Source organism: Hydra vulgaris, chromosome 01 (genome assembly GCF_038396675.1).
Source record: "Hydra vulgaris chromosome 01, alternate assembly HydraT2T_AEP".
Lineage (NCBI taxonomy): Eukaryota > Metazoa > Cnidaria > Hydrozoa > Anthoathecata > Hydridae > Hydra > Hydra vulgaris.
Genome location: NC_088920.1, coordinates 72,955,279 through 73,082,500, shown reverse-complemented (window position 1 = coordinate 73,082,500; position 127,222 = coordinate 72,955,279). Strand labels below are relative to the sequence as shown.

At 27.8% G+C, this 127,222-nt stretch overlaps 3 protein-coding genes and 1 long non-coding RNA gene across 4 annotated transcripts; 2 read left to right on the top strand and 2 right to left on the bottom strand.

Moving 5' to 3' along the window:
* The first annotated feature begins 13,364 nt into the window (after positions 1-13,364).
* Positions 13,365-36,606, top strand: LOC101236723 (cyclin-dependent kinases regulatory subunit). The gene is made up of 3 exons (XM_065789130.1): positions 13,365-13,555; positions 19,098-19,225; positions 36,347-36,606. The coding sequence occupies exons 1-3, from the start codon at positions 13,491-13,493 to the stop codon at positions 36,418-36,420; spliced, it is 267 nt and encodes an 88-aa protein (XP_065645202.1). The 5' UTR covers positions 13,365-13,490; the 3' UTR covers positions 36,421-36,606.
* A 7,093-nt stretch (positions 36,607-43,699) lies between these two features.
* Positions 43,700-46,417, bottom strand: LOC136075593 (uncharacterized). The gene is made up of 2 exons (XR_010636042.1): positions 46,137-46,417; positions 43,700-43,899 (listed from the first exon to the last, which is right to left on the bottom strand). It is a non-coding gene; the product is annotated as an uncharacterized LOC136075593 (long non-coding RNA).
* A 5,589-nt stretch (positions 46,418-52,006) lies between these two features.
* Positions 52,007-74,955, top strand: LOC100202549 (eukaryotic translation initiation factor 3 subunit F). The gene is made up of 9 exons (XM_065789129.1): positions 52,007-52,156; positions 52,290-52,502; positions 61,045-61,124; positions 61,328-61,465; positions 65,390-65,481; positions 68,098-68,173; positions 69,919-69,979; positions 74,405-74,518; positions 74,841-74,955. The coding sequence occupies exons 1-9, from the start codon at positions 52,022-52,024 to the stop codon at positions 74,919-74,921; spliced, it is 990 nt and encodes a 329-aa protein (XP_065645201.1). The 5' UTR covers positions 52,007-52,021; the 3' UTR covers positions 74,922-74,955.
* Positions 74,956-84,117: 9,162 nt separating this feature from the next.
* Positions 84,118-106,542, bottom strand: LOC100206170 (hypoxia up-regulated protein 1). The gene is made up of 28 exons (XM_065789128.1): positions 106,441-106,542; positions 101,448-101,509; positions 99,013-99,044; positions 98,758-98,836; positions 97,408-97,499; positions 97,223-97,260; positions 95,026-95,050; positions 94,869-94,945; positions 94,685-94,757; positions 94,523-94,578; positions 93,380-93,432; positions 93,167-93,218; positions 91,233-91,305; positions 90,460-90,529; positions 90,070-90,321; positions 89,735-89,817; positions 89,585-89,631; positions 89,165-89,250; positions 88,881-89,059; positions 88,235-88,373; positions 88,024-88,087; positions 87,760-87,926; positions 86,202-86,267; positions 85,697-85,833; positions 85,382-85,592; positions 85,044-85,262; positions 84,664-84,829; positions 84,118-84,543 (listed from the first exon to the last, which is right to left on the bottom strand). The coding sequence occupies exons 1-28, from the start codon at positions 106,508-106,510 to the stop codon at positions 84,251-84,253; spliced, it is 2,961 nt and encodes a 986-aa protein (XP_065645200.1). The 5' UTR covers positions 106,511-106,542; the 3' UTR covers positions 84,118-84,250.
* Between the last annotated feature and the right edge of the window lie 20,680 nt (positions 106,543-127,222).

Sequence of the window (127,222 nt, the reverse complement as noted above, 5' to 3'; positions counted from 1 at the left end):
TATATATATATATATATATATATATATATATATATATATATATATATATATATATATATATATATATATATATATATATATATATGTATATATGTATGTATATATGTATTTATAAATATAAATATATGTATATATATACTTTTTTTTTTTGAGCGCTCCACGGTAGTTTTATTCATTGGTTACTTAGTGGACCATTTGTGGCAGCCGCCATAAGTGGTTAGCCAATGATTAGCCGCTATATCAAAAGTTGGCAAGTTATCAGCCGGCCATATTTAACAGATACCGATATTTGTCCAATAAGTAACCGATGAGAAAAACTCCAATGAACCACGCAAAATCCCTATATAACTCCAATGCAAAACCACATCAATAATGTTTGCTCGCTATATATCTATTTATTCCACTGTGAAAACTTAGCAATGAAACTAAGCAGATCTAATGGTATGTTGGCTAAAATTCACCATTATGTTAATCGGCTCACATCTTATATGTGCATGCCAAGTATGGGGGCAGTCCCATCAATGAGCTTTTATTAGGTTATCCCACCTTCAAAACAAGGCTTTAAAAATTATTTATTGTCAGAATATTAAATTTAACTCTAATGTGCTTCACCTAACTTCTAAAGTATTAAAACTATGTGACTATATTCAATCTTCAAACTGCCATTTTGTTTGAAACCATCAACACCTACCTTTAACTTTCATCGATTTCTTTTTCAAAAGTGCCAACATTCGTTATCACCTTCGTTCCAATAGTAGTTTAAGCCTGTCTGTCTCTAAACACTGCTCTTAATAATACGGGCATAAATCTATAATTTATCAAAGCATTAAAACTTGGAACAACCTTCCTAATGAACTAAAAGCTCTCAATTCATTCTCAACCTTTAAGACTAGTTTATTCTACTTTTTATTAAAAAAATATATTTAATGTTTATAATTTCTATAATCAATATTTGTTGTCTTTAGTATTGTTATTGTTTTTTTTTTGTTTTTTGTTTTTTTTTTATTTATTTTAATTTCTATTATATATTTTGTTGTCATTACTATTACTTATTATTATTTTTATAAATATTTACATTACTATTATTAACTACTTTTAACTATTACTACTAATATTAATATTATTATTATTATTATTATTATTGTTATTATTATCGCTATTATTATTACTATTATTATTATTATTATTATTATTATTATTATTATTATTATTATTGTTGTTGTTATTATTATTATTATCATTATTACTATTGTTCTTATTATTTGCAGTATTATTAACACCGTTATTTTTATGCTATAAAGTTATTATTAACACCGTTAGGGTTATGTTATAAAGTTTATTATTTTTATTATATATTTTAAAAATTAGCATTATGTTTATTTGAATTAGATATTACTAACATTAGCAGGCGTTTACTTTATATTAGTAAATTTACTATTTGTAAACATCCTTGAATGTAAAATCTTGAAATAAATTATTGATTGATTTGATATTGATTGCTATATATATATATATATATATAAATATATATATATATATATATATATATATATATATATATATATATATATATATATATATATATATATATATATATATATATCTGTGTGTGTGTGTGTGTGTGTACATATATATTATAGAACCTTTCTTTTCTGTTTGGCTAAGAAAAGAAACATGTTCCACTTAAGCCATCGTTCTTCATCTCACTTGAGGTGGCAATTTAGTAACTTCAGAACACTGTTATAACACCGACCAGTTGAACAAGAAAAAATCATATTCATTTCTACCTAAAGTTTTATTTACTACCTCCTCCAGTGCGCTGAAGTCTTTAGACTTTTCTGGAAATCTCCTTATTTTACGCCACTCATGCGCCAACAGTTTGCGCATTTATTTAGTCTATTTTTGCAATGAAACAAAACTTTCCGGAAACAACCATATTTTATTGTTCCATCAATATATTACAGTCATTTTATTTATAGATATAGTTTGAAAGTCTAATAAATTATTTTCTTTCAATTATTGCTTTTTTCTTATTAAAAACATTCGAATCACAAATATAGACTCAAAAACATAATCAATCACTTTAATATTATACAATATGGTTAGTTAAAATGTTGTTTAAAAAGCTAATAAAATTTTTTTCGGTACTAACTAAATGTTTTGCTCTATGCTCTGCTATTTTCGCACACTTTCGAGTAGTCTTGAATAAGTTTTAGCGCTCTTTCGGCAAGATATTTACTACATGCAGTTTATAAACCCAGTCCTTAAATCTTCTGTAAGTGCTGCATTTCCCCCATTCCCTACAATTAACTTGACACCATTCAAGATCATTGTTTGTAAATCCAAGGTTCTCAAAAATCAACCAACTTTTGCCTCCTACAAATGATGACAGATAAGAAATATTTGGACTTTTGTATTGCTCTTGAAAATTTGGCTTGCCAACATCCTGTTTATAGTCTGAGTTAAACAGCTTTTTGGGAAAACTTTCTCTAACTTCGGGCATTAGTTCCTCGTCAGCTATGTGGAAAATAACTGTCCTCGGGTCGTGGTACTAATGATGTTGCTTTATCACGTCAATACATGCTTCGACAATATGAGGTCTTTTAAATTTATAATTTTCCATATCTTTGATTGCTTGTAAATCCATATCTGGAGCTTTTTACCAAAACTGTAAAACGTGACATATCGTTTGCAGAAAAAAGATTTGAATCAAGCTGTGGACTAAGAAGGCAAAGTACAAGATTATAGATTGATTTTGCAAGATATCTTGCATGATGGAAGGCACCAGGTCTTTTAAAATGAAATTCCGTGACAAATTCGCCTAGGTATACAACTGTTAACAGGCAAATGTACTTATAGTCACCTCTGGAAAATACGTTTTCTTCTAAAGCTTCATTGCAAAACTGCAAGAGTTTACAAAAAATATTTCTTCAATTAATTACGAGAAATTATTTGTTTATTGATAAAAAATATGCTTTATTAATGTAAAATATTTTCTTTCCTAATAATAAGTCTTAACAGAATAAAATCTCTAAAACATTTTTATTTCACCTTATTTTCAATAAACATTCCACGGTTACTTTTCCAGTCAAACTTGTTCATATTCTCATAATTTATTCATTTAGCAAACATTTTATCCCAGATATCGTGTAACTTTTAAAATGTATTGTCTGTAGTTTTGTTGTAACTTTGCCGGTCGCTTTATCTATTTCGTTAGCTCGGAGTTCTACAACATGGTGTCTACATGCTAACCAAATTAGTGGTTCGCCTCTCCATTTCTCAATAATTGACACTGCTCCATTAATCCAATCAGTATTACTCGCAGTTGTATTAAAGGATACACTATCAACTGCTTCAAAAAGATTCCATTCATTTAAAACTTTTTTATTTTTGCAGTAGCCTCGGTTATTTCACACCCATTAGAAATTTCAATTTCTCCAATAAGCTGGGGCTCATTGAGATTTGGTGAGCTTACAATTAATGCCAACCTTTCCACATTTTTGCCATGATTAAGAACATCTGCAACTTTTTTGTGTCCAGATGAAGAGTTAGAGATAAGTGTTTAGGTTTTGAGATAAAAGATTCCTTTATTTTATTTCCTTCATTCGTTAAGACCATTTTGTTATGCCTTCTTGAAGTTGTTTCTGATAATAAAAACTTAATTGATTCTCAATTGCCTGCATTTATAATACTTGCATTTATAGCTACCTAATCTGTTGAAGAAATATTTTTGCAACAGTTGATGTTGATTTAATTATATCTTTAGGCAAAGAAATCGTTACAAAATTGTCAGTTTTTTTCCTTTTTGAATTGTATTCTTTAAATTCTATATCAAACTCATCTGAGTCTACAAATTCAGTATCAGAATGTTTTTAAAGACTTGATTGAAAAATGCTGTCAGACGATTGATGACATCATCTTTGTTTGAAATTATTTGTTTTTGCAACTTCGCCACTTTCGCAGGCTTTTTTGGTCGTCCAAAAACATATAATCTTCTTTTCTGGTTGGAAGTGATTTAGTTTTATCTTTCATTATTATGTCAATAACATCTGGAGGAGAAATGTCAAAAAGATTACACATTTCTTCCCAAAATTCTATGCGCAATTTTTTATACCCAGTAGATACTTTATTTCTGTTTGCTTGTAATCTTATTCTGCAATTTTCCAATTCCATAATGTTATTCCTATAAGATATATGTATAAGTTAAAAAGTTAATTACTAACATTTTATCATATTTATACCAATATTATTTCCGTCAAAATTAGAAATTAAAAGTATTATTAATACCTTATTTATCTATGACACAATATTGGAATTGAAGCTTTTTCCCAAAGATTAACTAAGGCTTTAGTAACACACATCAAGCTGTTATCTTTCGTCTGACAACCACCAGATTTGTTACATTTAGGCGTAAAAAAAAATTAGAAAGGGGGCAAGCAATAACGTCCTGAAGTCGAGCAGATTTAGAAATCGATGCCATAAACTATTTTCTATGATGAAGATATCCAAGCACTTCTCCTTGTGTAGGCAGCTTATTATCAGGTAGCTTTTCGATGGTTTTTTCTACCAAAAAAACCTTTTTTGATCTTGTTTGAGACATTGCATATATTTTTCCAAATTCCAGACAATAGTAAGTGCAATAGTAATTATTAATAAAAAATTCCTTATATTTGTTTACAATGTCCCAAGAGATATAAATTGAAATCGTGCGTCAACAAAACCTTGAATTATACAAATGGTAAAACTAGTAATGAACCTGTTTTATTGTAAGATTTTTAACATTTATGATTTCCCAAGTGAGTATTTTATGTTACATTTTAAGTTTAATTTATTAAGTCGTCTTGAATAAGTTACGTAAAATACTAGCATAAACAATACTTTTCGCTAAAACAAGGAGGTTCAAAGAAAATGTTAAAAATTTCAATAGACTGGAGGAGGTAGTAGATTCAACTTAAAAAAAACGTTTATAATTTTCTCGACGTACTCATCATTTTTTTTTTTCTGTTTAACATAGTTATAATAATTTTTACAATGCTTGTTTAAATATATATAAAATAAATTCAGTTACAAGAGTATACAGTTACAAGAGTTATACAAGAGTTAGTTACAAGAGTTAGAGTCAGTTACAAGAGTATACAAGAATATTACAGTAAAATAAGGTTAAAGCAGATAGAAGCTCAAAGGAGATAAGGATAACATTTATACGGCAATTTATAGTTAATGTTTCTATTTGATCTTAGATTATACTTATCATTTACTTTATTTCGAACTTATCATTAAAATTTACTAGTAAAAGATTGTTGTAGTATCTATACATAAAAATTAGATGCTGGTAGATATTTATTTCAAATACATCCATCATTTCCATATCTTTCATAAGAGGTTTTGCATGTTCACGTTTATGTTAAGAGTATATAATTCAGCAAGCGTGTTTTTGTAACTTTTTTTCAAGTTTTGTTTTGTGCATACTTGCCCATGGTATATTAACATAGTTAATCAAACCGTGAATTATCCCAAAATATATCAATTTGAGACTTATAATATTCACGTATGGGCGGACTCGATACATTACGCCAATAGTTCTTGTGATTTTTGATTGAATATAGTTTATCTGGGGAAGCCAGGATAAACTTTCATCAACAAAAATTCCTAGGAATTTTATACTTGTTTGATTTTTAATTAATTCATCATTTTTTTTTTTTTATGAAATAGACTATAATTTGTTTTCTCAACATTAAGTGACAGTTTGTTTGCCCTAAACCAAATATTAACTTTATTCAATTCCATATTCATATCTGAATAAAGATGTTTAATATTATTATTGGTAAGAAATAGATTTGTATCATCTGCAAACATTATTGAATTTAGTTTTAATAATGCATATTCTATTATAAATTACGCGTTCAATTTTGAGAATACAGAAAGTAATGATATAGGTCTATTGTTTGTAATGTCCGAATGATCGTTGCATTTGGAAACTGGGATTATTTTAGCTATTTTAAGAGCATCAAGGAAAATACCTAATTTTAATGAAATTTTCAGTATATGAAACAGAGGTTTGCCTAAGCTAGTTTTGTTAAAAATCACTATATTACTAGAGATTTCATTGTATCCTGGGGATTCATTTTTTTTAAAAGAAGAGTACGCTGTTTCAAATTCTTTTTAACTTAATTCATTATCATATAATATTTTGTTATTTGATGGTTTTAGATTTTAAATGATTCTGATGTTGCCAATATTTTGTTGGCAAGTTTAGGTCCAATATTTGTGAAATACTTTTTGAACTCGTTTGAGATTCCGTTTTGACAAAATATATCGGTGTTGTCAATATTAATTTTCATAGGCAGTGAAGGAGCAATATTTTTGTCTTTTCCGATGATGTTATTTAATATGGACCATATTTTTTTACTATTGAATTGGCAATTTGAAATTAGCCTACTGAAATAACTTTTGTTGCGTTTTTGATTAGTGATTGGTAAAAGTATTTATATTTTTTGTAATTTAGTTGATTTTTTGTGTTTTTATTTTTTAGAAACTTGCTATATAGTTTTTGCTTTTTTTTGAGCATTTTAATATATATTTGGTCATCCATGGATTAGCAATAGCTTTTGCCTTAACTTTAATATCCTCATATGGACAGGTTTCATTGTAGTGTTTTAATAATGTACTTAAAAAGTTATTAAAAGCTTCGTTAGTATCATTGCATTTACATACATTACTCAATGATTGTTGCTTTAAACTACACGTTAGTTTGTTAATATTACAAAATTTAATGTTACATTTTTTCAAATTAATAACATTTTGCTGACTATCAAACGCAGTTTTTGAATAGTTTATTTTTAAGATTATAGGAAAATGATCACTAATATCTGTTAGGAAAATTCCAGTTTCAAATATTGATTTTAGGTGGTTATTAATTAAGGTGGGCTGAAAGTGTTGTAAAAAATAAAATTTGCAAATCTATAATTGGCAGGAGGTGGAATAGTTGCTCCATAGTAGCATTAGTGAAAACAAAAAAGGAAAGCTCATAAATTTGATGGTCTTGGGGTGCACCAACACTCTTGAAATATCACCGATTTTATGTAGTTTTGTAATTTTCTGACATTTTACATACAACTAAGCAATTTTTGATTTAGTTACTTAAAATACTTGTACTACACAGTACACAAGTACACACCACACATGCAAATAAAATGTTAAAGTTTGTATTGTGCTTTGTTGTCAAACGTTTTCATTTTCTTTCTGGATTCAATACCAGAACGGATAAATCCGTCTCGTTGATCCTTCTATGCAAACTGCCGCCGATACGTCAGTCACTAGACGAATATGTTGCTCGGTGGCTTGGGTGTGGCAGGGAAATTATGGCAGGCTCCTAACAAGCTGGTTGTTCCTATTCTTAACGCAGTCTTGTAGCTCTGCTTTAGCCAGGTGTTTCGTCATCGGAGGTTCGCAGCGGCCTTCATTGTTCCAGTTTACCAGGTCAATGTAATCTCTGGCATTAAAGTTTAAACATGGAACTCGAAATTGTCGCAGTGCTTCTGATGCGTTCTCCTTCCGTGCAGCAAGTACCCGTCTGTAGCCTAGCTCTCTGATGTGGTCTCTTTCGTCAACTAGCATTGCAAACAAGGTGTTCTCAAAATGGCAAAAGTAACCGTTTCTAGTAATTACGGGATCAACGATCACTTTGAGTTCCAGTTTCATGTATCTGAAAAACTGTATTAGTCTCCACATATGTCGCGATCCTTCTGTGCACGCCGACCTAACTTTAATGTGGAACCATAGCGTTGCATACACAGTCATAACATACGTGATAAGTTCCACAAGATTCTCGGAAGGAACAGCTGTCGCTACATATAACCGAAGCAGCCTGTTAGCAGTAGTCAACCATCTTGAATGTACCACCGGCCCGGGCTTTTGCAACGCGAGATCTTCAAAACATTGCCCAGTCTCAACTGCTTTACACATGTTGAACAAATATTTTTGATCCGCGTCAGCACAATCCACAGGAGGACAGTTGTCAAACTCTATAGCCACAAATGGTACAACGGGCAATTCTTCACATGTCGGCAGTAAACTTCCAATAGGTCCAGAAAGCAATTTCGGACCACTGATAACTCCATCAAGATGAGTAATCAGATGCCTCAGCGGTAATTCATTTGCATGCAATAAGCAGACGAACCACTGAAGCGGTCTACCAAGGTGCTTTTCGAGCAAACGGATCATACCTTGGTGTGTGCCGGTATTGACATTAGTGCCATGGCACCCAATAGCCATTAGATCCTCTGTTTTAACTTTATTCTCCTTTAGAAAGTCCCAGATACCTGGAGTAATGCTCTTGACTCCTCCACTTGAAGGTGTAATGTGGTCTAGGTGCTCTGAATTTGGCTCGCGAACTAGACACACATTGTTTTCTACAATAATCCGGCCATAATTTTTGTTACCTTTTTTAGTTTGCACTCAGGTCTTTTCTTTGCGGCCATCGAAAAAGAGTCCATTCAGTTTTTGCTGGAATGCCTGGGTTTGTAATCGCTTTCTGACATTTTGCCGTTCTCTGCCAAGTTTATTTTTATCTATTACCATTGATGTGTACCCCTTGTGTATAAGACCCACATCTTGCAATGTTGCACTGACAATAGCTGTTGCACAACGACCTGGAACTTTATATATGTCGCACATCTTAGCTACATTTGGTAGTTCTAGTCGCATATGTTTCTTGCGCTGCTTGTTAGCAATATCTAATACTTTACTGTCAGTAGTGTCAGTGGTAACACTGAAATCCGGATCCATTGCATCCATTATTGAATCGTCCTCATCAGACGTTGCCAAAACATTTACATCGTCAACTTGTTCATCAATTTTGATACATTTGCGATTTTTTTCCATGAAATCATCAACTCGTCTTTGGCGTTTTTGTCGTAACACGAGTTTCTTTGTAGTTCTTACATCAACGCCGCCGATCATCATTTTTCGTTGATTTCGTTGGTCCGTCAAGAAGCTTCTCTCCGCAGGCGGCACCTTATGCTCAAGTTTGCATCTGCAACTTGGAAAATCGTTACATTTGCAGATTGCAATATCAAATAGTTGCAGATCTGTTTCGGTAGCAAATCTTTTAAGTCGCTCGGTGTATGCCGGATCGCATTGTCTGGATTTATATGGTTTTAGCAAGTTTCTGTAATTGCTGGGGAGCATTCTGATTTTTTCTACAATTTTCTACAATTTTCTACAACCCTAACCCTAACCCTAACCCTGACCCTGACGGATTGACGCTTTGATCCTTATATGCTCGATATGTTGCGCTGTTCTTTCTGCGACTGTGGAAACTGCAGGATCCGGAGCACTGTCTGTCACTTTCATCTCTCGTTGTATGGCTCTGGACGGATAACCGAAAATCGGACAACATTGGGACTTTCTTGTCAGCTTCTTCGATGCGCTGCGGGGTGTATTGTTGCACTTTTCCGTTTCCTGAAAACATAAACAACACGAACTCAGTTATTGCTGAGAAGCGGCCGATGCATGTAAACCTAAACCCTAACCCCAACTTTAACTTTTACCCTAACTCTTTTCAAGTTCGCATGATTTGCTAAGTTCTGTCATTTAATAATAAGGTTACGGTTATGTAATAATGCAATAATGTAATAAATATAGTCGTACTGCTTACCTGAGCATTAGTCAGATTCTTTGGTTTGTTACTGGGTGTCATATTAACTTCATTCATAACGAAAATAAAGTATTTACTTTATTTTCGTTATGAATGAGTGATAATAGAGAAAGCATAGAATATTTTCAACAGTCTGTTGCATTACCTAACTATCTGACTCTTCACTCCCCTTAATTATAATTATGGTTGCTTTTGGTAGTACCTCATTGGAAGCTATACTATTTTAAAACCAAGTTAGGCCATTTGGCAGTCATAAAATTGGGACGCCCTGGGGCATTACAAGATGACTTCCAAAATTCAAAATATTTTGCACAATAACTAACGAGGTCATGGAGCAACTATTGCACGCCCTGCTATTTCCTAGTTTTTTCAGCCCACCTTATTATTAATGAAGATATTATCAAACACAGTTGCTGAGTTTTTTGTAACACGTGTGGGTTTATTAATTATTGATAAGACGTTGAGTTTAAATACCATTTTAAAAAAGGATTATATTTTAGGAAATTTTTGATAAGTCAGAGCATTAAGGTTTATGTCCCCAATAATATATAGGTTTTTATTTTCATTATTAATTTTTATGATAGAAATTTTCATAAAATTTTCAAATGGTTTAATTTTACCATTTGGAGGACGATAAACATATTCTACTAATATATTTCTATATTTATTGTTTATAATTTCGATGAAAAGACTTTCGTAGTTAGAATTAGAAAAAAATTGTACTTTTTTAATTTTATACATTTATTCATCAGAGACATAAATTCCTAATCCTCCACCTTTTTTCCCGCTGGCTCTTGGTTGGCTAACTAATTTATAAGATTGCAAGCCATAGATAGAATTTAATTCAACAGAACTTTCTGTGTCATGCCAAGTCTCTGTAAAAGCTATGATATCAAACGTGTAATTTAAAGTACTTAAAAATTCTTTCAACTTCTAAATATTTTGCTGCATGCTGCTTATGTTTACGTGTAATATTGAAAATGAATAAAGATCTTTTGATACTTTGAAGTCAAAAGGACTAAAATACGGTGTGTTAATTAAGTTCATTTAAGTTTCTTGAAAAATATTTATGTTTTCATTAGATAAGTTATTAATAATATTCTCCCGAAATGGGTCAAAGTTTAGATTTTCAAATCTCTATTTTTTAGAGTTTTCATTTCCATATTTGAAAATAAAGAGTTTAGATTAAACAAATAGTTTCAATAATTTTATTTCATATATTATAAATATAAATTTAGATCAAATCAATCCAGATTTTAAATTTTGAGCATCGTTGGAATTCTTTTTATTAAACTCGTGTACTACCAGCTTGTTGTATATCACTTTCGTTTTGCCTATGGATTTTTTGCTTTAGCAAAAAGTTTTTTTTGAATTTTTCTTGTCGTTTCACTGAAGTTTTCATTAATATAAATGTTGGTACCTTTAAGATAGGAAGCTTTATCCAAGATTATTTTTTTGTCCTCAAAGTCGTGTAGTTTAAGTACAATTGTTCGCGCACGCATATATATGATAGCAAAAATACACGGTATCGTAGTTTTTTTTTAAAAAAAAAATTTTGTATTTAGATTTGAAGAAGTTACAATATTAGATAATATACTTACCATATTTATGTTACTGACTAAGGATTATCACTATATATCCAAAATATATACCTTTTACTTTTTTGGTTAATAATGTGGAGAAATAACGAGGCTTTTCCAGTTGACTTACTGATTTTGCATACTGATTTACATTTCTTATAATCAAATATTGGTTTGAATATATGTTTAATTTTTAGTTTTATAACAGTTTGTTATACTATAAAAGTTAATCTTGTTGCTGTTAAGCTATATAAGTTAACCTACTATATAAGTTAATCTTGTTGCAGTTAAGCTATATAAGTTAACCTACTATATAAGTTAATCTTGTTGCTGTTAAGCTATATATATTTATTTATATCTAGTCGAACGAGACCTTGGTGTGATGGTCTCCAAAGACCTTAACGTCAAACCACAAGTAGAGTACTTGTACGAATAGAATGCTAGAGCAACTTATAAAAACAAAACGGAGTCTCAGTTTTTATTTATGGCGCACATTGTATCTTATTTACATTCGCCCCTAACTCGAAATTGTTATTCAGGCCTGACAAGTTCCCGCAAACACTTTCAAACAGTAAAGCCAAGTATATTTTGAGAGGGCATAACCAAAAACTAGAACGCCAGCTTGTACGAAATTGTGAAGAACAACATAAATTTTTTTTAAATAGAGTTGTTGTTCCATGGAATGCGCTTTCCCAAGCAACAGTAAACGATCCATCAACCATGCTTTCAAAAACAGCATAACAAAGTAACTTTTAGAGACACAATTGCTGCTTTGTCTGTAGCTACTGTGTATTTTTTTTTCCGTCAGTATAGAGGGGCTTGGTGTAGCACCTCTTGATCAAACAATTAACAGACTTATTGTATTTGTTGTTTTTTTCAATCACTGAATAATAATAAATAAATAAATATATATAGTATATCTAACAAGTTTAAAATTATATATACAAATTGAAATGGAAAAACCATCTCGTAAACTTCGATCTAAACGACGAAAAAGCATGATCATACTCTTTTATTTTTACTGAAAGTTTTACTGAAAGCTCTGGAGTTACACTTAAGGATAACAGTGCAAAACAAAACAGTACAATATGGTTTAAATTCTCTGAGCGATTTGAGTTATGGTTTAAGTTCTCTGAACGATTTCAAAGAAAGATTTGAAGCAAAAAGTAGTTGAATGCAACTAGCTACGCTACTTCGTAGTGCATTTGGATAGTTTGGTACAGTATTTGGATAGCTTGTTAGTAAATATTTGCATAGTAAATAGTACAGTATTTGGATAGTTTGTTAACTATGTACCAAGTTATGCAATGAACGTTAAAATTATATGAATGTATGTGTTAAAAAGCAAAACATAGCCATTTTTTATTCACCATTGGGGGTAAAATTAGCATCGCTTTTAAATCATTTAAAGAAATAAAGCGCGGTCTCAAGGAATAAGTTACTTATGAAGTCTTTGAGGTTCATCGCATACCTCTAACATCAAGCTAGTTATATCGAAAACTTTATTATATGTGATCTTTTACATTTTGGAATATTTTTGCAACGCAATTGGCAGTTTTTATGTTTCTGCCACTTAAAAATTGGCACCCATGGCAACCCCAATTTTTTTTCATTGTTTTATTTTATATTTACTCTATATTTATTAATAGTTGTTTAACTATAAATATTGATTTTTTTGTCTATGGGGTTGTGCCCCCTTAACGGAGCTTTTGTCTAAAATTTCATTTTTGCATAATAGCCATTTTGTCTATGACTTTTTGCTTGTGCAAATAGTTCTTTACGAACTCTCTTAGTTGTTTCACTAAAATCCTGATTATTATATATTATTACCTTTTAGCTTGTTCGCTTTTTCCCTTATCTTCGAAGTCATGCAACTATAGTAAAAAATTTTAAAAAAGCCTTTATAATCATCCGCTTGAATTTTTTTAAATATTAAGTTAGATAATCTCGACTCAATAGACTCTAAATTTTGAGGGTCACTGCCTGTAACTTAGAGAGCCCCAAGGTGGCAGTGTAGTTTTTTTTTTTTTTTATGGTAACTATTAGTTACCATAAAAAATTAGTTACCATGGTCTCTTCTCTTCGGCTAATTCATAAAAGTGTAACTCGTGCATATTTTACGGACCAAAGCGTACTAACATAGTATATCTTCAAAACATTATATGAATGTCTTTTCCAGAATCTGGTGACCTACCATAGAATCTTGTACATACAAAAAAGATTAGGGTGAATAAAAGACTTTCATAAAAGCAATGATGATTCCAGTTGATGAGTTGCAATACTCAGCAAAGTATGATGATGGAGAGTATGAATATAGGTAGAGAAATATTTGTTATATTTCATTTCAAATAAATTATTGTCAAATGTTTTCTCCTTTTTATTTTCCAAATGAATTATCGATGCTAATTGAATTTATTATAAAAAATTTAAATAGCTATGTCTTTGAACGTACTGATACTCATTCTATTAAAGGAGGAACTATTATATATATAAAATCTGAATTAAATTATAACTTAAGATCTGACCTCGAAATTCAGAAAAAAAAAAGAACTAGAATAAACCTTAATTTAAATTTTACTGCCATCAGAAAAAAATACTATTGTAGGTTGCATTTATCGCCACCCATGTATGAACACTAGTGAGTTTAATATCACTTATATACAAACCTTACTTGACAAGTTATCACTAGAGATTAAAAATATAGTTCTTTTAGGAGACTTCAACATTAGTTTTTTAAAGTATGACTCCTGTAATGATGTTTCTAACTTTCTAGATCTTATGTGCTCTTTCTCCCTCTTCCCATTATATACTCAATCAACCAGAATTACTGCAAAATCAAAGACACTCATAGATAATATATTTATAAACTTTTACACTCCAAATACTAAATCAGATAACCTAATAGTATGCCTTGAAGACATCTTATTCAGTTCATATCCTTTCCATGCAAGAAATTAAAACAGTCTCATCCCAAACTATATCATAGATGTTTTAAAAATTTTGATGAAAAAAGTTTTTTTAAAGACCTAAAAGAAACTGATTGGCTTTCGATAAACCAGCAAGGGAACTATTCTGTTAATAAATCTACTTCTAAGTTTTTGGATGCACTTAAAAGATTACTTGATAATCATACCCCTTTCAAAATGTCTACCAAAAAACCCTAACCCTGACAAATAAATCTTTATCAAAGCCATGGATTACTAATGGAATCATTACGTCAATACAAATTAAAAATAAGTTGCACAAGAAGTTTATAAAATGTAAAAATGAGAACTTATGCTACAATACTTTCAAAAATTCAAATATTATAGAAATCAAATTAGTAACCTACTGCGATACTAAAAAAAAACATATTATTCAACCTACTTTAATGAAAATCGAAATAACCTCAAAAACACCTGGAAAGGAATAAAGAGTATTATTTATATTAAATCAAAAAACAACAATAATATAGATAGTTTAAATATCAATAATAAAACTATAACTAAAAAGAAAATAATTGCAAACACATTTAATGATTACTTCTCTTCAATTGCAGATAATCTTGCTAAAGAAATTATATCTCCTAGATTTCACTTCAGCCATTATAGCATTCTTTCAAAAATAATGACCTTAGCATCTCAAGAATTGAGCTTCGCCTTGAGTATTTTAATAAATAAATCTTTTCAATCAGGGATATTCCCTAACTTATTTAAACTTTTTTTTTTTTTTTTTTTTTTGTTATTCATCTCCTCAAGGCTGAGAAGGCCACTACAGATGAGATCAGATAGCGCATATAGTCTGTACTTTAGATTCCGAAAGAAACACTCTACTAAACATCATCATTCACAAAGTGTTACTATTGGTAATATCTCATCCACTACTAAGTTTTTGTCTATAGGTGTTCCTCAGGTTGTAACTCTGGGTCCCCTTCTTTTCCTTATCTACATAAATGATTTAAGCATTTGTATTATGTATCATGTAGATAAGTGTTTAAAAAGCTAAATAAGTACCTAAGTTATGACCTGGCATCACTGGTTTAATGGTTGCGATCAAACAAAATATCTTTGAATGTCAAAAAAACTGAATTAGTTCTATTTAAACCTCAAGGCAAAAAAATTACTAAAAAAACTCAATTTTAGAATTATGGTCAAAAACTAAATATTGTAGATAAAATAAAATATCTGGGCATATTATTAGATAATAATTTTTTGTTCATTTAGCAAATTAAATTCATATCAAACAAAGTCGAGCAAATGGAATGCTTACCAAAATAAGGCATTTTGTAAATATTTGGCAAGCTATTTTTAACTCCCATCTACACTATGGCTGTCAGATATGGAGACAAAGGTCATCCGTTTTTAAAAAAATTCTTATAAATCTCCAAAATAAATCTTTAAGAATAACTCACTTTCAACCTAACAGTTTTAGTGCTGACATACTATATAATCTTTCTAAAATTTTAAAGCTTGAAGAACTTATCTACTTGTCAAACTGTGTTCTTGTATGGGGCATTGTTCACAATAATACGCCCAGCTGCTTCAGTATTTCACTTCTGCTATTTTAAATTCACAAATAATATTCATAGTTATAAACTTAGGTCTGTATCTTATTGTAGTCTCTCTATGCCTTTTAAACAAACACATAAGTATGACATAAAGTCAATCAAGTATCAATCAATTTACTGTTGGAACTCTCTTCCTGTTAAAACTAAAAAAATATTCTCCAAAATGAAAAATAGAAATGCCTTTATAACCCATGTAAAAAAGTTTATCCTCAATAAAAATAATCAATGAACTATCAGTTAGGGGGTGACCCTAGTTATTCTCTATAACTAAATTTTTAATATACTAAAAGTGTAAAACTCATAAATAAAAATAAAAAATAACAACAATATAAAACCAAAAATTTAAATAAAAATATAAAACTCTAAAAATAAAACATAAAAATATATAAATTTTCATTTAGTCACAATCAAACACCCTCATTTTCATCATCCTGCAAAGTTTATATAATTCTAAAATTTGTGGCATTGTAAACCATGTTACATGTAATAAATTTTTTTTTTTTTTTGTTATTTCACCTCCCCAAGGCCCAGAAGGCCACTACAGATGAGGAGGCTACTTAATTGAGGTTGTAATCCTCTCTCAACTCTATAACTCCGAAACACAAACCTTGACGAACAAGGCCGCTGCGCGGAGAAACAAGTTGAGCGCGGTACTACCAGGGACGTGGTGGGGATCGAACTCAGAACCTCTCGCTTATGAAGCGAGCGCTTTTACCACTACACCACTACCGCATAAACAATAAACTACCAAATAAACAATAAACTATTTTCTATGCAATCGCTCTGCTTAATTCTCTGTAACAATTCTTTTTTTTTTCAATTCTTTTTATTTTACTTTAACGTATATTTAATATTTCTATTTCTTTATAATACTATGCTTAAACATAAATACTATGCTTAAACAATTCTGGTACATAACAAAACTCTCCTAGGACTTCTCCTTCTTTAACTCTCCTTTCCAAGTCATCAAAATATATCGTTATATTTTTTGTTATTGATGTTATTATGATTTCTATATTTTTTATTTTGCATTATTATTAATGATAATCACTATTATATATATATATATATATATATATATATATATATATATATATATATATATATATATATATATATATATATATATATATATATATATATATATATATATATATATATATGTAGATTATACTTTTTTTTATTACTGTATTTAATATTATTATTACTATTTATTATTTTTCTTTCCATGTCATTAAACTTCTCTCCAATTTTTTTCCCTCTTTTTACCTGTTATATTTTTTGTTATTGATATTATTATGATTTTTATATTTTTTATTTTACATTATTATTAATGATTATCACTATTATATATATAGATGAATATATAGTAAAATATATATTTATATATAGTAAAATATATATACAGATTATACTTTTTTGTATTTAATATTATTGTTATTATTTATTACTATTATTGTTATTAATATTTATTATTATTACTTATTATTATTATCATTGTTGTTATTATGCCATAATTTATACCATCTTAGGACTTTACGTGTTATCAGTTTATAACTGTTTGTAAGTTATTATTAAAGTGAAAATATATTGATTCGATTTGATTTGATTTCAAAGAAAATGTCTGATTACCATTTGTCATTTAAATATTCAACGAGATACTAAAAGTAATATTAAATAGAGATACTATTCTAATGATTATTAAAATCCAAAAAATTATAGAATCAAAATATTTTCAGCATAATTTTTTTTTGGGTGTGAGTATTGATTTACGTAAATGATATATGTGACACAAAAATCACATGCAAGATTATTGGGTATTTTTCTATTAGCTTTACTTGTAAATGAAATTCATGAAAGTAGTTTTTGGCTTATATACGCAGAGCTCTACTTCACTGAACTCTACTCTAGTCAATCTTCCAAATATATATATGTATATATATACATATATATATATATATATATATATATATATATATATATATATATATATATATATATATATATATATATATATATATATATATATATATATAAATATATATATATATATATATATATATATATATATATATATATATATATATATATATATATATATATATATAGAGAGAGAGAGAGAGAGAGAGAGAGAGAGAGAGAGAGAAATTTAAGCCAGTGTGACAAATAATATTATCTTTCATCAAAAACTCATAAAAGAATCATTTAGCAATTTTTAGATAACCTTCATTGTTATTTAAAATTTTTTCACTTTTACTTAATGCAGATTATATTGAAGTTTTAAACTGGGGTAAGTTAACTTTAGTGACACCTAGTATCAGTTGCTGATTTTAATATCTTCAATAAAGTAGCTTACTGTTCAATTTTTTATTAGCGAAACCAATCATAGAAGTATTTTGATGTACCATTGCTCTGTATTTTTTTCGTTTTTGATATTTTCTCTCTAATAGCAAGAGAGCAAATATGTAGCAAAAAACATCTTGAGAAAATCGATGCATAATTGTCAAAAATAAAACACTAAAAACAATTGGAAAATTTTCTGATTATTTTTAATAATCTGTCCAATATTATCTGGAAATTCAATGACCCCTAGAAACATCTTTAGGAAGATGTAACTACATCTGGTAATTTTTCTCCAAGTCCAATAACATCTGTAAGAATTTTCTCCAGATGTAATTACATCTGAAAAAAATATTACATGTAACTACATCTGGTTAAAATTATACATTTATGTTTATTATTTTTTTCAGATGTAACTGAAAACTACATCTAAAAAAAAACTATATATGAAAGTTTCATAATGAAACTTCATCTGGTTAAAATAATGAACTATTATTTTATAATTTTTTCCAGATGTAACTACACCTGAAAAAAAACTATAAATGAAACTACATCTAGTTAAAATAATGCATTATTATTTAATAATTTAGTAACTGCATCTGAAAAATTGTATATGTAACTGCATCTGGTTAAAATAATGCATTGTTTTATATAATTGAAACGATGTAACTACATCTGTAGAATTCTCTAATGTAGTTTTACAGATGTAGTTATTCTTAACATAGTTGAAGAGATGTAACTACATCTGCGAAATTTCCAGATGTAATTGCACAGATGTTATTATATTTAGATAATTGAAAAGATGTAACCATAATAACCATAACTTATGTAATAACTGTAGGTTTTTTAGCCGAAATCTATTTGAGAAAATCTGAAATATTTTTCAAACCTGTTAATAACAACCTTTCGTTTATTCTGTACAATGTACAAATAATTATTAGTTATCTTATTTTATGTTAATTAAATTTTTTAGACATGTCATCATTCCAAGAAAATATGTCGACTTAATACCAAAAACACAGTTAATGACAGAAACAGAATGGCGCAATATTGGTATTCAGCAATCTCCTGGATGGATTCATTATATGTTTCATGCTCCAGGTTACATAATATATATATGTATATATATATATATATATATATATATATATATATATATATATATATATATATATATATATATATATATATATATATATATATATATATATATATGTATGTATATATCATATTTGTATATATATATATATCAGTGGCTATTCTAGACCGTGTTTGGCAGCGTCAACCGTATTTAGGCGTTGATTCTGGCGCTGCCTAAAGTAAAATTTGAGTTTTTTTTTTTTTTTATGTTTTTTATGGCAAATATTGTTTGTTTGTTGTTGTTTTTTTTGCAAAAAAAAAAAAGCTGATATTGGGCAATTGTTCTGCTAAATTTCTCCGGGTCAGAGGGGCACCACTGCCTGAATTATTTTTCTAGAATAGCCTCTGTATATTTTATTTAACACTAATTAGTTAAAGCTTCTCTATGAAAATTCAATTTCAAAATGGTGTAACACTTTTTATAAGTTTTTTGATGCCCCGTACAAAAAGCAGTATATCTTGAAATGCCTAAAAGATATGATTCGGAAAATTTTTTATATGGTTCTATACACAACTAACTCCTTATTACAAAAAAACTGCAGGGGCTTTCTTTTTTGAATCTGATTTATTTTCATTGATAGTTTTTTAAAAAAAAAAGAAAAAATTGTTATTTAATAATGAAAAGAAAAATTTATGTACATATTTTTTTTTTGCATTTTTTTTGATTTTTTTATCTCAGGTACTGTTCTAATATATAAACTTAGTTGTAATTCACATTAAAAATTTTCACTTTATACAACCTTCTTGTTTATTGAAAGATTTTCTATTTACGAATCTTCTAATAATTATTTTAAAATTACTTCTTTCAAAACTAAAAAGTAATATAAAAATATTGATCAGGGCTCGAATTAACGTAAAAAAATCTAATCGCAATTTTGTTGTTGCTTATAACCTCATCTCCACTCCCGCCGGAGGGGAGGAGGCATTATTTATTTTAACTTATTTATAATAACCTATATAATAAGTCTCATTTTTGCATAAGATGTCATAACATTTACGTTCAGCGGTTGTAAAGTAGCTTTAGTTATAATTTACATTATTGCTATTATTATATTAAATCTAACGGCATTAAATCTAACGGCTGTATTTTTGGAAAATCAATGAACTTAATATAATCTTCTTTTAATTAATTATTTCATTTTCTATTTTATTTACATATTTTAAACTGTTTAAAACAACTAGAATATTTAATTTTCTATAAATTTTTAACAGTAAAAAAAATTATTTAAAACTCTAACAAAACAATCTATAAATTTGAAACAGTTATAAAAAAACTATTAAAAATGACAAAAACATTATCGTGATAAAATGTTAAAACTTAACATTTTCACGAAAACCTGCACAATCACAAACAAGAATGATAATTAAATTCTTATTAAGTAAGTTTTCTTATCTCAGTAACCTTATCAAATTCCCATGATATTTTTATCTATTGCTTTTTCATTCAATGTATTTTTTAATAAAAGTTAGCGTTCACTTTTTTTATCCAATAAAATAAAGTGAAAGAAAAAAATGTGTCTAAATAATAGAATCTTTTACGATCTAATACTTTTTTTGATTGCTAATAGAAAAAGTATTAGATCGTAATTGTAAATATTTTGATCATTTTGTAATCATTTCACTAGTTTAATGCTTACAATTTTTCAGGGTTTTTACTAACAAAAAATTATTTTACTAAGCAAAAAATCATACGCCATTACAAGTTATTATTTAGTATTTTAATTTTAAGGGGTTACAATGCGCTGAAATAAAATTAAAAGTTGTCACAATTTTTTTCCTCGCTTTCACTTTCTTCCAAATTCGATATTTTAACTGTCGCTAGATCAATGTCTGTTTTTCCTGACTTTCTTCTTCTTTTTTCTGGATAATGATGAAAATTTGCTGACAATCGTTCAACTTTATCATTATACCATTCATCCATAGCAGTATTAGGTTCAAGTTTGTCAATCTCAGGACCTTCTTCACTTATCCGAAGTAGAGATTCTAAGAGATCTCGTCTAAGACAACTTCTCCAGTCATTTTTTATGCGATTCATATGTGAAAACATTCGTTCTACTTTCGCATTTGTAAAAGGACAAATTAAAAATAGTTCAAAAATATCAAGAATATTAAAATACTGATTATCAAATAATACTCATTTTGATTGTTACTTATGATGGGAAACATGTATGCTTTTAAAATGATTCACTCATAAAGTATATTATTCAAATCACATCCTACACCAATTAAAAATCCAGAAAAATGTTCAATAACTTCACCAATAGCTTTATCGCCAAAAGTTCCATCATTCACATTTAACGGTCAGTTATAAACGTCAAGTAAAGCTACCAAATGTATAAACAATGGTGATTTTTGGAGAGATTGAAAACAGCCTTTCATACATATGGTAATATTTACAATAATTAGCTTTTACTCTTGATTCGAATAGGTATTTAATTGTTTGTTTTTTATAAATTTTTCCTTCCTTAAGCAATTGGTCTTTTTCCTGCATTTGAACATTTTTGCTAATTGATTTTCTAAATCTTTTATTTTTCTTTCTTTTACTTTATGCTCCACTTTAAAAAAAAATTATCGTTACAGAAGTCACTGCAGTTTTATACTGTAAAAGAACACTAATTTTTAATTAATATTTTTAAATTAATAATTAAATAATAATAAAAATTAAATAATAATTTAAATAATATTTTTAAATTAATATTTGCAAATAGAGTATCAATCTTCTAAAATAAAAAAAGAATAATCACGAAAAAAAGAAAGATTGCGAAAAAACAAATTTTAAGAAAAAACTAATCGCAAAGGTGCGAAAAGTAATCGCAATTTGCGATCGCGATACGCTGTATTCGAGCCCTGTTAATGATAAAGAAAAATGTTCAATTGGATTAGTAAGTTAAGAAAATTGTCACAAACAAACATCCAATGATATCAAAAATGATGTGAAAATCAAAATATCAAAAATGGAGTGAAATCCAATGATATCAAGGAAATTTTAAGTCTCAATGATGTAGAAAAAGACTTGATAATTAGTTGTTCTGGCATTAAAAGTGATAAAAATGCAACGGTTTGCTTTGATGAAAATGTTTACTTAAGACATTAATCCACAATCCACAAAACTTGCTGTGATCCATTTAATTGACACAATGGAAAAAGAAGAAAAGGTAATATTACTTAACCATGAAGCTTTTTTTTAAACTTTATTGTAATTATATATACTAGATTTTTTTGCAAAATACTGAAGTAGTAATTATCTCTCATGCTTTCGGGAAAATGCAATGAAATTAATAAACAACTTGCTGGGAAATTGAAAAACATTGGTATTAATGTTATTCCTGGAGAAAAGATATGTCAATGTATTAATGTATAACTAAACTGATTTCATTTAAAGATGATGGATCAGGAGTAGGGTGTCCCACTTTAAACCTGACCAAAAAAATGCAAACGCACCCTATCTCAATCATCCTTATTTGGTCCCAGGACACACCAAAAAAAATTTTTTAGGTCTCCAAGTCAAGGTGTTCCAGTACAAGGTACTTTCATATGCGAGGTTCCATGGAATTATTCCCCCCATCCCTCACCCCTCCCTTTCGGTGCCCCTAATTTATGAATTGAATGGTAGAAAATTGTCAATTTTACATTTATTTTTGTTCTGAAAAAAAAAATCTTTCATTTAAGAGTTAATACTTGTACAAACTTGGCATTTACATTAATTAAAGACAAATAAAGTCAAAAATCACATTAAAAGAACATAAAATCACTTTTTTTCATGTCCTTTCCAACCTCTTTTCGGTTTTTTTTGCACAACTTACATGGTATCCTGTAAAAAACTTTTTTCATGACTTTCACCCCAAAATCTTGCTTAAGTTTTATATGGCGCTCAGCCCTGTCATTTACTACTGCTAGATTCTCCATCTGATGTTGAAAATGTCTGTAGTAATCATTTTCAAAGTTATCCTTTATCCATGTGTTGATTACTCCCATAGTTATACCTAGGTATGTGAAGAGCAGCCAGGAGTCCTTAGTGATAAAGTCGGACAAAAATGAATAGGAACCACATAAGTTGGATGTTGAGGTTGTTCCCGTTCGAAATTATCAGGTTGCAGATAATTGAAACTTAGCAGCTTCTGAGCTAGTCCAGCTCTTTCCTTCAGTTCTAAATGTCTATTTGCTATTCAAAGAATAACTACCTGTGTGGTCAGGTACCAACTATGACGGACCAGGCTTGCATGGAGCAGCTTTCCCAGGGGACCATACTTGGATATATATAGCTAGCTTATAAAATGATGAGCTTATTGCTCATCATTTTATAAGCTAGCTTATAAGCATCCAAATCATGTGATGGCCTGGGCCGCCAGAGTAGACTTTAAAAAGTATGCTCCATAAAATGTGACAATAAAGTCAGTTGATAGTTCAAGCATATCTTTCTAACTATTATTCAACTTTAAATTAATCTTTGAAGTCAGCTGCATTGTAAGCATGTATAGATAATCAGCCATGAACCTTGCTTGATGGTAGGCACCTAGTTGTTTGAACTGGAAACCAGGTACATGGCCACCAAGGTAAATGACTATTAGCTCACAAAGAACTTTATAATGTCCCTCTTTGAAAACAATCTTGTTTTAGGGCTGTTATGCAAAAGTTCTTAGTATTTAATACCCTTCTATGAAAATCTACCATATACTCCTCTCTTCCATAATTGAATAACAGCAACTGATCAACATTATTTGCCCTTTTTCTTATTTCTGGCCAGATTTTTTGAAAATCGTTATATATTGTATGAGATTTTGTTGAACCTTGAATATAATCCATTGCATGGAAAATATGCCATTCAGATATATGGTGCCTTTAAAGATCAATTTTCAAAAGATACAAAATGTAATAATTTTGCAACAGTTTAGTGCAACAAACTTTTAAAATATGTTATCAAAATATTTATTTACCTACAAAGCAGCCAAAGTACAGGTCTTTTAAGCACATATTCCACCAAGAACTTAATTGCCCCCTTGTATTTTCCAGTATTAGAGGCCATTGTATCTGCACTAAAGCCAGTGATCTGGTCAGTTAGCTCATAATACTCTGATATGTTTTGAATATCTATAGTTTGATGCTGCCCTTTAGATGACTCAATTTCTAGAACTCCTAGCAAGAAATCTAAGGATTCATTGACCTGGGGATGATATACTGGCAGCAAGCTTTTCTACAGTTTCAGACATTTTTTGGTCAGTTCGATAGTGTTTGACCAGTTTTGATACAAAACTGGTCAAACACTATCGAACTGACCTTTAAACCCCAAGCTTTATCCAGATTTTTTCTCTCGCTATTCTAGCTTCATTTCAATCACAATCTTTTTGTTTTTATCTAGACTACTCTTTTATACAGGAACTGTATTTAGATCAACACCACCAATCTTGAAAAGTGAGGACAGAAATGAAGTTTTAGCTCGAACACTGACCTTGTACCTCGTCAAGAAAAGAAACCCACTTGTCAAGAACATCATTCATTGAAATCGTTATGTAAACACTATCTTCACTGTTCTTCTTTTTTTTTTTTTGGCAAATTCACTGTCAGCATCAGTGGCACTCATACCACTTGAAGATAATTCTCAAAATCTTTCATCCTTTCTATGTCCTCTATAGCTTTTTTCTTTGAAATTTCTTGTTTTTCTTTTTTATGTTGCTTTTTTCTACGCATACTTTCTATCATATCTAACATTCGTTTTTCCTCGTCTATCATTTTTTCTTGTTAAGATTTATCTTTCCCAGTGTCAAACTTAACCATTTCACCTTTAAATGCTCTCTTCAGGAACTTAATATCTTCTGTCTTTGCTTTCTTGTCTCTATTTTCATCATCTCTTATATGTTTTAAGATGCCTGTTTTATAAACAGGAAAAACACAGTTTGCTTCTTTTATAAAACTCTCTGTTTTTATTTTATATTGCTCTTCTTTCATCTTGTTTATTTCCATAAGAGTTCTTAGACTACACAGTTTCTTGTAGGGTTCATAAGATTTCTCAAGCTTCTTCTTCACTACTTGTTCTGTAACCCAAAATCTTGAATTAAACCCACCCTTGTCCCAAATACTCAACAGTTCTCTCAGAATGCATACTCCAGTAAATTCTTCCTTGTTACTTTTTGTACACTCCCCTCCAATGCGAAGCATAGGTCTTGACATTGTCTTTTGTGCACAGGCTAGTTTTGCATTTTGATTATGCTAACTTGACCTGAACCGATATATTCGACGACAAACTTCTCCCAGTGTGGGTAGTCTAAACATATATAAAAGTCTTTACATATTTGTTTCAAAAGTTTTTCACTTAAAAAAAGATTTTCAAATTCATTATTTTAATTAAATCTTAAAATATTACCTGTTTGGTGCAAACATTTTTAATGGATGCTGAAGTATGTAGATTGTTCTTTTACACCTATTAATTCTCAGTGGAGCTAAACTTATGTTAAAGGATGTACCTGAGGTTCCTGGTTGGCAATTCCTGTTAGTCCAAGGAAAGGTATATCTCATTGCAGAAAAACTCCTGCAACATGTAGTTACCAAGGAGCTCTCCTCATTTTTCCCTTTTACAGTACTCTGACCATTTCTACTCCTTGGAGATTTACAAGGAAATCCATCATCATCATCATCAGCCATTATAAATTTTAAGAAATTTGTTATAATCTGAAAAGTATAAAATGAAAGGGTCTTATAATATTTTACATAAAAGCAATTATTTAAATAAAGCATTAATGCCGCTAAAACAATGTCAAAATATTGCAAAAACAACATATTTGAATCTGACTTTATTCATCCAAGACATTATATTTCAATTTTTGTATAAATTTCATTTTATTTCTAAAATAAGACAATTATTTTAGAAATAAAATGAAATTTATTTCTAAAATAATTGTGGCTGAAAGTCATGATGAAGGTCTTCTAGAAGATTTCATGCAAATAAACCGAAAAAAGGTTGGAAAAGACATGAAAAAAGTGATTTTATGTAATTTTAATGTGATTTTTGACTTTATTTGTCTTTAATTGTTGTAAATAACAAGTTTGTACAAGTATTAACTCTTAAATGAAAGATTTTTTTTTCAGAACAAAAATAAATGTAAAATGGGCGATTTTCTACTATTCAATTCATAAATTGGGGGGCACCAAAAGGGAGGGGAGGAAATAATTCAATGAAACCTCACATATGAAAATACCTTGTACTGGAACCCCTTGACTTGGAGACCTAAAAAATTTTTTGGTGTGTCCTGGTACCATATAAGCATGATTGAGATAGGGTGCATTTGCTTTTTTTTTGGTCAGGTTAAAAGTGGGGCACCCTAACCAGGAGAACCGGCTTGCAGCCAGATAAAAATAATGAACTTCTTAAATCTCAATTTTTTTTGGTGGCTATAAACATAAGTCCTCTCAAAACGCATGCGGTGAATAGTCAGCTGTTTAGGTGTTAATACTGTTTTTTGAACATATAATGATTTCTTTTTTGAACTGAGAACAACTCCAGAGTTGTTCTCAGTTGAAAAAAGAAATCATTATATGTTCAAAAAACAGTAAAGTTAGGTGTTGGAAGTATTTTAAATAAAGATCCTGATCAATTAAGCCAAGAAGATTCCTTCAATAAATTATCTAAGGAAGTTTAATGTAAAACAAATGATATGGATATACTTTTAAGAAAAATTAAAGAAAAAATGTTAACTTTCGAATGGAATCAGAAAATTCAGTTACTGCTGGTTCTAATACCTTGGTTTAACAAATGTATAGAAAAAGAATTTAATGTTACTATATGATGTAGATTTTACGCAAATGTTACTTATATGGTGCAGATGTTACGCAAACTGCTGCTGAAAAATGGTATTTTATCTTTCCCTGAAAAAAAAAATAAGAATGAAAGGAAATATCTCATTTGTACGTATGTGTATTTACTGTATGCTAAGTTTAAAACCAGTTATCCTGATATAAATAATCTTCTATATATATAAAGGGCAATGTGTGTGTGTGTTTGTTTGTTTGTTTGTTCTCTATAGAAATCCAAACCGCCGGACCGATCTCGATGAAATTTGGCATGGGGGTAGTCCTCGAGGGGGAGAAGGTTCTTAGCTGGGTTTTGACCCCGTACCCCGATATCCGGGGTCAAGGGGGCCCAAAAATGGGCCCCCCTGACCCCGGGGTCAGGGGGGACCCTTTTTTTGGGCCGATTTTTTAGGCCCATTTTTGGGCCCATTTTTGTGTACAGATATCAGGTAAGCCAGTTTAAATATTGGCCCGGGCAACGCCGGGTAACTCCAGCTATATATATAAAGGGCAATGTGTGTTTGTGTGTGTTTGTTTGTTTGTTCTCTATAGAAATCCAAACCGCCGGACCGATCTCGATGAAATTTGGCATGGGGGTAGTCCTCGAGGGGGAGAAGGTTCTTAGCTGGGTTTTGACCCCGTACCCCGATCCCCGGGGTCAAGGGGGCCCTAAAATGGACCATTTTTTGGGCTGATTTTTTAGGCCCATTTTTGGGCCCATTTTTGTGTACAGATATCAGGTAAGCCAGTTTAAATATTGGCCCAGGCAACGCCGGGTAACTCATGCTAGTTAAATATAAAATATAAAAAATTGTTTTTCTCACTTTTGCTCAAATCGTCCAAAATAGCGAATTACAGTGTGAGCATTTGGTACGCATACAGTGTGTGTGTATACTGTATGCATACCTACCAACAAAATATTAAGTTAATGATTAGTGAAGTTGAATGATCAAAGGTTTATCATGAACTTATTGATATGCTTGTTTGTAGTAGGGCTAAGAAGAATTGCAGCTTCATAATAAGTTTTTTCAATATACCCAACATTTTCATCTTCAATGTATTCCTCATCCGATTCATCGAAGTCACTTACTTGATCTTCTACACCAACATTTTCTGTATATGTTTGAGCCACCAATTCAGTTGTATTTGAGTTATTATACAGAGCATCAATTACAGCTAAAGCACAACAACTGATAAAATGGCAAAAGCCATCCAACTTTTTGCATCACAGCTGCCCCATCAGTTGTTATAAATGTATATCAAGACAACAATCTAAATATCTTTATCGATATTTAGGTTGCTATCTTGCAATGTGATTTTCAGAGCTGTAATGCATTTCTCTGCAGGGAATTGTCCTTAAACAGGTACTAAACCTAAATTCCAAAACTGTTTCTTGCCATGGACATTCGCATATCAATAACATCAGTTTCTTGAAGATGTCCATTCATCTAGAGTTAAGCAAAATCTTGTTCCATCTCCTTTTAAATATATAAAATCCTGCATCATTTTAGCCCGCATTTTTATGTGTGTATTTTAAAGCCATTTTGCAAATTGACTCAGGTGATTTTGGTAATACATGATCTCGAGCGCCTCTAGCCAAAAACAAATTTCTCAAATCCATAGACGTACAGAAAATTTTGAATGGCATATTATCTAAGGCACACATTTGTAATACAATTCATCTTTTTTGTTGAATAAGTAATCATCATTTTTGATGCACTGCTTTCTGGATCTTCATCTTGCACAATATCCCGTTTTAATACATTAATATTGTATATTGTTCTTAAATGCGTGTGCTGCGGTGTTGTCGTTGAACCAGCGGTTTTTACTATTTCATAATATAATTTGCATTTTGCTGTTAGTTTTTTTGAATCTCTTAAAAAATGAATCCAAACAAAATTTTATTTTTACATTGCTTTGTGTATTCCAAATAACTTTTCTTTGAAGACATTTGTGTACTGTTGATAATAATTTAACAAAACAAAACAAAACAAAATTAAAATTAAATAGTTATAAAAAAATGTTGTTAAATTGAAACTGCTATTATTCCTGCTATTATTTGCTTACCTATTTAAAAAAAATTGATCCAAATAACTCAATACACACCGCACTCCAATAAGCAAATCTCAACACTGTTGAAAATCGTGAAAAATAAGGCATGAACACGAGGTTATACCAAATATAAATATTGTTACATGTGGACATAAACTGAAGACATGCAACCGTTAACTGCAATAATGCAATAAGCAAATCTTAACGAATTATTACGGAATTCAGGAATTCGCTGGAAAAATTTTCAGAATTCCAAACTATATTATGAAAACAAATTCCAGAATTCTCGAATTTCGAGATGCAATCCCTAATTTTTTGTACACGGCATCAAAAAACTTACAAAAAGTATTACATTATTTTGAAATTAAATTTTCATATAGAAGCTTTAATTTGTTTTAGCCATCATTTTTGAGTTCCTCTCCCTAAAATAATGTCTAATAAATAAAAAATCAGGCATGAAGGTTGTATAAAGTGAACATTTTTAATGTGAAATGCAAACAAGTTTATATATAAGATCAGTTCCTGAGATTATAAAATCAAAAAAGTGCACAAAAAAATGTATATAATTTTTTTCATTATTAAATAACAATTTTCTTAATTTTTTAGTAAAACTTTTAATCCAAATAAATCTGATTCAAAAAAGAAAACTCCTGCAGTTTTTTTGTAATAAAGAGTTTGTTATGTATAGACCCATTAGAAAATTTTTCAGAATCATATCTTTTAGGCATTTCAAGATATACTTCTTTTTGTACGTGGCATCAAAAAATTTATAAAAAATGTTACACCAATTTGAAATTGGATTTTTATAGAGAAGCTTTAATTTTTTAGTGTTTTAGGTATCATTTTTGAGTTCTTCTCCCTAAAAAACAGATTGGTACAAATTTTCAACATTATTGTGCAAGTATGTCATAAGTTAATGCTAATTGTGTTATGTAATTAGCTTAAAAAATAAATGGCGCTGAAAAAATAATCAAAAAAGAGATTGGGACTGAATATTGATATCTCAGAAACCATAAGGAGTCAGACGCTAAAATTTTGAGTGAATTTTTTTTTCATTAATATAAGCTTGTATTCTAATAATCATCAAAATCTGAAATTTTTTTTTGCTTGACTTGACATGGAACTACCCTGAATTACGTTTTTCAAGTAAATAAAAATTACATAACAGAAATCAAGCCAAACAAAAGCAGCTTGTATAATATGTGGTAAATTATCCACTTAAACCAAGCTAGTTCTGCCATTTTTTTCACAGTTACAGTCAAAATATCTTAATGTTAATAATGTTATTTCATTGCCCAAGAGTTTTTTTTGCCAAAATCAGGGTATTACTGCCTGAGATTTTTGGTGCCTTGCAGTAACCATTCTCTTTGTTGGAGATCACTGGTTATGATTGTGGCAAATGCTGAAATCAGTTTCACTCCTTTCTCTGCAGTATCATTTATAATTTTTACTGTACAAACGAGTTTTTCAGCTTCTTGGTATCCTTGTTGCTCTTTCCATTGTTCAATTGGTTTAGCAAGCCAATCTGATTTGGCGCTCAAAATGCTGAACAATAGGTAAGATTTAAGTCCTAGAATATTTGACAAACTTGTTTGACAAGTGATTTTACTAAAAACTGGCACACCAAGACAAAATTTTTCAGTTACTGGAACTTACAAGATTTTGGCTGCCATATCTTTTTTCATTGTGGAACTAACATATTTGCTGAAAAAAGGTAAATTGTACTACCTCTTCTGTCAAATACCAACGGTGGTTAGTTTTTTTGGAAAGACAAACATCAGCAACTTTTTCATCTATTTCTTGGTAGTCCATCATGTCATGGATGAATTGTAGGTCATTTAAAGTTACATCAGCACCAATGTTAGCTTTTATCTGAGCTGGTGGAAAAGAGAAAAATATCTATTCATTCTAAAAGGCTTGGTTGTTACATGCCATCTACTGAGCTTTGTGGATAGCTCTTGGTTTAAGAAAGTGGACATCTCGCTGTGGAGTTTGCCCAAGAAATGATGATTGTGTACTCTGCACATTCTCATTATTCATCTCCTGAAAATTTTGTTGCATCTTCATTAGCAAGTAGATGTGTCAAATGCTGTATGGTCTGTTCTTTGAGGTTTTGCTACCAGGTGCTTTCAACAGCGAAACTTTCAATTGGCAAATATTTATTCAATATAGGCCAGGCAGTTATAAATTCAGCAAAGAATTGTTTCTCTGGCCCAAAAATATTTCCAAATATTTTATTCCAAACTTCTTCAATGAAAATTTCAAGAATGTGGTGCCAACAGGTAAGGTGAGGAAGTTTTCGACCTAAGTTTTCTTCAATCAATTTAACAGCACGATTGTTTTTGCCACTTTTACTGACAGTGGTATCAAATAACAATGCCACAATCTTGTTGCTTAGATCCTAAGTGTCTCGAAGATCTTGTGTTGCATTTGCTTGAGTTTTTTTCCTTCTCTGTATTCTGGAGCACCTGACATAAGCACAGCTAACTGTTTATGTTGCACACCTAGTGTGTTTTGTAGCAATTTTCCATCCCAGTGAAGGGCACCAAACTGAGGTGGTTTGAGGCTCACATTTTCTATAACAATCTCAGCAATCCTCTGTTGATTTAACATTCTACTTTGATAAGATGTCAATTTAGATATATCAAAATTGTCAAAGTTTCTACCAGCAGCGTTATTTACAGCAGACATAATCATAGATGTTTTATTATCAGACAATTTTAGCCTGTCTGCTTCAGAAGTGATTCCATCGCACTGCATAATTCTTCTGGGGAGGTTTAATATAATAAATTCTGATTGTCTTTCATTATGAGGTTCATAATTCAAGTCACTGTTCCACCCTAAGCGGATATCTACTTCAGCAACATCAATATTTTTCTCAATATTCTGTTCTTTCTCATTAACTTCCATGTCCTTGTTATCATGACCATCAGAGCTCTAATTAAGTATATTGCAAATTTTTTTATGTTTAGTTTTTTTTTTGGCCATTGTGGCCATTGTTAAAAGAAATTTTTTTGTCCATTAGGGGTCATAAAGTATGTCACACTAAATTTATCTTTCGAATCAATTATATGACAATCATACATTATATAAATTAAATGTCTAGCTTGCGGGATTTTATTGGACGAAAAATGAAGCTGCTTTTTTTGTTTATAAATATAGTCTACCATTTGTAAAAAGGGCAAAGGCTTAAATCAATTTGTGTAATAAAAGTTAAAAATGTAAGCATCAAAAGTTCCTATCTTTAACTTATTCTAATTATTTATTTATTTATTTTTTTTAAAAAATTTTAAAAAATAATTAAAAATAATTAGAATAAATTAAAGATAATTCAAAAACACATTTTAATAATTATAAAATACTTAATTATAAAAGTTTTTTTAAGGTTTATTAAAAATTTATTTAATTTTTTATGAATTATTATTCATAAAAAAATACTTCAAAAGCGTCTGTCGTTTCACTTTCCTATTCAAAACTTTAAACTCTTTCTAATCAGAAATGAATTTAGAAAACATAAATTATTATTTTACAAGTAATCTAATTTCCTTTCAACACTTTTACATAAATAGTATTTATATTTAAAATATATTTCTTCATTTTTAAGAAAAGAAAAGTTAAATAGTATTTGTTTACAAATTTAATCTGCCATTTGTAAAAAAGGCAAAAGCGGTTTCACTTTTCGGGTCGAAGTTAGAAATTTAGTATGTATAATATATCATTTAAGTATAATCATCGCTTGCTCTTTTGCATAGAGATTTTCATTCAACATAAAGTGCTTTTGAATTTAAATTACTTTAATTCTCTGCGTCAAAGCCTATAATATTTTAAAGTTAAATTTAGTTTGATTTACTTAATGGATAAACGTAAATGACAGTAAATTTACCTATAAACTAAATCAAAACAATCAGTTAAGTTACTAGAGTTAAGTTACTTAACTGTTAAATTTAATTAATATACTCAAAGACTCACAAAAGCTAGCTATACAAATAATTCTATTTACACTTCAGAAGTCTGGAGATATGAAAAACGCAATAACGTTTTTTCTATATTTTCATTTTATTTAAAGCGATATTAAGATTAAGTTGTTTTTAGGATTTTTTTTTTTTTTTTAAAAAAACTCCATTTGAACAAGAGAATTTTTGTCTTTTGAAATTTTCTTATTCAAATAATTTTGCAATTTGGAATAAAAAAAAATTAAGTTTACAAGAATTTTAACACTCAATATTTATAAATTTAATTTCAGTGATATCTGTAATACCCAGTGGCATAGCGAAGAGCATTCCTGAAAGTTAAACATAGATCTAGCTACTGTAACAATATCAGATTTAGAACATAGTGCAAGTGAGAAAGAAAGTTTTACTTAAATCGTAAACCATTTATAACCGTTTATAACCGTTATAACCATTTATAACCGTTATAAACCATTTAATATTATACCCGTAAATTATAACCGTATAAACCGTATAAAAATTATAACCGTATAAACCATTTATAACCGTTATAACCGATTATAATCGTAAACCATATATAACCATTATTAAGTAGCCTCCTCATCTGTAGTGGTCTTCTCGGCCTTGAGGAGGTGAATAACAAAAAAAAAAAAAAATAACAAAAAAAAAAAAAAAAAAATTTTGAATAGTTAATTATTTTTCGTTTCTTAAAAATAGTTTATTAAAAAAGTAGAAATACTTTATTGCAAAAATTTAACCAGTGATTATTGTAAACATTAAACTAAAAATTAAATTATAGAAAATTCAAATTAAAAAAAATAAAAATTTCTTTCTGTTAAAAGAAATTTTTTTCTAAAAAAATAATTTAAGCATATACTTAAGGAAATAAAAATTGATTTACTAAACCAAGTTTTTTCTATACTGTTTATTACAAAACAATTTGGATGTTTTGATCTTACTCGTTTGGTCTTTAGATGTATATCATGTTTTTGCGCAAATATGAAGTTTAAAGTTTTATGATGATAATGTTTAAAGTTTTGATAATGTTTTAATTTATTAGTTCAATTCTATTTATTTACTTTGTTTTCTTTTAACCTTGTATAAAGCAGCAGTAAAGCAGCATCACGAAGTCAATTGTCAAAACAATTTTGTTTTATTGTTGTTTTACAAAAGCAATTCAATACTCTTTAAAAATGACCCGTGTTTTATTGTCAGCATGAACGTATTCAATGGTTTTCTATGACTAATTAAAGTGGTTTTAAATATTTTATTATTTGCGTTTTTACTCTTACAGAGGTTCATAAAAAATATTTTTTTTTGCTATTAGTTTTTTTTTCTTGCGTTAATTCAAGCCTGATCATACTGTCTACCTTCTTTTTTTTCTCTTTCATTTACTTTATAGCTGAGTATGATTTTCCGATATCTGTCTTTTTTTTTTTACTAGTGTTTTTGCTTTAATCCCAAAGGTTTTGTCATGTCCGTCCATTTCTTTCTGTTTTTTGATCTAAATAGAATGTAGCATCATCATTTTTCTTTTGGCCAGTCAGAGGCTTGATTTTTATAATTGAAACTTCTGGCTGCTTAAATAACAATAGTTTTATTTTAAATGACGTTCTTTAGAAAGAATGAAAAACAGTTTTTCTGGACTTTTAGAGTTGTATATTTAAATTCGACTGATCAGTCTTGATCTAACCTTGCAATTTGACTAAATATGCATTAAGACCTAATATGGCTTAGGCTACTTTTTTATTCTTTTGTAATAAGTATTGAATTCACAATATCATGTTAATAGTTAAAACATTTTTTTACTTGCTATTGTGCTTAACATAAATTAAACATAAATTTCCCGTCCTAAGTTGGTCATGCTTTTGTCTGACTCAAAACCTTTTAGCTTATTTTATTCTTGAGACTAACACCATTTATACATAATTGCTCATTATATTTTTGAATGCATTTTGGACCAAGTGTTCTGCCACCGCCACTAGTCTACTATTGCAACACTTGTTAAATAAATATAACAAATGATTATATTATAAATAAATATAGTATAAATATAATAAATACAAATAGTTCAGAGAGTTTTGATGAGAGTTCTTGAAAACATTTTTATAAGACTGATAGGTATGCTGTGCAAACCTCAAGCTGCAGATGAGTTTGATGCTGTTTAGACCACAAGTTGTAAGTGAGAAATAGCTTTACTAACAATTGTTGAAGTGATGTCTAACAGTAGACTGATCTATTTCTCAGAGATTACAGAAAAAATATTTTTACAAGAAGTGAAGTAAAGGAAATATATCAATTAGAGGAAATATTCTTTTCAATTATTTTTTCATGGTTGCAGTAGTATAGTCAGATACGTGTATTCATTTATGTAAATGGAGCCAGACTGTTAATGTAGATGTAGTGTTAAACTTGATTTGGTTCATCGATAGTGAATATCATTAGTAATAAGATACACAGTTGCCTTATCTCTGCTAATCAAGCCGAAATTGTAACAAAGAGTTCTTTATTATTAACAACTACAAAAACAGAGCAGGAAACCAACATGGCGCTGTTAATACTCTGATGTTTTACAGTTTTTGATGGAATCAACCTCTATCAGAGTTACCACAGACTTTAGGAAACCTTACTATCAGCCAGTTTTAGAATCTTTAAACTTTTAAAAAAGTTTTAGAGCTGTATCATTGTTAAGAGATAACAGAAATAGTTGCATAACTATTACTAAGGAGGCAAAAGCAAAACTTAATGAATTAAAAACAAAAAATAGTTGTTAAGATGCTCCCAGAAATCCTTACGGTCTTATCACAGAGCACCGCAGAAGAGTATAAATAAGGCTAACATGCCATGAATTAGATAAAACTTTAAGAAAGTAAACAAAAAACTAGGTAATAGTTATAATAGTACATGCTTTTGTTATTAAATGAACAAACAAAAATTAAAGATTGTAAAATCGAATGAAAAGATAAAAGGATTTTCAGATTTTTACTCTTCTAAATCGACTCGATTAATTCGACTTTTACTCGATTAAATTGACTATTCGATTTTCAAAAGTTGACTTATTTCTACTTTCGATTAGTCAACTTTAAGTCGATTTAGTTTTAGTCAACTTTAAGTCGATTTAGTTTTTACAAGCTAATGATGCTGGTGACCACAATCAAGCAAAATTTTCTCAATGTAAATTTAAATTTGTATGAAAGAGTTAAACATACGTGTTTAAATATATACACACGCACACACATACACGTACATGCAAAAAAATTTAAAACTGTATATAATTTATATCTTTATTACTTTTTAGAACCCCATGTGCTATTGTTTCGAAGAAAGCTAAGCAATGCACCTCTAACAAATGCTACAAATCGTATGAGATAAGTTCAAAGTAATTGTACCTTAAGTTGAAAGATTTCTATTTATATTGATTAGATTGTTGTAAATACTCGTGATACCCTGCGTGATAACATCTGGATGATTGTATGACAGCATTTGGATTTTATCTTATATTTTAATGTATATAGTATTTTTATTTCTTTCATTTCAAAGAGCGTAAATAGTTAAGAATGTTTTTGTTTCTTATTTGCTTAGAAAATTCAGCATTTTTGTTAATAACTTAAAAACCCTATTTATTTGCTAAGATTGAAAGTAATTTAAAGCTCTCCAACCAAGTAAACTAAGTTCCAACTGCAAATCCCACTTATACTTCCGACTATCAAACATTTGATTGGTCAAACAATAACGCCGTGATAAAAGTCCTCCAGCGCTGACATTTGCCTCGTCTGTAGTGGTAAAGAAAGGATTTTTTTTATTTAATATTTGTTGCACCAGAAAGCAATAAGAATTCAGGAATTTTTGTTCGTGAAACTATTTTGAATAATACAAAATATATTCAACATTCACATTTTGGGCTAAAGTTTAATGGAGAAATATGATTAACAATTTCATAACACTTTGTGACTGGAATGTCACACTTTGTGTGGAATGTTTAGTCTAGAATTTTATTAGCATTTTTTTATAACTATTTTCCTACTTAGGGGCCGTCAATTAATGTCAACAATTTTTTACCTCTCACTTCTTTTCCCCCGCCCCTACCTGCTGTCAACAAATTGTTAAACTTTAAGAGCCAACTCTCCCCCATTCCCTCTTTCTTTCTCTCTCTCTCTCTCTCTCTCTCTAAAACGTGGGGGAAAAAACATCTTTTTTTCTCTTTCTTTAAATAATTAAATTTATTTTTAAAAGTAACATTGTTGAATAAACTTTTCTTGACCTCCTTCTTTCCCCTTGTCAGCAGTTGACAAATATTTTTAAACCTTACCCCTCTTCCTCCTATTTTGTTAACATAAATAATGGACAGCCCCTTAATTCCAAGCAAAAAATACAAACGAATCCTATATGGGATTTGTTTTTAATTAATTAAAAAGTCTACATAATATCGAGTTTATTGAGATCGTATCAAGGATCTTGAAAACATGTTTAAATTTTTTTACCTTTAAAAGTTGATTTTTTGATGCCGAAAAATAATATAAAAAATATTAACAGTGCCGGTTTTATTTACAAAATCTTTCTCCAGTATTTTGTTTGCAAGATTTTCCATTTACTAAAAATCTAAGCACATTCTACACATTTATAGTTGACAAAAAATGTTTTATACAAAATTTAAAGCCTTTTTTAATTTTTTTTTTTAGATTTAGATTTAAAATTGTTACTATATGAATCGGTGAATGTTAAAAGGTCGGAAGTCCAATAATGTAAGCTTTTGGGAAACTAAAAAAAACTGCATTTTTCCCCGTAGTAAATTTTTGTTAATGATTCAATAATTTTTTCTTTGAAGGTGAAAAACATTATTCTCTTCAAAAAAAAATTATTATTCCATTAACAAAAATTTACCACAGGGAAAAATGCAGTTTTTTTTTGTTTGCCGAAAGTTTACGTAGTTTGACTTCCGCCCTTTTAACATTCACCGATTCATATTTAAAAAAAACTGTAAGATGTATTTACAAATATTACCTTCGTTTATATTTGTTTTCTTTTAAGTAGGGGAGAGTGGATCACCATGACACACGTTTGGTTTTTGCTTCATAACAATTATTTCATACGTCTTCTTTTTTTTGGCAGCTGGTTTAATTTGTAGAACAAATTTTTAATTTTCGGTATGAATACTAATTTAATTAATACTTGTGTGACTAATTAAAGTAAATTTAAAAATTCGTTTCGAGATACCTCACCCTCATTAAAAAACTCATTAATCAAACTCATTAAAAAACGTGAATAAAAAGTATAGAATTTGAAGAAAAGGTAGATAAGGTAAGAAATAGGAGACTTGAAAGACAAACAAATTAATAATTGTAATCAGAGTTGTTAGACCTTTGCTTTTGCCTCGGCCTTGCCTTATGGCCAAAACTTTAGGCCTTGGCCTTAAGTTTTGGCCATAAGACAAGGCCGAGGCAAAAGCCAAGGACTAACAACTCTGATTACAATTATTAATTTGTAAGGCAAAATTTAAGTCTTTAGTCTTGAAAATGTTTGCGTATGCCTTGGTCTTAAAACTCTTATTCTTGGTCTTGACCTTGTCCTTGGTCTTTTAACTTTTGACCTTGGTCTTGGTGTTGCTACTTTTGGCCTTATTAACAACTCTGATTGTAATCCAATTAATGCCTTCAATGGTCCAAACCACATTTCAGAAATCCAGATAACATATTGTTCGAAATGTCATTCTTAAGCGTCAATAAATAATGGCTTTGTATCGAAATTTTATCTCCTAGTATTATATTTGCACAAATTTCTTAAAAAATAGACTGTAAATATTTAAAGATAATTTAGAATTTTCTATTTATTTCGTCATTTTACACATTTTACAATGTTATCTATAAATTTAAACAAATATATATATAATTACAAGCTGACAAGTAGAAGTCAAAATGACTTATCATCAAGCCCCTTTGTGAAATATAAAAAAAAATACAATTAAATTTTACATCTTTCAATATTGCATAAAAGAGTAAAATTAATTAGTTAAAAAAAAAAAAAAATTTGGTTAGAAATTTTAGAAGGTTAAAAAAGAACTTAAAGTTAAAAAAAGAACTTAAAGTTAAAAAAAGAAGAAATTTAAGATAAAGTTAAAATATAAAATAACAAATAAAAAATTACAAATCTGTACATATTCGTATACATATTAAAGACAATAAACAAACAAAAAAAAAACTTAATTCGCTTTATATGCATATACATATTCAATACAATATTAAAATTAAATAAAGTACATAAAAAATTAAAAATACAAAATTATTTCGATTTTTTTTTTTAAAAATGAGAGAATGAAATTTAGTAAGTGTTTTTTTATAGTTCTTTTAAATGTAGCAATAGATTTTATTTTTTTCATATTTTCGTCAAGAACCGAATTCCACAAGCGTGGTCCCCGGCATATAGTCGAGAAGTCAGATTTTTTGAGTGATGTTAGTGGGATGTAGTAATTACTCATTGAATGTCTTGTTTCATATTTATGATTAATTCGAGTGAAACTTTTAAAAAAATATTTTGGAATCATTTCATTTTGAAGTTTAAACATAAATAACAAGTTATGGTATATATTTAGTTTGTTTACATTTAGAGCATTTATTTCCTTGAGTAACGGCTCGGCACTTTCGTATCTACTTGCGCCCAAAACTAATCTAAAACTAATCTACTTGCTTGCTTTTGTTTTGTATAAATAATTTTTAGGAAAGATAAATGATTGGTTGCCCAGGCAATATTACAATAGTTAATATGACTATGTATAAATGAAAAGTATAAATTTTTTAAACATAAATTATTTAAAAGATGTTTTGTCTTGTACATAATCCCCAGGGTCTTTGAAACTTTGTTCTCGACTAGCTTTATTTGGCTTTTCCAATTTAAATTCTCATCGAAAATTATTCCTAGTATTTTCATTGAAAAAACTCTTTTTATTTTAATATTGGTAGTTGTTAGTTCAGGTAATTTGAGTGGAAGGTTCTCGGATTTAGATGACTTAGCAAACAAAATATATTTCGTTTTTTCAATATTTAATGAAAGTTTATTTGCTTCAAACCACTCATTAAGATATATTAATTCTGTGTTTACAATATAAAAATTATTTTTTAAATTTGAGTCAGAAAAGAAAACATTTGTGTCATCAGCAAAAATAATATAATTAAGTATTTTTGAAGACAAATAAATATCATTAACATAGATTAAAAACAGCAGGGGTCCAAGTATTGATCCTTGGGGAACTCCGCAATTTATTGATTCAAATGGGGAACATGTTAAGTCATATGGTACTCCTTGTTTACGATTTTGTAAATAACATTTAAATTGGACAACTTTAAACACTTTAAATTGGAGTGAACTACTCCATAATTGTGTAGTTTATAAATTAGAATGTTGTGGTTGACAGTATCAAATGCTTTTGATAGATCTAGAAAAATTCCGAGTGTGTAACTGTTGTTATCAAAACCATTTAAAATTTGGTTGGCAAGATCAATTACTGCATGTTCCGTGGAATGATTTTTAGAACTAGGTTGTACTGCTATTGGAGTACTATTCTTCAGTTTTAGAACTTAAGGTTATCATTCAAAAAAATAGCTTTATTAAAGATATGTTTTTCATTAGGTATTAACTTTTTATCTGTATTTATAAAAAAGTAAATAGGAAAATGTAAATGTCAGTAGTTAAAATATTGTCAATTAAAGAAACAGTTGACTGTGTTATTCTGGTCGGTTTCGATTGAACCGCTCCATTTTCAAATATGTCATTATAAAAACTTTTAATGTTATTATTGATGAGGTATTGAAAATATTTTAAGCTAAGATTCTCTTATAGGCATAAATTTATTTTCGTTACTTTTTTTAATGACGTCATTACATAAAAACGATTTGAAAAATGTTATCGCCCTCCCTCATGAAGGTTGGCGATAACAACAACAACAACAAGCTATTTATTTTCTGTAAATAATTTTTACAATTTTTTTGATAATAATAAAAATAATAATAATAACAATAATAATAAGAATAATAAAAATAATAGATAATAGTAATATAAGATAAAAAAATAATACAAATTATAGTAATAGTAATATAAGTATGTTTACAATAATTACAATGAAAAATAATAATACTATTATAATGGTAGTTGTAAGCATAAAATTATTTATAAAAATAAGGTAATGATTAATTAGGATGGTGTCACTCATGCAGAAACCTGATCAAAGGAGTGACACCAATTCTTAAATATAATAAAAGGAATAATAAGCAAAGGCATACTTTGAAACACATGGACCGTAAATAGAAAGATTAAAGCGCATACATTAAAACATACATTAAACATACATTAAAAATAACCATGTAGAAATGATAGTTTGCTGGTTTTGATAATAAAAAAGAGAAAAAATCAATAAACAAAAAGTACTGATAATAATTGTTGTAATAACGAGAAGAAAATTAAAAGTACATTTTAATAGTAAAGATAATGTCTAAAGTTAGACAACCTAAAAATATTATCTAAAATGATAATAATACCTGAAAGTATCTATATGCTATCTTTCTCACTCAACTTCTTCTTCACTTTGTTCTTTGTTCTTCTTAACTCGTTAACTTTTTAACTCGTTAACGTTGGTTTGTTGAAGCAGGTTATGATGCTTTTTAGTGAGCTGAACTCGTCTTGGCGGGCCTTGGTATACGGCCTCTATATGGCAGTTAGCTTGAGGAGGAGAAACCATAATACCAAAAAGATGAAAAGTTTCTTCAATAACATAATTAAAGAAAATAATTTTTTTAGGCTACGTTTATCTATAGAAATCGCATTAATTTTATTTTGATCAAGAAATCCTTTAGTTTTACGGGTTCAAAAAAATACATTGTCTTTGCAAGGTTTCAGTTTATTATCAAAAAGTAAATGCTTTTGTTTTGTACTTATTTTTCGCTAATCTCTATTTGTATATGCATGAGCGCCCGCAAGATTTTTTGATGTTTCAAATACGACGTTTGCACGTACTGTGCAAACTCCAAAATGAAGTATTTTCATAACAATGCCTTGCAAAAAATTAGGATAGTGGAGGCCTGAAAACAAAAAAACCTTTAAATATTTGGCCTCCTCTGCTTTTACTGAATTGTTTTTTAAAATGATCGTGCTTGGCTGACAGGAAGATTAAATGTTCGTATGGCCACTAAACGTTATTCATCTTTTCAAATAATGATATGGGCTGCAGTGACTTCTGATGGACGTTCTCCGTTAATTTTTTTGGAGTCTGGGGTCAGAAATTTATGCAACTTTTTATCGTGAATTACACAGTGATTTAGCACAAGCTCATTTTGGAAAAAGACCATGGACTTTTTAAAAGTACACAAAGCTTAGGTGAATTAAGATTTTTTGAGTGCGAATACAGTTTATTTTTTCCGAACAATGGCTGTAAAGTTTACCAAATACAAATCTCGTGAATTTCTTCATTTGGGGAATTTTAGAAGCCAAAGTATTGACTAATAATTATAAAAACTTGGACTCGTTAAAAACAGGTTATTGGCAGGATTGGGCTAAAATTCTTTAAGCTCACATTCATGCAGCATGTGATTCATTTATCGTAAAACTTGATAAATTATTTAAAGCTAACTGTGAACATATTGAATAAGGACCGGTGTCACGTTAAATAAGTAGATAGTTAAATAAGTAGACAAAATGATGTTCTGCGCATGCGTTAGTTTACGGATACTTATTTAACGTATTAAGTCACGTTAAATAAGTAGATCGTTAAATAAGTAGACAAACTGAACAATCGAGGCATTTTGCTAACCCAGGCGAACAAATTTAAAAAAAAACATACGTTAACCGAACTAAAAGCATTTCCTATGCCATGCGAATTGTTATTACTTAAGGGCATTTTTATAGTGATAATTTACTACTTTTAATAATATTTAACTCACGACGTATATTCTAATCGCAATTTATATCTTTATAGTATAGTATGACAAGAAACATATTTTTAAGAAAAAGCTTTTTGATAGGCCATTCACTCGTATTAATGATATCAAATAAAATAGTCATCTCACAAGGAAGTTTATTGTATTCCTAAATAATTTAACTGTGCATTTTAGCAAAATGTTTTACGTTAAATTATTTATCCTTAACCCTTAAACTTAATGATTGTAAAATTTGTAATTGTTACTTGATTCTACGCAGATAAATAGTAAGGACAGCATTCTGATGTTATCCCAGAAAAAAGAAAAGAAGAGAATTTATTAATTCGTGTCTAGCCTTTTTTTATGCGTTAATTTACCTCCTCAAAGCCAAAAAAGACACTACAGTCAAGGAGGCTGCTTTAGTTGTTGTTACAACCCTCTCTCAACTCTATAACTTCGAAACACAAACCATGACGATCAAGATCGCTACGCGGTGAAACAAGTTGAGCGCGGTACTGCCAGGGACGTGGTGGCGATCGAACTCAGAACTTTTTGATTATGAGGCGAGCGTTCTACCACTACACCACTACTGTACTACCGTTGAATAACAACCTAGACGGGTATTATTCAACGATTTTAGCGATTTTAATGTATGCATAGCGCAATAATAATAAAATGTGACCTAAACTTAGTTTACTATTTCTTACTATGAGAATGTTTTAAATACAAACGATATTAAAGAAACGACACACTTCATGCTACACTAAAACTTTATTTGGAAAATAAAATCAATATAATATCCTTACACATCAATGAGAAAAATAATATCCTTACACAATATAAATAGCAAAATAAAACAACATGGTTTTTAAGTCCTTTTGAAAAAATTTAACTTGGTTGAAACTTGGGCATTTTCGGAAGAAATTCGATTTTTCCACATGGAATTACAAGCCTACATAGAATAGAAATATAGTATAATATAAATAGTATCATAAAATCACAACGAATAAATAAAATAATTATAAAAATGCTTTTGTGCCAGAAGAGTACTTAATAAATGCATTGATTAATGCATGTCAATAAATTGATTTACAAAATGAACTCTAATTGAAGGATTTGAATTTTTAAATCAAATAAATGTTAAAAATGTTAAAACAGCCATATCTTTGATGGGCGGACATAAGAGTATAACTGCAAAAGTGTAACTTTTCAGGAGAGCAAAAAAACATTATTATAAACCCAATTATTTTGCTACAGAAGTCATATTTTGAGAAATGGGTTATTACTTTTATTCTGTTTGAACCGAATGGTGTAAATATACTGTTAAAACCATTGATGCCGGCATACACAAGACACATTTTCTCATATAAATCGTTAAATGGTCAAAAATGCAGTTATACTCTTATGTCCGCCCATCAAAGATATATCAACATGCCAGAATAGTCTATACTTTCACAATATTCTATAAAAAATTGATCAAACATCTCATTATAATTAAAAATTACATAGCCATATTTTTAAATACTACTTTTGGTGTAGTTGTAATAGTAGCTATAATCAACTGCAACTGCGACAAAATGTATGTAAATAAAGAACTGACTTTAATAACTGTACCTATTGACTATATCTTATATCGATAACCCTAGTTGAATAACTGATGACAGTAAGAAAAAAACAACTACAAAGTGAGCAAAACAAATCATCATGCCAATAACAAAATAAAGAACAAACAATAGTTGACCTAAATTAGCCAATTGTATAACTTTAGACATCTATAAGATGTTTTTGACACACTGTTTATGACAGTATAACACAGTAACAAAAGGAAACATCTCTAATTTACCATTCTCAATACATTTCAGGTAATGCTACCGCAAGTCATTATCTTTTTATATAACTAAACTTAGGTTGATACTGCTACACAAAACCATTGCATTTCTTTCTAAGAAAAAATCACAATCATTTTCATGTGCAACTCTATGCACTAACAATGGCGCATCACCTTTACTTAAACTATTAAAGAGTGAATCATAAAACTAAACACACTTCCAATGTGAAACAACATCAGGACACATTACTTAGAAACACCCAATATGATTTTTTAACATTAATCATTTGCATACAACTGTAACTTTCTGAAAAACCACATGAATTAAAACAACTAAAAATGCAAAAAATCCAGATATTTTAAACTTGTAAACCCAAACATTTTAGAAAACTGATATAAAAACAAACTTTGTGCTATATCAATCAAGGTATCATCAAGCCAGCCAGGTGAGTCTCTTAAAATATCTAAGGCCTTGTCTTTAGACTGTATTGACAAACTTTAAAGAAAACTTTAGAAAAATTTTGAACTTCGACAGCCCCTTTTTACAACAATACTATCATTAACAAATAGCTTATTTCAAACCTTTACCACTACCAGTTTAAACTCTGAACCTTTTTCTCATTGATTGGTTTAAGGAAAATAAGCAGAATTTATCAAATGACCTAAAATTTTAGAGTTTTTTGAAGAGTACCAAAAATCTATAAAATAAAGTAGTTGCATAAATTGTTAATTTTTCAACATATTAACTTCAATTATCAGTAATTGTAATAATATATTTTTTTCAAGTTTTATTAAGGCAAGAGGTCCAATAAGGTCTAAGGGAAGTTTGTGTACCTATAGCCAGATTGTTTTAGTGCCCAAATTCAAGTCCCCAGACTTTTCTAAAGAAGGCAAAACTGATACGATTACATCTCTATACTAATTACTTTGTATTAGTATAAGTATATTGACTTATACTAATAAAATTCCATCAAGTAAAAGGGTTTAAAAATTAGTAACCCTTGGTAGAATAACCTTTTTTTAATCTGTACCTAGGGTCACTTTCTGAAAATTAGATTCAAATCCATAATAAATTTACAGTTAATTTGGTCTTAGATTGTTTTCAATAAGTATTTCTAGTAATACTTAATTGCAACTCTTAAATACATAACAAAATTGACTAATAGTTCTGAGCAAAATCGACAAATAAGTCAATGCATAAAATGGAAGTCCCAAAACAACTGTTAGTTTTGAGATGCTGAGACATAGTATAAAATTAACTTCAGAAACATAAAATAATATAAAATATACAATAATAATAAACTCTTAATCATAAATTATATAAAAGTTTAACTTAAATAGTGGGTTATATATACACATACCACAAAGTTGACACTTTTTTATTATAATAATTTATTATTCCATCAGAGACTGCTAAACATCTTCAACAGAGTAATTATAGACTCGCATTTTAATTATATAATTTTAAAAAATTTTAAAACATGATTATTTTTGTTTTTTGAGTTTATACCTAACGGAAACAAGGCTACTTATTTAACGATAGATTTAACCTACCTAACGGAAGCTTTGCGCTGTATCTGCGCAGGCGTTACGCTTGCGCAGAACTGACTGTCTACTTATTTAACGATCTACTTATTTAACGCGACACCGGCGAATATTTGTTAAAAATTGGATTACGAAGTTTTTTGGCGAAGTTGAGTTCGGCTTTAACTTCGGCGCGAAATTTGAAATTGAAATTCGGATTTAATTTAATTTTAGTAACAATTGCAAAATTTCTTTTAAATTTCTGTTAAATTCAAAAACTTTTTTTTTTTAATTGAAAAAGGAAAATATTTGTAGAATATATTTCATAATCCACGTATATTAATCAGTTTCTTCGCGCAGCACCCTTTTTTGTCGAAAATCGGGTTTCTGAACTTGACAAAAAAAGGTCTACCATAACCAAAATAGATCTTCTTTATAACATAGCAGCAATGCAACTGTATCATAACTAGAGTGAGACAATGAACGATTCTGTCACCCCATCTGTATAACATATACACTAAAAAGCTACTGGAAACGTTAAAAAATAACAATGTTGTCACTACTATATATGAAAACTTTACTGGTTTATAGCTTATGCGGATGCCATCATTCTTTTTAGTTCTACTTATTCAGGCCTAGGAAGACCTATTATTAATGCTATCAAAACTTTTATTCTCCGGAAAAAAACAAAGTACAAGCTTCATGATAACCCTAGACGACCATCATATAATACTCTATGATAAATTTAATCATCTGGGTTTTACTTGGGACACAAAAAAATTAACTTTTGCACTCTTAATAGAATAAATATTGACACTCGAGTATCAAATTTCCAAACAACTGTGCAAACTCTGATTCAATATGGAATCCGGTATGCTTATCCAAATTCTATTATCCAGTTATTTATATTCTTTGCAGTTCCGACGCCAACTCATAGTCTAAAGCTCTGTGAAAATAAAGACTTAACAATAAAGAAACTTGACAAACTGGAAAGGAATGCAATTAAATCCTTTTAAAATATCTCTAAGTTTAGTAAAAATTACATACACTTTCTATTTAATGTTCAGAAAATGCCAACTTGCATAAAACAAAACGAAGTAATTTTATTTGCAAAGCTCATAGATTGAATATGAAAAAATTAATGCTGGTTAAGAAGAAAGTTAAATTTAGAGATTTAGAAAATGTGAAGATACTCTTCAAATATTTAAAAATATTCTTGAAAAAAATATTTCTAAATGACTCTTTTTTATTTTATTTTTATCTTCTTTTATTTTAAACTGGGCATATATTTAAGGCCGACGCGATGGGGTGTGACACCCTCCATCAATGATTTTTTTCGTTCATTTAGTCGGCAAAATTGGCCCTTTTAGGCAAGTCAAATATATATATATATATATATATATATATATATATATATATATATATATATATATATATATATATATATATATATATATACATATATATATATATAAACACACACACACACACTCTTAACGGGTGATGCGGAAGTTATCGGACAAAATAAAAACGTCAATAACTTATTTATAAATAAAAAAACAAACTACTATTATATTTTTTTAAATAAAGCATTTATCTTTTAATAAAAATATATTATTTGTTATATGAAAAATCACCACCATCTGCAATTTATCTCAATTTTGCTCTGACGCCTTTCATATGCGACTGTAAAAAGTTTAAATCAATTTTTTGTATTTTTAGTTTAATGCGATCAATCAAAACTTGCTCTGTTGAAGCTTGCCAATCTCCCTCGTAAACCTTCTGTGCCAAATGTCCCCAAAAATTTTCAATTGGTCGTGCTTGAGGCACATTTGGGGGATTGCATTCTTTATCAACGTAATAGACATATTGGTCCATCCAATTTAGAGAATCTTTAGAATAATGAGAACTTGCTAAATCTGGCCAAAATAAATAGTTAAGTCTCCATGATACTTGTGAATAAATGGAAGAAGTCGTTTTTCTAAACATTCATTAGTATAGATTGATGAATTGATCGCTACAGCCTTGGAAGTGCGAAACAATGGCTTTGACATACCACGGTCAGATATGGCTATCCACATTGATAATTTTTTTGGAAATTTCTCTTTTCCTATAAAACGAACACTTTCTGGGCATGTCTTTTTGTTGTTTGCGTAGTATCCAGAATTTCCAGGCATGTTGTCCCCTGCAAAACAAAAGTATTTTTCGTCATTGATGACTAGAAGCAATTTTGTGTTATAGAGTTGGTTAATTAGTTTCCTGCTTCTTTTCTTTGCCTTTATTTGTTGTTCTATAGTGTATTTTGGAGTCTTTTCACGTTTTCTATATTTAATATTCGTTTTTTTTAACTGACGACCAATTGTTGATTGATTTACACCGAATTTAATACCTATTTTTCTGTGACTGACCCCTTTTCGATTGTTGACAAGTCTCGTTGATTCGGCTTTCTTTTCTCTAGTCCAGGATGTCAGACGACCAGGGAGCTTTCTATTAGAAAACGATTGAACAGTTTCAAGTCTTTTTAGGTTATCATATATTGTACTTCGAGCAAATCCTTCCTTTTCAAAATGATTTACGATTATTTTTTTTATATATTAGGTTTATTTACAAAAAACATTTTTAGTCGCTTTCGAAAAGATTCTCGTTCAGATGCATTTAACTTCATTTTAAATAATTGTGTTTCAAATAATAAAGTTTATATTTTATAGAACGTTTATGCCAACGCATAAAACCGCAAAAACTAATTATTATGCTCAAATAATGAAATTAGGATTTGTCCGATAACTTACGCATCACCCGTTAGATAGTTTACCCGGATCATAAAGTGCAATTGCATAAACCTGCATTGAATTGTTGCAGTTTTGGTAAACATCGACTTACGTATAAAGTGGTTCTTAGTCGCAACACGTGAACAGGTTTGAAATACTATCAGTGAAAATGAATTTAAAACTTAAGTTTTAAAACTGTTTATGTATGTATATATAACTGTGTATGGATGTATGTATGTATGTATGTATGTATGTATGTATGTATGTATGTATGTATGTATGTATGTATGTATGTATGTATGTATGTATGTATGTATGTATGTATGTATGTATGTATGTATGTATGTATACATGTATCTATCTATCTATCTATCTATCTATCTATCTATATATATATATATATATATATATATATATATATATATATATATATATATATATATATATATATATATATATATATATATATATAAAATGTTTATATATAAAAAAATGTTTATATATAAAATATGTTTATATATAAAAAAAAGGTGCCGTTCCGGCATCTTTTTTTATATATATAAACATTTTTTTCCCTCGTATTATTATATAAATGAACTTAGTTCATTTTTAAATATTGAACACTTAATCCAAAAAAAAGTTGTATAAAAAGTTCTTTAAATAGAAAATGTAAATGCGGATTGAAAAGATCAAGTAAAACATATTTTGCAGATATGAAAACATTTCAGCGCTGAGTATTAGAATAAATTGTTAATTAGTAAAAACTAAATTTGCTTGAGAAGCATTTTCTTTGATTTATTTTCTTTTTTATTTGGTTCGTTTTTATGATGTCAAATTATTTTTGTCCGAATATCAATTCCACAACCATTTGCATTTATAAGAAATTCTATTGTTTTTGTGAAATGTTTGTCCGAATATCTAATATTGCCTTATAAAGATTTTTTAGAACGCAAACTTTACAGTAATATAAAAATATCAATTAAACAAAATAACACAAAACTAAGTATGAAAAAAATCAACAGTTTCTTCCTGGTTGAATCTCATGTCAAAAAAAATCAAATTAAGTTTTCTTTCAAAAATAAATGGCCATATTTTCGACAAAGCTTGGCTGCACAACAGGCCAAAAAGTGATATCATTTGGCATAGAAACTAAGATCGGAATGAAAATATCAAAAGAATGGTCAAATTATAAAGTATCATATTATGGCGAAGAAGAAAGCAACAGTTTAAATATTATGGCAGAAAAAGAGAGCAACAGTTAAGTTCGATACGTGAGATAATATTTGATCACAAAATGGGGACTTCAAACTGCATTAAAGATAATAGAAGCCAAAAAAGAGACACCTTCAAACAATATCATAAAGTCTTAAACGCGTGAAAAAATTGCAACGGCAAACATTTTTAAAACTGCATAAAAAATTGCAAAACAATATTTACGGGTTCCTGAAAGTCTTTTTCGGGTATTATTTTTTTCTAAATAAATAAGTTTAATAAATAAAACTGCTTTAGAGTTGGTTGATTCACCCGGAACATGTAATATGACATATCTGTAAAACTTGAATACGTGACTCACTATAGTCAACTAGTTAGTGTAATGATACAGCAACATGCTTACAATAGCCCCCTACTTCAGTTTTACAATTGCATTTAGTATAAAGTACTTCATCAGTAGATTGACCGCTAGACACCAGTAGACGCCTCAAGTGTGTAAAAACTTTGTATTGTTTACGTTTCGCAGACGCTGCAATATTTTATTTTGTAATGAACGAATTTAAGGATGCTTTTACATTTTTACAAAACTTTCTTTAAATAAGCGATAGCCAAGAGTTTGATTTTTCAGCTTCTTTTTTACAATTATCGACAGAAATAGTCCCTTTAGCAAGATAATCCTTGATAAAATTGTAAATTATATTTGGTTAAAATAAAATATCTTTTGTTCAAGTTCAAATACTGTTGTTAATAGATTCATCTTCATTGAAAGCAATAAGTTCATCATGTTTAAGTTTACGGTAAAAAAAACTTTAGATCCGGACAACAGCTCGGAAAAGAGCTAGCATCTGTTTTATTTTCTAAATTAGCATAAAAAGAACTTACCACTGTAGCAATATCTACTTCAGAAAAAACTTTATTTGAATGATTGTTTTATTGCTTAGGTTTAAATGAATAAAACTACTATAATGCATTGCACATTCGACGACTTATGGGAAATGTCTACTGCTTCATTTTTTACATATATAAAAGGTAGAGTTCCGGCACCTTTTCTAGAACAAAAGCACTGTGTATATATATATATATATATATATATATATATATATTATATATATATATATATATATATATATATATATATATATATATATATATATATATACATTTCTGTATATATATATATATACATTTCTGTATATATATATATATATATATATGTATACAATTTCTATATATATATATATATATATATATATATATATATATATATATATATATATATATATATATATATATATATATATATGTATACATTTCATATATATATATATATATATATATATATATATATATGTATACATTTCTGATGAATTTTTGTTGATGAAACACAGTGTTAAATGGAAAAAATTTTTGTTAAGTGATTTTCTACTACTAATATATATATATATATATATATATATATATATATATATATATATATATATATATATATATATATATATATATATATATATATATATATATATATATATATATATGATATATATATATATATATATATATCATATATATATATATATATATATATATATATATATATATATATATATATATATATATATATATATATATATATATATATATATATATATATATATATATATAGTATTGGGTACGACTGCAGGAATCGGTACAGAAGGTCTTAGAAACTAGCTCAAAAACAAAATGAAAAGTGCTCGATTTTAATGACGCGAATAAGTACGAAGTTATCTTTCGAGAGACTTTGCTCATCTATTCTTTATCTAAAAAGGTCCAGAACACCGTGGATCAAGACAAATGACTTTGAAATTGGAGGTGATTTCAAGTTGGATACTATAGAAGTAAGAATTTAAAAATTCCTTAGCTTTTTACATTTTTATTTTTTTTTTACTTTTTGTTGTTTACAAATATTTATTACTTACGGATATAGCAGATAAATTTTTATGTTGTCTTTTCATGTAAACTTTCATGTAGCCTTTACTTGGTTCTTTTAAAATGGCGGTTAACGCAGCGCATGTTAAACAAGTTTTTGTCCATCCTGTTGCTCTTTTTGCAATTGTTGACAGTTATGAACGAAGAAGCGAAGATGCAAAAAGAGTTGTTGGTACGCTTTTGGGTACTATTTCAAACAACTTTGTTGAAATAAAAAATTGCTTTACCGTCCCTCATGTAGAAACTCAAGTTGAAGTGAGTTTTGTTCATTATTATTTTGATTAATTTAATTCATTTAAGGTTCTTTCTTTGTTAGACTCATGCAGTTTATTTACAATTTTGTTTGATTTTTTTTTATTTTATCTTAATAGATTTTCATTATGCAACTGAAATAAACCCTTTCTTTTCAAGCAAATCTTAATTTGAATTATAATAATAGCTCAAAATGTTTTAATTTAGTAATGATTATATTTCAGATTAAGAAATGTTTCTAAATAATACTTTGTTAATGAGTTTAATGTAAAAATTTTAAATCTATTATTATTTAAAATAAAGTGTAGCATTGTAAAGAATAACCAAATTAATTATGTTGGCTCAAAAGAGCTAAAATTATACTAGTCTATAACTAAATAACAAAATACATTAAGTATACATATATGTATACATAAATCACATTAAAATAACATTCACCCTCCTCTTAAAAGTGTTCAGGGGTATTTATAAGTTAAGTTTTTCTGGTGCTTTTGAATGTCGCAAAGATCTATGAAAAAGAGTGTTAATTTGTTCTGTAGGATTCATTTTGTTTTCTAGTTCTTTTTTGGAGATTAAAAGAGTTTCATTGCTATCATTAGGGGTTGGGTGATAGTTATTGATGCTTGTTACTTCTAAATTGTTGTTTGATGTTTGTATTATTGGAGTTGTTCCACTGGGAGCCAGCTGTTTAGTAGACACTTTAGTCTCATGACCACTAGGAAATCTCACACAAGCATAATGAGGATTTGCTTCAATGAGTCATTTACTGAATCTTCGTATTTACTTTGCATCGCATTTCTTTAGAAGTTTAGAAGGAGCTAATGTTAATTAAAGTACTTTAAAGCGATTTTTTATTCATTTATTTTGATTAAATTTTGAAAGATCTTATATGCAAGATTTTAGGAAGTAATTAATCATTTAAGCTATCAATGCTCTTTAGAATTTTATATTAAAGGATTTCTAATATTCGCAACTATATTGCTAAGTGTTCATTATTGTTTCTTTCAAAATCCTATTTTAAAATTTAGCGCTGCAACTGTAAAAACTTGGGTTTCTCATTTCCCATAAGTTTAGCATCCCAGGATTCCTGGTGTGTAACTCATTTATCCCAGGATTTCCCGCCATAATTTTTAATATAATAACAAGCAGTTTGATTTGTCATTTAATCGTAAACAAATTTTTCCTATAAATAGACCCGCAGCAAAAAAAGCTCTTTCTGATTCAATTGATGTTGGCTTGATGGTCATTAGTGTGGAGTATATTCTATCTAAACTTTCGCTATGCTTTCCAGTTGCCTCAAAAAGTTTGATTTCTTTTGTGAAGTTTTTTAATTGCTAATGTCTTCTAGAGCTGCTTTTTCTACTTGTTTGACATTACAAATAGTTGCATCCAATTTTTGTTTGAGCGTCAAAATATTTTTGCCTAAAAAATTTGGAGCAACAGGTTGAGGTATTGGCGGGTCAGAAAACATGCTTTTTTATCACGACTCAATTCAACTATTTCATTATTTTATGAACTAGTCCTAGCATCCTCTATGTACAACCAGGTATAAGTTTTTTTTGCTGCTTTTAATGCATGTTTGATGGTAAGAGTAGTTTGGAGTTGATATTTGATTCCTGATTATAACTAATTAGGTTGTTTAAAAATTTTAGTAGTTCAATTAAATTGGCATTTCTGCGTTCTTCAATTCTCTGCTGAACGGATTGAAGTAGTTTATTTGCTATCAAATTTTAAGATGAATATCATTAAGCCTTCTGCGTCAAGTAGAGTAGCATTACTTCTACCAAGTCTTTCTATTCCAACATTTATCGGTTGCCAAGAAATTGTTATGGCATTCATAATTGCATATTCATCTTCGGAGATATTCAAAACTTCTTTTAAATCAATCATTGCTTTTAGTATACATGTTTTTAGTTTAAGGAATCTTTCTAGCATTGCAACAAGTCTATTTCACCTTGTTTTGACATAATATCAGCTTCAGTACTTTATGAAACATAGATTTTACGTAGATTTGTAAAACAACATTTGCGGAATATTCGTACCGCTTTTGGAACCAGAGTCTGACTTTTTGTAAAGAGTATCACATACTGCCAAATGAAGTCTGTGGGTATAACACAGCTGATGTTCAATATCACTTAGCTGTCCAAATTTTTTCATTATGGATGCTCCGTCAATGACACTAGCTATGATGTGCTTTTTAATTGATAAATTGAAATCTGGCAGTTTATTTTCAACCAGATCAACGATTTCTTCTGCAGGAAGTGATCCAGCTATCGGAGTCAATCCCAGGTTCTAAAACTTTGTTAATGAGTGTAAATTTACGTTTAAACAACGTCGATTTTTTAAAGACATATTCATCTAACAATAAAGAAAATCACGACCCACTAGATATTTCTTTTGTTATCTCTAAAACCACAGTTTGTTTGGCTAAATCTTTTTTTTTTTTTTTTTATCATACTCATAACATGAGATAGATTTTTTGGTTATATGCCTTTTTCAGACAATGATTTTTTAATGAATTCACTTTTTGTTATGGCTTTTATTGAGAAGCCATCCACCGTTGCTAGCTTTGACACAATTTCCTCAATAGTCTGCTGCTTAACAAACAATGTGATTTTCTTTTCCACATTTTTAATTTCCAAACCAGTATCTTCATGTAAACAGTTCATATTCAAATCCTAATCTTAATGTGCGTTTTTTAAATGACGAAGGAGCTCACTTGTCCAAAATCCTTTGCACATTATCTTTGCATTGCACTTTTTGCAAATTGCAGGTTTACCAGATTTTTCTTTACAAAAATACTGCCATGCTTTTGATCCACTTACAATTGACATGGTATAACTAAATTGAATTGTAAAACAACTAAAGGTTAAGTTACAAATATTCCTTACGTATATATGTTATCTTATGTATGACTTTATATGTCTTTGTTTGCCGTTTTTTAAATACAAAAATTGTTAAATATTTCAATAATTCAATACAGAAAAAGTTTAACTTTTCAATAATTTAGAAGTTTAAAAATCAAACTTACTGTTTTTGTTGCAGGAAATCTTTTTTTTTTTTTTTCCCTCATATTTTATAATAATGAGAAAAAAGAAAACATTGCATTACAAATTGTAATGCGTTTCTTGAATTAAATAGTTAAAGATAATTTCAATAACATTTCTTGTTGTGCAAGGTTTTAATATAAGATATGAACACATAAAACACAACTAAATGCTTTAACATTTTTCTTATTTTTGGTCGAATTAGTTTAAACAGTTATCATATTTAAAGTTAAAAAAAAAATTATGTTCCGGGATATAAGAGTGATATCCCAGGAAATCCCATTGCCACTTTTATCCCCGGAATCCCGTTTAAGAAACCCTAGTGAAAACCATGTCGTTTTCAATATTAACATTGCTTGAAGTAACAAAACATAATGGGGGTTAAGAAAATGGCGAATATTAGCGTTTTGGTAGGGAATTTTTTTTCTTCAAGTCAAAGTTTGAGCACTTTTGTGAAAGTGCACTAGCGCCTCATAAAAATGCTTGAAAAAACTTTAAGTAAAAACTATGAAACTCAGCATACAATAACATCAGTATGTGCTAAATACACACAGTAAATGATTTTTTTTTTTTTATGCCATGCCGTTTGCTGCATTAAGTCTGACAAAGTTGTTTTGTTCAGAATCTGTAAAAAGTAAGCGTTGTGACTGTCAGGATACGTGGAGTTAATTTTTGAAAAGACTTTAATGCTGTAACTTTTACATACTAAATTATATGAGAGTATTTCACATTTCTGGAAAGTTTCAAGTCATTTCCATTTTTGATTCATTTTTATTAGTGTAAAGAGTGTTAAATGTTACAACTGCCACTCTTGCAAAATTGCCCATATATATATTTAAAAAGCTGAACTAAATGTTGTTATCCTGTCTGTTTAAAATTTAAAACGTCTAAGTAAAAGTAAATAGTAGGAATAAATGATTTGATTCATAAAGTTAGTTTTATATGCCTATGTGAAAGGTTTTTATTCAACTTTTTTATGCAAGAATTTTTGTTGCATTTTCAATTGTAATTTTAGTTAAAATTAATTAAAAGGATAAATCCAAAATTTCTGTTCAAATTTTCTGACCACTAAACAGTATGGTTTTTGTTGCAAGTGTCTATAATTAGTATGTTCTTATGTATACATAGTTGGACCTGCTCTTGCAGCCAACCTTCAACCATTATCACATCGTCGTAATGTTGCTTCTCTTTCTCCTTTCTACAAATACTATAATGGGCACTGCTCGAAAGAGCTAGCGTCTCTTGTGCCATCTACTAAAATTCATTCTCGTGTTACTCGTCATTCAATTAAGTGTCATCCTTTTTCTGTGACTGTTCCTAAGTGCTCCAAAAACGCTTATTCGTTTAGTTTTTTTCCTCGAACATCAGCTCTTTGGAATTCGCTTCCTTCATCTTGCTTTCCTGATTCATATAATTTGCAATCTTTTAAATCGTCCGTCAATCGTTATCTTGCTCTACAATCTTCATCTTTTCTCTTACAGTAACTTCCAACTTTAATTAGTGGCTGCTTGCAGCCTTGTTGGAAGCGAAGATGTTTAAAAAAAAAAAAAAAAAAAATGTATAAAGTACAGGCCTTGTTAAGAAGCGTTACGCAGCTCGTATTTTGCTTGCGAAAAGGCGATTTGCCTACGCGTTCAGCAGTTTTGCCCTACGCAAAAACTTATATCTTTTAGAATATTTAAATTATCTTTTGATTGTCGTTAACGTGACGTAACCTAATGTTTATTCTGAAGAAATAAAGTCGTAAGTAAAAGCTTTTAACCGCAATTGTAAACTAATAGATTTTTTGTTAAAGAAACAGTTTGTTTTATAATTTTTTTTGTTTAAAAAATGCACGATTTATTTTGATGTAAATATTTTATTAATAAGATATTTTGTTTATTGTTAATTCAATAACATAAAGTTTTAAAGACGTTCGTTTAATTTATGAAAATAAATTATGATCACGAATATGTTATCGGTAACTGATAAATAACAAAAAAAACTCTTTATTAAAAACATTATTAAAAAGTGTTCACAAATTAAATAAGAAAAAATTTATTAACAGTTAATAAAATAACCAAAAACCAACTGTAAAATCATAAGGAAAAAAAACAAACATTATTTTACGTTTCATGATAAAAAATATTTTTTTTCAAAAAAAAATTTAGTTCATATTTGAAAAAAATAATAAAAATGATTTTTTAAATAAGAACTTAGATTTTATTTGTAACTTTTGTTATAGTGAGAAAAAAACAAACTGTTTGTATGATTTTTAACGCGTTAATAAAGTAACTTTAATTACAATGCGGTACTTAAAAAGACGCTAGTGACGCAATATAACTTCTAACGATGCAAAATATATTTGCTGAGTTGAGTTACTTAAAAATGCGTTACGCGTTTTCGCTACGCAGCGAAATCTCGTAACAAGGCCTGAAGTATATCTCACTATATTACACAAAGCTACAGTGAATTTAACCAAATCTTTACACACTTTTCTTACTTCAATAAATCATTTCAATAAATCACATTAAATAAGTCACATTCAATAAATCATTTCAATCATTTCAATCAATGTACTTTTTTGAAGTTTTTTTTTTTTTCTTTTAATTAACAAAAAAACTTCCTTTGTGTAATTTTAAGGAACTATATGTGCTAGACAAAAAAAAAGAAAGGAGAAGAAGAACATAGAAATGCAAATAAACTACTCAAAACTTGCTTAATTTGGACCATAATGGTGCATTTTGCCAGATGCAATGATGATAATAGTTTTGATATCAGCGACAACCAATAGCAAACTACTGATTGTGCAACATTTTAACAGCTTTTTTTTTATTGCCTACTTTTAATTACGAACCTTAACATGGTAAAACAAAGTATGGATCAATCTACCGTGATATTTATTGGTACCTGCAAAAAATTATTTTTTTGTAGCCCAAGATGAAATACAAAGCTATCACTGGAACACCCTTCAATTTTTTTTATATCTTTAAATATGGGTGTTTTGAGATATTGGGTCCAAAACGTTAGGTCATATACTAGTTGTTTTATTATTTTTTAGGCATGTTCTCTTCATATTTTAGCATTTAAAGTGCATTTATATCAAAAAATACTTTTTTTTTTTATTGTTATTCTGTATTTTATCAAGGAAAACATTCTTTTTAATGTTATGAAACTGGGTCATTTTGGAAAACCAGGTCAATATTAAAACTGCCATATCTTGTTATTTTTAGCTAAGATTTTGTATTCAATGTTTTTATATAGTAAGTACTAACTTTTTATAAGTAAGATACTGCCATATCTCAACATTTTTAGCTAAGATTTTGTATTCAATGTTTTTATATAGTAAGAAATTGTGTGATTTAATTGTATTTAAAAAAATTATTGCATCACTGAATACAAACAAAGAGATAATTTTCATTTTAAAAGTAGTGAATTATTTCAATTCATGTTTGTTCAAAGAAGACAAAGTTTTATTCAAAAAACCAAATTTTGTTGATTCTTTTCATCCATTTGATTTGAATTAAAGCATAAAGTTGTAACGTACTATCAATAAATATGTGCAAAGTATCAAAGCATTGTTTGTTTTCGTATAAATAGTACATTTAGAAATGGATTCTAAATTTTAATGCAGAATATCAAACTAACTATGTTTCTCTAAGTCCTGATAGAAATAAAAATAGGTATAACAGATATTGAGAAAAATCAAAAAATTATAATCTAAAAATGAAATCTTTTAAAAAGGTTCAACCAAAAGTAAAAACATTGAAAAGAGTCTTATAAAACCAAATGCAAAAAAAACATGATGAAATTTATTTTATTCTTTGAAATGGTTTTGCATGAAAAGAAAATCTAGGTCCATTCAGGTGTTTTCAAAGCTTTATAAACTTTCCTAAATTGTTGACTTAGCAGTTGGCAACTTAAAATAAAGATGGAGTTTTCCAAATATTACCCAGCAAATAAGACTTTTCTTGAATTTGATTGGCTGATATAAGTCAAAAAATACTTTAATTGGTTATTTGTATTATACTCTGAAAAATGCTTCTAAGTGGTTCAAGGAAAAGCATCACCACATAGAAATTGGACTTGAAGTGGAAGTGGAGCTACACCCACATGATGTAAAATCTGTGCCAAAGTATACAGTTGGCTTTAGATATGTTAACTAAAACATTTCAAGTGTCTTTATTCGAATTTTTTATCATCTGAAATGATAATAATTTTTGTTTATGAGCTGTACTCTCTACAAATGCATTGAATGCAACGGTATGAAAAAAATGTTCAAAAAACACTTTTTACACATATGAAGTATGTTGACACAAGTTAAGAAAACCTAAAACTAAATTATAGATTTCATAGTATGATTAATTCATTAAACAAGTTACACATTTGCTAAAACCATTCATCAAACAAGTTACACATTTGCAAAAACCATTTGTTAAACAAGTTACACATTTGTTAGCTAAAGTTCGGTAAGTTGGGTTAAAAGCATTCAACAAAATTTTTGATCTGATCAAACAAAGTCTTTGGATCAGTTATTGACAAAATCTCAGCTTTTTTTAAAATTAAGTCGAAGAAACATGTTCTGTGATCACATTAAAGGTCTTATTTAAAAGCAAAAACATGGTTGTGATGATTGTGTTTATAAAACATTTCACGAAAAAATTCTAAAGGTATTTCTTTGCATATGTGGAAAAAGAATGTTTGATAAAATAGAATGCTACTGTTAAACAAGCCGTAACATTAAGTCAAGTCTAGTCGTCGAAAAATTAAATCAACAGCAGATTTTGCATTAGCACTACAAAATTTGCATTTTTTGGGATTTCAGAAAGCGATCTGAAACAACAAAGAGATGAACTCTGGAAATATCAATTTAATTATATTACTTTTTGCATTATTTTTTGTACTTCAGTATGAAAACTTTTTTGTTATCTTTTTTTATGATTTTGTGAAATAAAAAAAATTATTCAAATGAAATCTAGCTAATTCAGAAGAAAAATTTTAGTGACAAATTTGTTTAAAAATATGCTAATGAAACTTATTTTTTGCATGTTGCGTCACTGAACTTAGGTTTTCATTTTTATCTTGTATTTAATTTGTATCAGTGTTGAAGACAATAAAATTGTATTTAACTTCTACTGTAACAACATATGTGTATAGAGAGAGATGATAATTTTTATCAGTGTTAAGACAATAAAATTGTATTTAACTTCTACTGTAACAACATTTCTTTAGGGATTCATTGAGAAAACAATATTACATTGATTTAAGAATTTTCTGAATTATAAAAAACTTTTAGCTGATAAAATCTCTGTTAGATACTATAAAAAAAGTCATATGTGTAAATATATATTATATATATATATATATATATATATATATATATATATATATATATATATATATAAAGAGAGAGAGAGAGAGAGAGAGAGAGAGAGAGAGAGAGAGAGAGAGAGAGAGAGAGAGAGAGAGAGAGAGAGAGAGATTTATATGATTTTTATTTATTTATGATTTATATTAAGGTTGCATTTGATAAAGAGTATGCAAGTTCAATGAGAGAACTATATAAATGCGCTTCGCCTTCTGAAGAAGTAGTTGGCTGGTATTTTTTTAATAAAACTTTCAAAATTAAAATTCATTATAGAAACATTTTTTATTCCAATTTTTTTTTGAATATATATATATATATATATATATATATATATATATATATATATATATATATATATATATATATATATATATATATATATATATATATATATATATATATATATACAAAAGTTAAATAAACATATTCTATAGGTTTGCAACAAGTAATGAAGTAACTGGCCATTCCACACTAATTCATGAGTACTCTGCAATTGAATGTGATAACCCAATCCATCTTACAGTTGATACTCAACTTAAAACTGGAAGAATGTCTGTAAAAGCATACACAAGGTAATAAAACTTAATTTTAAAATAGGAGTAAAAATATAAATGTAATTATTAAAAATGAATATAGGCCCCCTCAACCTTGGAGATTATGTATATAATAATAAATGCTTATAAAGCACATAAACAAATGCAGTATTGGTGAGTGGTAGAGCGATTGCTTCATAAGCAAGAAGTCCTGAGTTCAATACTCACTGCGTCCTTAGTGGTACTGCGCTCAGTTTGTTTCTCTGCACAGTCGCCTTTTCCTTCAAGGTTTGTGTTTCAGAGAGGGTTGTAACCACAATCAAAGTAGCCTTCTTTGCTGGTGTAGTGGTAGAGCGCTTGCTTCATAAGTAAGAAGTTCTGAGTGTGTGATCCCCACAAAGTGCCACTACAAGTTGTCTTTATATCATATATAATCCTTAAAAATAAGTTTTATGTTTTCTCAAACATATTATTTATTAAGATATTAGCAAAAACTTTATAATTTTTGACTCCTTTTTTTCTTTCTGGAAGGTAAGTTCCAGCTCTATAATTTTTTTTTTTTTAAATACTAGTAGTAGAATAATGTGCTTTTGTAGTTAATAAATGATGTCCAAAATACAAAAAAGTCCTTACAAAACTTAAACTAAAAATAAGTGTTAGAGTTTTCTCTTTTACAAATAATTTTTCTATAGAGGAATGCCTTTTATATTTAACCTTTTATAAAACGTATAATAATTCAAAAAAAAAAACACTATCAATTTTTATGTTTAACCTATTATAAAACGTATAATAACCCAAAAAAAAAAACTATCAATAAGTAACAGCAAAGTAAGTAAAGTAAACAAAAAAATTATTATTTTATTTTAAAAACAAATACTAATATAAGATACATAATTTTAAAATTTTTTACATAATTTTTACAAATACTAATATAAGATACTTAAATTTTAAAATTATCCTAATATTTGTTAAAAACAATGTTCAGCTGATAAAATCTTAAAACCAAAAATAATTTGTTTTTGTTTTTGTTTTTTGGGATTTAGTAAGAAAAGTGCAAAGTAAGCGCAAATAAGTTTGATTTCATAACAAATAAAAGCAAAATATTTTTATGAAAATAAAATTAAAACAGAATAGAAAATATAAAAAATTATATTTTGTTTAAATATAGTTTTTTATTTGTAAAAAATCTCTAGTTGAACTAAAATGCTTAATGTACCACAACTTTTTTTTTAAAAAGAGGAAAATCCTATCTAATTGTAAATCTAAATGGTGTAAATTGTTTCAAAATCTCTGTGATAAGTACTTTTATTACACCAACTAGATATTTTTACAACAGAAAAAACTATGCTGATCTATGAAGTTAATATTAACCTCTCAACCAAAAATATTATGACAAAATTTTTTGTTAATATCTCAATAAATAATTTGTTTTGGTAATTTTAATAAACTCAAAACATATTTTCTAATGTTACAAAATTTTACAAATAAAATTTTTCGCAGCTAAGCAGTTGTATTTTTAATTGTAGACTAAACCACTAGACTAGACCACTGCTTTGAAGCTCTTAATTGAGCAAAGGCTAGAAAGAGTGCCAAGATAAAATTAACTGCATCCAGTTACTGTCTTGTAGAAGGCTTTTTAATCGATGACTTGCGGGTAAGCAGAAATGATGAGCCTTTTGGGCCTTCTTTATCTATTATGCATAGGTTTTTGCTTGCAGTGAGCCTTAATAATGGACACCAAAAGCACTAACAGAGCTATGTTGTGGCATAGGTAGTGTCACTGTTAGTGCTTTTGGTATTGCTTTATTAAGGCTGTATAATGAGTCCTTTTTTACACCTTTTGATTAAGCCAGACCAAGGCAACTGCATAGCTAGTTACAAGGCAACATGCACTCTCTGTGATTGAATAAAGTTCACTAATAGGGTGCATCAAAAATTAACATAGCTTATCTCAGTTCTAAATGTATTCTATATGATAAAATAACACTGAATTAATGCATTTTTTGAAAAGAAAATTGGTAAAAACTTTTTCTGCTTTTACTTTAGTAATACATTTCAAAAGATAAGATTTAAAATAATTTTCTTTTTTATTTAAAAAAAAAAATAGTTTAAAAAATCAATATTATTTTATGTAACATAGGTATGTCAAATTGACTAAAAGTTTTTTTCATTTGTTGATGTACAATTTATGCCTTGCGGAAAGGGTTGATTTAGTAATAAATAATGCATTTATACGCAGATGAGGGTTTGTTGAAAATATACAGTTGCACACAAGGAGGGAATAGGACTTCAAATTAGTGGTTTTACTGCGTACATATTTATGGATGCCCACTTATTTAAAATTGTAAAAAATGTTTTGAACTTAATCATTTCTATCATAATTTTAAGTAATTTGAAAAAATATATTTAAAAGATTAAATATTAAAAGAAAAATATTGAAAGAAAATATTTAAAATATATTAATATTAAAAAAATATATTCAAATTAAAACACGGAAAAATATTTTCAAACATTTAGTTTTATTATAAAAAATACATGTTTAAATCAATAGAAAAAGGTTATATTTAATATTTTCAAAGGTAATTTAAATAAAATATGTTTATTTTAAACAATCATTAGAAATAATTTGTTATTTTATTTAAAAACCTTCACATAATATAGAAAAAACTTGTATAGATCTTTGGTTCCAATTTTTTTTAGCATAGTTAAAAACAGCTTTTTTCAGCGCATTTCTGAAATGTTTAAATTGTCAAAACATCTAAACAACCATGGTCAATGTGTCAAAATTTGAAGTTGCTAAATTTTGTTAGAAACTTCAGTTTTTTTTTTTTGAAGTTGTTACATTTTGTTAGAAACTTCAGTTTTTTTTATGCATTCAACAAGATAGTCATGGTTGTCAGGTTTAAATTTTCTATTGAACTTCAATAATATTTGGTACTGCAAGATTAGGTTTAGTGATATCCAAAACTCTCACAAATTTCTTTTTATTTGTTTCTTCTTGCTGTATTCTTATCTTTCTAAGTGAGGGCTTGATTTACTTTACGTAAATAAACTTTTAAAGGGTTTTATTGAGGGGCAAATTTGTACAAAGTATTATTGAGCAATAGTCTTGGCGACTCCGGCATAATTTCTAATGTAATATAATAATCTTTCTCTGTTTAGGCAATAAATTTTATTTATATCTTTCTCTCTTTTTATTTTTTAATGAAGCAATAAAAGATATACATTGGCGTATCTAGGTCGATTTTGAACTTGATTGTGGATATTATTTTTGCTTAAGTTCTTTACATTATGGAAGGTAATATTTTGCATTTGTATAAAATATAAGTGTATTCAATATACTCCCTTGTCGATAAGTTAACCTAAATTTTGATTAAATGCGGCATTCATGTAGAAGGTCCTCAGAACCTCAGCAAATTCATGTACTGGTACATCTTTCTGTGGCCATATTTACAACATTTTCTAAAAAGGAATCAAATAACTTCTAGATATGTCAATGTAAAGCTACACTAAGTATGCTATGTTGTATTTATTATTAACTAATCATAATATGATTATATTGTATAAAAATATGGTTTATACTTTGTTCCAATACACCAAAAAGTAAAAACATTCTACAACTAAAGTAAACTCAAGTCTATAAATTCTAGTTACAGTTACAGGACAAATAAATAAAATTCTTCTAACAATTATCTAATAGCAAAAATAATGAGTGATCCTTTCCAATTCTTTATTTAAATAAAATAATGAAAACTTTCATTAAAATAATGATGTTTAATAAAGATATTAAAGTTAAGCTTTTTTAATTGTTCTAATAGACATTGTGAGTTTAAAGAAAGCCCTAAATTTAGAAAAAGTTTATTTTACATAATAATAACTAAGTTAATATTATACATTACCTAAAAGAATGTATTGTGATAAACAAGTAAAAAATAGTTTAATATATGCTAACTATTTTTTTAGTTCTCCCATTGGTGTGCCTGGTGGCACTATGGGTACTATTTTCACTCCCATTCCATGTCAATATAAATTTTATGAGACTGAGCTTGTTGCTGGTAAGTTAAATGTATAAAATATTTCATTAATACATAAAATTATAAATATATACCATAAAATAGAAGGTTTTTAATCTTAGCACCAGGCATCTTTTTTTAGCAATTGCGACCACACATGTAAATACTTTTTGTTTTAAGCATTTGTTAAAAATATAGTAATGGTTTTTTAATTGTTATAAATGATTTGTTACTTAAAATAGTTTAATGAAAAATTGTTAATTTGAAACTTTTGCATTATGATCAACATAAAAGAATAGCAAGTTAAGTTATTCTTTTATGTTGTTGTTTCTTCTCTTTTTTAATTAATTGTAATTTAGTTGCTACCAACTACTTTTGTATTCAGTATTCTCAGATTAATGAAATAAATTACCTCATCCTAATAAAAGTAAAGGATATAAAAAACAGCTGCAAAAGAAAATAGAAATATAAAGTTTAGTGCATTCAGTTAATGAAATTTATTGAATTTACTGAAAATATTTTTTAGAATGCAAAATTATAGAGGAAGAAGTAATAGATAATTTTAATTTTATTTTATTCTTTGGATTTTTATTTGTTATGTCAAATTTATTATAACATAGATAAGTAGAAAAGTTTGTAGTGGCTCCACCCAGTTTCTATGCCAGACACTGCCAATGCTATAAATGAAACATAGTTAAATTTCAAATTTTTGTATGTCTCAATATAGCTTTTTTTTTTTTTTTTTTTTTGGATTTAAACTATTATTTTAACTTAATTTTCTGTACTTAAGGAAAGAGAATTCGGTATAGGGGAAAGGGGGCTAAATAGTACCCCCTAAGGAAAAAAATTAATAAAAATAAAACTAAATGTAGGAAAAAGTTTATTTTTAGATAGAAACAAGCATTGACGAAACTAAAACAATCATGATTTCAAGATGTAAATATTAAAATAAAGAGCACACTAATAAAAGCTAAAAATAGACAAGGTGGTACTAATTACCCACAAGAAGGTTCAAATAGTACCACTAGTGAGGCTAATAAGTACCAAAGGGTATGAAGGAAAAAAAAGCTCAGCACTAATAATAAGTAATAAATAAAACAATAACTGGTTCATTCTACACTTGTAAAATATATTTATTGACATAATTCACATATATAACTATCATGTGACCCATTTTGAGACTCAGATGATGAGCATGCAACATGTACCCATGCTCCACTAATTAAACACTGGATCATATCCTCAATGTCCTCATCACACATGAAGCAGTACCAATGCTGCCCTTTATTATCTTTAGAGGTTGGGGTAATTAGTACCACAGGTACGGTTTACCCCACCATCACAGGTACGATTTACCAGAATATGACTAAACATAGTTTTCTACTTCAGTGTTTTAATGGGCAAAGTGAATCGGAAAAAAACGTATTTATTAATGAAGAAGAATGGAAGGGCTAACACCATAAAAAAATATAAATAAGTTACGTATATCCATGCCTACAAGGTACGACTAGTAGGGCAGTGTAATTATTACATCAAATAGTGTAAAAAAAGGGAAACAGACTTACCTCCTTCTTTAACATTCGATTCCGCCATTTTTTGGTCAGTATACATATTTCATCTGCTGGCTTGATTTTATCATGATTCCCTCGATTTCAACGAATCAGAAAAAAAAGAATGACGCTGGTACGAATTGCACAGCGGTACTAATTACCCCCCTTTCCCCTACAGTTAAGATTTTTTTGTATTTGAAATATTCTCAAATTTTATTTTATTTAAATAAAAAAGAAGCCAAAAAAAGTTTTTACAAGCTTATGTGCCCTTAGAATGACTGAAAACCTTTAATGATGACTAAAGTTCCTGTAAATGACTATTATGGTTTTTTTAAAGGCAACTTTGATGTTACAAGGTTGCAATAAGATTAAAAATAAAATACCTCTTGATCTCTTCTTGATGTCTTTGATCTTTAGCTCTTGATAATCTTCGATCATGACCTGAGTTTCTCAAGGTTATGATTATATGGAAATTTTAACAAAAGAAACATCTTTTAAAAATGGATACATAAATATTATTTTTAAAAAAAATATTAAACTAAATCTAGTACTAATTTTGGATTCAAAAACTTTTTCAATGCTGAACAAATTTTTGAAGTTGGATTTCAATGCTGGCTATAATTCAAAAATTCATTTAAGATTCAAATTTAGTAAATCTCTGGTTGATTCCAGTTTAAAACAGCTTTCTGATAGCTGTCATGTTGTTTTCTGATAGCTGTCACATTGTTTTCTGATAGCTGTCATGTTGTTTTCTGATAGCTGTCATGTTGTTTTTTGATGAGCTTTCATGTTGTTTTTTGATGAGCTTTAATGTTGTTTTCTGTCATGTTATTTGGTAAACTAGTAGTTTAAAATTTAGCAATATTTACATCAATTTTCCGTCATCTAAATATATGGCTTATATTTTAGAAAATTTTGTAACATGTGTATTGTGACAACAAGTTGTTAGAATCATTAACTTGCAGCAACAATATTCAAGTTGTGTGTGGAAAGGTTTGCCTTAAACATAACTTATTTATGTTTAAGGCAATTTTTTTGAAAAAAAAAATTCGCAATTAAGTTAAATATAATTTTTCATTAAAATTTTGTTTTCTTTTTTTAATTTTAGTAAAAACATTTGCAAAGAACAAAGGTGGTTCAAAGAAACCTCTTTCCTTGCTGAACAGTGTAGGACACATTTCAAAGTATTATTTTTAGAGTTTTATCTTATTTGTGTAAAAATAAAATACAAAAATGCTTTTTTTGTTGTTGTTTGTTTTGATATTACTAACTTATGTTGTTTGTTTTGATATTCCTAACTTGTGTTGTTGTTTTAATATTACTTACTTGGGTTATTTGTTTTAATCTTGTTTTGTTTGTTTTGATATTACTAACTTGTGTTGTTGTTGTTTGTTTTGAACTTGTGTTGTTTGTTGTTTTGAACTTGTGTTGTTTATTGTTTTAAACTTGTGTTGTTTGTTTTGATATTACTAACTTGTGTTGTTGTTTGTTTACTTAAAATTTGTTGACCGGATTAATCATTAGCATTCACATTTGTATTTTTTGTCTATTCTAGAAATCTAACTTTCTTTTTATTTCATTCTTTTCTCAAAAAGTTAAAAAATTTATTATTTTACTTCTATGAATTTATTATTTGAAATAATAGCAAAATTCTTTTAACAGTATGAGGTAAAAGTATGAAAGTATTTCTTTTTCTATCACAGCAGCCTTTTCTCTATGATTCTAATTTGATCCCCATTTTGAGTTTAGAGTTTATTTTTCTGATTGTAGCCTATAAGACCAACAATTTTGAGAATGTATCTTTGGCTGTAATTTGTTTCTTGCAGAAGAACAGATACTTAAGCTAATTTAAAAGGGAAAAAATCACTAGCTTTACCCATTATTAATCCTAAGGCAACCACAACATTCAATAAGTTATTCATACAGTAACAGTATGAAACATATGTAACTTATATGAAGGATTAAGGTAATTAAGATTAATGGTTGTATTCAAACATTTTAATTTTAATTTTTTTTTAGTAATAACTATTTTAAAAACTTGTAATTGTAGCAGATAAGATTCTGCAAGATAAGATCTGCTATTATTGCGTACATTTTACATATTTTAAAAAAGCACATACAAGTTGGGTGAACTAAAAAAAAACATTTTTTAAGTTGAGCAAAAGGAAACAGTTAATTTAACAAGTTCTAAAAAATTATCTATTTAGTAACTATAGTTACATCATAATAAAATAATCTTCTTACAAAATGTTGACTGTATTTGTAAATGTTGACTGTATGAAGCAATACAGAGAAGATGTTTAAGATGAGAAGTTTTATATAAAGTTTAAAAATCATTTCAATATTTTTAAAAGGTTTTACTTCATTGAAATCTTAGTTTATAAAAAAACAATTAAAAAAACAAAATTTTTGTTTTAGAAATTTTTACAGATATACAGGGGTTATCTTTTTCCTGATATTTCCTAGATTCTGGATATTTTTACTTATAGTTTTTCCAGATATTCAAAACGTTTTCCATACATACAAGTTTAGGTATATTTTTTTTAAGCTTTACCACTCATTACTCATAAAAACTAAATAAAGTTTGAAATAAAGTTCGAAACAACTCAGCTAAAAGCAAAATTAAGAGAAAAATATATTTCAGATTTTTTTCGGATATTATACCCAAAAAATTTTCTGGATTTTTAAAATATGATCTGATGATCTATGGATATAACACTTAGTCGTATTAATCTCAAAAAACATTCTTGTGTCATCTGTTATACCTATGTTATATCTACGTGTATACAATCTATATTATTTCTGTGTATACAATATTTTTATTGTCATAGCTTCATAACTGTCAAATTTAATAGTTCTGTCAAATTTTTTATTGACTAATTTATATTAGTTACACATTGGTAATTCAAGTGTTGTTTTTTTTATTAAGATCAGCAGATGTTTTGCTTGAGCGTCTGAAAGATGTGCTTGGATACGTTAACGATGTTCTTGTAAGTTAACTATTTTGTATTTTCAAAGTTATGTGCTGTGTCTTTTTTTTTAAAACATCTTCGCTTTTTTTTTTTAAAACATCTTCGCTTTCAGCTAGGCTGCAAAGCAACCGCAATTAAAGTTGGAAGTTACTGGAAGAGAAAAGATAAAAATTGTAGAGAAAGATAACGATTGACAGACAACTTAAAGGGTTGCAAATTATATGAATCAGGAAAGCAAGATGAAGAAAGCGAATTCCAAAGAACTGATGTTCGAGGAAAAAAATTAGCAAATAAGCGTTTTTAGAGCACATAGGAACAGTCACAGAAAAAGGATGAGACTTGATTGAATGACGAGTAACACGAGAATGAATTTTAGTAGATGGCACAAGAGACGCTAGCTCTTTCGAGCAGTGCCCATTATAGTATTTGTAGAAAAGAGAAAGAGAAGCAACACTACAACAATGTGATAATGGTTGGAGGTTGGCTGCAAGAGCAAGTCGAACTATGTTTACAATGTGTTTTTGCACCTTGTTTAAAATAGAAAGGGCATCATTAGAAGATCCGCCCCAAATATGGCAACAGTATTTCTTTTAAGGCCGGATTTGAGATTTATAGAGATAAAGAATAGAATCCGAAGTAAGAAAGTGTTGAGCATCGATAAAGTGATGCAACCTTAGCAGATGCTAGTTTTGCAACTGATTTGATATATGGTTTCCAAGAAAGGTTGGAAGTAAGAGTTAATCCTAGAAGATGAAGAGTAGATGACTCATCGAGTACATCACCATTCATAAATATAGAAAGATCTAACTTATTGCAATAACAATTAACTGAAAAAATTGAGCTTTATCTACATTAAAGTTCCCCAGTCACTGTAAGCCCCATGCTGTAGCAGAAGTGAGATCTTTTTCAAGCTCAAATGCCCCCTTCAAGCAATCAGAGAGTGTTGGTTTCTTATCACAACAATAATAAATGGTAATATCATCAGCAAACAATGCCACCTTATATGTGAAAATATCTGGAAGATCGTTAATGTAAATTTAAAAAAGTATAGGGCCAAGGATAGAACCCTGAAGTTACAGAATAAGAAGAAGAGTGCTGTCCATCAAGGACAATTTTTATACTACGATTGGAAAGGAAGGACTCAATAGTCTTAAAGATGTTGCTAGATACACCATAAGAAGAAAGCTTTTGGAAAAGACCAGCATGCCAAACTTTATCAAAAGCTTTTGAAATGTCAAGAGCGATGGTCTTAACCTCTCCACCTTTATCTAATGCACGATAAAACCTATCTGTTATTACTGTTAGCAAATCAGCTGTAGAACGAGAAGATGGAAATCAATATTGATTGTCAGAAAGTAATTAGATTTAAGATGAGAAATTAAGTCTTTGTTAGTTAAAGATTCAAAAACCTTGCTTATGATAGGAAGAAGACTAATGGGATGGTAGTTAGACGAATCAGATCACTCTCCAGAATTTTTGAAGATAGGGATAACAGATGCCGCTTTACAGCAGGCTGGCAAGTTTCTCCAGAAGTAACGAGAGCCTGATTTTTGAGATGAGATATGAGATTTCATGACCTGAGAATAGCGGGCTTTGGCGTTAGACAAAATCTTTTTACAATTGTTTTTAGTTGTAATAAACAGATCTGTTTTCTGGAGAATTGTTTTTCTGATAGATATGGAAATAATGGTTTCGATTGGCAATTGCAGCAGCACAATGTGAGGAAAACCGTGGAGAAGAGTGAGGCTTGACTTGGAATCGTCGAGAGGGAACAAAAGATTTCATGCCAGCCTGAATCCACGAAGTTATGTAAGAAGCACATTTGTCAACAGTAAGAAAAAAGATTTCTACTCAAGGGCTATCATGAATCCCAGTCAGCTTTAAGGTAGTTGTAAGAGGTATGATAATAGGGGGATTCAGGTGATGAAAAAGAATGAGGTATTAGTTTTAGAGAGATCAAACTGTGATCAGAAGCACCTAAAGGTGAATGTGGAGAAACTGAGCACTGACTAGGATCAGAAATAAGACATAAGTCGAGTAGAGAAGGTAAATGATTCGGGTTGTCTTGAAAGTGATTTGGAAAGTTGACTATTTGAGTTAGGGATTGAGAAAGGCAAAAGTTGTTGGCTTTAATGCCTGCAGAACCACTGACACTAGAGCCAAGCCATTCAGAGTGGTGAGCATTAAAGTCGCGGACAACAACTATATTAGCTGATGGATAAAGAGAGAGTGCTTGGTCAATATGATCAGAAATAACATCAAAAAGAGTGCAGTCTTGAGATGAAGGAGAGCGATATAGAACAAAGAGAAAGGTGATAGAGTGAAGTGGGTGACAAATGGGTGAATTCTTTCGAATGTAAATGCCCAGGCCAAGCATGTGACTATTGGAGTCTTTATGAATTAAAGGAAGGTAACCATCAGCACTAAGATCACAAGATGAGACAGCTGAACTCAAATTAGTCTCACGAAGGGCAAGTAGGTCTGGTGAACTTTGCAAGAGATATGACTCAACAGAAGAAAAGTTATTTCGAAGACCATGAATATTAGTGAATGATAGGTTTAGAGAACTTAGTGATGATGATTGTTTTTTGTGTTTTATAGTTTTTGGTACTTTATTCATTTTTAAATTTGATTGAAGAACTTGACTCAAAGCATAGATAGTACTTAGAACACTGTTTAATAGCCCAAGCAATCGCCTCATTACTATTAATAAACCCTAAGCTGTAACAAAGGGCTCCTAATGTGGCCTCTGCAGTTCACACCAAAAGTATTAAAACACGGACACCATCCATGCACAACATTGCACTGTTATAACTTTGATATTTTTCAGCTACTGATGGAATCAGCCTCTTTGAGAGCTATCACAGAGTTCGGGAAACCTGACTACCAGCCGGCCTCAGAACCATAAAACTGAGTTTTAGAGCTGTAACCTCATTAGGAGATAATAGAATGAGTTGCCTAGTCATAAAAACAGAGACGCAAGCAAAACCTATGCATTGAGTGAAGAAGATCCAGCATTCAACATCCTAAACTGGAAACAATGTATTAAAAATACATCTGCGCCAGCCTATAAGATGAAGGAGGGGTGCGAGGCTGATCAACAGATAGAATCTGTTTGCCCTATTAGTTTTAAAACTGGGGTCCACTTCATTTTATAATACTGGGTCCACCTTTTAAAACTGGGGTCCACTTTATTTTTCAATAATAATTTAGTTTTTATGCTGCATTGTTTTAATGCAACAAGAAGAGCAATTCCTACAAAAAATGTAATTAAATTGATTAAACTATTTTTTAAATCTTGAAAAAAGCTTAATAAAAATTTTTATAAAGTTTTAATCAAATTTACTTTCAACAAGTTTGCAAGTAACCTCTATTCAAGTTGGAAGTTACTATGAGCCGAGAAAATAAAGGGCAAAATAATAATTACCCAAAGTATCTTACACTTTTGAGTAAAGAAAAATCAAACTCATAAAAAATCTTTAATGATCATATATTCAATCATTTTAAAAGCATGTAAATTTTTAAAACTGTTTTTGTCAATAAAGCATTATAAGGAGAACAAAGCTAAACAGAAGTTCAATTGCTGTAAATTTTTTGCTTAAAAAATATTTATTTTTAAATCTGAACGAAAAATCTAATATGTTTTAATACAAAAAAAAAAGATGACTTTGTTTCTATCATTAAAAATGTAAGATTCAATAGTCTTGAATCTGCCTGAAAACTTTTTTAAACATGAATCTGAGAAGTGTTTAGGGAGAAGATCAGTATGCTTGACCTAATATGTTAAAGGTGTTCTTTCTTGCCCATCGCTCCCATATAATGTGTAATCTTTGTTTTTATGGATGTTTTCATGCTCTTGTACTGCAGTACAAGAGTATGAAAATTTATATTGATTGTCAGAAAGTATTATTCAAGATAAGAGAGATGATTATTTAATGTCTAATTGTAGTATGAAGAATGTTTGATCAAAAAAAAAAAAGAAATAGTTCACGCAATAAATTTAGTAAAAAAATTAGTAGTACTTAAAAAGTATAAATTAATTTAAATTTCAAAATTTAACAATAAAAATCATGTTTATTTTAATTTATTGCTTCTCATTCAAAATCATTTTAATTTTTCATTTGTTTAAACAAAGTTTAAGATTTATAAGTATTATCTAATAGTCATAAATTAAAAGATAATTTGTTGATAATTAATTTTCTATTTAAAATAATTATAATAACTAAGTTTCTATATAAACAATATATAACTTAATTTAATGATATTTATACAGTCAGGCTGAATTTTGTTTGAATTAAGATTTAATTATATGTAGTAACTTTCAGAGTTAAACCTGACCACAGAAGATGTAAATATTTTAAATTTAAAAAATATATACTAAAGTAAATAAATTTTAAAAAATAATGCAAAAGTCATAAAAATATTTTCGATTTTTTACTTAAGAATGGTTTGAAACCTGCAAACAATGAGATTGGTCAAAAGTTGATGACAGTTGTCGGCTCTGTCCCTCAAATGGATCCTCTACAGCTAGAAAAAATGATGAACAATAATATGCAGGTGCGAGTTTTTTTAGTTTTTGTTTAAGTTGAATAATGACATTTTATGAGATTTGTCAGTGTCCTGTGTTAAAGTTACCGAGATTAGCACGCCCGTATATTTAAAGTCCGCTAGACGTTACATATACGGTCGTCTAGCGTATGTTAAACTGACGTTCGTGAACGTCTGTGCCCGTGCAATATTTCAGATCGATATTGATCTGTGCTGACAAAATCCTTAATATTACCACAGGATATGGGCAATATTAACACACGATAACAGTATACCTCCTATTAGTATATGTTCTACAAGATTATGTCATGGTACTATATTTCTTTTACAGGATTTACTCATGGTATTATATCTTGCAAGTTTGACAAAGTCACAGCTGGCTGTAGCTACCAAATTGAATAGTATCTTGTAGATAGTTATGTGATATAAATCTCCATATTTGTGAACATGCTTTGTTGCTATTGCTAATTTTACCTCTGCATGGCGGTCTGAAAGCTCCTAAGATATATTAAAAGTTACCGAAAGTTGATCATTTGAATCGGCGTCGTTTTTATCACATTTAACCTATAATCCCATATGCTAGGTGTTTCATATATCTGGCGACAACCTTGAAATTTATTCGACACATTTCTTTTATTGATGGTATACCGTAAAGTTGCCTAAATTCGGTCACTTAAGCTTTGAACATCTATCACACATTAATAAAAAAATTTCAATTTTGTTTCCTGAAACAGAGAAAATTATATTGATATTGTAAAAATAAAAAAATGAAAAATAAAAACTGGTATTCGATATTTAATTTAAAATGAAACATCTACTTGACCGAACTTTCAATATCATCTTATAAGTTTGGTCGCTATATACAGTACTGGAAAAATTATTATGGATTTTTGAGATTCTTACTAAATTCCAATAGGTGAGGCAGCCAAACAAGTTTTCAGTGGTTGAAGATATTCTTCAGTTTTAATAACATACACATTTATAGTAAAGGGACTATTTTATTGTCAAATAAAATTCATTTAGATCTGGTTTTTTTATCTTAGGGTCATTTAAAAACCAGATTAAAAAACTTGCTAAAATTTACTCTTAAATTCTGAAATATATTAACTAAAGTTAGCGTCACATTCTTTTTAGTCTCTGTGTTGTACTTGGTACGTACATGTACTCTACAAATTTAAGTTTCGGTTCTGAACAAATAAAAAATTAATTGTTTAGTAAAATCTTTGACATTTTTGTCCGGTTTTGAATTTATGGGAAAAAGAGAAGACCTGAAAAATAGAAAAAAGGGCAAATCTATGTTTTGTTAGTGTAGTAAAAAGGAAGCTGAATGAGGGTAAAAGCGTTGAAAGAGTTTGAAAATGCGGTCATAAAAAGAATCACTACCCCCAGACTTAAGAGAAAGATCAAAGTAATGGCCCTCAGTGATAAAAGAAGTCTTTTCAAGAAGACATCTATGAAATAAGCAAGTTAGAGCATTGATGTAAGCTGTAAAACAATGTATAATCGCAAGGAAATGAAGGCGTACAGACCAAGTAAAAAGACAAGGCTTACGGAAAAAATGAAGTATGCATGGTTGGTTTGTTGAGCATGAAAGTTGGATGCAAGAAGATTGGTCCAAAGTAATCATTAATATAGTTTTCTATTAGATCTCTAATAGTATTGATTTGTTGATTTCTTTTCATCATATTTTCTGACTAATATATCAGTAGATGTTAACTTCTTTATCATAACTATTAATGCGATTTCTTTGAAACTTATCAGGCATTTTTTTATTTCAGGTTTTAAGGTTCAAAATAATCACCAAATAAAAACCTAAGAGTGAAAGCATTAAAACTGCCCAAGGTGGTCAAACCAAGTATTAAAAACTTTAATATACCTGGGAAATATAATCTGTGACTTTATTTTTATGTTAAAAATGTTTTTGAAGTAAAAAAACTTGATTATTATTTAAAAACCGAAAAATTCATAATAATTTTTCCATTACTGCAAATATTAATGACGTATCACAAACATAACTTCACAAATAATGAAAACTAATTTTTAAATGTTTTATTAAAAAATTATGATATAAATTCAGGTAATACCAGTAATCTAAGAAGGGCGTCGCCCCGGGTTTTAAAAACAAAAGTCTTTTGGGGCACCAAAGGAGTACATAAAAAAAAGCCTTTTTAAATATAAGTAGAAGTCTCTTTTATTTTCATTGTAGTTAGTCAACATTTTATTACTTTGACCATTATTATATTTACTACGCAACTGGCTAATAAAATTAAAAAAATATTTTTCAATTAATTTAAAAAGGTTTTTTCAATTAACAAAAAAACACAACTTTGCTTTAAATGAGCTTTGTATGTTTATTGGTAGTTCTTGCGCGTATCGTTGACCATAGTGGAACAGCAATATCCACACAACCAATCGTCACGTGATTCGCAACGCATCCACAATAGTCTTTGAGCTGTAATTTTATCTCCAAAAAAAATGTCACAAACTTGATATTTTTTAGAACTCAAAGAATCGTCAGTTTTGAAATTGTGAACAAAGTTTTTATTCAAATAAAATACCATGGTGTGTATCCATTATAAAAATGTTCAAATTTACTGATAAATTTACAGGTAAAGTTACCGGTAAATTTTACATTCATCAACATTTCACAAATTTACTGCTAATTGTCTCCGTTGTTTATCTGCGAATGACCGAAGTTAGAGTATTTCAAAATTTCACTAATTTTTATAAAAAAAGGAGTTAATTTTCAGAAATTAGTAATATTTTTATTGTAAATATAATTAACTTGGTGATTCTTAATAATACTTAGATTAAATATGATCATTTATTTTATACATTTTTTCAAATTGATGTTTTGCTAAAGAATTATTTCAGCAGGTTGCATGTACACATTGTTTTATATATATATATAGATTCATATTTACGAACTAATTACAAATATTATTTGATAAAATTGACCGAACGTAGGCGATTTTACGGTATATTGATCTGAATATTATTTGGAGAAAAAAAACATAAGGAACAAGCTCAGACTTATTCCTTAATGTTGTTTAGCGCTGGCGTATGAATATGTTTTTTGATTTTCTAATAAATTTTTTAAGACAACGGTGTTTATAAAAACTTAATTTGCTAATAAAAAACGGTACTGATAAAAACTTCGCACTTTAAAAAAAACTCTTTTGATCCTTGAGACACTAGCATGATAATATTTTATTTAAATTTTTTAAGATAAAAAGACTTAACGAGTTTCTGTAAGGTGGGTAAAAAGGATGGAATTGTTATAAGTATAATTGCTTCAAAATCAGCAAATATATGCAAGATATCATAACCTGAAAATGATGTCGACGTTTAGACATTTTTTTATTTATTTATTTAACATTATATTTTGCCGTTCAATAAATATAACAGTTTCCATATATTTACAATTAAGTTAATGGCCGGAGCAAGAAGAAGGCATTAATTTGCCTTATCGCCGAACACCGTGTTACAATTTATTAATTTTACAAAGTTGTTTCAAGAATATATAGTATAAAAGAAAAATTGAATGAATGTTTACAAAAAATATATAAAAAATAAAGTAAGATATCGTTTAATACATAATATCATAAATAGATTGGGTAAAAAAAAAAAAAAGTGAATATATAATAACTTTATATATATATATATATATATATATATATATATATATATATATATATATATATATATATATATATATATACACACAAAAAATAAAAAGCGAGAAAAAGTGATTTTTGATAATGGTTATTGTCAAAAAAGTTTATAATGGTTATTTAAAAAGTTTAGTGCATTATTTGTTTGCACTCATTTTGTCCGATACTGTATATATATATAAATATATATATATATATATATATATATATATATATATATATATATATATATATATATATATTATTTATTTATAAATATATAAAAAAAAATGTTCATCAGCTTGAAGTTCTTTTAGATTTTCAAATCAACAGAAAGCACTGTTTTATTGATAATTTGTTCGTGGATAAGAATTAGATAATAAAACAAACCTTGAGCACGTCCACATGCTGCTTTTAAAAGAACTTCCGCCTGATCAATATGTAACTTGCCAACAGATAAGATCTTTATTTTCAATATAAGCATTTATATTAAACACTTTACCGAGTAATTTCGATTAACTTTCTGACTATTGAATTGAAAAGTTCTTCTGTAAATATTTAGTAAAAATTCTAGTTAAAACTGAAATTTTGTTTGTTTACAAAAGTTTAAAAAGATGTGCAAATGATGTTATTGTAGGTTTAGTAACCTGAAAAAGAAATTATGCTGGTGAAAATAAGAATGTGAACACGGTCAGTTTGACAATAACAAAGAATTTGTCGTAGAAACGATGACTGTAATCAGACACTCGACAATTAAGACAGTAATCAATATGAAGAAGACATCGCTAACCTTGCAAAAGAAATTTGTCTTGTATGGAAAGTAAACAATTGGGTTGCTGTTGAATATAAAAAACAATGGAGTATTGAATACACTGTGGCGGTTATTTATTATTTAATATTATTTACAACATATAAATTATTTTTCAAGATTTTGTTTTGATTTTACAAAACAGTGCATTTAAATAAAAAGTATTCAAGCAATATAAATTAAATGGAAAAATGTTAGAAAAAAAACATTAAAAAAAACATTATTAAACTATAAGTTGTAAATGATTTAAAATATTACACTAATTATAAGCCCTAGATTATGTTGTATAAAAAAAACCCTGTGCTAATATCTTTAGGTATCTATATCTCCTATATCTGGAATCAGAGTTATTTGCATGAATAACGGGTAAGAGAAGAATATTTTTTGCTGGCCAGTTACTCCCAAGGAGTTAAACTATCAAACTGAAAATATTATCTGTTTAATAGATGCTTCTTTTCTAATCAATTGTTGTGGAGACTATTTATTATCCAAAAATAAATAATTCGTTATCGTAAACAGGTTGGTTTTTGAAAAATTGTTCCTTGGAACATGCAATAATTGATCTTAATTAATTAGGAAACCCTACAATGCCTGTTTTATTATCGGTGATTTTGAACTCTCTAGAATAATCTAAAGATGTTAATAAATCTTGGGACTAAAACAATTCTACCATGTGCGAACTCTGGAATATTTACTAAAACAATCTCTTTACCTTGAGATATGTGCAAAAAGACTCGCAATTCCGCTTACAAAAGTTTTCTATAAGTCCTTTAACTTTGAAATAGCAACCTTTCTCTGTGTGTAACAGAAACTTTTAACATTATTATCACTTTTCAAGAATTGCATCAGTCTACTGATGAAAGGTATCTCTATTTGACTAGACTTTTTGATTCTGCAGCAGACTTATGTTAAAATTAAGACCGCACCCCTTGCCCTGAACCATAGCACTAATCCTGAAGCTCGATAACTTTTCTTAAAGACTTTCAAACAATGAAATCAAGCAACTTTATTTGAAATAAATTTTGAACTAAGAAATGTCAATGATTAAATAAGGATAATTATTAAATTACTAATTACACTATACTAAAAAGTGCTGAACCCACCTCCCCCATACACATAAAAATATCCCCACCCAATATCTAACTTTTTTTAAATAGTTTTTTTTTAAGTTTGCAGTTTTACATAATCTAAAATATGAACTTTAATAAACTTTGACATAGAGTTTTTTAAAGATTTGACTTTTAAAAGTCAATAGAGGTTGTCATACAAAACAGTATCATTGGCTTAGCATCATGATAAACTGTTAAAAAGCATTGCTTAAGGTGGTACAACACCAAAAAAACTTATTTAAGGTGGTACAACACCAAAAAAACTGAAAATATTTTTGAGTTTTTCAATTTTACATAAAATATGTGTCAAATTAATCAAAGAACGTTTAGCCAAAGTTTGAGAGCTAAATAATTTAACTTTCTTTAGATATGAGCATTTTATTAGAACACTATGTATCTTTTTTTCTTTAGCAACGGAGATACTAAATATTTAACATGGTTGTTAGGACATTTTCTCCATAAAAATAAGCTCAATTTATTGGAGTCTTCAAGCTTTGATGCCACTACTATGTTTTCCGAATTGAAATTCAGTTAAAAGTCATTGTTCTTAACCACTAAACACGTTTTGTAACAGTTTTGAAAACATATTTGAAAGATTTGGAGTGTTATTGTTTGTTTATCCTTTGGATTTATATATATATATATATATATATATATATATATATATATATATATATATATATATATATATATATATATATATATATATATATATACATATATATATATATATATATATATATATATATATATATATATACATATATATATATATATATATTTAAATTAAATAAAAGAAATGCCAAATAACAAAATAGTACTAAAAAGAAGAGCAGAAAATGGAATGGGTTTAAACCATCTGATATTCTCAAATCAAAACCTGCAGATCAGGAGATATCTTGTGTTAGCTCAAGAAAGTTAAATGCATCGCTCAGCTCGGATAAATGTGAATCTGACGACTATTTTATACTTATTAACTTTTTATTGTTAAAGAAATTAATTGCACACACTGTTTGCCCCAATTGCTTTATTGAAAATTTGTTAATCGAAGATAACGTTGGTTCTCGTATGGGCTTTTGTCATTTACTTGAGATGAAGTGTACAAAGTGTAACCTTTCCAAAAAATTTAAAATTTCACCAAAGTCAAAGAATTCTTTAAACGCAAAGGAGTTTCCTATTGGTACTGTTAAAAAAGAACATTCATCTCTAGAATTACCATATGAGATCAACCTGCGAGCTGTCATTGGATTGCGAGAAATAGGTGCTGGTAATAAGTCGATGAAAACTTTTTCCTTCTGTATGAATCTTTATTGTTTGTCGCCTAATGGCTTTAATAAGTTAAGTAAAACTGCCATGTTAGTATACAAAATTGGTGCTAAGGAAAGTATGCAAAAAGCTGCTTTTGAAACCAAATCAATAAACAACTCTCTTGAAATGAAAGAAGTTAGAATTTCTATTGATGGTTCATGGCAAAGCGAGGTCATAATTCGTTGAATGGTGTTGTAACTGCTGTTGAAGTGATAAATGTATTGATGCAGAGATATTAACCAAACATTGCAATGGATGTAAAATGTAAAAATCTAAAAGAGGAACTCCAGAGTATCAGTGTTGGTTGGCTGATCACCAGTGTGAATCGAATCACAAGGGTTCATCGGGTAGTATGGAATCTATAGGAGCTGTGGCTATGTTTAAGAGATCTTTACAAAAAAATAAGTTGATATATAAAGAATATCTAGGAGATGGGGATACATCTTCTTTTAATGATGTAATAGTAGCAGGTCCTTACAAAGAGTATGGTATTATACCTGTAAAACTGGAATGTGTTGGAAATGTTCAAAAACGGTTAGAAACACGTCTACGAAACCTTGTCAAAGCCCAAAAAGGTACTAAAAAACCAATATCAGGCAGAGGTAAACTCACTGAAAACTGCATTAATTCAATGCAAAATTTCAATGGTCTTGCAATCAGATATAATGTGGGAAACTTGTATTCAATGAAGAAAGCAGTTTATGTCATACTTTTCCACTTTACCGATTTTCCTTATTCCTACAGACGCCACCAGTTTTGTCCTTGCTGAAAATATAGTTGGTGCAAATACTGGGCTCTAAATCAAAAGAATTATAAACTCTAATCTACCATACCTCTGTGGATAAAAGATTTAATTCTACCAATAATTATAAATTTACAATCAGATGAATTGTTATCAAAATGTTTTCATGGAAACACACAAAATGCTAACGAGGCACGTAATGGACTTATTTGGGCTCGTGTACTAAAAAGAGTTTTTGTTTCTAAATCAACATTGGAAATAGGAACGTATTCAGCTATTTTAGCATGCAATGATGGTGCAAAGGGCATTATTAGTGTTTTTAGACATTTTGGTTTACATAGTAAGGTATCAAATATTTCAGCGACTTCTAAAAATAAAAAAAGGATTAGTTAAACGAGGTGCAAGTAATCAGAGAAGGGAAAAAAAAAGAAGAGAAACTTAGAGCCATCAAAAAAGGTCACCTAGATGAGGAGAAAGCAAAAGAATGTAATGACAGTTATGTTTCAGGAGGATTTTAAATTAATATTGTAAATAATATATCAAGAATTTTTCAAAGCTGTTTATCTCAGTTCGCGTTTTTTCGTTTTTGCTTAAACTTCAATACACAGTTTCTTGAGTTAGCATTGTTTATTTGATCTGAAATTTTCAGTACTTGCTCGAAATACCAATAAAATTGATTTAACAGATGGATTTTTTTTAATGATCAGTAATTTTTTTTTTCTAGTCAGATCTCTCTAAAACGTCAAAAAATAAATAAAATATGAGGAAAATCTACATAACTCATCATTAACTTTGATATTTAAAAAATCTATCTGTTAAATGGAATAAAATAGTGTTTAGAGTAAGTGTACAAAATTCCAGGTCATATGATGATGGCTAGCCTTAGATATTATGTTTTGAAATTTAGTCCAAGAACGCATTTTTTGACAGTTTTTCCGCCATTATGGTCCCAACGCTTATTAAAAAAAAAATTTTTATTGCTTTTTTCCATTTAAATCATTTGAGTAACACTGTATTTAAAAGCATTTTAATTTGAAGGATTATTTCATTTTTTTATTTATTTGGTGTTACCACCTTAAATATTGAGTAAAGATATAGATTTTATCTTAATAAGTGAAGGTTCCTTTGTAGCAGGTAAAACAACTTTTATTGCTTTTGCATGAAAGCAACTTATTCTTTAATAGAGATTCTTAAAATCTAAAACGTATTTTACAAATGTTCTCCAAATCATTATTATCATCTCTTATCAAATATTATCATCTCTTTTTACCCAACTTATTATCCTCAACTCATCGAGTACTACAGAAAAGAAGAGGGAGGTGATTACTTCCAGTCTTTCATTAAAGTTAGTTCTTTGTGCAGCGAGTGTCTCTACAGCCTTTTCCAAATGACTTTCAATGAAATCCACAAAACTCCTAGCAATTTATATCTAGAATATAAACATACAAAATAATTTCAGTTATTTGCTTATAACGCGAGCAGTTAAGAATTTATCATTGAAACTTCACTTAGTCAAGTTTGACAAGATCGTTTTGAATCTGAAAAGCGAAATATGAAACGGTATTTTTTTTTAATACGATCCATCAAGTTACTGTATTTCTTGGGCAATATTTAGCTAGAATTCAGCCCGTTACAGCAAACTCGCACTATGTTCTTTAAAGTAGAACATCACGCCACCAAAAAAAAACACGCAAACAATGTAAACTACGCAAAAAATGAAATGAAAGAAAACGACACAACTGCTTTTAAATGCAAGTATTTAAAAGCAGTCGTATTTATCTTGAGTATAACATATATATATATATATATATATATATATATATATATATATATATATATATATATATATATATATATATATATATATATATATATATATATATATATATATATATATATATATATATATATATATATATATATATATTCTGTCAATGACTTTGTCATTTTAGTATATTTACGCTATAAATAAATGACTTTAAAAAACATTTGGTTTGGCAAAAATTGTAATAAGAAATTTAGCTAGATTATTTGATAAAATAACAATTGAAATATGGTTCTTAAATATTCACGTCTTTTTCTCCTAAAATTTTATATATCTATAAAAACCACGAGGTAACATTAAAGCTCGTCTTCGGGGTTATGCGTTGTTTTACCGTCATTTATTTCTGCAGATTTTTCTGCAGATTTATTATTAGATTCACCATTGGGTATATCAGATTTGGTTTCAGGACTAATAGAATCTGTTTTTTCACCGTCTAATTCAAGTACCGGAACATCTTCAACTGGAACTTTTTTATTTTTCCTACTTTTCTTGGTTGACTCTTCAGGTTCGTCAGGCTTCGTTTTTAAATCCGGCTCGCTTTGTTTTGTATTATTCGTTGCTTTTTCTGTACTTTTTGTCGTATTTGAAGCTAGAACAGAAAAAATTCATGTTTCTAAATTATTATTTACTACTATATTATTATTATAAATATATTATTTGTATTTACTAACTTAAAACTTGTGTAAACAAGTCAAAAAAAAAAACTCACAAGGTTTTGGTTTAGGTTTAGGAACATAATATTTTGCTTTATTAATCAAATACATAAGTTCACGATCAAGTTTTGCCTGATGAAAGTAAACATCTTTGCTGAGAAGAACAGGTTTCTTCGTTGGATCACTTTCATTCTGTTTTTTCCACGTTTCCATGAACCATTGCTATAAATAATAAGGCAATTAAAAAAAATACATGAACCATAAATTAGTTTTAACCTAACAAATTTTAGGTCAATATTTAAATTATTTCAGATTTTAGAAATAATCTTTCGTAACGTATCGATGGTATTGTGCACAGAATCTGAAAATTTTAATAAATTGAATTTAAATAATCAAAATTCAAATTATTTATATATCACCATAGTCTCATTCATACCTTTGTTTCATCGCTAATTTTTTCCAAATCTTTGAAGTCTTTCTCAGTATAAATTTCTTTAGAATCAGGCATGTCTCTTACAGTTTTTTGCATCATATCTGATATATTAAAACTTTGCAACATGGCGGCAATGGCTTTAGGACGCTCAATTAATTCATCTAATCGGAATTGTAACTCTTCAGCAACTTTTTTAAGTTCACTTAATTTCTTTTTTAATGTCTAAAAAACAAAACATAACTAAATAAAATCAAAAAAAATAAAAATTCCAGAAAAGTTCACTGGTAGCTTAGGTAGTTCATTTTTAAAAAATAAGTTATAAAAATTCAACTTTTACATGCCTTTTCATCAGCCTCAAATCCTTCTTCTTCCAACCAAGTTCCTACAACATTAAAAGCCTCTTCAATACTTGATCGTTCCTCTTCTGTAGTAAGCGGGATTACATCATCACGAGTTAACTTATCTTTAAACGTATACAAATAATCCTCCAATGCATTCTGGGCTCGCTCTCTTGCTTTTTTAGCAATATCCCTTGCTTCATAACCTTTTATTCTAAATGTTTTTATTTATATAATGAATTAAATATAAGTAAAAACGTAACATTTAACATAGTGTAAACAGTATGTTAAATTTAAAAATAGGATTAGAAGGTATACTTATCAACTGAAGACTGGTAAATGTCAACTGGAATGGCTGGAACATCAGCACGTTTATAATTCAATAAAACAGGTTCCTTCACAATCACTGGTTCAATAGGCTTGGCTTCAGTAGAACTATTTGCTGATGTATCATTCTATAAAGCAAAATTTTTTTACAAAGTTTTTTTTTTAAGTATATAACTTTAAATGAAAAAAATGAACAACAAAACAAAATTGGTTTAACATATATATATATATATATATATATATATATATATATATATATATATATATATATATATATATATACACATATACATACATACATACATACATATATATATATATATATATATATATATATATATATATATATATATATATATATATATATATATATAAATATATATATATATATATATAAATATATATATATATATATATATATATATAAATATATATATATATATATATATATATATATATATATATATATATATATATATATATATATATATATAACCTTTGAAGTTGTAGTATTAAGAACAGTGGAATTATCTGCTGTTTTGCTATCAATGGTTTCTGATTTCTAAAAAAAGAAAAAATAGAGAAAACTATTCCTTATCAAATCAATCAAAAACTTCAGTTTCGTTGCTTTAGTAAGCAAGTTTAAATATAATAACTCATAACATTATAAAGTTCAGCTTTGTAGCCGATATTTTTTAAACATTTTCAGACTCTGTTTTCCCCACACATAATCTTATGTGAAGCTTTCAAGCTGCTTGTACCTCTAGAGTTTGCTTAACACACAACTTTTAACATATTGTCAACATCAACCTTAAAGAAAGGCAATACAATACATTGCTTTTCCTCTTATTTTTCACTTACTATCATCGCTTCTTGAAATAAGTTTGTTTAATATTAATTTATTTATTGGCGATATTTTCAGGACAATATATATTAAATAACAGCTCTTTCATATTATTATATATTTCAAAAAAGATAAAAAATCACACATTTTTTAACATTAATAAACATGTGTTTAGAAAAAGCTTTCTCTAATTGTTTTACAATTTTGTCAATAATGATCCTGATTAAATATTTAAACAAACTTTTGGTATATATAATATAATTAAACGGAATAACCCTGTCTTCAAAAATAAAACAGATCTATTAAATCATGCTATTATTTTAAGCTAATAACTTATATTATACAATTGTTTTATTGTTTTTAATTTTTAACTAAGGAAGCTTTGGATTGAATTGGTAAAACATTGTTAACTATGGAATTTGTAAATAAAGTATTTTTAACTATGGAAAGTATAACTAAGGTATTTTTGAATATGGAATTTTAATTTATAACAGATATTATAGATATTATAGATGAAACATATATTAGACAGGATTAATATAATATAGTAACAAAAGATAGTGTACCATAAATAGATTTTAAATGGTGCTGTACAAATAACTCTTAAACATCAATAAGCATCATTATATCTACTGAGAATTAAAGGTGGCAAAGTAATATATTCTATATATTATGTTAGTGCAAATGGAAAACCAGATTATTTGTATGCACCATTATTAATGACAATCTGTAATTTACAAAAAAAAAAATGCATACAAGAAAAATTTGCAACCGAGTTTTATTAAAATTTCTAATGAAATAACTAAATTAAAAGTATAATCATGGCAAATATAAACATTTTTTCTTTAAATTTATGTTCAAGGATCATAAATGGCATATAATATGAAATGATAGAATCAATTGAATTTTTTTTAAGTAATATAATTAAGAAAATTAGTTTTATAAAAACAGAGACTTGAAAAAAAAAAAAAAAAGGAGACTTAACCTTTATTTTAATGCAGTTAACTAAAGCATATAGCTTTTAAGCTTGAGACTAAACAATCTTTTTACTTCTCTCAAAGTTTCTTAGCAAACATTGTGAAGTTAAAAAGTTACTTTAGCAAAAATTATTAAGCTATTAACACTATGTAACTGTTTAGGAAAATATTTTTTATCAAAGGCAATGTTGCTATGAGCTATGGTCATAAAAAAAATTTCCAATAAAACTAACCTTATCATCTTTCTCTTCTTTTTTGTTTTGTTCATCATTCTTTAAATCTTCTTTACTATCTGACTTTTCTTCTTTCTTTTCTTCTTTCTTTTCTTCTTTAACATTTTCTACTTTTTCATCATCAGATTTGGAACTTCCAAAGAAACTTGAGAGTTTTGAGCCCAATTCTTTTTAAGCATTAAAAAAATATATATTATAAAAAATATATATTATATAGGATCTTTAATAAAATTATAAAAACTTTTAAATTATTAGTAAAATTACTTGCAAATGTCGATTGTTCTTCTTCTGCAATAAGCTCTGGTGTTTTTTCAAAATGTGCTTCCACCTATTCAAAGATTTTTAATCATTTCAAATATCGATCAGATTTTTAATCATTTCAAATATTGATCAGAATTTTGTTCATTTCAAATATTGAATATTTTACAAAGTAACAAAACTTTTCAACACTTAAACCTTTTATAAAGTAACGAACCTTTTCAACGCTTAAAATTCCACTCTCATCTAGATTGAAAAAGGCTTTAACACCTTTGGCATTTGCCTTGACATTTTTCTGATGAGCGCTCTCTACTCCAGATAACGATACATGTAAGACTCCTCCAAGATCCAGTGAACTAATCATAACAATTGATAAAACAAATTAATAAATGAAAAGAAAGCTTTTTACCTATTAAGTTACTTATTTAGATGTCTTATTTCTTGTTCTTATTTCAAAAAATTTCAAAAGATTTTTATTCAGAAAAGCTTAGAAGAATGTTAAAATATATTGAAAGAAGAATGAATAGATGCTAGATGTTGGACAAGTAAATTACAATGATGACAATAATGATGATGATGTTGATGATGATGGTTATTATGTTGATGATCATGATGGTGATGATGACGATAATAATGATGATGATGATAATGATCATGATATTAGATGACTAAATGAAGTTTGGAAAGTGAATGATAATTTTGAATAAATAAAATTATGTGTGACAACATTTTAATTATTCCAAATAAGTAAAATAATGAACAACATTGGATTTTGATGTTGGATGAGTAAAATGATGAACAACATTGTATAATGATGTTTGACAAGTAAAACTCCTAAGTAAAAAGAAACAAAATATTTGTACCTTTTAAGTTTGTCAGAGAGAAACGTATGATCTCCATATGTAATATTAAAGTTAAAATCAGTTGGCTTTTTGTTGAATGTCATAACTTTCTTTTGGGGGAAATGATTTAATCTATTATAAAGATTTCTGGTAATGGAGCGAGGCGATTCATCATTATCTCCAGATCTGAAGAATTGAACCTAATAAATAGAAACAATACTAAATACTAACTCATTGTAATAATAAACATAAAAAATATATATAATCTATAAATTTATCTAAAAAAATATAATTAATCAACTCACATCATATGGAAATAGATTGAGATCTTTCACTAAAAACCGTTTTACTTTAAAACCAGCAGAGAGATCAGCTGCTTTGTAAACAGATCCTAAGTAAGAAGTATTGCTCAATGCATACAACAGATAATAATCAGATACACATTTGAAATAAATACACCATTGAGCTGCAGAAACCTTAATCTTCTGTGCAAATTATTACCACATAAACAGTAGTATTGTGCACAAATTGTTTTTTAAGCATTCTTGCTTGTCAATATATCTTTTTTCAAAGTTTAAAGGTTTAGAGAAGAAAAAAAGTATTTAGGTCAAAGTTTATTTTTAAAAGTTATTAGAGAAAAGTAGTCATGAATTTATAAAATAAAAATGAAAGTAAACAAAATAAGACAATGAAATACAAATCAAAAAAATAAAACAAAAACATACCAAGAGCAGCCGCTTCATCTGTGTTAATATTTTTAGCTAATTCTTGTCTAAAATGTAAATACTACATGTTAAATTCTTTTTTTTTATGTTTACTTCCTGATAACATAGTAAAAATTTTAAACAAGACTTTTATAAAAAAACTTTACTCACAATTTCGTAATTTCCAGAAGTTTTTCTTGTACTTTAGGCACTCTTGTGCCACCTCCCATCAATACTACTGCTTCTATGTCTTCCTAAAAATAAAACAATACTACTGTTTCTATGTCTTCCTAAAAAATAATTTTATAAAAAATAATAATATAGATTCTTTTTTTTAAATAAATTTCATAAAAAATAACATTACTGCTTCTATGTCTTCATAAAAATAAATCTTATAAAAAACAGGGCAATATTAATAAATTCATTTACAACATCAAACAAAAAACATGGATGCATCAAAAATTTGCCATTTAAATGAGTTAAAAAAATCAAAAAAATGTAATAACCATTTTAATTGAAGATGCGTCTAAAGCCATTTTTATTGGGTTCTGAATAGTTTCTAACATATCTTTACAAAGTTCTTGCAACTCATCCCTTGTTACCTTTACTCTGAAGTTTTTTTCTTCAAATAAGTTTTCTACTTGTGCCATATGATCAACATTTGCACTAAGAACTTGACGAACACGTTTGGCTTCATTTAGAAGTTTAATCATAGACCTTGGACTTTCTGTGATATCTTTTTTAAGTTTATGTTGTTCCTTTAAATAATAAAAGCAAAGAGCAAAATTAGTTTTCTCTTTTATTCCTGTTCCTGATGACATCATCAAAATATTTTGATATATCTTAGTATATTTTTAAAATGTATCTTGATATATTTTAAAAAATCAATAGCTTACTTTAAATGCCTTTACTAAAAAATCTCTTAATCTGAAGTCCATTTCTAAGCCCCCCAAAGAAGTATCAAACCTGTAAAATTAAAAAACAAAACATATCTATTATTTTCTTTAATTTTTGATTTTGAAATTTCTTGTAACCTAAAATCTTTGATAAATATCTTAATTCATAACTTACATAACTAAAATTATATACTGTGAAATTGCACAATAAAAAATAAAAAATTGATTTGTAAAATGTATTAATTTAGCCTCTTGATGCTTAGGTTGAACTTTCAATGTGATTTAATACCATGCAATACCAATATATATTGGTATTAAAAAACTTTAAATAATGAAAATCACTATTATGGAAACTCTAAGTTTTAATTATGGCAAACAAGCAAGATTTTGGGTAGCTAACCAAAATTTTTTTTGGTTTGTTGATACTTTTTGTATAAATTTCACTTGCTTTTTTGATTTCTCTATATAAGAAATTAAAAAATGACTGAACAATGGCCTTATTAATTATTAAGTTTATTAATTAGATTTTAATTATTTTAATTATTATACTAAATCGAAAATTAAATACTACTTAAATAGAAAGTTAATATATTTAGTTAAATACTGTTAGTTAAGTTAGCTCATATAAACTGTTAAGTTGTATCTATTGGAATTTATATCTATTATATGTTAAGTTGTATCTATTGGAATTTAAGCACCACCCAAATATGTTGAATGCTGTTGAAAACAGTTTCAAATAGCTCCTGGTAGTAAAAAGCTTGAAGTAAACTTACCCTATTCCTTTAACTACAAGTTGTGGCACAGTTTCAACATACCCTCGATCTTTTACTTTTGTAGTACTGTAAGCTAAATCATATAGTGAATTATAAATATTTATATCTGCACTTACACAGGTACACACATGCATGCACACACCCGCACATAGATATATATTAGAGTGCATCTAAAGCCATGGGGCTTTAGATTCAAAAATTGAACTGTCCCTATTCTTAAAACCTTTTATTTGTTCTCACAAGGCACTCTGTTAAACCTTTTTAAAATCAAATGAGATTTAGGGGGGCCACCTCAAGTATGAAACTTGCAACGAAACCCTAAACTGAAGAAAAAAAAGTTTTTCAAATGTATTGGGTCTTAAAAGCTAAATTTTATAAAAATTATATACTTTTCTAAGTTTTATTGCATAAAAATTATTTTTTAACAAAAAAATAAAAAACAAACATTTTTTCATGATTTTTGTTGAAATTTTTTTTATAAGGTATTTTTAACAAAAAATGATGATTATTGTTGAAATTTTTATAAAGTTTCGCTTCTTTTGAGACCCAACATGAAATACATTAGAAAAACTTTTTTTTTTTTCATTATAGGTCTTGTTGCAAATAAAAGACTTGAGATGGCCTCCCTAAATCTTACTTAACTGGGAAAAAATTTAACAGAGTTTCTTGTGAGAACCAATAGAAAGTTTTAAGATCAATTTTTGAAAGTATGGGGCGTTGGATGCACCCTAACATATATATATATATATATATATATATATATATATATATATATATATATATATATATATATATATATATATATATATATATATATATATATATATATGTATATATATATATAAATATATATATATAAAATACAAAGATATTTTTGTTTTAAATTTTTTTTTTTTATTTGAAACTTAATTTAAATTTTTTTTCTAACAGGCATCTAAAATCCTTAAGTGGGATTAGCCTCCCTCAATTTTACCTTTGCCCCATTTGTGACCTTAAACACTTTTTTCTGATTTAACAGAAAAAAATGTTTAAGGTCACAAACGTGACCTTAAACATTTTTTTTCTGATGTTTTTTTCTTTTTTTATAGGGCAAAAATTCCTGAAAATTTTTTTTTGTAAAATTCATCTAAAACGCTTAAATGGGGTAAGATGCGCCTAATTTTACCCTTTAGTCTCACTTATGACGTTTAGCATGATCAGATTTTTAAAAAAGTCTTATTCTATTGTTATAAGACAAATACTCTAGAATAAAAAAGGCTTTAAGTGAGTGACAGAACACACAAATCTGGCCCACAATGGGCACTCATTAAATTTTTAAACCTGGGTATCAGGAAAGTTCTGTGCAGGATCTATGAAATAGAACTTTTGCATACAAATATGAATTTGTTGACTTATTATACACCTCTCGACTTTGTGTCTAATGAGTTAAAGGAATAAACAAATCAAAAAAACTTAGATAAAAACATTTAGGTAGAAAAAATAAATCTTGAAAAAAAAAAAAAGATTGAAAAAAGTAACTCTAATAGTCAACCTTTCGAATTTCACACTTTTTTAGCAAATATTAACCATATTATTCAAAATAAAAACCATATATAAAAAAAATGCACTGCAATGAGAGCTGACAAAGTCAAAATAACTTGACAAGTCACTTGTTTAAAAGATCAATTAACTTGTGTTGAAACATGTGACAATTAACTTTCATTAGGCTTTTCAGTATTGTTTTTGTATTTGACATGATATAGGATATATTATAATTTGTAAATCTAAGTTTAAATGAATTTTTACTTATACTAATTTAGGCTTTTTCAATAAGATGTGGGTTAGGTAAAAATTGATTCACATATTTTTAAAACTACATTTTTTATTTCTTATATAAATATTGACAAACTAGTTTGGTTTCAAACTTTCAAGATGAGATTTAAATGTTTTCATACCTACTATGGTAGCAGTTGTATGGGAAGCACCCATATCAAAAAACATCACATGCTAAAAAATTAAAAACATAAAAAAACTTTATTAAAAAAACATAATCACATACAAAAGTAGATCAGAATAAACAATTGTTTTTCTGTTTCATTAAAAGAAGCTCGAAATAAACAACTACCTTTTCGGTTCATTAAAAGAAGAAGCTTGAAATAAACAACTACCTTTTCCGTTTCATTAAAAGAAGAAGCTCGAAATATACCATAATTGAGTGCAACTAGAAAAATAAAAAATTATTATAACTTATACAACTCAATTACATTTAAATAAATAAATATTTATCAAACATCAAAACAACTTCCAAACAACTACTATCTTGCAATAGATAAAGTTTGTAAATAGAGGAATTTATAATACTATAAAAGGTTATGTGTAAAAATCTTCAGCAAATAGTTAGCCTAAAAATTATATAAGCAAATAATATATCATAAGTAATGAAAATAAATCAAGTGGGAGATGAAATGCTATGTTACTAATGTTAAAGAGTATGGACACGCCAAAAATATGCCCAAAAAAAAAACAGAGGGAAAAAATGATAGCCTAATAATTTCTCAAAACTAATTCACTCCCAATAAAGTTGCAAGGAATGAAGAAATTTAAGAAAAAATATCAATAATGTATAAATGCATGAACTCGACTTAACCAGACCCTGTCCTTTTTTAATATTTTTTGGCATAAAACACGATTATGAAAATAAGTTTGAAGAATGAGAAAAAATAATTGTCACCAGAACAAAACAAAAAACAGTCAAATAATAGGTATGGTTTCACTTATGCAGAATAAAAAAAGAAAAATGCAACCATTATTAGACTTTAGGGAGTTGAACATATTTATTAAAGCATTCACAACACAGACAAGTTTGCTAAACTTCAAGATTAAAATTCTGAAGAAAATGCTTCAATAACTGATTTATTTTCAGTGTATATCCAACTCAAAATTGATGAGATAAACTCTGAACTTATATAATTGGGATAATACAGATAAATAAGTAAGAAGTTCTTGGCTTATTGTTGTGTTAATGTAAAGCATCATAACAATTTGAAAATCCATCATGAAAGCTATTTTTCTATATTTCCCAATTATTAATTGTAATTACAACCCACTCTAAACTCGGAAATCCCCTAAAATATTAATGAACAAAGTTGCTGAGCAGAGAAACAAGTTGAGCACTGCACTATAAGGGATGTAAAGAGCGCTCTACTACTCTACCACTTATAAAAGTTGGACTATATAATTAGATACAATTATAAATATCCATGAAATTAGGTTTAATAAAATAAATAATGAAGAACAAACAAAATATTCACCTGCTGTATTGTCATTCATCAACTGTAATACATTCAATCCTGTCATGTTAGCTGCACTAAAAAAAAGAATTTTTTTCTAAGATTTTTATTAAAAGTTTGTCTAAACATAAAAAATTTAGATTAAAGATAGCTTCAATAACTTCAAAAGCAAAAAAATAATACTCTAAAAGTGCTCTTCGTTCTGCCTGAGTAAAAAAGACTGGAACGGTTAAAACGCAGTCTTTCATTGGATGATCTAAATTTAAAAAATACTATTAAATATTTCATTTATTTATTTATTTTATTCTTTTAAATATCATATTTTAACTTTGCAATAATAATCTTAGACCTACAAATGCTTATATACCTGCAAAATTTTCGGCAATTTGTCTTGTTGAATTAAGTATCATTGCAAAAAGCTCCTCAACTGAGTGCAATTGTTCGCTAAATAAATATAAAAAAATCATGAAAAAAAATTTATTTAAAAAAAAATCACAAAAAAGAAGTAAAAAAAAAATGCTTACTCATCTCCTTTGAATAAAACGGTTCCTAAAGAAAGATACTCATTCTTGTAAATATTAAAAGTAAAAAATAAAACAAATAAACACTAAGTAAAGTCATAAAAATAATGATAACAAAAGAACTAAGAACTACTTTGCTTAGTATTATGCAATTCAGTCAAACTGAGTAAATTCTATTCATTGAATTGTGTAATGAATTTATTGAATTGAGTAAATTCTATTCATTGAATTGTGTAGTCAAAACTTAACTAAATTTTGTCAATCTATAATTGAACTGTGAGCCAATAAAAGATAAAGAGGTGAAATTTGAAATTTAAAGTTTAATACAATATTTATACAATACATCTAAAAAATACATGTGCATGAGAAAATCAATTGTTTATTGAAGGAAATGAATTTAACTGTTAGTTCCTTGGAAAAAAGAAAAAGTTTTAATCTTTGTTGAGAAATATCTAACAGTTAACATAGAACATATCTCAGATATTTTTAACAGTATACACAAAACAGATATCAGGCCTTGGTATAAAGCATAGGGCATAGAACATTTACATATGTAAGGAGCGATTTTACCCTGCGTTATTTATATTATGCCAAAACTTTTTTGTTTGGTAATATTAATAGATATTTTTAAGCTGTATTTTAATGAAGTAGTTAACATTTTAAAAACTGCATGCTTTTGTGACAAAAATTTAATTTAAAATGCACAAAATATGCTCATTATTTACAAGTTAAATAAAATCAGATAAAATTAAATAAATAAAGTTTAAATTTTTATAAAACCAACTTTTTTTTATCGAAATGCCAAAATAATCTAAATATTGAGCTGCACAAGAAAAACTTGTCAATTGCTTTAATACAACGTAAATGAACGAAATGTAAAAAAAAATAATAATAATAATAAAATGAATCGAAGCAAAATAATCTAGCAAGCATATAAGAGAAGCAATCTTAGCACATGCTGATTTAACAACCAATTGTATATACTGATTTAACACCAATTGCATATATGGTTTCCATAAAAGGTCAGTAGAGAATGATAACCCAAGAGGACATTAAGAAGAGGACTTAGTGAGTACTTGCCATTCATCAATATAGAAATTGTTGGAGTTAAAACTTACAAGCCAATCAATCCCCAATCAGTTGCAGAAGTGAGATGCATATGTATTTAAGAAATAAAATAAAATCTTTTTTATTTATTTAGTTATAGATAAAGCATGATGAGTCAAATATTGAGAAAATAAACAAATATTTTTGCATTTTAAAAAACTGGAATCCAAATAAACATTCTAAGTAAACTAAACTAAGTAAAAATTCTGTAACATTACTACATAATAACATTTCTAAATTGTTTTAAGCTATCTATTAATTTAAACTAGTTTTTAGCAGTAATTTAGTTAACTTTGTTATGATAATGCATTAGGCATTTTTATTTCATCAAAAGGTCTGAGATATATCTAACAGTTTACAAAGAACAGATGTCAGATGTATATAATAGTTTACAATGAACAGATGTCAGATGTTTTAACAGCTTACAAAGATGTAAGAAGCACAAGTGCTACTACTAAGTACTAGCTTACAAAGATGTACTAGTACTGTATTTTTTTAAAGCAGATATTATGATCAAACTAAGCATAAGCTAGATTATACCAAAAGAAATAAAAAAATATATTAAAAAAAAAAATAACTAAAAAAATAACAAAAATAAAACCATAAGAAAAAGTCATTTTATTATATTGAAAAATTTTCAGGTAAGTTTTTTATATAAAAATTATTTTCTAATATTGAATAAAGATAATCAAAAAAGTACCAACCAATACTGATGATGATGATGATGATGGTGATGATATTGATGATGGTGATGATAATAATGATGATGATGATGATGATATTGATGATGATATTGATGATGGTGATGATGATGGTGATGATAATGATGATGGTGATGATGATGATAATGATGATGGTGATGATGATGATGATAATGGTGATGATGATAATAATGATGATGATGAATATTTATTAATGTTTATGTGCAATATTTGCTTTTAAAATAACATAAGATGCTTAGAGCATAGGCACAAACTAAACATTATAATAAAAGAAATTTAGGTGACCATAGGTGATCAAAAAATTGATCTATTTTTTTTAGTATAGCTAATTACTAGTTATAAACAATATCAAAACAAATATTTTTTATTACCTCTGATCTCGTCTTTATATAGTTTGTAATATGGAAACCTAAAGAAAGTAATAAAATATTGCAAATATAAAAAACTTTAAAAAACAATACAAAAAACTTTCACCACTGCTATCATTTAGATGAGGCAAAATAAAATTTTTTAAAGTACTTTTCAGTTTTTTTAACAAAATTACAAATAGGCTTACCTCTTCATGTATGTTTGAACTGCTAAACTATCATATTTCTTCCCAAGAATATGCATAAGGTAAAGATAGGCATTTTCTGGATGTTTAACAGACTACAATAAAAAGTCTTGAAATAATACTTTAACAATAAAAAGTTTTAAAATTCAAAAATTATTATATAATATTTTAAACCTTTTCATTAATTTTTTTCTAAATCATTAACTGTTAACAACAAAATTAATTATTAATTTTATTTGCATTATAATATATTAAATATATTGCTATTTTCTACTAGGGTTGGGGTCCAATACTTTTCTTTGTATTTAGTAAAAATATGCTAATTTGGTGTATTTATATTTAATTAAAAAATTAACAGGTATTTTTTTGGGAGGTATTATATAAGTATTAGGGAATCCCAAAAAACAACATTTTTGAAAAATATATGCAGAGACCCCCTTAATGTGTTTTATCTAATACAAAAACACTAAATTTAAAATTTTTTTGAATAAAAAATATTTTAAGGGGTCCCTCAAGACCCTCTTTATTTAACGAGTCCTTAATATTTTCAAAAAAAAAGTTTTTTAAAAGTATGTCAACCTGGTACTAAAATGAAGCAAAATTATATAAAAATTTCAAAAATAATATTTAATATGGAAAAATTTTAACTATAGTTATCAAAATTGTCATAAATATACATAAAAAATGCATTTTTTTGTTTTTTGTTAAAAAAAGGAATTTTTCATGTAATAAAACTAAAAGTAACAATTCTATATTTGAAATCTATATTATTTTCGAAATTTTTATATAATTTCGCTTCATTTGAGTACCAGGTTGACATATTTTTGAAAACTTTTTTTTTTGAAAATATTAGGATCCCATTAGATATTCGAGGGTCTTGAGGGACCCCTTAAAATATTTTTTATTCAAAAAAAATTTAAAACTAGTGTTTTTGCATTAGATAGAACACATTAAGGGGGTCTCTGGATATATTTTTCAAAAATGTTGTTTTTTGGGACACCCTAATAAGTATAGTATAATAAAGTATAATATAGTATAAGATAAAGTATGTTTTTTTTTTTTTTTTCAACACTAAATAAATTAAAAATTTGTTTTTAAGGAATAGTTGTTAGAAGACTTTTTCATTCTTCTATTTAGTAGACCATTAACCGTGTCTTGAACCAATCAACTATTTAGTAGACCATTTTATTTAGTAGATCATTTTATTTAGTAGACCATTTTATTTTGATCAAAAGTATTTGACCCCAACCCATTACTAAAGATTATAAAAACACAGAAACAGCAATTACAGTTAAAAAATCGTCAATTTTTTTATGTATTTATAAATTTTTATTTATTTATAAAACTACTAACAACTGCCATTGCAGGATCACTAAACAATCTTTCATCATTTTTTATTGAAACAACTAAAGGTGTTTTTCGTCTAGATTCCCTATAAAGGAAGTAAACAAAACACATTACAGAAATATTGAAACATATTTTGATATAAAATGATCAATGAATGTAAAACATCGAGGTGCTACATAATGAAAAAATATTTTTTTAAATTTTAATTTATAAATTAAAAATTTTTAAAATTAGAATAAAACATAATAATAGTAACTATACTTATTTAGTGCTATCTCCATGGGAACTCCAGGCTAAATAAAAAAATAAATATTTTAAAAGAAACAAAAAAAAAAAAATATTTACAGAACATTATTTACCTAAGTTGTTATTTATTTACATTTATTTGTTTGTTATAACATAATTGACATGCTTACACTTTCTTTGTTTTATTTTAAAAAATAAAGTGCTAATAATTTTAGTACTGCAGTAAACCAAATAAAAATATTCTAAAAATTGATATAAAAAGATGTGAGGGAAAGAGTAAGGACACCAAGAAGAGAAGGTTTTTTAACAAGAAAATAAATTGAATTCTAGAAAAACAAACAACTTTTAACTCTCAACTTCAAAATGGGTCTAATCGTTTTTTTTTTTAATTTTTAAAAGGTATATTGAAAATTAAAAAAAAAAATTAGACCCATTATTAATCATTACCATAATTATTAAATAGTTGATGACTATTATAATACAGAAAAATGATATTTATTTGGACAAAAATATGCAAGCTAGATTGTTGAAGAAGCAGACTGGTTATAGAGAGAAATCTCATTTTTTTTTAAAAAAAGACAATCAAAACTTTACATAGCTCTAAATGATAGAACCATTAAATGCATATTAAAGTAAATGTCTGGGGGTTGTTTCTCTAGAAACTAATATTAACTTTAATTAAAATATGTTTAGTTGATTTTTAATTTTAATTCACTCCCAACAAGGTCGCAAGCAGCCATTATTAAGTTAAGAATTACTAGAAAACAAAAAAAACAAAAAAGTTAAAGCACAAAGAAATGGTTGACAGAAGATTTGAAAAGTTGTATATTGTACAAGTCAGGAAAACATGAAGATAGGAGAGAAAACAAAGTGATGAAGTGCAGGAAAAACAACAAAAAGAAACTTTCTGAATGCTGAGTCAAGCGAGAATAAGTTTTGATTAATGGAACAAGAGATGATAGCTCCTTTAAGCAGCTACCAAGATATTTGTAAAAGAGAATAAGGCGCAAGTATTAAGCAGCTACCAAGTATTTGTAAAAGAGAATAAGGCGCAACCTTACAACAATGGGAGAGAAGCTCAACAACAACAACAACATTAACAACAACAACAACAACAACAACAACAAGAAAAAGCTATTTATTTTCCGTAAATCATTTTTACAATAGTTTTGATAATAATAATGATAATAACAACAATAAACGTAATAATAATATATTATAATAATATAAGACAAAAAAAAATTAATACAAATTATATAGTAATAGTAATAACATGTTTACAATAATTACAATGAAAAAATAATAATAACTAATATTATAATGGAAGTTAAGAGCATAAAATTATTTATAATAATAAGTTAATGATTTATTAGGATGGTGTCATTCATACAGAAATCTGATCAAAGAAGTGACACCAAGTTTTAAACATAATATATGTAATAATAACCAAAGACATACATTGAAACACAAGGGCTGTAAACAGATAGATTAAAGCACATAGAACATACATTAAAACAAACATGTAGAAATCATAATTTGCAGGTTTTAATAATAAAATAAAATAAAAATAAACAAAAAGTACTGATGATAATTGTAATGACAAAAAGAAAATTAAAAGAATATTATAGTCATAAGGATAATATGTCTGAAAGTTAGAATAAAAAGTTTTTCAGATTTTTTTTTAATTGATATTGTTTAAGATGGAGTAAAGGTATTTTAGGATATAGTTTTTTGGACTCATTCAAAATGCATGCAAGGCTCCTGTTTCATTCACAAACGCACTCATAAGCAATAGAATGTTTACCATACCTCTGGGTTTCAAAAGATGGTACACTTAGTTTTCCATTGTGTATATTTCTAGTAGAGCAGGAATGTAATAGTCTATTTTCTGTGAACAAGAGTCTACTTTCTGTGAACAAGAGTCTACTTTCTGTGAACAAGAGTCTACTTTCTGTGAACAAGAGCTCATGCTTGGCAGATAAAGCTATGTTTACAAAGAAATTTTTAGAAACATTTTGTTTTTTCATTATAGAGAAAAAGAACCTTAGCTTTAAAAAAGTTAAGAAAATAAAATGGCTGCAAACAAAAATTAATACATTCAATAAATGGTACTTCTAATATTTATCTTTGCAAACTTATAAAGGAAGAAGAGATTAAAAAGAGAAGTCTATACTTCGCAAAGAATTTTTAAGTTTAATTTTTTATACAAACAGTGATAACTCTACCAAACTAATCAGCATCAACAAACAAATATCATAAGTATAAAACAATGATTAACAAAAAGTTTAAGTATTTAAATCTATATGTTTAACACCACAAATCTAATAAGATAATTCAAGAAATTCAAAAAAACTACTACTGAATAAGATAATTATAAGAAACTACTAGTATAAAGATGCATGTTAGTATTTAAAAAAAAAATACAAAGAATGTTATGTTTTAAATATTACCTTAACAATTCCAATTTTAAGCCATTCACTACCCAAATCAACTGACATAACAGCAATAGATGCTGAAACAAAAACACTTACTGTATTAAATATTCATTAAAACATAAAAATATTCACTGTATTAACTGTTCATAAAACATGAAAACACTCACTGTATTAACTGTTCATTAAATATAAAAAAAAACTTAAAATAAAGTTATTGCTAATTTTGTTATATCAAATTTAGGGTTCTGACTAGCATTTAAATAACCTTTAAGTAAATGGTTGGATAAAAAAAGACAAAATATGCAACAATTTTTAAATATGACATTTGATATCTTAGCTATAAGTTGTAAAACATTCAAAAAATAATTTATGCAAAACATGGTTTTCTTCTCTATATTTTATCATAACTTCAACTATGCAAAGAAAAAATTTCCTTATTTTTAAATTTTCTTTTCTTTATTCTTTCTCATCTTTAAAGGTTCTTATTTTTAAACTTTGTCATGTTTAAATTTTGATTTTAAATAACAGTAAAATAGCAGTAAAATTTTAAACAAATGGTTTTATATGATAAATAATAAAAATATGATTTTAAAATCTAATGTTGATTTTGTTATATATTTTAATGGAATAAAGTTTTCAATAAAATTTAGCTTTTACTATGCTATTTTGTTTTTTTATTTGGATTAACATGTTCTACTTTAATAAAACTAAGAACTATTTGGGATTAACATGTTCTATTTTAATTAAACTAAGAACAATTTGGGATTAACATGTTCTACTTTAATAAAACTAAGAACTATAACCACTAAACTATTAAATCATATTTAATGCATTATATATATATATATATATATATATATATATATATATATATATATATATATATATATATATATATATATATATATATATATATATATATATAGCTCAAAAGAAATAAATTAAGAGTGATATTCATAAAAAAGTCTGCATATGTACAGAATTTTAATGTTTTGTTCAGTACATGAAACTTATTATCTCAAGAATCCTAAGGAGTATCCTAAGGTACTTATACTTTTAGGTTTTCCACTTTAATGCTTTAATAATATTAGTATTAAAAACATAAGGTGGGATTATTTTCATTTTTACAGGATGACATGACATATAACCCAAAAACTAATAAACAAATTTTAAAATTTATAATCAGGAATTATTAGATAGAACACATCTACTTTAAACTATTAAATTATCAAATAACATGTTGATCAAAACCCAAAAAAAATTAATACACTTTTTTTTTTTTTATAGTTCACCTTCCCAAGACCATGGAGGCCACTACAGATGAGGAGGCTACTTGTGTTTATAACTCTCTCTCAACTCTATAACCTTGACAAACATCAAGGTTCATGTTTTGGAGTCTGCTGCGCGGAAAAACAAGTTGAGCACGGTACTACCAGGAACATGGTGGGAATCGAACTAGGAACCTCTCACTTAGAAGCGAGCGCTCTACCACTACACCACTACCACATTATAAAGTATTAGAAAAAGTATATAACAATATATAACAAACTTATATCGAATATATAAAAGACCATGAACATGCTTATTAAAAATTAAAAAAAAAAGATACTTTAACAAACCAAAACACTGATATAAAAGTGATTTTAGATGACATAGTTATTAAATTTGATGTTATAACCCTCTCTCAACTCTATAACTCCGAAACACGAACCTTGACGAACAAGGCTGCTGCGCGGAGAAACAAGTTGAGTGTCGTACTACCAGGGACGGGGTGGGGATCGAACTCGGAACCTCTCGCTTATGAAGCCAGCACTTTACCCACTACACCACTACCGCACTACATCAAATAAATATCGATTAAAGTATCAATTAAAAAGAGAAAACTGAATGAAACAACCGAAAATTTAACTTAATGGGCTGAATTGTCAATCTTTCGAACCATCATTGTTTCCTACTACCTATACTGTGCCTTTTTTTTTTTTTATGGTAAACTATAATAACTTAAATATCCTAGAAAAGCTACAAAATAAGTCCATAAAAATTACTGAAATATGACTGGATGTATAATACACCATATTTACGTGATTATCATTAATCACATAATGATTTCAAAATATGGCATTTAGTTTATTATATAAATTGTATTTTACGAGTTTTGTTAAGAGTCTTAGTGGAGAAAAGAGCGAAGTTTATATATGCTTTGACTTATTATACATGGTGCTTTGAGTAGGATAAAACAAAACAAAACAAAAATACCATAACAAAGGAAGTAAGAAATTTATTTTTGGGCAACTCACACTAGGCAACTCACAAAATAGAATTATTAAAATTACTAGATGGGATCAGTATATTAAAAAAATTTATAAAGCATATTTCTATTCATAACATAAAATCAACTGGAAATGAGCTGCATAAGTCTTTCTATGTAAAAATTATGAAACCTATACAAAAATTATGAAATCAAAAAAATCAAACAAGTAGAGCAGGTTTAATAGTTAGAGCTATTTGTTAATGGTTTAAAATTATATTACAATGTTGCCTGAAAATACAGTTAACTAGAATGAAAAAAATTCGGAAAAAAGACTTTGTCAAACATTAAAGGAAAATTAACTATTAAAATAAATTTAATTAAAATAAAAAAAATAAAAAAAGTTAATATAACGTCAAGTGAGGTTACTTTGATACCCAGGTTACTTTGATACCCAACTTTGATAATTTTTTTGGAATTATTTTTTCAGTATATATATCATCAAGTCTTCCCGGGAAGAGTGTGCGGTCGCACACCTTGTTCATCCACGCCCTAAGTAATTTTTTAGACAACTTGACAACGTTTTTATATAATAAGCGTTTTAAAATTTGCGGCAAAATAAAGCTATAAGAAAATAGAGAGAATAAAACAGCAATAATCGAAGAAATATAAGAAAACGAAGACTATACAAAATAAAATATCTTAATAAAATAAGTTTAAAAAATAGAATGTTAAAAAAAAAAAATTGTTATCAAAAAAATAGTATACCTTAATATTTTACTTTTTTTGTTTTCATATTTTTAGGGTGTTCATTATTTTCCAATACCAAAATTGATACAAGTCGAGGAAAAAAGTAGATAAGAATATAACGAAAATAAAAATATTCCTTGTTACACAATTTTTTCGTGACTTTTTTCAGTCAGTATATTAAAGAAATACTTAATAATTTGTGCTAGAAACATCGACAATTTTTAAATTTGCTAAACCTAACTGTTTTTATCAATGCACAGGAAAGTGAGAAAACTAATTGCTATTTATTTGTAAAAAAAAAAAAAAAATTTTTAACAAGTTTTTCGTGTAAGAAAATAAAAAGTCATTAATACTAATATTTAAATAAAAAATATTTGCTTGTTTTCGATACCCCCATTGAAATTGTGTGCACTTTTGTAGGATTATCCAAATTGTGCATTTAAAACCCAATAGTATATTTCCTGATGAACTATTGTTATTGACAATGCTCCAAAAGCTTGTGGCCTAGTGCATTGTTACTTTACTGAACTTTTTTAACGAAATGTTTAGGAAACTATTTAAAAGTTTTTTTTAAGTTTTAAATACATCTTTTTAAACAGAGCAACCATTATGTTCATTATCTGTAGTAATTTGTATTAACATTGAAAATTGGGCATTATAAAAGAAATAATTTCAGACACCGATCAAATGTGGTAAATACATTTATTTAAGAAACAATATTATTCTTTTTAAACTTATTCATCGAAGTAAGCATTCACAGTTTGTGAACAAACTGTGAATGCTTACTTCGATGAATTAGAGAAGACACTAGAAGGCATTGAGAGTATTCCCACCAGCTATGGTGGTATATAAGTCTCAAAATGTTTATCAAGAATGAACCAGAGATGGTTCAGAAAGAACTTGATAACACAAAGTCAGGCTGGTAAATTCAAGAGCCTTTGTTTGCTGGTTTCTGGAAATATATCTTTATCACGTAAGTAAAGATCATGGACCAAAAGCCATCATTGTGACAATGTTGCCTTTCATTTTTCCTTCCAGTCATTGAGGCCGCCCAACTGAATAACATTCCTTTCATCTGTTTGGTACCAAATGCAACTCATCTTTATCTTCAACCATTAGATGTTGCAGTCTTTGGTTTCATGAAGAAAGAGTGGAGGAGAATCCTGGAATGTTGGTGAAAAGAAAGTCACATCAAAGGTACAATACCAAAGACACATTTTTCTGGGCTGAAGTTGATTCAAGGACTGAGAGAACTAAACCTCATTTCTTCCTTTTCGGCTTGCTTATTATCTTCAATTAACAGAGATGAAGTCTTAAATTGGAAACTTGATATTTGATTGAAATAACATTTACTATCAAAGTAACCCTAACATGTGGGGTTACATTGATAACTATTGAGGCTTTTGAAAAAAATATAAGACAGGTTCTGATATTTCTGAAAAGCATTTTTTCTTGTTAAGGAGAGATCATTTGGTATATTCAAACCAAAAACGGCAGCAATTTATCAAATTTTAACAGAAGTTTTTAAAAAAATCACAAAAGTCCATCAAAGTAACCACTCGATGATAAAAGGTAGTAATAAGTTTTCTTAACTAGCATTAAGTTGTTAAATAAATATTAAAGATATTTTAAATGCTAAAAAAGTTGCTTAAATAAATAAATTGATCATTTTTTAATTATGTGAAGAAAAATGACAATTCCTTATAAACTACTTAATATTTGCAAATAAAAAACATCTCATTTAACTTTACCTAAAAAAAAAAGTGGAAGAAGTTGAAATTATTTTTTAATTTCCATAACTTTATCATCAATACAATTAATATTAGGGCATAAGCCATCATGTAATAGTTTTTTTAGTAGAACCATTGTGCTTGGAGCTTAAGCAAATATTTTTTTTTTTTTTTTTTTTTTTTATCTATTTAGTTTATAAGTTAGAATTAAAATATATAAAATTGTCATTTATAGTTTAATTTTACATCTATCCATTTACAAAAATTTTATTTTTAATACCTGTTTTATAAATGCATAACATCAAAATGAAAAAATAAATATATTTGAATGAAATGCTTGACAACACCATCTTCTAAATTATGCTAAACAAGAAACACATAACATATGATTTTTATTTGATACATATACATATATATATATATATATATATATATATATATATATATATATATATATATATATATATATATATATATATATATATATATATATATATATTGTGGTGTAGGAAGGTTTTTAAATGTTTGAAATAAAAGAATATTCCAAATTTTTTTACTTTAATATGTATGACAAAAAGATTCTTCACAAAAAAAATTACTATAATAGGAGAATGGAACACGAAACCCTAAAATCTTAGCCACCCCCCCTGCTCTAAAGGTTAGGGCAATGAGTTGAATTATTTATTTTTTCATAAATATAAACTAGCTATGTACTCATCGACAGATTTATTCAGTGTTCAGTTTTTATGACCATGTAAAGTTTGTGGCCCCCTCAAATTGAGGTGGGATTATTTTTTACATGGTCATAAAAACTGAACACTGTATAATTTAAACATAAAATTTGAAATCTGTCGATGAATACATAACTAGTTTATATTTATGAAATAATAATTACTCATTGCCGTCATATTTAGGGTAGGGGGTTAAGATTTTAGGGTTTCTTGATCCATTCTCCTATCACAGTAATTTTATTTTGTGAAGAATCTTTTAACATAAATATGAATAAAAAAAATTTCGAATATTCTTTTTATTTAAAAGTTGGTTATTTCAAACATTTAAAAACCTTCCTAAGTCACATAATAAAAATAGTAAGAATAATATTAAACAAAGTAATATAAAACAGTATAATCTCTATATATATTTCTACTACTATAATTAAAATAAAACATTTGTAGCAAATAGTAATTATCATTAGTAAAACTCAAAATAAAAAATTAAAAAATCATAATAATATTAATATATATATATATATATATATATATATATATATATATATATATATATATATATATATATATATGTTTATTTATATATATATATATATATATATATATATATATATATATATATATATATATATATATATATATATATATATATATATATATATATATATATATATATATATGTTTATATATATATATATATATATATATATATATATATATATATATTTATCTATATATATATATATATATATATATATATATATATATATATATATATATATATATATATATATATATATATATATATATATATATATATATATATATATATATATATATATATATATATATATATATATATATATATATATATATATATATATATATATGTTTGTATATAAACTACATGTTATTTTATATATAGCCTAATATATGTTTATGTACACACAGTGCATGTATGCATCATACACACACTGTGTAAAAATCTCCAGTAAATATCAAGCGTAAATGATAAATAAAACAGTGTACAATAAAAGATTTTAAATTTGTAAACTCAAAAAAAAACTCATCCAAATAAATTATGAGTCTTTTTGAAGATACATGAGTTGCAGACCCAATACGTTTTCAATAACATTGGAGTTTCGCGGCGAGTTGTGATTGGTGGCTTTTTATGCAAAAACTAATTGCACAATTTTTTTAGATTTTAGAAAAACTATAAAATTCAAAGAAAGATTTTCAATACCGAAAGTTCTTCACTTTTCTAGCGCTGAGAACCATTGAGAGTCATAGTTCAGTCAATCACACTTTTTGGCTCATTTCATCAATAAAAACTAGTTTTTCAAAATTGATATAAGTTAGTTTTAAATTTTTTGACCCTGTTTTTATATCTTAGTTTTGAAAAAATGTCTTTACCAAAGCTTTAAAATATTCAAGATCACTATGCTTCTATTAGCTAGGCAGTATAGAGAGTTCGGTATAAGTTCTACAAGTGCCCTGGGCGAGATTTCTACGGCACCCCCTGACTCAATCTACGCTCATACAAAAAAATAATAAGGCAAAGGATATAATAAAATAACCAATTATAAAAGAATAAATCATTTATTTAAAAGACATAAAATTTTCTAGCCTTTTCTTACCAACAAATTCTTATATTAGGCTATCAAAGTCGATTTTTGTAGCAATTTCATTTCCGATTGTCAAAGTTGTTAAGTAAAACCTTGAATGGAATATTACTGATCATAGAAAAGTTTTTTAACTTAAGTTGATAAAAAACCGTGTATATTGATAGAAAGGTGCTTCTCTGCATAAGGGGTTGTCCATTAACTAAGTCAATAAAATAGAGGTAAGAGTGGTCAGAAAAACTTGAAAATTGTTGAAAAGAGGGAATGAAGAAGGGGGGGGGGGTCAACGTAAACAGTGTTACTTTTTTAAATAAATCTTGTTACTTAAAAAAGGAAAAAAAGCTTCTTTTTTTCAGTATTTTTTTTATTTTTTGGGGGAGAAGCGGGGATTTAATTAAATGTTGAAGTAAATTTAAAGCCAAAAAATTGTCGACATAATTTTTGGACAGCCCATAAGCAACCGATACAGGTATAGCCGATAGCAAGACTGATCATACATTCAGATATAGTTCTTGTAGGTTGTGATCTTTGATAAAATTTAAAACAAAAAGTAGGAGTATCAATACAACTAAAAAATCAAATTCAAGATCAAACAAAAAGGTTCCAAACTTAAGAGTTCATCGCACAATAATCATCCATTCCAACATTCATCCATTCTAACATTCATATATGATTTAAAACCCTCAGTTTTTTTAATTTTTAATTTAAGATTACCACAAAGGTTGGCAAAGTCAAGTTTTTCGAAAATCTGTTTTTTATTGTACAAAGAATACCATGAATCCGAAGAATGATTCCTAGTTTGACTGATCAAGTCTTTCTTTGACTGAAAATAATGCAGAGTCTAAAAGACAGTTAAAAAATACAAACTTAAATTTTTTTTTCTGCAAAAATTATCGGCTCATGGCGAATGTTTTTTAACTCTTGGCATATCGAGCTTTGGTTGTGGCTCTAAACATAGTTTCTTTTCGTTGTTGTTCTAAACACAGTTTTTTTTTCTAGTTTTTCATCCAGTTTTTTTGCAGTTAAAATGGCGTTTTTAAAGCCTGTATTTCTATTTCATTTAAAATAAATTTCTGTGCATTTACCGAAATTCATTTCTTGTGAATTGTAGAGATTTACTAACGATATGAATTTGAAAAAGTCTTACTAAACAACCAATAAAACTATGAAACTAAAATATTTTAAATACCCAGCTAGAATTGTAGCTTTACGAGAACATCAGTTTTTTGAATTTAATTTTTTGAACATCAGTTTTTTTGATGCTTTAGTTGCTAAAGGAACTAAAGCGTCATGGATGTCACGTCATGGATGGCACTAGTATGATAAAAGCTTTAACACTGTTTTTTTTTGCTTCCCAACGTCTGTCACTGAGCTTTTATTAATATATAATTCCAAATAATTAGTTTTCAAAAATCCGATCTGATCAACAAACAACTTTGATATTTGCTGACAAAATGAAGCATGAATAATAATATTAGTCCTAAAAGAAAAAAAATTTAAAATGTTTTGAAACTTCCATATTGAAATCAGTCAAAAACCACACTGAAATTAGTTGAATTATCAAGAGATTAGGAGCTTCTAACTGGCTGAGTGCGTTAAAGAAACACAAAATACTTTTATCTCTTTTCTAGCTTTGTACTAAATAAAGCAGAACCATTTGAATATTGGTGGATTGAATATTTGAATTTGGTGGGTTACCATCAAATTGTCAAATATGGAGAAATATTCAACATTAATCACGTTATGAACTATAATAAAGGACCAATTGTCACATTACGTCATTTTAAAATAAGCCATTTTAAAAGTAATATACTCCAGAAAATTTGCAAAGGTAACAGAAAGTTTCAGAAATTAAACAGTGAAACTTTTAGAAGAATAAAAAAATTTATAAGACAGATGTTTTTTTGATATTCATGCCCGTGGAATCTGACTGCACAGAATAATTGGAATAATAAATTGAATGGGTGTAGATTGTACGTTATACCACAAACACCTGGCTATTAAAAAGGCGGAAAAATTAGGACAAATGTATGACAAAGTATTAACTAATATTTAAATTAGGCTTTTCTTCATAATGATAAATAAATTCTTCTTTTTTTTACGTTTATTAAGATCATCACCGTCAAAATGGCGTTCTGATATTGACTGATCATTATTTAAATTCAGTATTAATATTGGTCTTATGAGTAAAGTTGCTTACACAAATTTTTAATAGACAAGTTGCTACTGCAATTACTTTATATGTTTCTGCCATATTATTGCCTTACTATGGTTTTGAAATGAAATTCTTATAAACTAAAACTAGATAAACAGGTTTTGGTTTAACTTTAAATAGTAAATGTAACAACAGTTTTTAGATTTAAGAACTTTGGAGGTGGTGCTTTTTTTTTCATATAACTAATTTACTTCCAACAAGATTACATCCTCCATTTAAGATGGGAGTTACCAGAAAACAACCATAACAGTATTTGTAGAGAAAAAAAGAGAGTTGTAACCCTAAAACAATGGGACAGAGGTTCATGATTGGCAGCTAGAGCATGTCCAACTAAATTTACAACTGCATTAACATATTTGGATCTTGCCTCAAAGAGAAAGGACGTCATTAGAAAAAACAATCCGAATATGAAAACTTCATTTCATACAATACGATTTAGAATTTTTTTTAGGTAGAATATGAGATCGATATTAATGAAAATGCTAATTTAGAAATGGGTTGTATATGTGGTTTCATTGAGATTTTTTTTTTTTTTGTAGTGATTAAGATGCTCCAAGAAGTCCTTACGGTCTTATTACAGAGCATTTTGAAGAGCATTTACCCACGAACTTAACGCCTCCTTCTATACCAATGTCGCTTATTATGTTATTTGAAAAAAAATAAAACCACAAATGCCAAGCATTAAAATGATTCTGTCAACACTTATTAAATAATTTATAAGAAAAAGAAGAGAGTTCTAGAGAACACTTTAGTAAAGCTATGACAGGAATGTTGGAATGTATGACTACACGAGTAATGACGATAAAGAGTAAAAGTTTCCGTTCCTATCTGAATCCAGGCGATTAAGCAAAAGGAAATGTTCGAACCACCAAAAAGAAAACGCGGATAGCAAATGTAATTTGGATGCTTAATGAAGAGTGTGGTAATCACGACGATCTGTTATTTAACGGTAGTCAGTGGACGATCTGATATTTAACGGTAGTTAGTGGAAGTTAAGATTTACGACTTTTTACGTTTTTTGTTTTGTCTTGCTGACTAAAAAAAGAATATCTATTTACAATTTTTTTAAAATTAAATGGTTTTCTGTTTTATGTTTTTAAACTAATAGTGTACGAAGTAGCTGAAGAAAAAATCTCAACATCATAAATTGACTTCAAGTTATCATCGAAGTTGTGTATTTCATGGGGATATTTTGTTTTTTATCGTTTATGTTTAATGCTACGTCAGAACATATTTATCAATTTCTAGCCTAAATTATATAACTTAACTTCTAAACTTGAAATAAAAAATAAAAATCTTTGTTTAGATTACGTTGCTAACTATTTATTTATTTTATCTAAACACACATAAGTTCAAAAAACTTTTTGAATAACTTCTATCCTATTTCTGTTCTGTGTTTTACTCAGTGTAATAATAAAATTGTTACAATAAAAAAAGTTTGTTGACGTCATTTAAACTCTAAAATTTAATCCCATTTTACTATTTGAACATGTAATGGATAGGAATAGAAAAATTTTGGCGAAAAAGTTTCCCAAAATCAATGTGTTTGTTTTTTTGTTTTAAATCTTATTTTAAATCAAATGCATTTGAGCAATATTGCGGAAATTAGAACGTTTGTAACTTGCAGAATATAATGTATAAATATTAAAAATATAAAAAGAGATAAGTTTTTGTGAGATTATAGCAAGATTTATTCTAAAGAAAAGGTAAGATTTAGTGAGATTGTAGCAAGGTCTGAACCACGTAAAGGAAAACAAGGAGAAAATTAACATAAACTAGGGTCAGCGACAAGAAGCAAATAAAAAAGTGAAGAAAAGTGATTTATTTTATCTGAAAAACTAGTCATAAAGTTAACAATCTAAGTATTGAGAAAGATAAAAGTTTTGAGCTTGCCGCCAAGGTCAGTGGAACCAGATTGGATATTTTGAATTCCGGCCGGAACCGGATTAGCCGGAATCGGCTACATAATATATATTTATAAATCTATAATATATATATATATATATATATATATATATATATATATATATATATATATATATATATATATATATATATATATATATATATATATATATATATTAGATAAACTTATTCAATGTGATGAACATTAAAATTACCCGTAACATAAGCCATTAATAAAGAAAATAAAGAAAACAAGACAAAGGGGTAAAAAGAAACAGCTTAATTCGATCAAAAAAAATCACGAAAAAAGTTCAATCTTAAGAAAAAGGAATAAATAAAAGGAAAAGGTGATAGAGTGAAGAGGAACTAAGCAGATGAGACGCACAGTCAACGGAAGCACATAAAAGTTAGAGGATTCAAACCTGATTTGGCGACAAATAAGTGAACTAATACGAAAGTATATACCTAGACCATCCACATGACAATTGAAGTCATGTGCATGGTCTAGGTATATATATGGAGAGAATTAAAGGATACCAGTCACACTGAGATCCTAATATTTCAAATTAGAAATATTTTAAGACTAATATTTCAAAAAAGTCTTACAAAAAGTCTTGGGATTTTTGAGAATTTTTATTTAAGAACCAAATCTCTACAAATAAACGATTGATTTTTAAACCGACGTATGTATGATTAGAAAAAAGTTACAACCTTGTACATAGAAAATGTTTAAAGCAATTTAATTTTTTTATCACTCAGTTAAACAGATTTTGTAATCAATTGCAGAGTATATAAAAACATTTGTCAAGTTTTTTATGTTTAGTTAATGTGCTTAGGTTCTTTAATATGTGATGCTAAGTGAAAGTAACTTATTTAACATTATTAATTTTTTACAAAACTTACTTCACAAAAAAAGTGTAAAATCCAAATTAACTGTAAGAGAAAAATGAATAACCTTAGGTTAACATAGTTACCATTATTTTAGTTCAGCAACTAAAACCAAACACTTATATTTGATGTAAATGCGGCTACAGAGGATGTTAAAATCTATATGAAGCATCAAACTCATTATGCACAGCAAAAAACGCCAACAACAAAAAAATGGCAAAAATAATTGATAAGGAAACTAGATTTTGGCTGAAAAGTTTTTGTCAAAAACTTTGTTATCTAAATTCCGTAATATTTTGAAAAGAAAAGAATGACTCTACATTTTGATATCTTCTTCTTCCATGAAAATGATCAAATGAGAAAAAAAGACTACTTCGCTGCTGTGTATAGATCAGCAAAGTCTTGTTGATGTACTATGCTGTGGTAGTATTGTTATGGTCAAAGTTAAAAATGATTTTTCTTGTTTAAAAAAATCTTTATGCTAAGTCAGATAATGTATTATCTTATCATAGCAACTTCTTCTTTAAAAACTTTTCAAAGTTTGCAAAGCAAATCAATTTTTTCCTAACATTTGTAAATACAATGAGTCACGTGGAAAAAATCAACAAGTTACCAGCAGCGAGTCTTTGTCAGCATGAGGCTCTTCATAATGACAAAGACAATTAAAATGGTGGTGTCGCTGTAGTTACAATAGATACCAAAGACTATTTTATCAGGATAAAATATAACACCTAAATAGATAGCTACCAGACTTTTCAGTTTTTCCCTGATCTTATGATAATTATTAAAAAACTGTATTACCAATTCATTTGTTTTTGGAAGAATCTTTTATCTTGAAGTTTAATGCTTCTTTCTTTCATTGTCAATGCCTAAAAACTAGTTTTTATCAAATACTCTTATACAGTTACAAAAATGTATTATATAAAATTTTTTAATAACATTATTAATTATTGAGTCTGTAAAGTAGTCATTGCTAAATATATCTATACCATTGCTATAGAAATGGCCTAAAAAATACCCTATATGGTATTTTTTTAGATGAAAATTTGGCGAGACAACTTATAAGACATCATTAGGCTTTTTACCATTTAAGAAAATTGATTTTTTTTTCTCAGATTCTCATGACTGGTCCATTTTAAATTAGATTGCATCATTACTCCGATATCTCGTTCTACGTTCGATCTTACTATCATATGCATATAATTTAATATTATTTTTTAATGTGTCTGGCAGATCGTTTATAAAAATAAGAAATAGAAGAGGCCCAAGGACAGAACCTTGTGGAACTCCACTCTCAACTGTTAGCCATTTTGATACACAATCCCCTTAAACTACTCGTTGCTTTCTATTATGTAAATAGGCTTCTATCCAATTTAGAATTACTCCAAAAATACAATATGATTTTAACTTTAACATCAATCGCATATGAGGTACTTTATTAAAAGCTTTTGAGAAATCTGTATACAACATATCAACACACAAGCCATTCTCAATAGCATCAAATAAAATATCTTGTGTTTCTAGTAGATTAGTAGTACAGCTTTTGTTCTTTCGAAAACCATGTTGGTTACTATTTAATAAATTGTTTGTTAACATGTAATCCATTATTTTGTCACCTAAGATTTAATTCTAACGATGTCTTGAGTTATTACTGAGTCTATATCTAATTCTAAAATCTTGCTTGTTTTTACTGTAATGTTAGGAAAATTTTTTGGATCTTCTATAACAAATTCTGAATAAAAGTTTTTATTGAGGATATTAGCAATATTATCACGATTTGTTTGTAAAGAACCATTTTTATATGTTATTATATTAATGATTAATATAATAACATACAAAAATGGTTCTTTACAAACAAATCGTGATAATATTGCTAATATCCTCAATAAAAACTTTTATTCAGTATTTGTTATAGAAGATCCGAAAAATTTTCCTAACATTACAGTAAAAACAAGCAAGATTTTATTAGGCATTAATTTAATGCCTAATTTTATTTTTTCTGTTTGAATTAACATATGCATAAATAGTTTTGGATTTTCTTTTGATGACTCAGCTTTTTTTTTTTTATTCTTATATAACTTATTCTTTTTGATTTTACTAGATTTTTATTGTTTTGTTGATTTGAATATTGGACTTTTAGCTTGTCACATTTAAAACCATTAGATAATAGTTTGTGCCATAAACTTGTTTTGTTTCTTATTGCTTTTTTTGCTTCTCTATCAATCCAAGGTCTGGTCTGTAATTTGTTATTGAAGTATATATTTTTTTTAGGAATGTATTTGTTGCATAATTCATTATAGATATTTAGGAATATTTCATAGCACTCATTAATACTATTTTTTCCAAAAAGTCCCAATCATTTCATTAATAGCTTTATTTATGACTGTGTAATTACCAAGTTTATAGTTAAATCCAGATTTCCCAAAATTTGACATTTCGTTTTTAGTAGTGTTTTTTACAAAATATTTCCAGCTAAGTATTTGGTGTCCATTTCTAGTGTTGGCTAAAGTTGGGTTATGATGGATTTTATTTATACATTCAGGTGTTTCTGTTAAAATTAAATCTAAGATATTACCATTAATTAAATGTGCATTATATGTAGGTGATATAAATGCTTGATGTAAGTAGTTGTCATTTATATATTCAACAAATTTGGTGGAGTATTTATCATGTTTTTCATGTTTTAAACATTTTTTTTTCCATATTATATTTGGATAATTAAAATCTCCTGCAATAAGTAAACCAGAGTACCTATTTTGATCAATTTTATTCTTAGCTGCTTCTATTATTTTACAAATATAGTTATTTATTTCTTCAGATGCATCAGGTGGCCGATAAATACAACCAAGTAAAATTTGTTCATCTTTTATACTTAAAATACATCAAGTATGTTCAATGTTGTTGTTTTTAGTGAAACTATCATTGGGTGGGTAAACTAAAAACTTTCTTCTACATGGATAGCAACACCACCTCCATGTGTTTTAACTGAACGACTATTTGATCTATTATTATGGATTATTTGATAACCATTTACATGTGTAACTGAGTTTTCATTAAACCAAGTTTCTGTGATCATATAGATATCAGGTTTAAAGGATGCAATATCTAATAGAAACAAGTCAAATTTATTAGTTAATGATGTAGCATTTGTGTATCTACCACTTAGACAATTTTTATTTATATCTATACTATGTTTTTCGGAATTAATTACATCACGAGTCTGAGATTTTTTAACACATGATTTATTCCATGAGGAAGTGGGACAGACATGTAACCCACCATCTCAGATTTTCTTGATACTTTGTAAAAATGGTCACATATATAACATAGACTACCTTGCAAAATTTAAAAACTGATATCAAATGGGTTTTGGAGATATTGTTACATTAAAATCAGCTATTTTTAGCAGGTTTTTTTGTTTGGCAGCCATTTTGATTTTACTATAGTTTTTGTTTTACAAGTTACTGTTCAACTAAACATGTAATTAAGCTGAAAATTAGCACCAGTATAGTTTTTAGGACAAGGAATCAGATATGATATTTGTTTTTAATGAAAATATTTAGACCTATATCAATATGGGGACTGTACTTCACCCATAGCTATTTTCAAAGTTTTAACAAAGGCGGAAAGGAGGTTTGGTATCCATGGTAGCATTAATTTTTTTAGAATTTTTTTTCGTTTTTATTAAAGTAGATATATTAAAGAGTGTTATGGAGCAAAATTTAGAGGTGGGTTTTTGGAAATTTTTGGTAAAAATATAGGAGTATTATGTGAAAAAATAAGTTTTATAGGTCTTTGTTGATGATTTCTTTTTAAAATAGTTAAAATTGACAATTTTCATAAGCCATCAAAAATTATATTAAAGAATACTCAATTAACCTATTATTTAAAGAAACTTTAATTCAAATAGATATTTCTTTTTTTTAAATAATTTTATGCTTTCTAATTATGTATAATTACATATTATGTCATCTTTTACTAAAACAAAAGAAACACTCAATATTAAAACGCTAAGAATTAGTATTAGTCTAAAATTTTACCAGATGTTGTTCTTTCTCTGTAGTTAATCATTCAAATAAAAAAACAAGTTATAATCATAATTTAAAAAATAATAAATATTTAATATTATATTTAAAAATACTAATGATAACAGTTTTCTACATTTTAAATGTATATATGTCTGTGTATTTTGTGTTTATTTATAGTTATAGTTATAGAATAAATATATATTGTATTTATTCTATCACTAAGTATATTATAGTTATTGAATAAAATAAACAAGTTTTGTGTACAGTTGGTATCAAATGATCAATGCTGTAAAAGGGTGTATACTAAATCAATTGGATTGATTTAGTGTACACCATTTTACGACAGATTTATCAAGCTATTCAGAGAGAGATAGAAATTTATTATTATGGAGATATGGGCTGTTAAAATTAAACGTTAATGTCAAAATCTGTTTACATCATGAGCAACTTTTATTTAACCGGTTTGCTAACTCCCAATTTAATTGATCTATTATTATGGATTATTTGATAACCATTTACATGTGTAACTGAGTTTTCATTAAACCAAGTTTCTGTGATCATATAGATATCAGGTTTAAAGGATGCAATATGAATTGACTTTTGAATTGACCCATTTAAAAGGCGTAAAACTAATATAAAAGGTAAATTTATTTGTTCTTAACTTATTGTGCAATCTTTTTACAAAAAATACATTTAGTATACTTTCAACTAGTTTGAAAAGTTTTAATTTTTTTATTTTATTTCTAAGATTATTATTTCTTAAATTATTTAAACTACTATTTCCTAATTTTTTTCATTTATAATATATTTATAGGTGATTTGCAAGAAATTGATATTCAACTGGCAAAAGATATGTATTCAATTGGTATTGAAACAACACATGGTTTTAAAATATGACCTTCATGTTGAAAAGAAGTGGTAAAAAATGATTGATCTACCTAACAGGACCACAATGGTGAAGATGATTTCCTGGAACAAACATTTTTTGATGAAGATATATAAATTGCACAAGAATAAGAACTTATAAACACCAGTTTTGATAAATTAGACGAATCACCAGGAAAATTTCATGAAGTTCCACAACATGCTAAAGTTTCTCTAGGGAAAAGAAAATTAATGCTACCTACTGATGTTATGTCAAAAAAGCTCTCAGTTATCTTCAATGTTAACACAACAGATGTGAAAAATGATGTTTCTGAGGACCCTAATTTTGAACATCAGAAGAAAGCTAAAGATCTAGATATATTGATACTATCAATGCAAGAAAAGCTGAAAACGGCAAACAGAAGAGAAAAGATTCTAAATTCAAATTTTAACATTAGTTGCAGATTCGTGGTCTTTAAGGAAAGCAGCTGAAGTATTCAATATTTCAAAGTCAACCATAACTAAAGCTAGAAAACTTAAATTTGAAAAGGGAATATTAACACTTCTAGAAAAAACTAACATTGTTAGAATTGAATCTGATATAATTGATAAGGTGGAAAGCTTCTATTACAATGATCAGTTCAGTCGGTAGTTGCCAGGTATAAAAGAAGGAATTATTTATTGAATTCAAAATAGAGCACCCTCAATCCAAAATAGGATTTTCTAAATTTGCTCAGTTAAAGCCAAAATGGTGTATTTGTGCTGGTCAAAAAGGAACCCATGCTGTTTGTATATGTGCAATAACAATGAAAACTTTAAATTTGTCATACAAGACGAAATCCAGAGTTATCACTGGAACCAACAGCAATATACACTACATCCTTTAGTTATTTATAACAAAAATAATGAGAGTGCTACTAAAAGTGAACCAACATCTTTATGTTTTATATCTGATGAATTAACATTTGATGTTGGATTTATTTATTGTTTAGTAAAAAGAACTGTCCAATTTGTATAAGTAATGGTTCCAAGTCCACTATTTCTCTGATGGTTGTGCTGGCCAGTACAAAAATTGCAAACATTTTTTAAATGATGCAATGTGAATGGAATTTCTTTGCAACATCACATGGAAAGTCGCTATGTGACGGCATTGGTGGAACAGTTAAAAGACCTGTTTCAAGTGCTGGTCTTCAATGTCCAATTGACTTACAAATTCAGAACGCTGAAGAAATGTTTAATTTTTCAAACGATAACATATTTGGCATCCACTTTTTTTTTTAAAAGGCAAAGATATTTTATCAGTCCATAAATCAATGACTCTCTGATTGAATAATACAAAGACTTTACCAGGTACAAGAAGTTTCCACCAATTTATTCCGCAGGATGCAACAAGCATAAATGTCAAAAGAGTCTCTGAGCAGGAGGAATTTAATCTAACATTAAACCTTATTGGTTCAATACAATGTTTTCAAGAAATCATTGCGGGAAAATACTATATCTGCAAATATGATATGTTTAATTGGGTTGATTTGGTATTTGAAGTTGATGAAAAAAATGAAGACGCCCTTGTAAAATTCATGCATCCTCATTTACCTAACACTTCATTACACTGGCCAAGTAGAGTTGATTATTGTAGGGTTCCTAAGCCCCATATCTTAATTATGATAAAAAAAACCATTATCTTTAAGAGCAGGGTGTATATACCATATAGATACAGATGATATGTCCAAAATCCAATCTTTAAATTAACTCAATCATATTACACCAGTTTTATTTTATAAGCAATTTATGAATCAGATGCAAAAATGCAGATTTTATAAGCAATTTATGAATCAGATGCAAAAATGCAGATTTTATAAGCAATTTATGAATCAGATGCAAAAATGCAGATTTTATAAGCAATTTATGAATCAGATGCAAAAATGCAGATTTTATAAGCAATTTATGAATCAGATGCAAAAATGAAGATTTTATAAGCAATTTATGAATCAGATGCAAAAATGTAGATTTTATAAGCAATTTAAGAATCAGATGCAAAAATGCAGATTTTTTCTGGTTTCTTATTGGCAAGCTTTTTGTTTAAAACTTTAATTTTTTAGACTCAATATATTACATTTATTATGAATTTTTCATTTTAATTATTGATATATATATTTTTTTTTATAATAAAAGTTTTCAAAATGAGTAATTTCTTAATAAGTAACATCCGAATGTACTTTTTCATTATAATTTGTTTAATTATTTATAAAAATCCTCGAAAAACCCACCTCTAAATTTTGCTCCATAACATTCTTTAATATATCTACTTTAATAAAAACGAAAAAAAATTCTAAAAAAATTAATGCTACCATGAATACCAGACCTCCTTTCCGCCTTTGTTAAAATTTTGAAAATAGCTATAGGTGAAGTACAGTCCCCATATTGATATAGTTCTAAATATTTTCATTAAAAACAAATATCATATTCTGATTTCTTGTCCTAAACTATACTGGTGCTAATTTTTAGCTTAATCACATGTTTAGCTGAACTGTAACTTGTAAAACAAAAACTATAGTAAAATCAAAATGGCTGCCAAACAAAAAAAACTGCTAAAAATAGCTGATTTTAAAGTAACAATATCTCCAAAACCCATTTGATATCAGTGCTAAAATTTTGCAAGGTAGTCTATGTTACTACTGTGATCAAAATATAAGGTGAATTTTTAATTTAAACTTCCCGCCTTATTCGAATCGTCCAATCTTTTTTATTTTTAATTTGGTAGGAATGTCATTAACATTTGCGCCAAATTACATGAAGTACCAAAAGTGCATTCGGCGATTTTCACGATGTCTAATTTTGTTGAGCAAAGAAGTGCTATTAAATTTTGTTTGCGGAGTGATATTTCTGCTGCTGAAACGTATCGAATGTTGCAAAAGGCCTTCTGTGAAGAGACTATGTCTTAAAAAAATGTTTACAAGTGGTACAAAGACTTCAAAGAAGGCTAAGAACGTATTGATGACTTGGAACGTTCCGGACGACCATCGACTTCGATTGATGATCGCCACATCAACAAAATCAAAGAACTGGTGCTTGCAAATCGTCGGTTAACCATTCGAGACCTTGTTGACATGGTTGGAATATCATTTGGGTCGGTGCAAGCGATTTTGAAGGATCATTTGGGCCTCAGAAGACTCAAATCACGTTTGGTGCCGAAATTTCTCAATTTCTTTGAAAAAGAGCGTCGCGTTAAAACGTGTGAAGCAATGCTTTCTGACTATCAAGACGTCTACAAACAAATTATTACTGGCGATGAGACTTGGGTCTACGCATACGACCCTGAAACAACCGACCACTCGAGTGACTACCGTGAAAAAGGCGAGCCGAGACCGAAGCAACCACGTCAAAGTCGCTCAAAAATCAAGGTCATGTTGACTGTTTTCTTTGATTATTGTGGTGTCGTGCACTACGAATTCCTTCCAACTGGCCAAACTGTCAACAAGGAATATTATTTAAGCGTTATGCGACGTTTGCGTGAAGCTATTCGCAAAAAGAGACCGGAATTATGGGCTAATAACTCTTGGATTTTGCACCACGATAATGCGCCTTCGCACACAGCACTGGTTCTTCGTGAGTTTTTCGCCAAAAACTCTACCCATGTTGCTCCACAACCACCGTATTCGCCCGACTTAGCACCGTATGACTTCTGGCTGTTCCCAAAGCTCAAGAGACCACTCCGGGGAAATTGTTTTGAGTCCATTGAAAAGATCCAACGTGAATCGGCACGCGCATTGAAGGCTATCCATACCGAGGACTTTTCGGCATGCTTCGAAGACTGGAAAAAACGTTGGCAAAAGTGCATTTGGGCCGGGGGGGGGGATTATTTTGAGGGGGACGATACAGATTTGGAAGAATAAATAAAGATTTTTCATTTTATAAAAAAATTCACCTTACTTTTTGATCACAGTAGTATATATGTGACCATTTTTACAAAGTATCAAGAAAATCTGAGATGGTGGGTTCCAAATCTTAAAAATTTGTCCCACTTACTTATATAAGTAAGTGGGACAAATTTTTAAGATTATTCCATAGGTATTCCAAGGTATTCCATAATTATGGAATATCTCATATTTAGTCAATGTGTTAGTTGCAATCTTTTTTTTTATCGAATTTATTATTAGACAAAATTGGTTTGAATGAACTAATATTTAAACTCATTGATTGCTAATTTTGTGTACGTTTTAATTTCACTATTTTGTAATCTCTGATACCATAATATATCGACCATGCATTAGTAATTAAAGTATTTAGTTCTTTAGTTTGATTTCTTAGTTGATACATAAGGTACCTTTCTGCTTCAGTCATACCAACGTTAAAATAAATACCATTAATTTTGTCCTTGTTATTGTATGCATTTTTCAACATTAAATTTCTACAGGCTTTACTTTATAATTCAAGAATTATTGGTGCTGATGTACCTTCTATTTTAGATCTTAAACGTGTCTGCTGTTTCATTTGCAATAATATTGATGATGTTAATTTGCTCTTTAGTCTTCTTAATGTTCTTCCCAGCTACGATGTTCCATGCTTTTTCGCTTTCAACAACAACATTATCTAAGGTTTGTACATTTTTGTTTTGTCTTTCTAAAAGTTCTAAATGTTCGCTTCTATATATTAGGTTTTTAATGATTTCGTCTTTTTCATCTAGCTTATTTTCTAGAATCTTTACTTTTTCAGTCAAATCTTTTACTGCTGCCATCGCCATGCTCTGTTTTCTTGATACAATAACACCAGATTTATATTGGCTTATATTTTTTTTTACTAAATTACGATCGCCATTTTTAAACGTCGCGCAAAAAAAAAAAAAAAAAAAAAAAAAAAAAATGAAAATGAAAAAATGGAAAATGCATGCAGAGTTGTTACGACATAATATGTCTGGCAGATCTGTCGACATATTTTCAAACATATTTTCTGCCGACATAAAATATGTCCCACATATTTTCGATTGACATATTTTGACATAATTTTATGTCTGAATTATTTTCTGCTGACATTAAATATGTCTGACATATTTTCTATCGACATATTTTGACATATTTTTATGTCTGAATTATTTTCTGTTGACATAAAATATGTCAGACATATTTTCTATCGACATATTTTGACATAATTCTATGTCTGAATTATTTTCTGTTGACATAAAATATGTCAGACATATTTTCTGTCGACATATTTTGACATAATTTTATGTCTGAATTATTTTCTGTTGACATAAAATATGTCAGACATATTTTCTGTCGACATATTTTGACATAATTTTATGTCTGAATTATTTTCTGCTGACATAAAATATGTCAGACATATTTTCTGTCGACATATTTTGACATAATTTTATGTCTGAATTATTTTCTGCTGACATAAAATATGTCAGACATATTTTCTGTTGACAAATTTTGACATAATTTTATGTCTAAATTATTTTCTGCTGACATAAAATATGTCAGACATGTTTTCTGTCGACATATTTTGACATAATTTTATGTCTGAGTTATTTTCTGCTGACATAAAATATGTAAGATATATTTTCTATGGACATATTTTGACATAATTTTATATCTGAATTATTTGCTGTTTGATATTCTTGAAGAAAAAATCAATCTAACAAATTTATTGCGCATTTCAACTTAATTTACAGAGTTATGCAAAAATAGTTTAACAAATTTGTTACTTTTTTGCAATCAATTATAATTGAAGGTCAACAAAAAAAAATTTTTTTTCTGGTGCCGAGCAAACAACTTGTTTTTTGGATTGCATTTCACATTTTGATTTCAAATATGCAACTCATTTTTTACCATCACGTCGAGTTGTAAAGATATTTGGGTTCAGATCTTTAATATTTGGGGTAAATTCCCTAATATTGTCAAAAAAAAAGGTGTTCAAAAGCATTTTAATAGTATAGAGATTTTAGAAAACATAAAAATTTTTCCTTACAATATTTTGGCATAAAAATTATTTGAAAAAATGCTAAAGACTCTTTAAAAAATGTCAACAAAATGTTTTTCAGCAATAATACAAAAAATACTTATTTTTATTACAAACGAATAACATCTTTAAAATCTCTATAAAATACGCTTCTTTTGAGACTCAGGTTGACATACTTTTGAACAACTTTTTTTTCGACAATATTAGGGACTTTACCCCAAATTCTAAAAATTTGAACCCAAATATCTTTACAACTTGACGTGATGGAAATTGTTTTCTTGGCACCAGAAAAAAATTTTGTTTTTGTTGACCTGTGTTATGCTTCATAAAACTTTTATTTTAAATCCTATAAGCAAATATCTTTTGTTTCATAAAGGTTTTTTTCTGCCCTTTTTAGCGATGTATCATTTGATAGTATTGACAAAGTATTTTTAGCGATGTATCATTTGAGAATATCAACTAGTATTGATGCATCATTTGATAGAATTTGATAGTATTTGATAGTATTGATTAGTATGGATTAGTATTGGCGATTTCCCTTATTAGAATGTAAAAACCATCTCAAGCTGAGTTTTTATTACTGAAAATGGTTTTTATTAATATGACTAAACTTAGAATTATTCTCTTGATTAAAGTAATATTTAAAAAAAAACATTTTTAGTTATTTTTAACTAATAGTTGATTCATTCAATAAATTATTCTCCATTTTTGACTTTAAAAAATTAGGAAAACGAAAAAAATAATTATTCCAATATATATTTCACTCAAAACATTTTATGCAAGTTTATGGCAGTTAATTATGCTGTTATAATGCAATTGTCAATTATTTTATTGTTAAATAAATCATAACTATTATAACTAAAAGTATATTATTCGTATTTAGTTATAAATTATTACCGGTTAGTCTTTTTAATATGAATTTAATGAGCTGAATATAACTTTTGTGAAATATTTCAAATTCTTCAGCTTAAATGAATTTAATTTGGCACGAATTTTTTGAAATTCTGTGTTCCGAAAAAATTCTTGAACCGTTTTTCTCATAGAATCTTTTGAATTCAATTTTTCATAATGAAATCTTTTTCAGGATCAACTAATAATTAAAAATATCTGAAAAAGTTTTTTTTTTATTATTATTTTAATCAAAGAAATAATTTTAAGTTTAGTCATACTAATAAAAACCACTTTCAATAATAAAAACTCAGCTTGAGATGGTTTTTACAATCTAATAAGGGAAAGCGCCAATACTAATCAATACTAATCAATACTATCAAATACTATCAAATGATGCCTCAATACTAGTCAATATTAGTCAATACTATCAAATGTCAATATTAGTCAATACTATCAATGTCAATATTAGTCATAATCAATAAATAAGTCATAATCAATAAATAAGTCAATAAATGCCAATACTAGTCAATACTATCAAATGATACATCGCTAAAAAGGGCAGAAAAAGACCTTTATGAAACAACTGATGTTTGCTTATAGGGTTTAAAGTAAAAGTTTTATGAAGCATAATTGATTGCAAAAAAGCAACAGATTTGTTAAACTATTTTCACTTAACTCTGTAAATTAAGTTGAAATGCGCAATAAATTTGTTAGATTGATTTTTTCTTCAAGAATATCAAACAGCAAATAATTCAGATATAAAATTATGTCAAAATATGTCGATAGAAAATATGTCTGACATATTTTATGTCAGCAGAAAATAATTCAGACATAAAATTATGTCAAAATATGTCGACAGAAAATATGTCTGACATATTTTATGTCAGCAGAAAATAATTCAGACATAAAATTATGTCAAAATATGTCGGTAGAAAATATGTCTGACATATTTTATGTCAGCAGAAAATAATTCAGACATAAAATTATGTCAAAATATGTCGACAGAAAATATGTCTAACATATTTTATGTCAGCAGAAAATAATTCAGACATAAAATTATATCAAAATATGTCGATAGAAAATATGTGGGACATATTTTATGTCGGCAGAAAATATGTCTCAGACATATTTGACAGATAACAACCCTGAATGCATGTATAAAAAAACAAGTAACTTTTTAGAGCAGAGCTAAGGCCAACGTTGTTATGGGTAATCAAACTAAACTCATTGACCGCATAAACTTGTATTTGACAGGTTACTTCTTCCCAGGTCCTTGCCAACACATAATTTTATCTCCATATAATCAATGTATGCTTTTGTGGCTTTTAAAATTAAAGCCATTGTTTACTTTGTGCGTAAGTAATGGCCTAAACAGAGTTATTCTTAATAAAGAACAATATCTCTTGTAGATTTGCAAACTAAAAAATAGGGAAACAATTTAGCTATAAAAAATGCGCTTTTTCTAATAGCTACATTGTTATACTACAATTGTTTCATAATCGCGAATATTGACATAATCGCGCAGATATTTTTTTTCTTTCATTTAAATTGAATAAATTCTCCGGTCCCATACTTGCAAACAAAGAATAATTCAATCGACGTTAGAATTATCTGATTTTATCTGCACTTTTTGAAAAAAATAAGTTATTGATAGTTTTATGAACCTCAGAATGTTTTTCTACTGTATTGAAACCTAGGTTATAAGTAAAAAAATGCGGAGAAAACATAAGTTATAACCAGAGTTGATAATGCCGCCCGGCGGCAAAGTGACTTTCTGCCGAAAGGCCGACTTTTTAGGAAAGCGGAAGTTGTTGGCGGCGGCCTCCCAATCAGTTTTTAGCGGAAAAATGTTCTTCCGTCTCCAGTGGCTTCCGCCTTTCTATCGGCAGCCGCAGCCAGAGTTCTTTTTTGGAAGCAAAATGTTTCGGAGGCCGACGCCAATAGGGAGGCGGAAGCCAACGGT

Bases quoted from the DNA above. Each gene is read 5' to 3' on its own strand.
- LOC101236723 (XM_065789130.1), top strand. From the start codon at position 13,491: ATGATGATTCCAGTTGATGAGTTGCAATACTCAGCAAAGTATGATGAT. The intron at 13,556-19,097 runs GTAGAGAAATAT...TAAATTTTTTAG, and splicing joins GATGGAGAGTATGAATATAG to ACATGTCATCATTCCAAGAA. The intron at 19,226-36,346 runs GTTACATAATAT...ATTACTTTTTAG, and splicing joins TTATATGTTTCATGCTCCAG to AACCCCATGTGCTATTGTTT.
- LOC100206170 (XM_065789128.1), bottom strand. From the start codon at position 106,510: ATGGTGTTGTCAAGCATTTCATTCAAATATATTTATTTTTTCATTTTG. The intron at 101,510-106,440 runs GTATTAAAAATA...TTTTTGTTTCAG, and splicing joins GTTATGCATTTATAAAACAG to CATCTATTGCTGTTATGTCA. The intron at 85,263-85,381 runs GCATGTAAAAGT...TTTGTTTTTTAG, and splicing joins GATTTGAGGCTGATGAAAAG to ACATTAAAAAAGAAATTAAG.
- LOC100202549 (XM_065789129.1), top strand. From the start codon at position 52,022: ATGACGCGAATAAGTACGAAGTTATCTTTCGAGAGACTTTGCTCATCT. The intron at 68,174-69,918 runs GTATTATTTTTA...TTTTTTATTAAG, and splicing joins AGTGTAGGACACATTTCAAA to ATCAGCAGATGTTTTGCTTG. The intron at 74,519-74,840 runs GTGCGAGTTTTT...TTTCTTTTACAG, and splicing joins TGATGAACAATAATATGCAG to GATTTACTCATGGTATTATA.